This window comes from Balaenoptera borealis (genome assembly GCF_965194805.1).
Source record: "Balaenoptera borealis genome assembly, chromosome: 14".
In the NCBI taxonomy this organism is placed as follows: Eukaryota; Metazoa; Chordata; class Mammalia; order Artiodactyla; family Balaenopteridae; genus Balaenoptera; species Balaenoptera borealis.
In genome coordinates this window covers 11,188,514-11,332,692 of record NC_138875.1, presented here as the reverse complement: position 1 = coordinate 11,332,692, position 144,179 = coordinate 11,188,514, and the positions used below count along the sequence as shown (strand labels likewise).

The 144,179-nt window shown below is 35.0% G+C and overlaps 2 long non-coding RNA genes and 1 pseudogene across 3 annotated transcripts in view; all 3 read right to left on the bottom strand.

Moving 5' to 3' along the window:
- Positions 1-14,606, bottom strand: part of LOC309611141 — a 14,841-nt gene extending 235 nt beyond the window's left edge. Inside the window, exons 1-2 of the long non-coding RNA XR_014234348.1 lie at positions 6,359-14,606; positions 1-3,274 (exon numbers count right to left, since the gene is read on the bottom strand). The exon at positions 1-3,274 is cut by the window's left edge and continues 235 nt beyond it. This is a non-coding gene — a long non-coding RNA (uncharacterized lncRNA). The remainder of the gene's footprint in view (positions 3,275-6,358) is intronic.
- A 12,746-nt stretch (positions 14,607-27,352) lies between these two features.
- LOC309611207 lies at positions 27,353-87,113 on the bottom strand. The gene is made up of 2 exons (XR_014234394.1): positions 81,487-87,113; positions 27,353-28,630 (listed from the first exon to the last, which is right to left on the bottom strand). It is a non-coding gene; the product is annotated as an uncharacterized lncRNA (long non-coding RNA).
- Positions 87,114-87,636: 523 nt separating this feature from the next.
- Positions 87,637-88,318, bottom strand: LOC309611187 (large ribosomal subunit protein uL13 pseudogene; annotated as a pseudogene). The gene has a single exon. The product of its transcript is annotated as a large ribosomal subunit protein uL13 pseudogene (transcript).
- Positions 88,319-144,179: the final 55,861 nt, after the last annotated feature.

Here is a 144,179-nt window from a genome sequence, read left to right as displayed (position 1 = left end):
AGTTGCTTCTATATAGGAAACCTATCCCATCACCCGCTGTAGTGCATCTGCTGACATTGTCAGAGAAGCCATTATGGCCAAAGCATCAGCTATTTTCTAAAATAGACTTATTCTGAGGCAAAGAGTATTATTAGGACATGAAGTAGAAATCAAAAGAAAATGTTCATGTATTAAATTTGTTACAAATGAGTAAAATTGAATTGCAAAGGCAGTTCAAGTTATACCATGGGTTAAGTAGACTACTGACCTGTCCTGAGAATTGGACATTTTAAAACATCTCCTATAGAGGAAAATATGCCATGATTTCCAGAGAACTGATTTACAAGTAGACTTTTTAATATAGAAATAAATGTGTCCAAAAATAAACTAATTATGATCTCAAAAGTATTCATTAAATATTTAGCAAGCCTACTTTTTTGTCATTCAACTTGGAATATTATCAAGGTGTCATTTATGTTCATGAAGGGAAATATTGATATAGAAAATAAACAGGGATATAAGAACAGGGCATGTGCTTTCTGAACTCGAGAAAAGACAGATGCCAATTTCCCATTCTTAAGTCATCCCATGTGTTCATATCTCTGCCTGGCCTGTTGAATTTACTGTATGGATTTCATGACAGGTGTAAACGGCAAGGTTAAACAGGGGTGACAGTTCAGCCAGAATTTCATGGTAGATTGTTCCTAAAATGTTTGCCTTTGTTCTGTTGTTTGCTTTTGGTTAAGAGCTGGGCCCTTGAGGTTCACGAAGATATGCCCTAGAGTCTGTTGTCCTTCCAACTTGTCACCTGACAGCACTGATTGTACAGTGTAATTAAAAGTCAAAGCTAGCTTTGGGGATATATACTCTGATGAAGGAGCCATCTGAAATTAGGACTTAAATAATGAAGGGTTCAGGGACACGGAGGCTGGTATTTGTTATACATTTTAATAGCAGAAGTTTGCAGCTAATTGGAGGCTAACTAAACTCCTTGGACATATTTCAAGTCACGTCAGTTAATTTTGCTCCCCAAGGAACCTGATAGGACATGCAGCTTAGTACTGCTTTTTTCTATCTTAATTACCACATTGAGTTGTGCTAATATAGATTTACGTTTGAGACATGTTCTATGATTATAACCAGGCAAACATTGTTGGCATTTGTTTTCAATTTTATGAGCTCAGACTCTCACCCAACATTAAAAAATAATTGTCAATTTACAGATAAATTGAAATTTTTTGAAATCATTGAAATACCATTCAGGTGTGCAATTGGTAGAAATTTGTATTTATTGAATATTGAGACAATTTTAAAAAGTAAAAATGACAACTCAAGTGTTACTTCAAAGATTAGATTTACATATTTTCATGGTTTCAATATTCAGTTGATTCTAAGCCATGATGTGCTAAATCCAGCTTATAAACACACGCTCAGATAGAATGCACCAGATGTTTAAATAATAGAGAAAGCTAAAAACAAATGAATTTAACCCTGAGGAGCATTGTATACTCTTCTTTAAAGCAGAGTTTTAGTCAGGAAATTGTGTAAACTTCGCTTACTACACTTGAAATTCCTAAGATATTTTCTAAAATACTTTGCAAAGCAGGTCACAAAACCTCATGAGCTAATACTTTTGAAATAAAAACAGCAGATTTCCTGGAGTGCAAATTTTGATTATAAGATTAATTTGTATTTTAACTTTGAAGAATGTTTTTAAAACCTTTTTGTGTTAAATTTTTATCATTTTAAATAATTCTTCTTTTTTTAACTTAAAATACTTTGCCTCCATTGCAAAAATAAAATGTTTTGGCTTAAAACTAGATTAAGACAGTTCAACTGAATACTCTTATCATTGTTTATATAGTTTGTTAATACAGAATTATGATGTTTCATTGGAAGTCTTATATATCATGAGACCCAGGAATCATAACGATCACTTCCTCTGAGCCCCTGATTTCCTTCCTTCGCTTCCAAAAAGTAACAAGAAAGGAATAATGTATGAAATTAAAGCCTATAAATGCATCAATTCTTACCTTATGATGCTATTATTTTGTTCTGTCCTTAAGCATGTGAAATATCATATTATAGTAGTGTTTTTATATACCAGAGGGAACTCTTGGTCATAAGGCAATTAGGTGTAAGCAGAATAGGTTATTGAGTGAGACAAAGTGCTAAATTAAAACACACACACACACAACTGAAAATTCCATTATGGATTTAATCTAAATAATCCTGTTCAGTGCACTCACTTGTGGGCACAAACGAATAATCCTGTCTTCCTTTTCTAATCCACACACCCTATAAAATACTTCCACAAAGAAGTATTTGTGGGAAAGGAAAATAACCACAAAGACCATGGCAAAAATTGCAAGAAAAATGGGCTTCAGGAAAAATACATACCTGAGTTCAAATACCACCTCAGTGTGAGTTTGGAAAATTACTTAGTCCTTAATGTTCGATTTTCTCATCTGGAAAAAAATGGGTAAAAATACTCAGTGCAGGAAATAGTTGAAGCTCTAATGAGGTGCTAATGCAAGACTCCTGGATAATATGTTGGTCCCTTCTTCTCTTCTAGGTAAGAAATATTCTATATATAAAAATAAGAACTTCAGAAATTAGAGGACGTTTAAGAGATTTATTTTCGTAAGCCATTTTTCAAAAAGACCATACCTAAAATATTGTTTGTAAAACGCTGAAAAATATCTTTTACTTTTAAAATTCTCCAGTCAAGGATTTCTCCCACTTCGGTGGTGAGTAGCCTACATGAGGCTCCTTGTAATTAACCGAATTATCTCAGGCTGAATTTCTCTAGTCTCTCTACAATTGATCTGGAGAAAACGTATCATCATTTTCTGTTCAAAAGCCCTTTGCACACTCAGAGAATATTATTTGAACACTTCTAAGCTATCTACAATTCTGGCTCAAAAATACTTTTTATAAAATCAGAGAATAACAGCTTCAGGAAAAAGTCAAAACAACAAACAAAACTAAACAAAACTAACATCCTTCCTGATTTCAGAGACTAAAATACCAGAGCCCCAACTTAGAGAAGGAAAATAGGTAAATGTATTTTTAAAAGTTATCTGTGGTCATGGGTCCCCATGCCAACATAACTAGATGAAAAGTAAGAAAAAAATCACTTTGACATTTTGGATATTTGGGGGTTTTGTCTAATAGAAATGTAGTGTAATGGGATGGATATATCAGGTTTTGATATAAACAGATCTCGGTTTGATTCTTGGCTCCTATTTTTTTCATATTTAGAATTTGTTTAATATTGTCTACTTGTATTATTCTAAGAATTAAGAATTAAGTATCATTCTAAGAATTATGTTAAGTATGACAACTGAGATCTAGATAGACACATAGCTGATACAAAATGCCCCTCTAGATTCTATGCTTCAGATCACTAGTCTCTAGATTTTTATGGTCTCTTTTTTGTTTGCTTTACTTTTTAATTCATCATCATCTGATGTAATAGATCTCTCTCTCCTTTTTCTTTTCCCATTTGAAGTGGCTTGTAGGCAAGACAGAGCAGATGCTTCCTGTTTGAGAGTTATGGTAGCAAGGAGCCATTGGATAGGAAATCTCACTGCTCTCATTGGTTATTAATTCCTGTAAGGACTAAAGGCCTACAAAATAGCGCAATATTTCCCTTCTTTTCTGTCCTGACTTCTAAGACTCTGGTATTATTATGTCTAAATCACTATACCTGTTATATTTAATAGTTTATTCTAGGTATTTATTCTAGACGTGTGCCTGTTTGCTTATTTTTTTGTTGAAATATATGTTGATTTAGGTGTTGGTATCTTTGATAAGTTTGACAGACAACTTAGTTTTGTCTTTTTTAAAAATAATTTCTCTTAAACTTTTCCATACGATTTAAAATAATATATTGGGTACTTAACATTTTTGTGTTCTAGAAGACAATACATTATCTTTTTCTCATCCAAATTTAACCTCCATATTGCATGTCTGTATAGATCCCACTATTTCAATTCTGCTAACAACAAAAAGACAATAGCTCTACCTACAAAACTCTTGATTTATCTTTAACAATATCTTTAGCTGTGTCATATAATTTAAACTGTGCATTTAATTTCTCAAGAGCTGTAAGTTCCAAATAAACAGGCCTAATTTTGAAGAAAAGAGATAAAAATTATTAGAAAATATTCCAATTTTTAGTGAAAGAATATGAAGAAAAATAAACAGAATTTTCTGAAGTGATATCAAACACTTTCTTGGTATGAAACTGGGGTCAGTTCTTTATCTCAGGCTTTTCTATATATTCCCTGTCATTTATTTGAAACTATTATTTAAAATCCATGATTGGTACAGGTTTACTTTTCATGTCAAACAACTTTTCTGGCAATGATTAAAAATATATTTAATTTAATGTGGGAAATTTTGATAATCCACAGTAAGTTTTGACTCTTCCCCTAGATATTAATATTTTGTGATCAAATGTGAGTGTATTCTTTACTATGCATTCATAGAGGTGCTTTAAATTTACCATTCATGGATTTTAATTACTTTTAAGGCATTTGCTCTTCTCAGTGTTTCCAAATCATGCACCCCTTCTCTGCTATTCCGTTCAGGAGACAGTCCCCTGGACTCCTCCTACTTTACCAATGTGTAAAGAGCAAATCAAAATCCACCTCTACTGGGTTTTCTTCCTTGATTCACTGAAAATGCAGCCACATCCAGAAATGATTTCTCCTTCTTTTGAATTCTCATGACAGTGCATTTTGTGTTTCCCTTAAGGGTGTTTTTCATGTTGGAAACATTATCAAACTCTCTTTTAGTGTGTAAGCCATTAAGGGGCCATTTCTTATTTAACGTGTATCTCCTAGATGCCCTCATCCAATGCTTCATACATCGTGGTTAGTAAGGAAATTTTGGTTGAAATAAATCATAGCAAGAGTAATACACTAATATTTTTAAGACATCTTGAAAAGTTATTTAATTCACACTTATCCAGTCATCTATTTCAAGAAACACACAACTGTAAATCAAATATCTTTCCTTAATATACAAAAACATTTAAAGAGTAGACAAAATCTTGGATGAATACAAGACTCTTTATTAAAATATGTCTATATTATCAGATTTGGGTAATTCCAAAGAATATAAAACATTGCATATCTCATTTTCCTGGCAGGATATTCCCAAACACACTGCCGTATCACTTCGAAATTTGAGGACCAATGAAGTGATACTTACCATATCAACATTTTCAATCTACAAACAACAGACTCTGCTTTGTAAATCCAACAAATATTCATGGGAAAATCTATTGAAATTTAATGTAGAGAAAAAATTAAATTTGACCTTAAATGTAATTGTATGCTTGATCAGAGTCCAGTGACAAAAGAGAAAGAGAGAAGCCAACACAGATACATATCTTTTGTACTAATACATACCAGTAAATATATATTTATTTTAATATATAATAAATAAATTTATTTATTTTTGCATGTGAGATTCTGGAGAGTGGCGTTTGAGACAAACACTAAATCAGATAACTCACATGAGGCACTACAGCACTGAAGGAATTATCGTAGATGAGGAGACAAAAGTGCAAAATGAATTTTCATTTACACAGAATTTTCATTTCTGTGTAATTGTAAATCGTTTTGTTCTGGAGCAAAAAGATATAGCATTTAAGAGAAAAAAGGCAAGGTTGATGTTGTTTCAGTTGGCAAATAGGATAGTCATTTTTTCCCTGCACGGTACCATATATTAAATATTTAAAACACCATTATATCAGAGTGTGTTGCTAAATAAAAGGGTGAAATTTTGAATTCAATTTAATTTTATTTAAATATAGTTCACAGATGTTGATAGGACAGATAGTGGTTAGGGTTTTCAATACAAACATACTATGGACGTGGTGAGAAGCCAGCTTTATATTTCTGTGTAACTATCTCAATGGATTATGTATATCGTATATTTTTTTAAAGTGACGGGGCTAGAAATGAAGCCTGTGGATTGAAGAGCCAATATATCAAAATATATAAGCTTGAATATTAACCCACTTTCATCAAAGTGACAGATGGTTTCTAGGCCAATTCCTTTAGTCAGTGATATTACCAGTGCAATTCCAGCAAAACTGTTCCAGAGAACAGCTGCCTCTTATATGCAGAGGATGGAGAATGGGTGTCTGCAGTTTCAATTTTGAGATCAAAGAGCCACCCATAGGGAGGTAGAGAGGGTTCTGGCATGGTTTTCTTGGCCATTAAGAGAAAGTTTTCATTTTTCTTCTCAAATGTTTTCCATATGTAAGTCGATTTTATATTATTATTTTTAATAATAGTCTTTATAATAACTCTCAAAAGTGTTATTTTGATAGAGCTGTGTACACACACAATCACATTACATCCTAGTGGATATCAGATATTGAATGCAAAATATATCGATCAGTATGAAGATTCCATTAAGTAATTTTGTCTAAATTATAGCAGTTGCAGCAAAAATTGCATTATGTAGTTATATCACTGATTCAGTCAAAAATTAATAAATAACCCTTCTTTGAAATACAATATATTAACAATTTTTTCTCAACTATGCTTTTATTTTCCCTCATATACCTCTTTGTCTTATTCTGCCTCTCTCTTCTACAGTTCCCTCTATATTGTCTCTTTAATTCTCTCCATGGAATACTGCCAAGAAAAGCCTAGGAAGCTTCTAAATTTCCCAGAATCTCAGGATGAATTTCTTATACTTCATCATGAATACCACCATTAGACACTTCACAAGTATCCCCTTCTATTCCAGGCAGCTTTATCAAATTTACTGTATTCTGAGTTTTCCCGTGTGTATAGGGCCCTTCTATGTATAATGCCCTTCCCAACAAGTAAACTTGACCTGAGGGTAGCTAAATTCTCACCTTCCACACTAAACTTGTGTGATCTCACATCCTAAATAAAATACTACTTGACCTCCATAAAAAACACAGCATTTTTTCAACATCTTCTTAACTTTGGATTAAAGGCAATATGGCTAACACTCCACTGATTTCCAAGATTGACTTGGTTGGCTGATCAAGTATAAAGGTGGCTGTCTCCTTCTCACTTCATTGCTTCATGTGTACACATGAGGTCAAGAGAAAGGAAAGTTTTCTCAATAAACAAGCTCTATTCTTCAGTCATTGGACCTGACAACAGCCATCTCCTGCTAGAGCCACCTAATATATTCTCATCAACCATGAATTGGCATAAATACATTCATTGTTTCAATAGTTTTTACTTACTTTAAAATTATATATAATTTTAAAGATATTTCATATCACTTATATAACTTTATATTCACTGGCTTGTTATAAGCAAGCATGTTTAAGAATTATGCTATAAAACATGATGGGTAAATTTCTGATATTTTTTCTAACATATTTTCTAGGCATTGTCACATTCATAATTGGTTTATTAAAATTTTACTTAAGACAGCCACAAAAATTAATGGATATTTATACATGCTTAAATGATTCTCAACATAAATGAGCTTTCAGTCATTCTTTATATATTTCTCCATAAAGGTATTACAATCTACTAGTAGTTCTAAAAATTCTACTTATGTGTACCAAAATTGCATTTGGTCTCTAAGAATTGCTTTTATCTCAACTACATTTCCTTTTTCATTCCATAAATAGTTGTAATATGTTATAACTTTTCTATGACCTGATTTCAATACTGAAAAATTTTTATCTGAAATATAGTTTTGTTCAAATTATTCACATGGGTCAACAACAACAAAAATTGATATTAAATGCCTACTAGGTGCTGTTCTAGGTTCTGATTTTCTTCTTTACAACTATTTTCCAAACTTGTAGTAATGTTGCTATTTTACTTTTATAATGTAAAAATGCTTATAGTATTCTCATAGTTCTTAGGGATGGGGAAAGTAGGATGTCATATTTTATTGTTACATCAATTGATTTTATTTTTTATTTATTCATCACCCTACATACCACTTTTCTAAATTGTGAATCAGCAGTTAAGTGATGTCACTCTGTTTTTTCACAGGAGATTTTTTTGTACCACTAAATACAACTCTAGAGCCAAGAGTTATTTCTACATTGTTCTATTCATTATAGCATGTGCAGAATTTTAATTACCACACAGAATGCAGATTTCCCCCAAGGGCACCCACTGTGGAAAATTTTTAAATGTAATCATAATAAATCTTCTTATCCTTATTATTTAAAACATTCATCATTAAAACTTTGGGTTTTCCTGAAGTACTATTCCTTCCAGATCTCATTCAGAAAAGTCATGCATGAAGAGAACAATAATAAAACAGGTCCAAAAAAATTTTAGTTAAAAGTGATGAAGACATTTTCATAGTCTGCCACTTACCATTGTCTCTGCAAGCCAAGGACATTTTTTATGATTTTACAGTTATCTAATTTAGTGTTTATAATATAGGGAAGTTCATTTATTCTCTAGGTATCTGAGCTTTAACTATCTTGATGAGATTTTTATGAGTCACCCAACAAATTAAAAACATTTTAAGAAGAATGGAGAATGAAATAGAGAAATAAAGGGAGTCTGAAAAATCAGAAAATAGGAATATAGTTCCGGTAAAGCAACTTTAAGAATATATATATAAAATCATGAACCATCCATCTTTTATTTATCTTTTTAAGTAACAACAATAATCCGCAGTAAAGTTCTAGTTTCTCTTATCAAGCTACTTTCAAACACAAACAGAAATGATAAACAGTAATTTAGTGTATCCAGTTTACTAAATACTAATGATAAATAAGCACACAAAAAGCAGATACTTTTAGTTGCAAAGTAAGCACTTTCTAATGTTATTTGATTTAAAGACACTATGTTTAAGCTCCACAAACCCACCTGAAAGTTTAGAATTGCATAAAATGTAAAATGTTAAATTTTTGCTTGACTTTGAAGAAACATATAAACTACAGCTGGAATATGTGGTGTTATAATGTTAATAACCTTGGGTAGGAGAGCAACCAATGTCCACCAGTTTGTCAGTTAAAGGCAAGAATTCCCAGGCCTTTTTAAAAAATAAATTACTCTTCCATTTCTCATTTATTAGCGGAATTTTGTAAAATTTCTAGGTCACCTGATGAATTAGTTCATTTATTTTAATGATATATATACAGCAATCTATGAAAGATAAAAATCCTGTAAGCATTGTGGGATCCTAAGTAGAAATGGTATTCCTGACAGCTATCTAGTAATCAAGCTTTGCAAAGCTGTGACTTGGAAAATTTGTTTTACTTTTCCCTCTTATGAACATTTTCAATTAAATATGAAGAATTTTTTTGCTTCACATGGTGGTTTTAAACTGGTATTTCATCATTTGAAATATGGCACTGGCTCTGGGTTATTTAGTATTTATTAATAATTTCCATTTTGACCTTTCCCAGGTTTTGCTATTTATTAGGTGTTTTTGCACTATTGCAGAGATGACTGAACAGAATTGGGGAATTTTTTTGCCCTTTTTTGAAACTTCATACTTTAAATTATTTTTACATTGACCTTTAAAGTTGGTATGTAACTATGATTTGAAAGTTCTGTTTAAAAACCACCCTGCTGAAACATCAGACAATCCCAAAAGTTCAAAACAGATTGGCCAGCTGATGGCTGAAAGCGAAGGAAACCAGGCAGAAGAGAGACCTGAGAACAGAGAAAGGAGCCAAGATATGTCAGGGCACAGGGAGATCTTCAGCATATTTGTCATGACTATTTTTTTTTTAACATCTTTATTGGAGTATAATTGCTTTACAACGTTGTCTTAGTTTCTGCTGTATAACAAAGTGAATCAGCTATACGTATACATATATTCCCTATGACTATTTCTTTTATAATTCCTTACTGACTTCGGAAAGCAGGAAGCACACCATGTGTAAATAAATTGTATTTGATGGAAAGTGACTTCTGAACACATCTGGGTATATATGGAGAGTGGGCGTTTTATTTTTCCATTTGTTTATTCTACCTTGAATGGATCACCCTGTTTTCATTTAGTTAATTTCATAAACTAGGTCATCTTTGATCCAGGTTAAAATCTGAGGCATCTTCAGGTCTTAGGGATGCAGTCACTGATTGGTTTATGTCTTATGCTTGGTTTATACTTAGAGTTCTTTTGTCAGTAGTTACAAAATGGCTTAAACAATAGAAGCTGTCTGACATGAGGTCAGAAGGATTATAATTCTTTAATTGCTTGCAGCCAATAAAAGCGTAGCCATGCCTAATTGTGTTCTGCTGAATCCCATAAAATAGTAGAGGAATGCTCTTCTCCATTTGGAATTTTTCCTGACTGCTCATATTTCACCAAGGCCTTGGCATCTGCAAGAAACTATTTGTTACCTGCATTTTCTAACGAGCAACAACATTCTCTTTTCCTTCATTAAAGTGTCATCCAGTGAAAGATGAAATCTCATTTTTAATCAAGCAGCAAAGTGTAGCTGATTATATGTAACAAAAGAGTTTGATTTTGTTTATTGAGCTATTTAAAAAAAAAGGCATCATTGACTGAGATGAACTATAGTGTAAGTAACCCATGCGTAGCCATAAAGTGGCCAATTACATGACGCACGGTGCCAAAGTATTCAACTTTCATCAAAGAGCTATATTTTTTAAAAATTTTAATCCAATTGGCCGTCTTTCTTCTTCTGTCTTTGAAGAATGGAGAACATATATTTAGTTAAGCTTGGAAATGTGCTGTTGAACCATGATTGCTAAAATATTTGACAAAACTGAAATACGTATGTGGTGTCTTTGCAAAAAATTCATAACTAGTTATTTATACTCATTCTGGGTTTCAGAAGTGAATTCTCCAAACTTTGCTAGTGTATTCTGCCAGGTATTGTGCTAGGTACTTAGGAAGACACAGGTATAAGTCACAACGGCTCACATATGGAGCTTCTGTCCTCAGGAGCATAGCCTAGGGGCTGCGTTTATCCTCCGTTAGTATTTGCTCTTTTATGAAGAGTTAATGTTGGGTATTAACTTTGGGAATATGGATTTATGAAGGGAGGTGAATGTCATCTCTATTTGACTGAACTGACTGTCCTAATGGCAGAAAAGACATCTAATGTCCTTTGTCATCACGGTTATATTTTCTTTTTAAAAATAATTTATTGAGGTGAAATTCACATAACATAATATTAGCCCTTTTAATATGACGTTAAGGAGCATTTAGTGCATCCACAATGTTGTGCAACCACTATCTCTATCTAGTTCTGAAACATTTCTAAACCCATTAAGAAGTTTATCCTCATTGCCCTGTTCCCCCCCAACCCCAAACCCTAGCAGCCACCAATCTAAGTTCTGTCCCTATGGATTTACCTATTCTGGACATTTCTTGTAAATGCAGTCATACAATATGTGACCATTTTGTGTCTGGCTTCCTTCATTCAGTATGTTTCAGAGGCTTATATTTTCTATGCATTGCTAAATTATACTCATCCTCAAAATGTTTTAGGGTGGACATAACACAAGCTATTTGTTCAGATAGACCTGGTCCAAATCCTGGAGTTTCCATTCTCAGTAGTTGGGATATAGTGCATGTTATTTAACCTTTCTGGACCATGTATTCTTGTGTGTAACTAAGAAAGAAATATCTGTCTTTTAGGATAATTTTAGGAAATAAATGACAATGTTTAAGAAGTCCTAGAACATAATAGGCCCTCACATGAGGTTTATTCCATTTGGCTGTAACAGAGATAAAATTGTTGCATTCTCTTCACAATTCAATGATTTAAATGATAATCACTCAGAAATATTTCTGTCAGTATGTATTGCCATGTAGGTAAGTAAACAATAAATATCACTCATTTTGCTTATATAAATTTTTAAATTTTGATTACATATCTATGAAAGTATTCTAACACTTTTACATCATAAATTTCAGTAAAAGGATAGATTAATGGAAATTACCCTTAAAAAAGTCACATCACCTCCATGTTTGGGTTGAAGCCCATTTTGCCTGAATTGTAATATTGTTTTTCATTCTGATCCATTTTACAAGATTTTTATGTTAACAATGATGAAATTCTTCCACGGAAAGCAGTGTACTTCTAAGGACAGAAATTTCAACAAAAGCAAAGCCATGTTAGGTCACAAAGTTGTTTCTGCCTTATGTGGAGACTGTTATTCAAAATTACACACACAGTTAAACTGCTTTTACCAAAATTTAAAAATTTTAGTTTGTAGGCTTGATTGAGACATGAAAGACAATAAAGGTTTATTTTTATATACTGGAGAGCTGATATTTGAATATGAACATGGCCAAGTCTCAGCCAATGTTATTTATGACTCCATAGTAGTTCAGAGTGAAAAGTCTTAAACGTAGACTGCAAAAATCAAGAACAAACACCAAGTTATCTGTCCTTATCAAAAGGAGCTTGTCACTGACTAAAGCAAAATGACATTTTTAAAAAGGCAGGGAATGTTTTCTGGAAGTTTTAAATAAGTGACTGTTCCCACTCTGTCCAGGTATCTGTCTCTTTGTTCATTTCTTGTTCTCATTGGACAGTTCCTTGGTTAAATTTCGTTTGTATTGCTTCCTTTCTCCTTATTGCTCTATTTTAGCTCATTCCTTATTAGTTCTTGACCCATGTGACCCATTATATTTGTGGAAATTTTACCTGTTCTAGGTCATTTTACATCATAATGTTATTGAAATAAGTCTTATCTGAAATTCCTTTGAAGTTTGAGACATGAAATATCTTCCTGTGCACTGTTTTATAGGATTTTATTATGATCCTTCCTTAAGGAATATTACACATTCTCTCTCTCACTCATAAAGAGCAAAATAAACTTGCATTCCCTGATTTCTTATCTAGAAAGTAAAACATGATTTCCCTCTTAGTTTGGTTGTGTACTATCACTTCTCAAGTCACTTTTTAATGAAATGTCATTTCTGTGGGATGAATGACCACCTATAATCAAGTTATATTTCAAAATCACAGTCCCTTCATAACACATTTAATAGGTTGATTTTTAGGGCTTGGAAACTAGTTATGGAACATATTTACTGTTGGCATTTACTCAAACTTCCCAGCTCAAAAGTTTGTTTCTAAAATCAAAATAATAGCAGGCCACGTGACTGTATACAGTTAGTAATATAAAGTGTGTGATATATCTTCCGTATGGATGCACCAGATGCATACATCTTAAAACTATGTTAATTTTCTCCCCTGGAAAACTATTTTATATATTCCACACCATACTTCATTAAATTACGTGTGATGATAAAATACAGGTCCAGTTTTAAAATCAAACTTCAAAGGAAGATTATGCTAAAACTCAAATGTCTGTATGCTTATTATGCACTTGTCACCAATCTAAAAATTATTTAAAGGTTAGTTTTCTAGTATAATTGCACAGCTAAGAGTCTAAGGTCATCATAATGCTAGAGAGTTGAAAAAAATAGCCTTCTAGCCTTGACAGATACAAGAGAAAGAGAAAGGAAGGAACTAATTTGAATCGTATATAAATACAAAGTAAAATAAAATAAATGGTCTCTTTCATGGTACACAAGCAACAAGATAAGCTTTGATGTCCCAAGTTAGGAGAAAAAAAATTTTTAAAGAATTAAGCTGTCATTTTGAATTGTAGCCAAAGAATATTCTCCCTTCTCTTTGGATAAAATGTACCGAACCAGGAAGAGTAAGATGTGAGTCTGAATTGGACTAACAATAATGTGAGATTTACCAGAATTCCGTAAAAGTGGGATTATCTAATATTTTAAAGACATGTGGTGAGGACAATCTTAATACCAGAACTCACAGAAAAATACTACTACTTTATTGAAATTATTCCTAAATTATGGATTCTGGATTTTAAATCCAAGGGCATTTTACAGTTGTATCCTTTATGGAACCTTATCATAATCACAGGAGGAAAAATATCACACTGTCAAAATTGCCTTGCGTGATGAGGCACTTATCTTCCCATGTTCAGCTACCTTCTGCTGGTTAACCTTGTCGTGGAGGGCGCTGCCGAGACCACCAACCAAAGGAAACCCACAGTAATTACTACAATCCAGTGAGAAACGGAGTCGCTCGTGGCAGGCACTTTTAACCCCACAATCAACATTCTGCGACTCAAGGAAAACACAAACATGACCCTGCTCAGACAAATTAGGCATGAACAAATGTTTCACATTAAGTGAGTTAAAGGACCTTGCTGAAAATTACGAAGGCTGCTTAGGAAAGCAATGGATCCCATTATGGAAGCAATAGGTCTCAAAGAAAGCAGCGTGTTAGAGATCCATGTATAGTTGGAGGAGGTAGACACCTTGGTAAAGCAGTCCCCCTCCCCCATCCTGAACACAATGCTTCAACACCGCACCCTCTGGGAGGAGGAATCCAAGCCAGCCCTCCTCCTGACTCTTTTCTCCCTCCCTCCATCCTCACTACCTTCTTCCTCTCTACCTCCCACACCCTTGATTCCCCCTTTGTCACCGCCCTCCTGCCTGCCTCTCCTCTGCCCCCTCCTCTCCTACCCCCCTTCCCCCAGCATCCACGTGGGACCCTTCCTCTGCTGCAGGCAGCGCTGGGCGCTAGGACCGTCCCCGACAGGGTGCGACAAGCTCACCCGTGGAACGACACGGCCTTTTTTTTCTTCGCGATCCCCTTGACTGGGCTGGGCACCCCCCCAGGAGCCTCGGGGACCAGCTGGGGGGGAGGCGGGTCCCCGGCTTCATCCCCGACCTCATGGATCTCTTTGGACTGCCAGATCGTCTTCCCCACGACGCTCGCCATGGCGTCGTGGGGGACGGGGGGCGGCTCCCAGGAGCTCCTTCCTCTGAGACTCTCCACCTACACTGACCACTGACCCTCAAGGTCCCCTGTCCCCATAAGCCTGCCTCATAAAGGACCCAAGCACTGGGCCCCGGTAAGGGGTGGGGGTGGGGGGACACAGGGGTAGACAAACGTGACTCAGCACGTTCCCCCAGGGGGCTCAGTGAACTCTTCTTGTTCAGGTTTCTAGTTCTGCCCTGATCTGTCCCTCCCCTTCAGAAACACAGTGAAATGTATTCTAGTCCAGAACTTACAGTGGAAGGACCCACTGTATTAATTCATCATGTAATACGCTGGATTTGTCACTTTCCCAGGATCTGGGGGACGGTGGGGGTTGAATACCAGCGCTGGAGGATCTTACATTCTGTGGGGGGTTGGAAGGGGACAGGCAGGCAATAGAAACAAACCAAAAATACCAGATGTCCGAACGTGATATAAAGGGAATCAAAACTGGGCGATGGCCATGTGGACATTTGTCAAAGCTTGTCGATTTGTGCACCCGGGATTTGAGCCTTTTATTGTGCGTGAATTCTACCTATTAAAAAATCTAAACAAGAAAAAAAATGTAATTAAAAAGTAAAATACTGCTTTCTATTACCTCAAGCAATTTTACTATGAAAAACCAGGAGGAAAACAATCTTACATTTCTCCCTGAGTTTAAAAACACTCCATTGTTCTGGTAACACCTGATTTGAATTCATGTACTGCACATTACAGAAGATACGTGGACATTTATACCTCCAACAGGAATTACTTCCATATTAGGGTAAATCGGCTTGAGATACAGGTACTTCTAAATAACAATCTTTGTGAAATATATTATTTTAGTACGCATTTCCCCTGCCTTCCACTTCATTGGCAGGTGGGTTAGGAGTTACTATTCTTTAAACACGAATGAGACTGGGCAGTGCTCCATTTAAGTCTTTCCCCTGCTTCAGTGATAATGTAATTCATAGGAAATTCCTCCTCGACTCTGCTTCGTAGTATTTTCTAATGGCTTGCTACACTCTGAAAAAGTGTGCAGTTTTATTCAAGCCCATTCTGTTGTGGAAAAAATAAAATTGAGGTGGGAAGAGCAGAAGGAAAGATATATGTAGCAAACAAGCATAAATATGTCGATAGAGGGGCTTAACAGAAAATGAAGTCAGCAGGGGCCCACTCCACGCACCACCATTACAAAATATAGGATAAATCACCACCAACCTATGTTTTGCAGGTTTCCATTAAGGGAATCTTTATGTGTGAGTAAATGGCCTGTAAATTCAAGCCTTTTTTTGTGGTTTGACTTTAAAAGGTACCTGTTTTATATCATGTGTTTTACGCTAACATGTTGGTGTATTTTTTTATGGTAAACTAAATCCGAAAAAAAGGTCCAATGGAGAAGAATTGATTATACAATCTATCCCAATTTCATCAGTTCCTTGTTGGATATAAGCTATATAGTCTATAAACGGCTCTGAATTTTTTTCTTTTGATCAATGGGCCTTCTTAGATGAGCTATAAAACCATTAACCTTCTTTTCCATTTTTCATATTTCAGTTAAAAAACTCTCATGGTACACTTGTTGCATCTATCTCTTAATGAAATATAAATTACTCATGTATGAAATTCGTTGAATTTATGTGTCAAAGTTTAAATAATTTGGAATTAATGAGCCCATAAGTATAATTGATACAAATACACACTGTATAGGTTTAACTAAAAGTCTCACAACAGACCCACATAAATTTCATTAATATAAAATGTACTAATAGTAATTTATAATTAAAAGGCAAATATAGGAGTAATAAAAAATTATGTGACCCACTCAGAAGCATACTGATGATACCCAAATACTAGAATCACTGCTATTCTTGGGCCTGTGGGCGTGGAAAGGGAGATGTATGTTTGTCAAGCATTGTGTGGCCGCTAAATTTCTTAATAGCATGTTTTTTCAGCTTTCTTGAAGTATCACTGATAAATAAAATTTATAAATATTTAAGTTGCACAGCATAATGATTTGAGGTACTCACGCATCGCGAAATAATTAACACAGTCAAGCAAATTAGCACATGCATCATCTCACATAGTTACCATACTGTGCGTATGTGCGTGTGTGGTGAGAATACTTAAGATATACTCTCAGCAAATTTCCAGTATACAATACGGTATTGTTAACTATAATCGCCATGCTGTACATTAGATCCTCAGCGCTTATTTATCTTATAACTGAAAGTTTATATTCTTTGACCACCTCCCCACTTCCTCCAAATCCAAGCCCCTGGAAACCACCATCGTAGTCTCTGTTTCTGTGAGTTCAACTATTTTTAGGTTCCACATATAAGTGAGAGCATACAGTATTTGTCTTTCTCACTCTGGTTTACTTCACTTGGCATCATGTCCTCCAGTTTCACTCATGTTGTCACATTGGAGGGTTTCCTTCGTTCTCATGGCTAATATTCCATTGTATTTCATACCATATATTCTTTATCCATTCATCTGTCTATGGACACTTGGGTCATTTCCATATCTTGACTATTGTGAATAATGCTGTAATAAACTTGAGGAAGCAGATATCTCTTTGAGATCCTGATTTCATTTCCTTTGAATTTATACATAGGAGTGGGATTGCTGGATCATATGGTAGTTCTATTTTTAATGTTCTATTTTTCATTTTTTAGGGGAAACTCTGTACTGTTTTCCAAAATGACTGTTCCAATTTACATTTCCATTAACAGTGCACAAGGGTTCCCTTTTCTCCATGCCCTCATCAACACTTATCTCTTCCCCTTTTGGTAACAGCCATCCTACTGGGTTTAAGGAGATATCTCATTGTGGTTTTGATTTGCCTTTCCCTGATGATTCGTGATGTTGAGCACCTTTTTACATACCTGTTGGCCACTTTTTATGTCTTCCTTGGAAAAATATTTATTCAGGTCCTTTGCCCATTTTTAAATTGAGTTATTTGGTTTTGTTTTTTGCTATTGAGTTGTATAAGTTCTTTATATATTTTGGATATTATCCCCTTATTAGATATGTGCTTTGCAATATTTTCTCCCGTTCTGTAGGTTGCCATTTCATTTTGTTGACTGTTTCCTTTGTTGTGCAGAAGAATTTTAGTTTGATGCAGTCCCGCTCATTTATTTCTGGTTTTGTTGCCTGAGCTTTTGACATCATATCCAGAAAACTCTGATCTCTTCCCTGGGGACACGTCACCTCCTATAAACCATGTGTTCCTTCTATCCACAGAGTGCAGAAAGCTTACAGAGAAATGCTGTGTCTAGTGGATTTTTCTTGCAGTAAGTTATTATTATTATTACTTTATTGTTTAACCTAACCTTGGATAGCCGACGTGAAGTTTTCTTGCTGTCTTTTTCTCTAGGAATTTCTCAAGGTACTTCCTGTAAAAAGTCTATAACTACTCACCTTATCCTTTAATTTTATCTTACTTGCCACTCTTCGGTGTGTAATAAATTTCACTTGAACTCTCATGGCTAAATCTGGACTCTGGACTCCCCCATTCTAAGTAAGCAACCATTAGTTTAGTCAGTTAGAGTTCTGCTATTTAATTCTTACCTTTCTAACAGATTTGAAGAGGATTATCTTGCCTTTCAAGGATTTCTTTGAATTTGGCCCAAATTGCATTGTAATATTTGACTATATTCTCCATAGAATTTTGGTTGAGATTGTGATGATCTAATATTTTCCTTCCTGATAACTCAGTGTTCTTTTGTGGTTGTTTTGTTTGGCACAGGAGAGAGAATTGCCAAGAAATACTTTTTCTCTACTGCAGTAAACAAAAATGGTGTTCTTAAAAATATGAAATTTACTGCTAGAATCAGTGAAAGAGTTTTAATGGTTCTGTATTCTTTTGTAAAATAATATTAATTACTTGTGCCATATAACATGAGCCAATTTTTATACACACTATCCCTAAGCGTATCCTTAAAACTCTGAAAATTATGTCAGATATTTCCTATTTTATATATGGAAGCACTGAGGCTCAAAGAAACTACCTTGCCAGAGTCTAATTAATAATTAAGATATCATAACTTGATAAACACATATTTATAATCTTACCCAAACTTCCTCTTTGGTCTAATTTCTTCTTACTCTTTCACGTGCATTATCCACTCTTGATACAGTGAGTAAAAACAGTTACTTGCCTTTACATAGCACCTAATGGACACATAGCTAGTAGCTAGTATTTTCCCTTCTGCCGCATGTCCTATAATTTTAATAACACAGCCAAAAGCCTTTTTCTTTTACATAATCAGAATGTTCAGCTTAATTTGTCCATCTACTCGATATAAGCTACCTTGTTCATTCCTTGGAACTTTTTACACTGCTTTTAATGAGCAGGGTATTTATGTAATAATTGTTCAGACAATTATTATGTCTAGTAAGGATAGAAGGGACTTGGTAGAAGTCCCAATTATTGTGACTCTTTTGTCCAAGTTTATTGTCATTTTTGGAGCTTTTAAAGATTTGGTTAAAATAATTTAATTTGTTAAATTATTGTCCTCTTTTGATATTTTTATGATTTGTACCATTCCTTGGCTTCTTTGCTGGTCTGGATATTTTGTTTCTTATTCTATAAACTTTTTCATCCCCTTCTTTTCTAACTTTGGTCTTCTATATCAAAATCTTGAGTTTTCAATGAGATGTTTTTCCCTGCCGAGAGGGCAGATGAGATTTGAAACTTGACCTGCTTTTATTGATATCTGTCATCTAAACATCGAAATACAAAATCAACAATCTGTAGAGTTGTTTTGAGTTAATTTTACCTTATCCTTTTTCCCAAGAGTAATAAATACGTGAGCTGCTTACTATGAGCTGAGAATAAAAAGAGGAGACTGGAGTTGTTGATGCAGTGTGTTTGCGATGTGGCTGTCTGGCAAACGGAACACTTCCATTTTCATCCTAACTGGAATCTTAGTCAGTTAAACACTCTGGTATAATATTTCTTTATAGAAAAAAATGAAAGAGGCTGGCTTAGATTACTCAGAGGTCCCTTCTAGTTAAAAAAAACAAACAAACAAAAATAAAAAACCTTTAGTTCTATTTTTTTTGGTGTGTGGAAATCTTTGAAAACTGAGTTTAGCTGAAAAATGTAAATATAAAATACCATGTGTCTGGGGCAGATGATGAATCCAGGCTGGAATGAGGGTTTAGTCTGGTGCAGTTAGGTGGAGACTTCAGTGATAAATCCAGATAATTTTACTATAATGGGCAGAGAATCATTCAGGGTTTTGAACTGAGTACTGACCAACAGAAAATGAAAATGATACTTTAATATTTGGGAAGTGTGGTGCAATTGAATGAGAAGCAAGTAGAAGCAAATAGAACAATAAGGTTATCAAGTATTATCTGTAAAAACACTCATAAGCTTAATATACAATGATTTATAGCATTTATTTTGCAAATAATAAAGAATTTTGAGTAAATGATGGGAAATAGTACCTAAGCAAACAGCATGACACAGTTTAGAAAATCATGAGCTGTAGTGTATCACAGAGGATCTTCTTCAAGAACTGGGCTCTCGCCCACTCAAGTAAGCCCCTTTAGTAATATTATATTAATAAATCTTTCTACCTCTTTTCTCTGTCCCCTAAATCTACCCCCCACAATACCAATAACAGGCAAAGATGCTAAGAAAAGTCAACTGACAAAAATGAGCCAAACAGTATTCTCTCTTAGGAATCTGGACTACAAAAAAACAATGACTTTTGCTATTAAGTTTTGGATGGTTAAACTGGGAAAAATCATAGTCATTTGCAGAGGGAAGCAAATATTACCTGGATAAAACAGGCCAAATTGAGACTAGATTCAGCATGGTGTCACTCTAAAATTAAAAAAATTACAAATCCAATCCAAAAAGCGTAGAAAGGCAATATAACATTTTAATACAGGTGCCTTTGGGGGCCTGACAAAGGAAAGATTTTACTGCATAAAAAAACTAGGGACTTCCTGATAACCACACTTCCACATTCTCTCCCCAAAGGGACACGGACCACCACATCCATAGCAAAAATCAGTCCTCCTCTTTCTCCCCATATCATTTTCCAAAATGATTCTGTGCCATATGAGTGCCACTTTATTATTAAAACTTTCCTCTCCAATACCATTCATATGTAAAATATTCTAGTTTCTCAAGTCTTCTTCAGAGTCTTCTATCCCCCTCCGTTTTGAATAAACACAAGGAAAGCTCTACAAGTTGTCAAATTTGCAAGGAGTACATGTGTCTTAGTAAGCTGGAGCAGGACATAAGAGGCCGGGCATTGGGGCAGCCAATGTGGCAAACTCTCATAGTATGCTAAATTTGTTTTACCTGACCCTGACCCACTGAGGACAATATGTCTAGGGTGAGAGGATACAGTAAAGCAGATGCACAGGGAGGAGAGACCATAACGCTTGAGAAGGAGAGAAAAAAGCTCTTTTCATTTATGATTCTCATCCATACTTACTTTCTTCCTTTTCTGAGACCCAGCTACACATCCAGACTTGGGGAAAGTGAGACCCTGGATTTCTCATTTAATCCCCGTCTGTCCTGCCTCGTTATTCACACTTAATCAGAAAGTTACTCACAATAAAAAAAAACCACACACACAAAAAAACCCCTCAGGCCAACTTCCTCTACATGGAAACAGTCTAAAAGTGCATCTTTCAAAAATGCAGAGATGCAAGTAATTCACGAGCTAGAGCAGTTATTCTGCAAATTAAAATAAACTATTAGCTGTACTTAAATCAAAGGGGAAATAAAATTAAAACTAAGAACAGAAGGAGGGAATAACTATGTCATATAAATAATTTCTCATAAGCTTTAGTACCTACATTTCAAAGCAAATATACTTTTTATATAAATCATGTAATTATGAGACAGCCTGACTGAAAAAATTAATAGAAATAGTGAGGTAATAGCCACTCATTATTTTTGCATCCTTTCCTAATATGATACTTGAGAAATTCAAGAAATTTTATCTTAAATGTTTGTTTCTTTTATCATTAGGAAACTAGAAAATGTTATTATATTGCTTATATAATGTTTATATGATAAGTTTGCATGACAAATTTTATATAAGCTTATATATTGTTTATATTCTTAATTAAAATTATAATCTTCATAGAAAAATACTTGCTATAAAACTACCATATTTATCATCATAGTGTCCTATTTTTAATCCTTTATTAATATTTAAAGTTATCTTGTTTGTCTATTTTCTATATCCTCTCACCTGATTGACAGTTTTGCTTCCTTATTCATTGCTTTTCTCCATACCTAGAACAGTTTCTGAAACATATTATAGACTCAATATCCAAACAGTCCTAAAAAGATAATAGAAAAAACAGTCATTGTGTTTTTCTGTTTTTATACAATATAAGGATACACTATAGCTTATGACATATTCTTGCAAAAATGTTTAAGACCTAATCAGAGATTTAGATTTAATTTCCAATTTATAGAAGATACAGAACATTTAGACACAAGTCAAATACAATGTGGAAACCATAAATAAACATAGAATAAGAGACATCCATAAGACAAATGCCTGGAATCCCCCCAAATTCAAAGTTTTGGGTACAGTGAGGAAAAGGGGTGAGCAAGATGAAAAGGCAGCATGGGCCGTCTGTAGATCAGAGGTTGTTTTACCCTGTGGTCAGCCTATTCCTGGAGTGGACTCTTAAGGAGGGGCTGTACGCCAGCTCAGGCTGAGGGTGCGTAAGGTTCAGGGACCTGAGTAAAGGAGAGAAGCTTAAACAAAGTTACTTAGCAAGCATTTGTTCCAATTGATCAGTGAGGACCAACTAGTTCAGTGAATCATTTATGAGGCAAAAAATGGGAATTTGGAGGGTCTGTGTCTGGCTTTGACATAGAAAAGCATGAAGACATCTGTGAGTCTAAGTTATGTGGGCAAGGGTGGTTCTTTGTAGTAAGCCATTTCCTGGGACACAAGGGTGTGTGTGTGGTGTGTGTGGGGTGTTCTTTAACCATTGTTGTTTCCCAGAATCACAGGACTCAGACAAAGTTCATCATTGTCATGCCTCAAATGGCCTTTATGGGACTGGCCACATGATGTACAATCGAGACAGAGAGAAAAAATGTTTAAGTGGAACAAAGAGAACAGAGAGAAGGAGACAAAAACACACACATGTTAGACGTTGGGCTGAGGCTCCCATGCGGTGGTGTAAGACATGTCCACAGGTTCTTGGATATTTCTTCCTTCAATAGGGCGCTGGACTTAAGGACTTCTGGGCAATAGAATAAAGCAGAAGTGATGGTGTACAACCTCAGAGACTAGATCATAAAAACGCTGTACGGTTTGTGGCTTGTCCTCTTGTTTCTCTCTTGGATCAGTCATTTTGGGCAAATGCAGCTCTCAGAGCCCCACGTGGAAAGGAAAACAAGGCTTCCTGACAATAACCAGTGAGGAACTAACGTCTCCAGCCAACAGCCATATGGGTGAGCGAGCTTAGATCCTCCATCCTCATCAAGTCTCCAGATGGCTGCAGTTTAGGGCGACATTTTAAACACAATCTTATGAGACCCTGAGTAGGAAGTACCCAGTTAAGCTGCTCCTGAATTTCTGACCTCTGAACCTGTGAGATAATAAATGTTTAAACTGCTAAATGTGAAGCAATTTATTACTCTGCAATAGTTAACTAATCCAAGTCCTTTGAAAAAACACTAGTTTGATTTTCTGCACTGGATTTGCTAATCTTATCCCCCACACTGTAATATAATGTTTCTGAAATCAAGAATGTTGACTTCCTTTATATTTTCCAGAGCATCTGCAATTCCAGCAGTCTTGTATAAAAGTGTTCAAAAAATTCTTCCTTATTGCATGCATATTAGGAGAGCCAGGACCAAAATCAAAAGTGAAGAGAAAAGCAGAAACATAAAGTAAAAGGAATAGACAGAAACAAGACAGAAATAGAAAAAAATAAATATGCACAAGAAAATGTAGGGAAATGTTCAAAGTCAATAAAATGTGTATCTTTGATTATAACTGGTAACAAACTTAGTTCACATTATTTTTGTTTTAATCTGAGGCTTTTTGCATTTCACTTTGTATCACTTAATTTTTTTTTACTTGCCTCAACTTCAACAATAAAAATTTAAAGATCCAAAGATTGGTCTCAGATACAAGTAAAGTAGTAGATAAAATATTTATATTCACAATTGAAAGCTGTGTTCTTTTAACTTACTGTTTAGAATTGACATATAATTTTTTTTAAAACAGTAATTGCCTCTAACTCTTAATGTTGTTTTTTTTTCCTAGTGGACAAATCATAATTACAAGATCATCATTGATAATAATCAATAAATTGGTGGCATTTTATAAAAATAGAGGAGCAATAACTTTGCAAGTGTTCCCTTGGCAGTGTTTGCACTGAAGACTAGCATTCTGTTTGGGAACTGATTCACTTTACTTGCTTTTATGGAGCAGTAGAAACGACTCCAGTGCAGGGTCAGGTCGGGGATTTTTAGGGTAAGAGTGGAGGTGTTGAATACCCTGGCTTGCTTGAATATATATGTAACTTCAAATTTCTTTTATTTCCACAAAACTTACTATTAATTCTTTGGTATCTTCCTGTTGTCATTTCTTCATAAGACCTTATGCAAAGAGGTTAATAAGGAAAATTGTGTTTTCTGAAATGATTAGGTTAGCAGCATAGATAGAATAGAAATAAGTGCTACCTCTGTTCCAAATAGAGCAGGCTTAACAAAATTTCTGAAAATGTTAAAGACAAATAATTCAAGCATGTTCTGAGGACTCAAACAAGAAAATAAATATAAGCAGAGAAAGGTCATTAGGTAATTTCTAACCATCTTAACTTGTTTCAACTGTATCTATTTTGGTGCCTTAATAAAGGAAATCTTTACTGATGATAGGACACTGTGAAATGTGTAGTGAGAGGACTAAACCGAAGGAAAGGGGTCCAGTGAGTTATTTTAGAGTTAACAATGCTGGACAGGTAATTTCCCACGTACCCTCCAGTTGTTTTCCTAGAACGAACATAAATGTTAATTTGTATGTTCACCTAATTAACATTTTGTGTGAGTACTTTGTGGAAGGTGAAGTGGTAAACACAAAAAACAAGACATAAAAAACTGTTTTGTGTCTCGTTTTCTGCATTTAGATAAGATTTTCCCATAGAAATGACCATATGTTTGTCTCCTAATAGAGCTTCATGCTCTTCCTTGCTTTCTGTCTCCAAGGAAAGATCCAGCATTTTATTTGGCCAGAGTTCTACGGAGTGGATTGAACTGATTCAACGGGAAGAGTTGCTTTTGGTTTGCAGTTCCCTGGGACTCCATTCCAAGGCTCTCCTCCTCATGAGTTTGAAGTCAGTTAGTCAGAGAACCAGGTCTAGCTTCAAAAATCTGCCCTAGTTGGAAGGCACATGAAACATGGGACTTTGTCCTTTGTGAAGGGCACTGGGGAACATCCTGTGTGCATGATCATTCCATAGTTCATTATGGAAGTTCATTTCCAAGTTCACTTTCTGGACCAGATTTTTCTCACTATCACAGGGTGGTTATATTGAAAAAGGCAAGATTTGGTTCTGATCTTAGAGAATAAGACAGTGTTCAATCTAGACTAGTTCAATCTAGACAGTGTTCAATCTAGACAATCTAGTTTATACTGCAACCCTAAACTTAACCTAAGCATACGTTTTTCTCTGTAATATTTATTCCCAAATATAGAAAATGACCAGCTGAAGTCAGTGCTTCAGTTTGAAACTGATTATAGAGCTCTATGTTAGGTGGGGAAAAATTAAATCCCACAAGCTGGTCCATTAATTAATTTCAAATGGTAGCTCTGAGCACATCCTTCCAGAATCTAATGATGCCATTTGAAGACTATTTTCCTTTTCTGCTGTAACCCTGAAGCTAAATGCACATTTTTCTTACTGACTAGTTTCACTAACAAGACCAAAAGGTAGCTAAAGCCTGTCTATGAGAGAAAATCATCTCTGATCAATAGTTCCACTCGGATCCTCACTCTGTAACGTATATCAGAGCTCAAACTACACGAGGCTGAGTGACCCGCTGCCATCCGCCGCATGGCCAGGAGCCAGTGAGCCACTTAGTGACGCCCTCTCTCCTCACTGCCAACCTCTGAAGGCAATTTTTGCATCTAAACATTGGGAGTTTCTTCTACCTCCCCTACAGGAAAGAGATTTCACTCTGATATTGTTACAAAAGAAAATCATTCAAGAATCCAGCATGTTTACTTTCTAGTCAAACGTTGCTATCAAAATGTTTATTCAAAATGACTTGTAGTGTGAATTATTCTACTCCAAGAAGTACAGTGTAATTAAAAATAAACCTGGAAAGGTAATATTAGAATTCAATACAATCCAAAATGACCCTACATGACGCTATGCTTTGTTTCATTCTTAATAGTGTATTACACAAAATCAGAAGCAGCATTTGCTCTTGATTGAATGAAAAAGCAAAAGTTTAAATTATGAGATATTTCAAGTGACACTAGCTGCGGACAGGCTAAAGTAGATAAAATGCTAGTAAAATCTCCAGACAGCATTTGGAGGAGAAAAATAGAGTATAACCAGTAAAAGAGCATATGTTTTGAATACAAATGAAAATTGCACACCCACTTCCTCTGCCTCACCAATAATAAAGCAAATGTTCTTGCTGAGCATTACTTAAAACTTGCTTAAATTATCACTTCTAAGTCATCAAATTTATTTACTGTAATAATGGAAACAATTCGCCTAGCACCAAAATTTGTTTGTGAAAAATAATCAAATAATTTTCTGTTTTTTTCTGTGGAAATAATAAATTTCATGACTATCTATATCTGGTATATTGGTTTTGTTTCATACTAGTTTATTTAACAGTTAAAATGTTGTTCATGGTATAAAATGGAAAACTGTATCTGATTCTAAATAAAAATTACCCACTGCCTCCCATTGCTCCTTGGTCCCTGCAGTGTGAGAACCTACCCCTTGATTCAATGTACAGAGAAAAATGTTTCCTTTCTTCTTCAAAGTTCTGCTTGAAATGTCATTCAACTTTAAGTGGCAGGTTCCACGGCCAACCAAATTTCTTACCGTTGATTCAAAAAGTGATTCTAATATACAGTGCTTGCTGTATGTGGGTATATATGTAATCACCTCTTATGTTTGTAACTTATGATGAATTCAGTGGAAGAATAAGATATATCCTATTTCTCTGAAATGACACAGTGCGAGATTTAAAATAGTTGTGCTCACTAAATAATGTTATAATGTGATGTAGAGTATTATTCCATAAATCTTATTAGTAAATAATATTTCATTGTATGAATAACCCAAAATATATGGATCTACTGTACTGAAACAGGGTTCAGCGTTTTTTGCTATGTGTGGGTGCATGTGCATGTGTGTTTTTAGTTATTGACAATGCTTCCAAAGGTACATTATTTTGCATGTCATCTGATGAATATGTGCGTATTCTGTGGCATGTGTTTATGTGTGTGACCTTTTGCATGTATACATGTTTTCTATATGTGTATATATATTTGTATGTGTGTGTATATATATATATGCCTATAGTTAACTGTTTTCTTGTAGTATATGTGCATGGTCAACTTTACTAGGCAATGCCTAATTGATTTTTAATGTGGCTGTATCATTTTTTCCTCCTATCAAATGTGGATAGTGATCCCACAAGTACCTATTCTTGAAAACACTTGTTATTATCAGATTTTAATATTTTGTTCATATGGTGAGTGTAAATTTTATTTTGCATTTCTTGTTTAACAAGATAGTTGAGAGTGTACTCACATATAATGATTATTTGTTTCCAATTCTATGAAGTTATATTTATACCTTTTATTCACGTTTCAGCTGGTTTGTTTGCCCTTTTTTTCTGATTTGTAGAAAGTTTTTTTTTTTTTTTAATATATATATTCTGGATGTAAATAATTTGTTGGTAAAATAGGATGATAGTATTTTACTTTGTTTATGGATTATGTTTTTATTTTTTGTTCTTTTATGGTATTTGTTAATAAATATGTTTTTAATTTAAGATTGTTAAAATTATTATTTCCCCTCTTTTACTTCATCTTCTTTAAAACATCCTTTTAAACCTTATGTAGAAATATCTTCTATTTTAATCTAGAAACATTTCTTTTATCTTTTAAATTTAAATTTCCCAAATTATTTTAGTTATGTGAATTGAAAATGTCAATTCATTTCAACTGTATTAAAAGAACTATTATACATGATTTGATTTCTACTCTAATATTTGTGTCTGTTTTCCTATTTTTTCCTATTTCTTTCTTTCCTCATTTTTGGCTGTTTATTTGGATTGAGTTCCCACTCAATACTTCATTATTTTTCCTTAACTAACATGAGAGTTACACATACTATTTTTTATTATTTTGTAGTTGCCTTTGGAATTTTAATACTCATATTTAACTTAAAGCATAAATGATATCTTTTCCTTTTTCCCGGACAATACAAGGACCTGAGAATTATTCTACTCCAAACCACCTTCTCTCCCCTTCCCCTCCCCAATAACACAGAGCTGTTCCCTTTTAATCCTGGATTTTAGTTCTTTCTGCCTTGGATCCTTTACTCACAAAACCTAGATGTTATCTTCATCATTTGCATTCATGCTATGTTTAACATTTACGTTATTTACCATTATTTCATACATTTAATACTTTCTTCTTGGTTCACTGAGACCCAACTTCTATTTATTTCACTTTTTTTTTTTAAACATCTTTATTGAAGTATAATTGCTTTACAATGGTGTGTTAGTTTCTGCTTTATAACAAAGTGAATCAGTTATACATATACATATGTTCCCATATCTCTTCCCTCTTGCATCTCCCTCCCTCCCACCCTCCCCATCCCACTCCTCTTGAGACCCAACTTCTAGAATCCTACATATTGACAAACCCAGGCAGATGCTGATTCCATTGTTGTTTACCCTTACAAACTTTTCTGTTGTCATTTCTTACCTCTTTTTTTTTTTTTTTTTAATTTCCAAATGTTTAGCCATGACTTTTAAGCTCTCATTGTTAATATATTATACAGGTGGAATTTTACTTGACATCTAGTTTACCATTTTGGGAAAAATGGAAATAAAAACAGTTTTTTGAAAAAAAAAAAAAGGAATGACAAGAAAAGTTTTCAGAGAATTACTTGTTGCATAAGGTGCCAATATACATAAATTATTTGAAAAATTTAGAAGACAAAATAACTTGAAAATTTTAGCAAAAGGTGATATATAAGTTCCCCCAAATATCAATATGACCCATTGAGATGGGAATTATGAATGGAAGAGGTAGTGTATACAACTGGGCATCATTAACAGACAGAGGAATGTCTGTAACAATGGCATCTTAGGAAAGGTAGAAAGACATGGGTTTATGAAATTAAAATAACTCTTTATATATTTGAAGGCCTGTCACGATGAAGTAAATTCACCAGTAAACAGCGTTTCCTCTAAGTTGATTGGTATTTTTTTTGACTTGACTGTCATAACTTTCACTGAGTTCTTTACCTGATAATGACTATTGATATCAAGGTTAAAGGATGGGATTTTTAAAAGCCCACTCATATACATTCAGAAGGAAATAGAGTTGAAAGTTAAATGTTTCTCATGGGAAAAATCATTCTTTTAATTTTCTGCCCACTAAAGTGTTGCCATCACATGCCATTTTAATACACAGTTAACCAGAGGATGGAAATGTTATGATTTATCATGACAGGGTAAATAAAGCAATAAGAGCAAATCTAATTTAAGAATGCATCATTGAGCATGCCTTTTCACTCCTGCTTGATAGCTACCCAAAATGATCCAACGAAACATGAAAGGCAAGATGCATTAAAAGTGAGAGACTGGCTTTGGAGCACTAAAGGCCTGTTGTGTACTTAGGGGTTCTGCAGCCTCCTCCTAAATCACTGACTTCTGGCTGAGATCTGGGAAAGGCTTCTCATATCTTCTTAAGCACTTACACTTCTTGCTGCTCTTTGAATCAGCTGATTCTTCTAACAGGAACCCTAGATTTGAAATGTATCTCTACTGTTTACTAGCAGGGGGTTACTGGACAAATTCCCTAACAAGCCATGCCTCCATTTCTATTTCTATAAAAGGGAAATACAAATCATGTCAAACGAGTAGAGTTTTGGAGCATTGAATGAGATAATACATGCAAAGCATTTATGGCATTGTCTAGTAGTTATAAAAGCTCAGTAAATATTAGTCATGTTATTAATATTAGGCTTAATAGTTATATTAAGCTGAAGTATAAGCTTAAAAAATGCCTTAAATAAGTGCAGTCACTAAATTTAACACCTTGCTCTCAAACAGGAAAATAATATGAAAACATGCGGCTTGTCCTCCAGGCTGCCAAGTAACTAGATTTAAGAGTAAGTATTTAAAATTCCATGTTAAACATATGGAACTCTTAATGGCCCCATATATTCAATCTGTCTAGGGTCAGTATTTATTTTAAAAGACCCAGAGGTGGCTTAAATTTTCATTCTGTTTGCTTTCTCCCACTCTACTCTCATTTGTGTAACAGTCTTCTTTTCAAGATTTTCCTGATAACCTTAATTTCTGTTTCCAAAGACCAAGAATGAAGCATTATCACGAAGAAACAACAACAACAACAAAGAAACCAAACAGGCTTTCTTTAAGAATTCCGCTTGACTTCTGGACCAAAATACTCAAACTCCACATGGATTTTTTTAAAAAGGGGTTTACTTCTTCCCCTTACAAAAGACTGTTTTGTGCCTGAAAAATGCATAGTAAAAACACTTTTCAAAATAGGCCCAATTGTGTTACTCTGGTGGGGTAGGGGTTCTTGTTGAGAGCCTAGGGCATAATTGTGGCTTTTTCACATTCTATCAGTGATTGAAAAATGTGATAAGATGATGTTTTCAGGGAACCCCATGGCATTAGTGTTGCAGCTTGAAAAGAAATATAGAGCGAGAAAAGATGAAGGACAACTGACATGTCGTGCTCACTGAGCGCCAGGCATTCATTTATACATCAGCTCTATGAGAAATATTACTAAATTCATTTTTCACAGAAGAAACTGGAGGTTACAGAAGTTGCTTAAGGTCCCGTGGCCAGAACTTGAACCTCATCTTTGGACTCACATTAACTACTGCTAATTCTAATTACGCTAATAATATTTCTGTTGAGTAGCCTGCATTGCTATTGAACAGAAAACCACAGAAGCCTGTGTAGCCAACTTTAATGAGTTTGCTATCTTGTGAAAGTATTATTTCACAAGATCTCATTTTTCTCCTGCAGTTGTGGTTGAGCAAGTGTTTCGGTTACAAGTATATAGCTTACTTTACTTCCAATCTCTTAATAACATAAATGCAGTAAACATTCTGGATTCACTGAATTTATCACCAATCTTTTAATATCTTGACCTTAAAAACTTTATGCTTAATGTGGAATAGGAGTTGGGTCTCAAAATAAAGTTTAAAGGACTAGTTCAATTTTTCAAGGAAAGGTGTGAAAATACAAAGTAACTGAAATCACTCATGTTTGTGACACACATTAAAGCTCATGAGGTTTTCCAAAATGAACAACTCTGAAAAGAAACTGAGAGCAAATGCCATCCACTATGGTATGTTTGGTAGTGTGTCACATCCTCCAGTGTAGGAGGTACTTAGGTGTTAATGCGGTGCATTGCGCTATTATATTTACGTCATACCTTGCAATGACACCTACACCCTGGTGGCCTGGCAGACTGGATTGTCCGTTCTCTGCACAGGACTTGGCGCAGGAGAGACTATTTGTCCGTCTTTCCAAAAGGAATGAATGCGTAGCTGACAAACGAAGGAATTTCTGAATTGTGTGACTATGAGCAGATATATTTTGCTTTACTTTTCTACGCTTTTCATATTTTTTACCCCCAAGCTTCTATGATTTTTATATAGTAATAATAATCTTTATTTTAAAGAGTCAGTTTGCTTAGAGAAGTGAGGGTGTAGGGTGAACGTCACTGAAGAGATTACGCACATTTATTCCCCAAAGTTTCAAACCCACTAAAGCTGTGATGCTTGGTAGTTCAGTTAGCTAAGTTTCAACCCCAAATCTCCTCATTAGCATTCCATACCAGAGATGTAGCATGAAGGAGGCCTTCCATTTGCTAACAGAAACATGAAAAGGAAGGGAGATGGAAAGAACCGTAAGAAGGAAAACACTTCGTTATGAGGAGAAACATCCTCGGTTACAGTTCTTGTTCCTTACAAGAAGAATTTAGGCATAATTATGAAAACATCGAAAAGTGTGTATTTTAAGACTATTTTCACTCTGTAAGCCATTGATGAGGAGTGTGAGGTTTATCCTGAAAATATTTTAAAAGTTACTCAATCAACAACACAAGATCAAATATAATGAAACATCTTCTGCATTTGTAAACTTCTAGGGGTGTTTTGTAACATTACTTTTCATTATCTTCTCTGGATTGACTGGTCCCTCTCCCATTATTAAAGAATATCAAGGTCAAACATTTTGCCACTGCCTTTGATGAATCTCTCTTATACTCCAGAAATTCAACAGATTTCTCTGTGTGTGCCTATAGACTATTGTCTGTGTGTGTGCACTTCTTAAAGTGAAAAAACAAAAATATTAATATTTATTTATATATTTATTTAATTTAATATTTTTATCACTAGAGTTGACAATTAAATACTTAAATCTTTGTGATGAGCGAATGAAAGAAAATTCTGCCTCCCTTGATAAAAGGGACAGTGAATTTAGATCCTGGAAAATTTTACGGTCTTTAAACATATCTCTGAGATTAAATGCCCACAGAACTTCTGTAAAATGGAAGATTAAGTAAATCGGTTAAAGTCACACAACTAGGAAGTGGCAGAGCTCTGTTTCCAACTGAGGCAGCAGAATTCCAATGCCCATTCCCTTTACCATGATATGACGCTAAAGTTGCAGATTTTTTGTGAAGATTAAATGAGACAATGTCTATAAAATAATGTTACATATTTTTTTAAAGTAAATAATTGATAATAAATTTTATATTATTATAGTTACATTAAAAATAACTCCTGACATGCTAGAAGGAAATGTTTAAGGAATACAGCAAAAAGATTGGCCTAACCAGGGGACACAGGATGCATAAGAGGATGTTAAAGGTAGTAAGTTAAAGTTCAAAATGCCATTGGGCCAGATAGTGAGGCTTTTAAATGCCAAGTTTAGTAGCTTTTGCTTTTTAAATGCAACCTAGAGGGATATCTAACATATTTTGTAAAGATGCAACATGGTGAGTTCTATACTTTAAGAAAGAAACTAAAAATAGAACTAGCATATGATCCAGCAATTCCACTCCTGGGTATATATCTAAAACAAAACAAAACAAAAACACTAATCCAAAAAGATACATGAACCCCAATGTTCATAGCCGCATTATTAACAATAGTTAAGATGTGGAAGCAACCCAAGTGTCCATCATCAGATTAATGGATTAAAGAAAAAGTGGTATTACCCTCCCATAAAAAAGAATGAAATTCTGCCGTTTGCAACTGTGAATGGACCTAGAGAGTATGCTTAGTAAAATAGGTCAGACGGAGAAAGACAAATACTGTATGTTATCACTTATATGTGGAATCTAAAAAATAAAACCATCGAATGTATATAGCAGGAACAGGCTCACAGGTATGGAAAACAAACTAGTGTATACCAATGGAGAGAGGGAAGGGGGAGAGACAAGATGGGGGTATGGGATTAAGAGGTATAAAATAGATAAGCAACAAGGATATATGGTACAGAACAGGGAATTATAACTATTATTTTATAATAACTTTAAATGGAGTATAAACTGTAAAAATACTGAATCGCTATTCTGTATACCTGAAACTAATATAATGTTGTAAATCAACTATACTTCTATAAAAAAAAGAAAGTTGTAGAAACAATATACAACATGGTTGGGGAGGGTAGGCAGGAGGAGGTGGCAGGGTAACCCATTAATTTGCCATTGTATTGACACTAGTTGAAGCAGGGTGTGTTTACATGGTTAGTGGCAGTGGAAATGATAAACAGAGGACGATTAAAAGTGTATATGAATGGAACAATGTATAATGAATCAAGAATATAGAAGCAGGGTTAAAATCAATTGAGTGCCTTTTCTATTCCAGATTTTGCTAGAAATTCTACATTCTGTCATCATACCAGAGTTTAGGATATATTTATGAGATTCATTTACTTCCCATTGTACAGTTGAGAAAACAAACTCTCAAAAAGTTAAATAGGTCTACATCATGCAACAAATACAAAGCAGAAATAGGAGTGACATGTAGATGTTTGTCTTCAAAACTTGAGTTACTCCTATCACCCCAAGTACCCCATGTCATACAATATTGGAGAAAACAAATGTAAAATGAATAAAAAATCTCAAATTTGTTTACCAGGGATGATGGTGGCAATTCTAAGCAAAGTAGGTGATGTGGGAATTGGGGGTGTGTATTTTGATGAGACAGTGATAATACAGAGATGACAGCAGGAATTAGAAAATTCCACTGCATACAGCGTATAACTAACTGTAGCTACGTGATATGATGCCATTAATCATTATTATGTCTAAGTCCAAAAATTAAGACGATTTCACATATCACTATGTGTAGTAGACCTTTGACAAAAAAAAATATTGTGATGTATTTTACCTTGATCCAGTAACATAACTCTCTCCTCCCAAAATATAGCATCGTCCACTTTGAAGAATTTAAGGAACAATTAATCCTTTTATTGCCATCACCAAGTCTGTAAGAGACTATGTATATAAATCCTGCCAGTTTTCATCAAACCAAATTACTAATTTCTGTGATCTTAGGAAACTATGAATCATCTTTGACAAGCAGAACGATGTAGAAAATAAGAACATGAAGAATGCAAGATTTAATGTAAGTTTCCTGACATGGAATGAGAATTGAATCACTATAATCCCTGGGTTCCAACTTTTCTCTCTTGCTTTTAGCTTCTTGCATCACATGGTATCAGTGTTTGCTCAGATGGTAGGATTATCATGTCTGATCTTCAAGAAGTACAGTCACTAACTTACCATTGGTATTCCTACACAGCATGGTACTGCATGATAGTTAGGGTCATGAGAATTGTTCATGGATCTAGAGAACCTAAGGCCTAAATTGCTAAGTCAGACTTAGGCTTATGCATGATCTACCGTGAGAATCAGTGAAACCTAGAATTGGCATTTACCTTCCTCACCAAAATGCAAGAACATTTCCTAAAGTTTCCTGATCCGTTGTCATCAACCTGTTTTTAATCACCTGTAGATCCCTGATGTCTTCAGCCAATGGAGGATGCCAGTTAGATAAGATATGGGCTGAACTTCAAAATTCGTTCCCTTTCTCTCTGAATGTCTTCTTTCTTTGGTGTTATGTCACATGTATTTCCTTAAAGTTCTTGTAAATTCTATATTCTTGATGTCTTGGAGTGATTGAACACATACACACACTAAAATTTATTTAAAAATTTGATAGCCCTACTATCAGCGAGATTTGAAGCTAGTTATGTCAGTTATTAACATAATAAAAATATATAAAATTGGACAACATTTATATGGAAAACCAATGCACTGAAATAATCCTGTAACCCAAAGATTTAAATTCTATCCAATGTTGCCATTAGGGATAAGCCATTTTATTTTTCTGAGTTTCACTCTTCTTTTCAGTGTGATGTGAAAAGCAAAATAGTAATACTCATTTCCACAGGTTGTTGTTAAGAGTCATACGAGTTTATGTAAGCAAATGTGCTAAAAATATTATAACATTTTCCTTATTGTTAATATTATTTTTATGTATACTTTGCCTCTTTCTATAAAAGTTTGAAGTGGCTTATGAAAATATTCTAATAACACATAGAAATGTAAATCATATTTAGACATTCAAAACAAAGAATGATAAAAGTCAGAAGGATAAAGCCAAGATGAATGCATTATTACTATTAATAAAAGCATAGAAAGAAATAAATGAGGGGTAATTTGAGTTCTTCAATTTTAAAAGCATTTTACTTGCCTTATTTTGTTATAGCTCTATTTTGTACACCCCTAGGATTGTGCAGTCTGTAACAAAGGTTGGTTAATGCATCAAGTAACAGCATTTTTTTTTCAATTTTTCCTTTATGTTGATGAAGGACAGTTATTTTATTTTTTTAGTAGAAGATAAAATCAAGATCATTCTAATTTCTAATAGCTTAGGATTTAATATCATGAAAATTGCACAAATAAAACTATAGACATTGCATTGGTTAAGCCACGTACTATTTTATTAATATGTGATGTCAATTGAACGCCCATTTCCAGAAATGTAACAACTGCAAGGGATGTAGATGAGAACCCGTAACAGATGTTTGCAAGATTTTTTCCCCCTACTTAGAACATAATAAACATATGGAATGGCCTATCAGGCACAATTGCTGAGGCAAAACACAAGGATCATTCAAGAAACAATTAGATTCTGTTCTAAAGAAATGGAATACTTTAAAGGATGAGTCCTGATGGGCCTATCGTCCTGATGAGCAAATAGCTCTGGCTAAACCCTTTATGACCTTTTCTCCATTTGAATGTAAATATCACTGCGATGTAATCATATCTAGAGTGGGAGTGCTGTGGAGAGTTTCCTTCTCTGCACGAAAAGCAAGTGTGTTGACAATATTCCACATCTATGTTGTAAAATGCCCACATGTGGTAACTTTGTTTTCATCCTCTTTGATATTAAATGAAAGGAAGATGTCTCTCATCATCGTAACATCTTCATTTTTTGGATAATGTTTAGTGGGGCTAAACAGTGATTTTTTTAAAAGAGGAAAATTTTAGGAGTATTTCAAGGCACACACTCCGAACTGCATTAGGACGTGAATTAGGGAAATTTATTAGGGAGTAAATAAAAATTATGAATGTACAAGAAAGAATTCAACACAATAGCATACGCAAAATCTAAGAGAAGAAATCTTTGGAAATCAATGCCGTCTTTAAAGTGGTTTGCCCTCAGAAAGCTAACTCTGCTGTAGCATGACTGAACATGGCCCTGAGAAAATTTTATTTTATTTATTACTTTTGAGAACAATAGTCTATCCTTATTGGGAAAGGCAGTCTTTTGACACCCTGGGTGGCTGCGTAAGAATGGGCTTTGGGCCTGGAACACTTCCCTACCTAGAGATAAAGAGCCCGTGTAGTCTGTGCTGGGCTTTTCGCCTAGTGTAGAAATAGCTTTCTCTGTTCTGGACCCAAGCTGTGCTCTCATATTTGTCTTCAGTGCTTGCTTCATATGGCACCTGGCCAATCCCAGTACTACATCTATTCTGTGCATGGCAGGAACTAGGTCCTTTGCCTGCAGCATAAGAGGGGTGCGGGCAGGCCATCACCCTGAGAACATTGCTGGGGGAGACCCACTGGCCTCAGGGGACTGACCCTCACTATTGAAGGTGATCCTGCTCTGTCTCTTCTCTGTGTGAGTAAAGCATTTTTTCATGCAAAGCTTGTGTAAGTCTTGCCTTTCTTGGTCATCCCACACCATGCAGCGGGTTGACATCTTGGATCAGCTGTTCCTGGTGGCAGGCATTGTTATGTTCTTTGCTATGCTCCATGAGGTGGGACTCCTCCCCTGGAGGTGGAAACAGGTGTTACTTGCTTGAGTTCCACAATACTAAAATTAAACACACTTTTCTTCCTTTTTTTTGTCCCAATGCACTTTTTTTTTTTAATTTAATTTATTTATTTATTTATTTATTTTTGGCTGTGTTGGGTCTTCGTTTCTGTGAAGGCTTTCTCTAGTTGCAGCAAGCGGGGGCCACTCTTCATCGCAGTGCGCGGGCCTCTCACTATCGTGGCCTCTCTTGTTGCGGAGCACAGGCTCCAGACGCGCAGGCTCAGTAGCTGTGGCTCACGGGCCCAGTTGCTCCGTGGCATGTGGGAGCTTCCCAGACCAGGGCTCGAACCCGTGTCCCCTGCATTAGCAGGCAGATTCTCAACCACTGCGCCACCAAGGAAGGCCCCCAATAAACTTTTTTTAGAAACCTATAATTTTTTTACACCATCCTAGAGAATAGAAGGTATTCAATCTATATTCCATAGCTCTCTATTAGGCATAACGACTTGATTGAATAATTTTGTGTAGTATATATTATAAAAATGAATAACTTTGTGTTTTCCAAAAATAAAAATAATAATTGAATGTGCTTTTCAGACTACATATAGTACTAACATCCTAAGATTCAGCTATGCTCTCCAGGAGCTGTTAATTATTCCTTCTCTTTTCCTGTTGGGGATTAACTTATCTATTAATGTAAGATCAATACGTATGATTGATGTATTGTTTTAGATAGCCATAATAGATACATCTTGAGAAAAATATTCAGTAATCAGACAAAAGATATTTGCTCTTCAATAAATCATGAAAAGTCAAAGTTATTTTAATAAATATCATTTTTATATTATCATTCACATGATAAATGGTGACCCTCAAAATAGTAATAATTTGTAATATACTCTGAATTCTTCATTTTGTTGCTTACTGAAGTTACCAAACAGACCAAAACAGGGACATTGGAAAAGCATGAATTGTATTTCCCAAGTGATCTTAAATTGACCAACTTAGTACTTGTGCTTAACATTTAAGAATAGAGGGAAGAAATTTTAGTTTTAGCTTACTCAATAAAAATTGTTAGTGAATGTGTGTGTCTCCCTACGAGAAGTTACCTTCTTGAGAGAAAGGGCTATATGACCTAATCAACTCTGTATCTCTGACCTGTAACAGGTTATCACAAAATGCTTATGGACTAGAAATTAATTGTTAACACAGATTTGCTTAATTTATTGATGTATCCTTCTGAAGCATGCACTTTTATCTTATTAAGCTTACACAAATTAGATGCTAAGTGTAGAATGGCAAATTTTAAGACTGTCCTTGAACATTTGCTTCTCACAATTTAAATCTACTTTGGCGCAATGAAATATGGCCCTATAGGGCTTTCTAGTTTCAATGCACACAATCTCATCCACTGGATGCCCTTTAACTACTAATTGCTGTGCATTATTCACATTCATTTATGTGAATTTTTGGCTTACTGTCAACAATTAAAACACACACACATACACACACACACACACACACACACACACAAACATAGAGTAAAGCATGGAGTGTATTTTTCCAAGATTAAATCTTCAAAGCCAGGCTTCCCTGGTAGTGCAGTGGTTAAGAATCTGCCTGCCAATGCAGGGGACATGGATTCAAGCCCTGGTCTTGGAAGATCCCACATGCCACGCAGCAACTAAGCCCTTGAGCCACAACTACTGAGCCCGCGAGCCTAGAGCCCATGCTCTGCAACAAGAGAAGCCACCGCAATGAGAAGCCCACGCAACGGAACAAAGAGTAGCCCCTGGTCACTGCAACTAGAGAAAGCCCACGCACAGCATTGAAGACCCAACGCAGCCAAAAATAATAAATAAATAAAATAAATAAATTTTAAAAAAATAATGTAAAATTGAAGCCAAGAGATTTATTTTAAAAAAAAAACTTCAAAGCCTTGTATGAGGTATATCTATAGGATATTGGATTGGTATATGTATCTTGACTGATCTCAAACATAATTTCTATTTTACAGGTGAAAATTTTATGCAACTTGATTGCTTATTTAAGTAGATTTAATAAAGATATATTGTGCACCTAATAGTCACATAAATTTGGATCATCTGCTAGTAATTGTACAATTAGGTTAAAACATTTTTTTCCTCTCTTAATAAGTTTGGGACTTTATTTTTATTAATAGTTACAATGTGCTTCTTAAATTATAGTATTATAAGACAAGCTCTTGTCATGTAATTAATTTTTTGTAATCTAGTGGTAAATTTACTAAGTGTCTTGACACTCACCATTCATAGAACTAAAAGATTATTCTACATTAGTTTTCTTAATATGCTAAAACAGGGTATTTACTTCCAAATATGAGATATTGCCATGAAAATTACTGAGATTAACCTGAGCAGATCATATGAGTACATTTTAAAATATGGTTTCCCATTGAAAGGTTTAAAGAAAATTTTATTTTTAATAAAGTATAGTTTAAATTAAAATTTTAAATTAATATATTTACAAACATAAAATTGTAATGAAGTCTCTATGCTTATAGTGCTTATGCAACTTTAAAACCAATCCACAGGTACATTAAGTATAAGCAAAATAAAAATACCAAACCAATCAAAATAAAGTTTGCAGTATTAATGTGATCTGACAGATGTTTTTTTGGGTGGGGCTACAATTCGGTTACCATGTACAATACAAGGTGATTCTGCCAGCAGTGACCAAGATGCGATAATGATTCATCTAAATTTGGACATCCATACTATTTGTATGCCACCATTTTGCCATTGCCTTTCTCCATTGCTACCTATATGTAATATACTGTGAGATCACTTAGCCATCACTTGATCCAAAGACTGGTCAATATTAAAGTTGCTTCTATTCTTGTATCCTAGATAATCCATGAGATAATGAGAACAATTTTATTGATGTGATATTAAACCCAGTTGAAAATTCCATCACTGAAATCCTGTGATGGTTCTCAGAAATAAGACATCCAACCAAGTGATAAAAGTTTTATTTATGTAATGGGAATACCATCACTCTTTCCATTGTGGACCCTTCATGTCTGGCCCTAACAGGAAACTACCACATCACTCTCATTTCTCCTCCCATTCATCCTTAAAGAAGGCTTAGTTATTTATTGGTCTGTTCATCTGTTGGTTTATTTATATAGTATGTATCTATTTATTTATATTAATCATTGAGAGAAATTCTTCAATCTTTCTTTAGGTTCCTAGTGTAATTGCAATCATGAATCATTTTTGAGAAACCAATGACCCAAAGAGTTGCAGGTAACGCTCCCTCCATCCTTGATCCCTACAGGTAGACATACAGATTCTGAGTCAATAAACACCCTGAAATGGGAAAAGAGAAAGGTTCATCTCTCAGAAGAAAAAAATTGGTTAATCTCTCAAATACAGTATGAAATCTTACAAAGAAAAACTCTATGTACCTTAGCTAGAGAAAAAGAAGTTAAATACTTAAGAACCCTGAAATTTCTTGCACTGACATGCTTTTAGGTATCTAATATCTACCTACAGGATATATGCCTTCTCAAGACTTTTCATTGTTTTTAGTGTAGATATTTAAAGTTTAGCATGCGTACAAAAAAAGTGCAAAAATCATGGGTACATCTCAATTAATTTTTACAGAGTGAGCACATTCATGTACCCAGTATTCAGATCAAATCACAAAAAATACAAGTGCCTGGGAACTCTCTCCCCCCCACACTAACCAAAGATGCCTCCTACTAATTAAATCACAGAGGGTAAAGACTATTCATTCACTTCTGACAGCATAAATTAGTTTTGCCTGCTTTCATACTTGATATAAATGAATCATACAGTATTCGTGCTGTGTCTGCTTTCTTGTACTCTAAACTGTACCTGTGAAATTTATTTATTATCTTGGCGTACAGTTTATTCTCATTGTTGTCTGGTATCTGATTATTTATTTGGTTTATTTGTTTATTTATTGCCTTATCACACTAGGGTATCTAAGTAATGATGTTTTTCTTGTTATTAGTAATGTGTGTTTTCTTTCTTCTTTTAGTGATTAGTCTTGCTAGGGGGTTATCAATTTTATTAATATTTTCAAACAATAAAGTTTGGCCTAGGTCGATGTTCTCTGTTGTGTTTGTGTTTTCTATTTCACTAATATCTGTTCTTCTTTTTATTTATTCCTCTTTTCTAATTTCTGTTAACTTGATATGCTTTTTAAAAATCCAGCTTCTTGAGATGAAGATTCAATCATGAATCATTATAAAAGCCTCAAAATCTATCAGGCATTTTCAGGTCTTCATATATACAGATATGTGTTTATATGTATTACATGCTTTATATTTCTCTCTAAACAATTTAGAATTTCATGAACTTTGATATGTCATAACCACACTATAATTCTGATTTCTGTGGTGATTTCTTCTTTTATCCATGAGTTATTCAGTAGTATGCAGTGTACTTTCCAAATAATTGGGAATTTCCTAGATATCTTCTATTATGGATCTAGGAAAAGTACTCTGAACTATATCAATGTTTTGAGATTTATTGAGACTTCCTCTATAGCTTAGCAAATAAATGGTCAAATTTTTTAATGTTATAGGTGCACTTAAAAGAAAATATATTCTGGCTTTGTTGTGTGCAACGTTCTATATATGTCAATTAGTTTCATGTGTGTTAATTGTGCTGTTTATTGCTTCTGTGTTCTTCTTGTGTGTGTTTGTATGTGTGTGGCTGCTATTTCTCTCAGCTCTTTGAGGGGAATGTTAAAATCTGACTATATTTATGGATTTGTCTTTCATTCAGTTCTCAATTTTGCTTTATATATTTTTAAGATAAATTATGAGGAAACAGAGTAATATTTCTTCCTTAGCACCTAAGTTGGCTGATAAAAATACAACAATAACAGCTTTCTTTTTGTTAGTGTTTTCATGACAGAACTTATTTCATGCTTTTTGTTTTTAACTTTACTGTGCTTCTTGTGAGCCATATATAGATTTTGTTTTTGCTGTTGTTTAATTCAGTTTGACAATGCTAGTCTTATGATTATTTTTAGCCTAGTTATATTTAAAGTAATTCCTGATATATACAGGTTTATATTACTATTATTCATTTTCTCTTTGACCCTCTAGTTCATGTTTACTTCTCTCCTTTCCTATTCCTTTCATATTAGACATTTTATAGTCTATATTTTCTCTCTAGTATTAATTACACATTATTTTATGACTTCTTAGTGTTTTTCATGCAGATTAAAATATGAATACTTTATGAAAACTTGATTAACTACCCTTGAACAATAATATCCCTTTTATAATTTTCCCAGTAAAGTAAGAACTGTAGAACATTTAACTCCATTTGCTCCCTTTCCTCCATTCATGCTGTTTCAGCCACTTTTGCTCTACATATATTTGGGTCTTCATAGAAGAGCATTATTGTTGTTTTAAACACATAATATTCACTTTCTTGTAATTCAGGTATGCTGGCTAGAAATTCTCTTTAAATTTCTCAGTAAACTTTTAATTTTACTTTTATTTTTGAAGGATATGTTCGTTGAGTACAGTTGACCCTTGAACAACATGAGTTTGAATGGTATGGGTTCGCTTCTACCTGGATTTTTTTCAAGAAATACATACTACAGTACTACATGAACCACAGTCAGTTGAATCTATAGATGCGGAACCACAGGTGTGGAGATCTGACTGTAAAATTATGTGTGGATTTTTGTGTGTGTAGGGGGTCGGGACGCCTAACCCCCGCATTGTTCAAGAGTCAACTGTATATAAATTTAGGTTAGAGATTATTTTCTTCAGCACTTTAAAAATGATAATGTATTGACTTCTGGCTTCTAGGTTTTGTTTTTATTATTATTTTTTGATACTGTTGTTGCTTCTCGTAACTAACTTGAGCCCCCTCTCTGGATGATTTTAACTCCTTTGTTTTTAAGCAGTTTTACTAAGATAGTCCAAAATGTGACTTTCTTTGTGCTGTTTTGGGCTCAGTGAGCTTCTTGATCTATAGGTTGATATTTGTTCTGTCTGTTGATACTTCACAAACCACTCTAAAATGTAGTGGCTTAAATTAATGACCATATTATTAGCTCATGTTTGTGTGGGTTGATTGATTACAGCTGGGGATTTCTTTTGTGAGTCTTGCCCAGATTTTCTTATTATGTCATTACCTGCAGATGGTGGCTGGGTATGGAGTCATTTGGATGCTAGAATACTCCAGTCCAGTTGGACTGTCCAAAATGATTTCTTCACTCACATATAAGGTGACTTGCGCTTCTCTGTAAAATCATCATTTGCCTCTGGTGTCCTGGCCTCCAGGGCCTCCTTCCAGCAGGGTAGCTGGAATTCCTACGTGGTGGGTCAGTGATCCTAAGAACTCAAAAGAAGACACCATTTTAAGGCCCAAGCCTGATGTTGGCACAGTGACTGTATTGTCACATTCTCTTGCTTAAGGAAAGGCACTGTTCTGGTCCATATTTAATAAAGGAGGGCAACACAGGGCATGAATATAATGATGTATAGTTCTTTTGGGGACCAACTCTGGAGACCCCTTTCACAATATCTTTCTTATTTTTTGGAATTTCTCTGCCATTATCTCTTTAAATTTCATTTCTTCCCCTTTCTCTTGCAAATTTCCACCTGGAACAGAAGTTGTAGGTATGCTATACATTTCCTCTGTGTCTGACATTGCTCTTTTCTGTATTTTCCATCCCCTTTACTTTCTTTTCTTCAGTGTGTTTATCTTCTATTGACATGTATTCAGACCACTAATCCTGTGTTCTGCTGTGTCTAATCTGTTGCTAAATCCGTCTTTCTTAATTTTAAAACATTTATTTTTTCAGTTCTAGATTTTCATTATATTCCTTTTATGTATGTCAGTATTCTGGTATAATTCATCACCACTTTACCTTCTCAACCTTTTCATTTATTTTGTTTTAACAATTTGATCATAGTTCTTTTAATGTTCTCTTCTGCTAACTAAATATCTGTAGTACTATCTCTGGCTCTGTTTCAATCATCTCTTTTGTTCCCTTGGTTTTGGATTTTCTGGACTGCTGGTTTGCAGTTTGGGCAATGTATAGTTCTACCTCTGGTTTGCCCTCCCATTGGCCCCAGTCCTCTCGGTGTTTTCAGATGAGCACTTGGCGTTGTCTCCAAGACGGTTTACTGGATGTTGAACCAAGTAAGTCATTATCTCCTCAACAAGGCTAGACTTGCTCTGTTCTGCTTTACAGAGGCTTTCTGTTGAGCCTTTTTAGCCTCCTCATCCTCCATGCAACTTTAGAGAGGGAATCTATATATTTAGAAGCCATCATGTTTCCATTTTCCTCTTCCCAGTCCCATGGGACCACCACAAGCTCTGTTAATTTTTCTCCTCTCAGCAGCAGACCACTCTGGGGGCACAGCTAACATTTTCAGCCTATCAGCAAATCCCCTCAGGGAAAACACTTTTGTGAAAGCTTAGTTTTCAGAAGGTCTTTTCTGTCTGGAATATTGCCATCTCTAATGATCCTGGTTTCAGTACTTCTCTGATACCTTGGACATGATCTTTATATTTTATCCAAATTTTCTAGTTGTTTATGGTGGAAGCATTGGTCTGCTCCATTTAACTCTTCTTTACCAACATATTTAGGTGTCACACACTCTTGACTGCCCGCCTGCCCCATTCCTCAAGGGTCTCTGTAATTCCCTCTACTCCAGGACAAGCTTATTACACAGAATAAGAGTGTTTGATAGGCTCAGTCTCCTACTAGACTGTATGCTTTTAGAATAGAGAAACACTGTATTATTCATCTGTGTTTTCTTGGTATCTAGCACTTGGTATCTGAGAAATGAATGAGAGTATTTTCTTTCTTTAATATACTGCTGAGTCAGATGGATTTTTTGGTAACATATTTGAGGTTATAAGCTAAATATCTTAGAGGCCAAAATTCCCATAATTATATATGACATCCCCATGTTGATCATCTTGGGATATGTTCATTCTAGAGCAATCAGATAATAATACAATCATCAACACATGTTGCTCACTGTTACTTCAGTTGTCTTTTAGCAGCAACTTTTAACCATAGCCTCCTCAAAATTGAAGCAATTTTTTTCCTCTGGATTCCACAATAACTCAAGTGTTGTCACTTGACATCTCATCACTGATAACTCTTAACAAAAACATGGCACCCTGAATGGTAGGGGAGAAAATATCCTAAAGAACAAGGTACACTATGAATTAAAGATTATTTGTTTGGTTCATTTTATATATATGGTTTAATGATTTACCAAAGGAATAAATAATACGTTTTGTTTAAGTAAAATGTTGTTGTTGACATATGTATTATTTTAATTTTTAACCATTTTTCCATTCCACAATATAGAAACTTTATAATGGAAAAGAAACATAATAGTTATATAAGTACAAGTAAAACCACATGAAAATCACAAAGTTGGAAAACTACATGAATTATTAATCCTGACCCTTGTAGAAAATTAATAGTTTTAAAATAATTTTTGAACGTAACTATGAATGAATATGATAAAATGATGATACATATTATTCAGTGGAGTTTTAGAATGAACTTTCTGGGCTCTTCAAAAACAGAAATACCATGCATTTTCAGTTGTTCAAATAAATATATGCATTCATAGTTGAAAACAACAGGCAAAATTAGATGAATATCAAAGAGTTTTTCTATTCTTGGGATCATGATAAAATTTTTCTACCTGGTTAAAGTAAAACAGAGATGAATTTTGCTGCTCATGGAAGATAGGGCTAGTCTAGCTATGACCATGTTTTTTGAGGCCCCTCTGTGTGGTTAATTGACACTTATGAGTGTAATATTACACTCAACATAATGTATATTGTGATTTTACAGATTACTGTTTTCATTCTAAGGGACACTTTAAAATATTGATTTAATTTTTTATTATAGTGACTTTTAGATTATCTAGATTCTTTGTTGACTATTTTATTTTGCATAGCACTACTGGGCTAATATTAGATACATATTTCATATAGCATCCCATACTTTTAATGTTAAAACACTGTAGAAAGAAAAAACTCCCACTGCTTTTTCATCTTTACTTCCTTCTTGCGTAATTTCAAAGTGATTAATATGTAAACATATATGGAATTTATCTTATATATCTTGATTCATCTGTTCATAACTGTTATGACAATACATTCAAAGAAAACGGTGTGACAGAGAGCATATTTGAGGAAAATAACACAAGAAAATAAAGCAAAGGGTATTTGTGACAAATATGACAGCTCTAACTTTCAAAGGAAAATGAAAGTAGGGGATTTGTCCTTGAAACTGGCATTATGACCTTTTATTTTATAACCATTTACTCCATGTTAAATAAGAATATGGCATATTTCCTCTCAGGTTAAGGGAAAATAACAGCTTTAGACATTATCTTTGACCCTCCAACTATAGAGGGGATATGAATAATGATGAAGCAAGGAGTAGAGAGCATTTTAAAATAGCCTACTATGTCTCAAATAGGTGCATTCAACTATTAGTGCCAAGAATAACTTCTTGTAAGTGAAATATTTAGCATAGGTCATTTTCAAAAGTGGATACTTTTTAAAAAAAACTATAATATAAAATCGTAGGGCTAAAAGGGACGTTGTAACTTGTTAGTCCAAGTACCGATTTTGCAGAAAAGAAACTGAGGCCTGGAGATATTAAGTGATTTTTCCCAGCCATTTAATACAGAGCATGATGTGATACACTAGCCTCTGTCCCCCTGTCTTACCACAGGATTGAGGTGACATGTAATTACATTATGTTATGCACTTTCATTTCTAATAACACCTAGAAATAGATTAAGTGCCATATTATCATTCTGTCTAAAGTATGTGTGAGATGGTAAGGATGAAAAATCTATTTATTAACATATGGCCTAGAAAATTAAATAAAATAGATAGCAAATCTCTTTTTATTGCCACCCTCTAGATTTAATATCCTAATTTTCTGTTTTACTTATAGGTACCTTTATTTCTTTTAAGTTGTCTACACTTACAGAATAAGGAAAGGTAAACAAATAAAAAGTGCATAACTCCAGCAATAATAACCATTTGTCTAAGAAGAAAGCACCTAGAGGCGCTTAGATAGATGTCAACATTATAGAAGAGATATTATTACTCAGCTGAAACAGTGTGTGCATCAGGAGAGGTGAATGAATACTTTAAGTTCTTAATATAAGGATCATTTGTATTTGCTAGATCATGAGTTACCTTTAGGAGATTAACTGTGTCTGCTCACTATCATCCATGCCAGCCATCTCTTGTGTTACTCAGCGTGACCCTTGAAGCAACACCAGCAGCGCCACCTGGGAGCTTGTTAGTGCAGAATCCCAGGTCCCAGCCCAGACCTACTAAATCACAATCTGCATTTTAACCATTTCCCAGGTTATTTGTGTGCACTTTCAAGGGTGATAAGTCCTGACCCAGACCCCATCAACCTTCCCCACCTGCTTGCTGACTTACTATCCATTTCTAGTTCCTCTAGCACAGAGACACCTGAGCCTGTTTACTGAAAGATAACTTAATAGCTATCTATCTAAACCTTTAGTTGCACCTGTGAGGGGCGAGACTGGTGTGATCTTGGCCAAGGTCAGATCACATGCTGACCTATCTGGGACTAGAGACAATGAACTTGATCCAGGAAATAGATGCCTGTGTGTAAGCAGGTGATATTGTTCTTCCAGTCAATGTATCATTCCCTACAGATGGCTCTAAATAGTCGAACAGGGCTCTTGCTGACCTAGCTAGATACAGACATGCAAGGCCATTGTGAGAATGCCAGCACCACATTGACCTATGGCATCTGTGACTTTAAAATGGACTGCTCTGAGTAGTATACAAAACAATAAAAATAAAAAATAAACACTGGGACAAAAAATCATTTTCACAAATAAGTTCAATGGCGACTACTGATATCTTAAATCTCACCTTTAACATTTCATTAATGTGAAAATTCAGCAAGAGTTTGGCCTTGTTGTATTATGCTCTCTTCTATAACTCTAAATCAAAAGTTTTATTATTCATAGGTGAAAATTTTGCTTTTGAAGTCAGACTTCTATGTATATGTGGGCTGGACTTTGCATATATTGTTCATAGTATTTACTAACTTGCTCACTGATACTGTATAATATAGATAATAAAGACATTGAGACAAAGAAAAACACAGATGATTTTCATTGTTCATATTATATTAGGTATAGACATTGAGAATATGCTTAGCTTTTTAACATCAAAGTATATTTTTTCAAAATAAATGCCTATCAATGGAGAGAATTTCCAAGAAAACAAAAGATTCTGATTCATCTTACTGATAATATTGTCAGGTAACTTAAATGCTAATAGACCGTAATGTTTATAGGAAAAGTCAGTACTCTAAAGTATTAACTCTTAAAAATGAAGATGGCAAATCTACTGAGTCTTTGATAATATTGACTATTTACACAAAACAAATTCATATAATTTTACCTCAATTACACACAATTCTAGACAATAAAAGACAAGCTTATACCACTAATAACATTGATAAAGCAACATTGATAACAATAAGTATTATGACACATGAAACTCACATGCAAGTTAAGTTATAGAGAAGAAATGGCGGCCATAATCAGTGTAAGACTCACAGAACCACTTAATACATCTTTCCAAAAGAGACAAGCCTCTCCTATGAAATAAATCTACCCTGTCCCTCTTCTTGAATGATCTTAAAAGAAAATTTTATATTGGAAAAGCATCCAAAGCCACTATATAGACCTTATTTGGTCAGAGAGAAGGAATAGAAATACATAGACATATTTTTAATTCTCTAGATTATGTTTATTAAATATTTAGTGCTGATCAGTTTATTTATGTGTATATATTCATACAGAGAAACATAAGTAGAATAAAAGTATATTTTTAATTTCCATTTTGCCATATTTACTATATTTGATTTCATTCTTATAGATTTTCAAATTCTAATCTTAAGCACAACAATTATTCATTTTGTTTCAGTCCTCTAGGGCTATGTAATATTGTTTCTTCTAAAATGACCTTGATACATAAATTCAATAAATTGATAAATACTTCTGTTAAATAAAAATATATCAACTAATTATAGTATTTAAAATTATCATCTAAATTATCTAATTAAATTTTAAAAAGTAAATCATTTTAGAAAGTATAATACTTTGCCTTGTAAATTTAAATTCCACACAAGGTTGGCTAATTGACCCATAATTGATCAATTATAGGTATAATTATATGCAGTTGCTGTCTCTTGCATTCACATATAATTACAGATGACAAATATGTATACACTGAAGAAGTAACCATTTTTAAAAATAAAGCCCTTAGTTTATGTCTTCCAAGGGCATGTGGTTATATGAAATTCTAACTGGCAAGCACGAAATGTTTTATACCCGTTGAAGAAATTTTAATCACCCAGAAAAATACTTTCTATATAATAACATAGAATAAGAAACAATTACTATCAAAATTTGTATCTTTCTAAACATCTTGCTCTATGAAAACCAATTTAACTGAAGAGTGGTTCTCACCTTTAACACAGAGCCAATTTCTTGTTGGATTGATGTCCTACCTAGTTGAACTCTTGACTGCTTTGCTATAATGGAATGTTAACAAGGACAACTGACATAGTGAAATGAGCTGTCGCCACTAGTGGTCAGGGTGTGATCTAGAGCAGTCACAGAGCAAATCTAAAATGAATAGCTTACAGCGGAAGGAAGAGGGAAATATGCTATTCACACTTCTCAAACCTTATAGATAATGGCCTTTAGGACATCAGAGAGACTTTCCAGAATTAGCATTTTTTTGACATAACGTAAATCAACCCAAAGTAGCAGTAACCTTTGTTATCATGCAGCTTACTGAAATATAAAGCACCTCAAAACCACACTGATTAGCAGACAAATACCTTCTGTTTCCACACATGCTAAGTACTTATTGATTTGGTTTCACCTGCTAGTGGTCATTAAGGCCTGAAAAAAATAATGACCACAACACCATAAATCATTATCATGCTGAAGCATTGATTAAGTACCTTCATATACATGAAGGCATTTGGTGAAAGCATACAAGGCAAATCATGTAAAAATAAGAACAGTTGGAGGATGTGATGATGAAAGAGATAATGTGTTTGCAGATGTGGATTAAAGCAGAAAGCACTGCTCTAAAGGCTCTGTGTGGAATCACTCGAGTCTAATGGAAGAAGAGCAAGCACACCCAGTGTCTCAATATGTGCTAGTGTTTGGCGGGGGATTTATCCAGGCATATCGTCAAATATGGTGTTACATCAAAACTAGATCTGTCTTCAATATTCTGTGCATCTCCACAGAAAATATTAGAAATATATTTGTGTTGTGTTTTGGTCTTTTTTTGTTTTTTATTGTTCTAATTTTCATAAATTGGCTAGAAAATTTAAAAATCTGAATGAGACACAATTTTTTTGTTTTGTTTTGATGTTGATTGGGCTCTTAATCCTTAAGAGGACATGGGTTTGTCCAGAATGTTCTGGCTTCCTCCTAATCACAGGCAAGCAGAGGGTCCTATGAAAATGACAGGAATTGATCAGTTAGAATGAACAAAGGAATTCATTTTTAAGGAGGTTAATATAACTTTCAAAACCACAAAAAATTGCAAAATGCCTTATATGTGCTATCCCTTACATGATTTTCCCTTGACAACCTGACACTAAAGAAGAACTACATGATTTCAAAGAAACTGCAGCTCAGCCCTAATCTTCAAAGGAGCCAGAGAGCGCTCATAAGGGCAGGAACTTTTTCTTTCCACTCTGCACCCTCACTGGCAAGTGCAAGACCACACACCTTTGAGCTGATTGAAGAAAAGCAAAGCTAACTATTTGCTCCAAGAATCAGACTTTGGCTTTAGGCTACAGCTCAGAACAGAAGTGATCTCTGCTGACCAGAAAGTTAAACAGATGCAATCCTCAGTGACAATCAAGAGAGACAACACTGATGCAGGAGAAAAAAATTCTAAGGGCAAGTCGACATTCAAGCAACGGCACAGACATTGAACCCATAAACTAAACGAAGCATTAACAGGTTATACAATTCCAATTTGAGTTTGGGAATGAGTGAAACTTTTTGTAATCTTGACTCAAGGAAATATGCAGACCAAACTGAAAATGGAAATCAAATCCTTGCAAACCACTGTTTCACCTTCATCGATATGGTTAAGAATTTGACCTTCAATGCTAAACAGTTGTCTGTATCATGGGAAGAACATATCAGGATCAACGTTTTTATGTTTCAAAAATGAATGCCCTGACTCATGATTAAAGCAACTAGTGGGTAGAATCATACTCTTCAGGCTTCTAAAACTTATTATTAGTTCAAAAAATTATTGGCAAAACTTCCTTAGCTTATATATTAATTTATTCAAACATTTATTGAATGTCTACTCTATGCCAGGTACTGAATTAGGCACTTGGTACATAAAGCTGATAAGGACCTGTCTTTGTAGTAAAGAAGCTTATGGTCATAAAGAAGAACTTAAAATAAGCCAACATCAGCCGACAATAATGGAGGTGATGATGAACAATTTTACTTATAAGTTTTACTTATCCACCAGAAGATTTTAATGATTGGTAGATCTAGGTACCTTGCCCATACCAAAATTAAAGATGGTTTTTAAACTCTCCTATTTAACATGCTATAAATATTTTAAACAACAACACAAATGAAAATAGCCTAACATTCCACGGGCCCCAAACAATTTCTCTAGTGGCAGGGATTAATTATGTGCAAGTGGCTATATTGCTTTTTGTTTTTTTTCCAAAATATAAGCTCTTTTGTTCTTAGGAGACCTCGCCTTGAGATTCCTGCACTGACTAGGGACTATCAATGTAAAGCTGGAAAACAGACAGGGATATTTCACTTGGGCGGGAAGCAATGAATAAGAAAAAGTTTCTTCCTATAAATTTGTTTGTGGGACCCAAAGACCTTGTCTTGGAGGAATCCAGACCAAGAAATGAAGTTGTTGCCTTTCTCTTGACTGAGGACAGAAACTAAGGTAGATTTTAAGAAAGCAGTCAAAGTTAAGGGGAAAGGAACTTGGTTTACAAAAGTAATTGTATCAGCCTAATTTAAGTATGTGAGTAAGCTTAACTAATACAAGTTGAGACACGGAAAGTACCCAGAGGTCTAGAATAGACTGAGAATAACCACAAAAGGAAAAAAATTTTACCATAAAAATAGGGTGGCACAAAATACACTTAATTGGAATTATGTTTCAGAGAACCCAGAAATTCAAGTAGAATAAGCTTTCTTTTGGTCTTCTCTGCCTTTTTTCAAATACTATACTAGTTTTCATAGAAATTCCTTTTCTAAACATGTTACCTACGTGGAGTAGGTTGTGTTCAGGCCGGTGTTCTCTCCGGATGAGTGTGATAGCAGCATCCATTTTATCAGCTTCGAAATGGAAATCTAGAGCATTCAGCAGAGCCTGGGAGGAAGAGAGATTCTGAACTAGTTTGGAGTATTTTTATTCTTCTTCATATCAAGGAATGCTGCTCCAGGGTCTCATTTATGCTTTTATAGCCTCAATTCCTTACAAACCACCTCAGTTTGATTATACAGCAACCGCTGTACTGAAAGATCTCTAATGGCATTCAAATTGATCACTGGACACTTTTCAATGTTATTTTATTTGAACTCTCAGCATCATTTGACCCCTTTAACCACTTCTCCTTTTTTGAAATTCTTCTCACTCTGCTTGGATAACACTATATTCTTCTTGTTTTCTTTACTTTCATCAGATCTTTCTTTTTAAATGTCAGTGTCCCTAAGTATCCACTGTGACCTCTTCCCTCTCATTATGTGCACTCATTTGGCTAATTTTTGTAGCCTGACCAATTCATATTTGTCCTTCAAGGGCCATTCAGTCCAAGCGTCACCAATTTTGGAAACCTTCCCTCTTGCTATGCTCCAGCTTGAAACTGAGTATCTCATAATCATTATTCCACTGTAAGATCCCATGTCGTTGTGTACAAATCTCTTATGACACCACAGTGAATTATAATTTTGCACTACAGTGTTTTTCATTTTCTTTTTTTATCCACCAGATTTTAAGATTCTTGAGATAGGAGTCTTTATCTTGTGTCATCATATCCCACCTTATCCCCAGTTTTGTCAGAATTACTGAATAAAGTAGGTGATGTTTGTTAAATGAATGAATCAAGTAAAAATGAACAAACTAATATCTCTTATTGCCAAAACAGTTAGTGTGTGACTTTCCTCAAAAATTATGGGAATTTAAGAAATGTTTGCATTTTCCATAAGTTTTGAGTACAGAGCAGCCTGGTAAAATATTTTACAACAGTATATTCTGCTCTGAAGCACACAATTAAACATATATATTTTCCTATGAGTGTGATTATGTGTAAATGTATATAAAATGTTTTTGACTTTATTGCTCATTGCATTTTATCTGAAAATCCATGCTTCATGCAGACAAGGAATAACTTACATACAAATATTTTACAGTTTCTACACAAAACAATATTGATAAAGAACTAAGAAGTGCATTGAATATATCTTGATTATGTATATTATGCTGAAGCAAGAGACCAAACAGACTAAAAACAAACCAAGTAAAATATAGGCCACCTGTTTCTCAAATTAAAATGGGGGAGGACTATAAAAATAAGAGATTTCATTGGAAATATTTTCACGTAACTATTGTATATTTCCTATTTCTTAAATCACATGAAAAAAAAACAACAACCAAATTTGTTGATACCTGTGCAAGAAGAGAGCAGCGTTGGTAACAGAAAACTATAGGCCATTAAGCCAGACATGTTAGGGGATGGAGCGCCCGTGAGTGTCCAAAATTTTCACTGCAAGTATCTTTGTTACAAGAATTTTCGCCACATAACTGCATAATTGGCCATAAGACAATTTTGCCGTGAATAAGAAAATAACTGGTTGACAGGTTTGGGTTTGAAAGTTTGGTTTCAACTGGTTGAAATGCGTTAACATTTTTTTCAGCTAGCAACGTTATTGACTTCATGGAGCTGACAGGTGATTATGATTTGCCCCAGGAGTTGGTTTCTTATTTTCAAACACACTATATCGGAGGAGAAAGCAGCTGAGGGTCTTGAGCAGAGTTGAACCCACAGTTTCCATAGAACTTTGGAACATCTGTCAAGGAACAAGTGACAATATGTGAACAACAAACAGAAGTGTAGAGGCTTTCCCAACTCAGTACGAAGCTCAGTTACAAACAGGCATTCCAGTGTTTGGAAACTGATACCTTTCCTAATGGAGGAAGAAATTTTAGCAAAAAAAAAGTGAGATGCCCAATGAGGAGACACACCAACAAGCAAACAAAAATAAGTGTATAATACTACGAAGGAGAGACTTGGAAGACAAGGACTTAGGTACAACCCACAAAATAAAATCAGTTATTTGCCCAGTATTGCCATGAATCTATACACGTTTTAAATGTATTTAAATATTTTGTATTTCACCATAAAGCCTTTAATTATTACACACTTCTCATATTTCATTATGTTCTTTTTAATGCCCCTCTTTTATTTTTCATTATTTTATCTTTTATGGCAAAATTGCCTTATGGCCAATTAGTTATACGGCAAAAATATATGCGACAAAATTTCTTTCTTTCAGCAAAGATGTCTACGAAAAAGAAGCTTGTGGTGAAAATACCTAGAACTGGAGCTCCAGGATCCTAAGCCAAATGTAGGGTGGCATCTGGGTAGCAAGTAATGCAGAGGGTGTGATAACCTCATGTCTAAAGAAAAAGAAGGTGTCTAGAGCCTAAGGACAATCAACAATGCATGTAATTGAAATTTACAAAACAGGGCATTATTCCTAGGTGAAGTTCAGAAATACTCAGCTCACAAGAATCATTTTTACAGCTACACTGAAGTTTACACAGGTGACACTGGTTTAATGCAAGATGTCAAAGGTATGAACAGATGAAGGGAGGTTAATTTATTACTTATTTTAGAGTCAGCGGCAGAGGAAACATGATTCTGCTTTCAGTTTCCTTGTAAATATATTTAGACCATTGGATAAAAGCCTTACATACATTTTTCTCAAAAAGAAAATGTTACTTGCGACTAAAGCCCAAATTCAAGTGTAATAAACAGTCAAAAAAGGGTCCTTGGTTGTGTACAGATACATATAAATAGAAAGGAACATATAAATAGAAAGAGGACACAAGCAGAGGTAAGAAAACTAAAATAAATAATCCAGTGTATTTCAGTATTTAGGACCAAGAATAGTTCTGAAAATGCCCTAGATATTGGCCTGAGGAAAAAAAATTAGTATGGAGTAGACAGTGTGTGAGGACAGGACCAAAAGCATCCCCTCAAGAAATATCTTTGATACCTTTTTGTGCTGTAGGAGATATATTTACCCTTGTTTGCTAGAGTGTGGACAGAACTGTGTGCAGGAGAAAGAAGGAAAGCTGGAAGACACTGTAGGTGAATCTCAGTGTGAACCTCTTCATCTGCTTCAGAACACCACCTCCTCCGGCGCCTGTGCTTCTCTCAGGAGGTGTCATTCCACTAAGTACAGTTTACCTCTAAGGAAACTGCTGCTGTTGTGAGCCGGCCTCTCCTTTGTCTTCCTGCACAAAACTTAGAAGAGTTCTTTACTAAATTCTACACTATACACACATTTAAAATCATCATTCTTAAGGAAATAATCAGAAATTTAAAGGAAAGTAAAATTCAGAAAAGCAATTACAACTGCTTTTACATATGAGTGCTTTCAGAGCTCAGAGGTTCTGACATATGGAAACATACAGGTTGACTTGCTTTGTCCTCTAGGCAGAGAAGGTGGTGAATGGGAGGGAGATGGCAGCTTCTGACATTTGTTACACAGGAATTGAGTGTTATGTAGTTCACTGTGGAGGTTTCCTAGGGCTAAAAAAGAGAAATTAATTTTGATTAGGTATAACTAGATAGTATTAGGCTTTAAATACTATCTACTCCACATGTATTCTCACAAAAACTTGTCCATGAATGTTCATAGTGGCCTTATTCATAATAACTAAAAAGGTGAAACAACCTATATGTCCATCTACTGCTGAATGGATAAACCAAATGTAGGATACTGAACGAAATATTATTCAGCCATGTAAAGGAAGTACTGATGGATGCTAAAACAGAGCTGACCTTTGAACACATTATGCTAAATGAAAGAAGCCAGACCCCAAAGGCTACATATTGTATAATTCCATTATTTGAAATCTCCAGAACACAAAAATCCATAGAGACCAGATTAGCAGTTGCCTGGGGATGGGGGTGGGAGGAATTTGGAAGTGCAGGATTTTTTTGGGGGGAGGCTATGGATATGTTCTGTAATTAAAGAATGGTGATGATTGCACAACATTGTAAGTAGACAAAAAACCACTGGATTGTATACTTTAAAATGTTTAAACTGCTAAATTTTAAGTCACGTGAATTTTATCTCAAAAAATATTGGTAAAATATTATCTAATCCAATATTCAATATAATGCTGTGAGGTAAGCATTTAAAGGTAACTGTTTTAAAATGAGAAAGATAAAAAATTTGTTCTTGAACACTATACTAGGAAATAGAAGAACTGATTACAATCTACTTTATCCCCTTTATACCACAATGCTTCATGAGATGAATCTTAAGTAACTTCCTAGTGAATTGGGTCAGAGTCAATAATACATAATAAAGGTACCTTTAAATATTTCCTTACCATATTGTTCATCAGTATATTTCATGATCCATATTTATTTGAAATTGCCAGAGTTCCTTCAAGTTGAATTCCGTCATGTTTTCTGTTACTGAGTTTCAAATTCCTACAGGGCAGGAATCCTGCACATCCCTTTTAGAATTACTCAAAGTGCATATTCAAGGAACACTACATATTTCTTATATAAAATAATGCTACTTTTTCTTGATATGTATTATTTTATTTTAAGGGTTTAATGATCCCCTTAAGTCATTTGCTTTTATAAGGTTTACGTAACTGATATTATTTTAAAATATTTTGGTTTTATTTACAATTATCAAACATGTTATGGTATTTCAAACATCAGCATTTAAATTTCCAGAACTTTTTGTAAGTAAAAGTAAATCGTGTTATCAAAAATTAAGCATGTGTTTCTCTTTTTAATGTAGTAAATATATTTTCAGCTAAACGCGTAGGTATTTTTTGCTTAGAGTCTATCACTTCCAGATTTGAAAGATTCACTTGACCTTGGAAATGTGTTCTTTCTCCTGTTTAGCTCTTTGTAGAATAGGATAACACTGAGTTCCCAGGAAGCAATGGTAATGTCAAAAATTACAGCCTCATAAAATCTTTAATTCTCACCATAAAAATAATATATAAAGTAGAGAACTATGAGGGTGCCTCGCATATTGCAATGTCAGGTTTAGGAGCAGTACTATAAAATTGATAACACCTATCTATTTGATAGTGGGTAAGAATGCAAAAAGTGTTGCTTAAATATAACTGGGTTATAAACAAGTGAATGCTTTGGGGGAAAAGTTTGGGGCTTGTTCTGTGGTACAAATGAAGCTGATATTTAAAAAGCCTGTTTCCTTAAGATGCATCTCTAAAAGTTAAGTTTCATCATCAAAACATAATGAGTCAAAATTATAAAATACCGCTTGCTGTATTTTGCATATACGGTGGAGCGCAGAGCTGTGATTAAATGAAGACACAAAAACAAAAGATAAAAAAATGAATTCACCAAATATGCTGCTGGGGTGACATAAACAGAAACGGACTGAGCATAGAAGCATCTACAAGCGAGGTGCACCACATGCCAGATTAGGCAGGGTGAGCTCTGCTTGGCCAATGAGAAGTCTCAAATCCCAGATTTTTCAGTTGGATCCTGATCCGCTAGGTTCCCTTCCTTACCATTTGAATTTGGGGTGGAATGAACATTATGTTGATTTTCTGTCTTGGCACTGGTGGAACACAAGACCAGGTTTTGAAAGTGCATGACACCAAATAGGCAGGTAGGACTGTTCTGGATGAATTAACGTTGACTTACTCCTCCACATGGGTAGAACAACTGCTGGTGCATAATCCATTCAGCAACAGCTCTTTTCTTTCTAGGGCTTTACATGAAGACAGATGTCTTTGTTGATTTTTTGCCATTTTTAGACAAACTGTTTGGGTCAGGTTAACTATAAAATTTACAGTTTTTGCTTTGGCAAGGTCGTCTGCTACTTGTGAATTTTCTTTCCTACCCACATCATTTTGCTTTCTTTAATCCAATACTTCATTAAGAAAAAAAGTTCTTTTCACTCTGCATATCCTTTATTTTGTCTACTATTTTGAAAACTATTTTTCCCCAAATCATGTTTCTATTCATGTATCTACACCCCATCCTTCCAATTCCACCTCGGCAACAGCTCAAGTACCTCCATAATCTACTTCAGAGATGGGAGGGGTGGATGTCACTGGAGAAGCAACAAACAAACTAACAAAAACTCAAAGCTAATTTCCCTTATTTAGGTTTTATTAGGAAAAAAACTGTGACCCAGTTTGGTCAAAGAAACATCTAGAAATGTTCTATTTTGGGAAAGGTTTTCTTGTTTCCTGTGAGAGGGCCTCTTTATCTCTCCTTGTGTCCACAAACAAGAGGGTGTCCATTCCTGGCTGCTTCTGTTGGTCATCCCACAACAAGCCTAGGAATTAGGTTAAGATGAAGCCAACCTTGTGGATTCAGAGCAAAATGACCCAAGGAGTTTGGATCCCTGATGACTTCATTAAGCCAGTGGATCAATGAAAGCTGATCTCCCATTTACAGCTGTATATTCTCTCATGTAAATTATTTAATTTTCATATTTTTAAAGCTGTTTTAAATATGATTCTCTGTTACTTGCTCCAAGAGCAAATTATCTGACTGCTTTTCTGCCATGTTATGTTGTCCCGGTATGTGGAATCCTAGTGTTCACCATCTCTAGCCTTCTCATGCTCCCATTGATTTAATATTTAATGTCACAAACAGTTTCTCAGTATATTATATTGCTGAGTTTAGTACAACACACTAAATGGATAGCTGATCTCAGTGAGTTACAGGCTTTGTCTTCCAGGATCTTGCAGTCTAGTGAAAGATGTTGCTGTAACTTCTGCATGACTTTATGGCATTATTGACTGACATACTCCTGAGTCTTCCCCAGGAGACCACAGAAACAGAGCCTATTTCACAACTGAAATGAAAAAGAAAATCTAACAGTAAAATAAGCAAAGTATATTTGTTGTAATTGTTATCGTCTTGAAAGAAACAAGATATATTATGGCCTTTCCAGTCTATCAAAATCACAGAGTTAGAGCCTCTTCCGGCAGAGCTGAGGATTCCTATGAATGTTGCTTGCTTCACAGAGCTGAGCTTTGGAGAAACCCTTCTCCCTGTGCACCTGGGTGTAGGTTTAGTATGCTGCTGAGTTCTTGTTTTGTGCAGGAAGGCAGTCATGGAACACATGCCATAGCAAACACCTGCTGTCTAGTCATATGAATATTTTTGAACCCTGCAAAAATAGGCAGAGAGTAGGTGCAGATACAATTATTGCTACAGATTTGTAATTTTCAAAGGAAAATTGCAGCTTTCATTACTGCTGTCTAAATTTAGATGAATGAGAGCAAAATCAGCAAAGTAACTTTTTGATGTTATATATGTATAAATTAAGAGTTTGCATCGGAATCTACATTTGCCCATTTTGTCTTATTTTATTACAAATATTTTAGAAGATGGAGATTAACGAATAAATTCTAAAACTACATAAATTATGTTTTGTTCCCCAATGTAGTTTATTTAGTCATTTTATATCTAAGAAGTGAAAGTAACACTGAAAAATGGAAGTAATACTATATATAAAGTAATACCTCTTCCTTTAAGTGGAGCTATTCTTAAATGGCATTGAAAAGCCAACAAAAGCTGTAGAAACTCTCCACAAAAAAACAAACAAGCACACCAAATCTTGCATATAATTTTAGGGTATTATGGATTAATTCTATTTAATAATTGATATGTTAAGTAGCCTTCCCTCCCTAAAAATATAAAGTAAATAAAAGGAAAGATGCACTTTGGTTAAAAAAAAAAGATCTAAAGGTGAAAGTGACTGAAGAACTACCTTTTTGGCTTCTTCTAGTAAATAAAACATTCTTAGGGAACAGAACTTTTTCCTTGTATCTAACTAAGCACATAACTAGCAGTATATTCAAGTTTTTATTCCAAAATGTATAAATACAGAGAAATTCAGAAAATAAACACTTTTTCATAAACTTTAAAGTACTTCAGATAGTATATATGTGTATATAATATATTTAATTATATATGTATATATATGATAATGAAAAATTTTCCTCAATAATCTCTTTTTCTATAAAATAGCTTAAGTACTTTAAATATACTTTGGAGAGGTCATTAATTAACCCCAGTTTGTTGGCTTGTGCTTGGTTGCATTCAGGATCCTATATATAGTGGCTTAATGAAAAAATGTTTCCTCCTCACCTTCCAGGAAATCCATATGTTGGCATTCCAGAACTGGCCGTGTGATGCTACAGTATCATGAGTATTTCAGGGTCTTTCTTTCTGGTCAACTATCTTTGACATGAGACTCACATCTCCACAGCTTTCTCCTAGTCACGACATGGGTGCAGTCTTTGGTCTGCACCGAAGGCAGGAAGGAAAACATGAGAAAAATGAAGGTGGTCGGCTTCTGTGAAAAATAAACTCACTGGCCAGAACTGTGTCACTACGACAAACCCAAAGCCAGGAAACATATGCTTGGAGGTAAGCACATTGCTGCTCTAAACGAGGCTGTGATCTTTAGGAAAGACAATGGTAAGAATGCATATCCAAGGCAACTAGCAGTTTCTGAAACAATCACTAATATTTTCATTATTCTATTTTTTATTCAGTCACTTTTTACATAATGCCTTTGGCATATATTTTTTACCACCCAGATGAATTACTGCCCGGACTGAATTTAAAATTGTAATGAATGAGGTAGTTTCCTAAGTCAATAATGATGAGACTAATTTAGATTTGAAAGGTATGAAAGGTATCTGAAGGAAATATACCTAATTCAAGTGGACATGGGAGAGTTAATTAGAGGACATTTCACCCAAAAAGTTTTTGGTCACAAAGAACGAGGATGCAGGCTTTCCTGGAGGTCATTATAATGTTACCCATCTTTACGGTGCGCTTACTATTTGCCAGACACAGTGACTGAATGCCTTATGCCTTATTTATGCTGCCTTACTTAGCCCTCATAACAACTTTACAGGGCAGGTACTAAAATTAGCTTTAAGGACAGCAAGATTTCTCCTCCTGCCCATCTCCACTCCTACACCTCGGAGCCACCTTGTCTTCTTCCAGTTGACTTTACATTTTCAAAGTTGAGAGAGAAGGTGTGTAGAGGAAGCTTCCATTTGACTGGATTTCTGAGTGACTCCAATGAATGAACAGATTGTCTACAAACTGACATTGGAAATGAACCACAAAAAATAAGCATCAATCAGTCAGTAGAAAAACATTTAAAATTTAATTAAATTATTGAGAGGGCGCCTTCAAGATAGTGGAGGAGTAAGACGTGGAGATCACCTTCCTCCCCACAAATACATCAAAACTACATCTACATGTGGAACAACTCCTACAGAACACCTACTGAACGCTGGCAGAACAACTGACCTCCCAAAAGACGCCCTTAGGCGACCTACATGCAGAGGCAGGGCCAAATCCAAAGCTGAACCCCAGGAGCTGTGTGAACTAAGAAGAGAAAGGGAAATCTCTCCCAGCAGCCTCAGGAGCAGCAGATTAAATCTCCACAGTCAACTTGATGTACCTGCATCTGTGGAACACCTGAATAGACAACGAATCATCCCAAATTGAGGCAGTGGACTTTGGGAGCAACTGTAGACTTGGAGTTTCCTTTCTGCATCTAATTTGTTTCTGCTTTTATGTTTATCTTAGTTTAGTATTTACAGCTTATTATCATTGGTAGATTTGTTTATTGATTTGGTTGCTCTCTTCTTTTTAAAATTTTTTAAAAATATATATATATATATTTTTTCTCTTTTTGTGAGTGTGTATGTGTATGCTTCTTTGTGTGATTTTGTTGGTATAGCTTTGCTTTTGCCATTTGTCCTAGGGTTCTGACTGTCCATTTTTTGTTTTTTTGTTTTTTGTTTTTTGTGTTTTAGTATAGTTATTAGCGCTTGTTATCATTGGTGGTTTTGTTTTTTGGTTTGGTTGCTCTCTTTTTTCATTCTCTCTTTTTCTTTTTTATTACTTTTTTATTCTTTTATTTTAAATAATTTTTTCTATTTTAATAACTTTATTTTTTTATCTTCCTTCCTTTCTTTCTTCCTTCCTTCCTTCCTTTCTTTCTTTTTTTTTCTCCCTTACCTTCTGAGCCGTGTGGCTGACAGGGTCTTGGTGCTCTGGCCGGGTATCAGGCCTGAGCCTCTGAAGTGGGAGAGCCAAGTTCAGGACATTGGTCCACCAGAGACCTCCTGACCCCATGTAATATAAAACTGCAGAAGCTCTCCCAGAGATCTCCATCTCAGTGCTAAAGCCCAGCTCCACTCAAGGACCAGAAAGCTACAGTGCTGGACACCTTATGCGAAACAACTAGCAAGACAGGAACACAAACCCACCCATTAGCAGGGGGGCTGCCTAAAATCATAATCAGGTCACAAACACTCCAAAAACACACCACCGGACGTGGTCCTGCCCACCAGAAAGACAAGATCCAGTCTCATACACCAGAACATGGGCAACAGTCCCCTCCACCAGAAAGCCTACACAACCCACTGAACCAAACTTCACCAATGGGGGCAGACACCAAAAACAATGGGAAATAGGAACCTGCAGCCTGTGAAACGCAGATCCCAAACACAGTAAGTTAAGCAAAATGAGAAGACAGAGAAATACACAGCAGATGAAGGAGCAAGGTAAAAACCCACCAGAACAAACAAATGAAGAGGAAATAGGCAGTCTACCTGAAAAAGAATTCAGAGTAATGATAGTAAAAATGATCCAAAATCTTGGAAATAGAATGGAGAAAATACAAGAAACGTTTAACAAGGATCTAGAGGAACTAAAGAGTAAACAAACAATGATGAACAGCACAATACATGAAATTAAAAATTCTCTAGAAGGAATCAATAGCAGAATAACTGAGGCAGAAGAACGGATAAGTGACCTGGAAGACAAAATAGTGGAAATCACTACCACAGAGCAGAATAAAGAAAAAAGAATGAAAATAATTGAGGACCATCTCAGAGACCTCTGGGACAAAATTAAATGCACCAAATTTTGAATTATAGGGGTCCCAGAGAAGAACAGAAAAAAAAAAAAAAAGGACTGAGTAAATATTTGAAGAGATTATAGTTGAAAACTTCCCTAATATGGGAAAGGAAATAGTCAGTCAAGTCCAGGAAGTGCAGATAGTCGCAGGCAGGATAAATCCAAGGAGAAACACGCCAAGACAAATATTAATCAAACTACCAAAAATTAAATACAAAGAAAAAATATTAAAAGCAGCAAGGGAAAAGCAACAATTAACATACAAGGGAAACCCCATAAGGTTAACAACTGATCTTTCAGCAGAAACTCTGCACACCAGAAGGGAGTAGCAGGACATATTTAGAGTGATTAAAGGGAAAAACCTACAACCAAGATTACTCTACCCAGCAAGGATCTCATTCAGATTTCATGGAGATATTAAAACCTTTACAGACAAGCCAAAGTTAAGAGAATTCAGCACCACCAAACCAGCTCTACAACAAATGCTAAAGGAACTTCTCTAGACAGGAAACACAAGAGAAGGAAAAGACATACAATAACAAACCCAAAACAATTAAGAAAATGGTAATAGGAACATACATAACGATAACTACCTTAAATATAAATGGATTAAATGCTCCAACCAAAAGACATAGACTGGCTGAATGGATACAAAACAAGACCTGTATATATGCTGTCTACAAGAGACCCACTTCAGACCTAGGGACACATACAGAGTGAAAGTGAGGGTATGGAAAAAGATATTCCATGCAAATGGAAATCAAAAGAAAGCTGGAGTAGCAATTCCCATATAAGACAAAATAGACTTAAAAATAAAGACTATTACCAGAGACAAAGTAGGACACTACATAATGATCAAGGGATCAATCCAAGAAGAAGATATAACAATTGCAAATATTTATGCACCCAACATAGGAGCACCTAAATACATAAGGCAAATGCTAACAGCCATAAAAGGGGAAATTGACAGTGACACAATAGTAGTAGGGGACTTAAACACCCCATATTCACCAATGGACAGATCATCCAAAATGAAAATAAATAAGGAAACACAAGCTTTAAGTGGCACATTAGACAAGATGGACTTAATTGATATTTATAGGACATTCCATCCAAAAACAACAGAATACACTTTCTTCTCAAGAACTCATGGAACATTCTCCAGGATAGATCGTATCTTGGGTCACAAATCAAGCCTTGCTAAATTTAGGAAAATTGAAATCGTATCAAGTATCTTTTCTGACCACAATGCTATGATACTAGATATCCGTTACAAGAAAAAAATCTGTAAAATATACAGACACATGGAGGTTAAACAAGACATTACTAAATAACGAAGAGATCACTGAAGAAATCAAAGAGGAAATCAAAAAATACCTAGAAACAAAGGACAATGAAAACACGACGACCCAAAACCTATGGGATGCAGAAAAAGCAGTTCTAAGAGGGACGTTTATAGCAATAAAATCCCACCTCAAGAAACAAGAAACATCTCAAATAAACAACCTAACCTTACACCTAAAGCAATTAGAGAAAGAAGAACAAAAAACCCCCAAAGTTAGTAGAAGGAAAGAAATCATAAAGATCAGATCAGAAATAAATGAAAAAGAAATGAAGAAAACAATAGCAAAGATCAATAAAACTAAAAGCTGGTTCTTTGAGAAGAAAAACAAAATTGATAAACCATTAGCCAGACTCATCAAGAAGAAAAGGGAGAAGACTCAAATCAATAGAATTAGAAATGAAAAAGGAGAAGTAACAACTGACACTGCAGAAATACAAAGGATCATGAGAGATTACTACAAGCAACTATATGCCAATAAAATGGACAACCAGGAAGAAATGGACAAATTCTTAGAAAAGCACAACCTTCCAATACTGAACCAGCAAGAAATAGAAAATATAAACAAACCAATCACATGCACTGAAATTGAAAATGGGATTAAAAATCTTCCAACAAACAAAAGTTCAGGACCAGATGGCTTCACCAGTGAATTCTATCAAACATTTAGAGAAGAGCTAACACCTATCCTTCTCAAACTCTTCCAAAATATAGCAGAGGGAGGAACACTTCCAGACTCATTCTACAAGGCCACCATCACCCTGATACCAAAACCAGACAAAGATACTACAAAAAAAGAAAATTACAGACCAATATCACTGATGAATATAGATGCAAAAATCCTCAACAAAATACTAGCAAACAGAATGCAAGAGCACATTAAAAGGATTATACACCATGATCAAGTGGGGTTTATCCCAGGAATGCAAGAATCCTTCAATATACGCAAATTAATCAATGTGATATCGCATATTAACAACTTGAAGGATAAGAACCATATGATCATCTCAACAGATGCAAAAAAAGGTTTCAACAAAATTCAACACCCATTTATGATAAAAATCCTCCAGAAAGTAGGCATAGACGGAACTTACCTCAACATAATAAAGGCCATATATGACAAACCCACAGCCAACATCGTTCTCAATGGTGAAAAACTGAAACCATTTCCTCTAAGATCAGGAACAAGACAAGGTTGTCCACGCTCACCACTATTATTCAACATAGTTTTGGAAGTTTTAACCACAGCAATCAGAGAAGAAAAAGAAATAAAAGGAATCCAAATCGGAAAAGAAGTAAAACTATCATTGTTTGCAGATGACATGATACTATACATAGGGAATCCTAAAGATGCTACTAGAAAACTACTAGAGCTAATCAATGAATTTGGTGAAGTAGCAGGATACAAAATTAATGCACAGAAATCTCTTGCAGGCCTATACACTAATGATGAAAAATCTGAAAGAGAAATTAAGGAAACACTCCCATTTACCACTGCAAAAAAAAGAATAAAATACCTAGGAATAAACCTACCTAAGGAGACAAAAGACCCGTATGCAGAAAACTATAAGACACTGATGAAAGGAATTAAAGATGATATAAACAGATGGAGAGATATACCATGTTCTTGGATTGGAAGAATCAACATTGTGACAATCACTATACTATCCAAAGCAATCCCTATCAAACTACCAAGGGCATTTTTCACAGAACTAGAACAAAAATTTCACAATTTGTATGGAAACACAAACGACCCTGAATAGCAAAAGCAATCTTGAGAAAGAAAAATGGAGCTGGAGGAATCAGGCTCCCAGACTTCAGACTATACTACAAAGCTACAGTAACCAAGATAGTATGGTACTGGCACAAAAACAGAAGTATAGATCAATGGAACAAGATAGAAAGCCCAGAGGTAAACCCATGCACATATGGTCACCTTATCTTTGATAAAGGAGTCAAGAATATACAATGAAGAAAAGACAGCCTCTTCAATAAGTGGTGCTGGGAGAACTGGACCGCTACATGTAAAAAAGGAAAGTAGAACACTCCCTAATACCATACACAAAAATAAACTCAAAATGGATTAAAGACCTAAATGTAAGGCCAGATACTATAAAACTCTTGGAGGAAAACATAGGCAGAACACTCTATGACATAAATCACAGCAAGATCCTTTTTGACCCACCTCCTAGAGGAATGGAAATAAAAACAAAAATAAAGAAATGGGACCTAATGAAACTTAAAAGCTTTTGCACAGCAAAGGAAACCATAAACAAGATTAAAAGACAACCCTCAGAATGGGAGAAAATATTTGCAAATGAAGCAACTGACAAAGGATTAATCTCCAAAATTTACAAGCAGTTCATGCAGCTCAATATCAAAAAAAAAAAAAAACCAAAAAAAACCCAATCCAGAAATGGGCAGAAGACCTTAATAGACATTTCTCTAAATAAGATATACAGATCGCCAACAAACACATGAAAGGATGCTCAACATCACTAATCATTAGAGAAATGCAAATCAAAACTACAATGAGGTATCACCTCACACCAGTCAGAATGGCCATCATCAAAAAATCTACAAGCAATAAATGCTGGAGAGGGTGTGGAGAAAAGAGAACCCTCTTGCACTATTAGTGGGAATGTAAATTGATACAGCCACTATGGAGAACAGTATGGAAGTTCCTCAAAAATCTAAAAATAGAACTACCATACCACCCAGCAATCCCACCATAGGCATATATGCTGAGAAAATCGTAATTCAAATAGAGTCATGTACCACAACGTTCATGGCAGCTCTATTTACAATAGCCAGGACATGGAAGCAACCTAAGTGTCCATCGACAGATGAATGGATAAAGAAGTTGTGGTACCTACATACAATGGAATATTACTTGGCCATAAAAGGAAATGAAATTGAGTTATTTGTAGTGAGGTGGATGGACCTAGAGATTGTCATACAGAGTGAAGTAAGTCAGAAAGAGAAAAACAAATACCGTATGCTAACACATATATATATGGAATCTAAAAAAAAAAAACCAAAAAACAAAGTGTTCTGAAGAACCTAAGGGCAGGACAGGAATAAAGACACAGACATAGAGAATGGACTTGGTGGACATGGGGAGGGGGAAGGGTAAGCTGGGACAAAGTTAGAGAGTGGCATGGACTTATATACACTACCAAATGTAAAATAGATAGCTAGTGGGAAACAGCTGTATAGCACAGGGAGATCAGCTCGGTGCTTTGTATATTCACCTAGAAGGGTGGGATAGGGAGGGTGGGAGGGAGACGCAAGAGGGAGGAGATATGGGGATGTATGTATATGTATAGCTGATTCACTTTGTTATACAGCAGAAACTAACACACCATTGTAAAGCAATTATACTCCAATAAAGATGTTAAAATAAAATAAAATTAGCATTAATATTGAAAAACAGCTGTTCAGAGAAGTCAAGTAATTTTCTCAAGAACCCTAAGCTATTAATATGTTTTGCTGAGAATTTAACACACTTCTCTCTAATGCCAACACTCACACTTTTAACCATTACGGAGCACTAATTTGTCTGCAAGCAAAAATGTGGAAACATAGAAAGAACTACTTTGGAAGGGTGTGGTGTTGCTAAAGAATAAGTTGACTCATGAAATCTCAAGAGAATTGTTTAGGGAAGAAGCTTGAGCTACATTACTTAATAATTTAATTCAATTGAGAGTCCATTGAAGGATTTGTGCAGAAGGATATCAGAGCAGGGCTTTTTAAACTTCAATGTACATACAAATCATTGGGGGAGCTTATTAAAATTCAGATTCAGGGGTTCTAGAGGGAGGCTGGTGACCCTGCATTTCTTTCTAAAAAGCCCTCCCCCTCAGAGACACTTGAACGCTACTAATGCTGTGACCTTGAGTAGGAAGGTCAGTGATCACTCTGGAGGTTCTGGAGAGTGGATTTTGAGGCGTATACTGGAAGCTCAAAACATATTTGTTGATGAACAAGACAAGACTCCAGTTAGGAAAACCCATTAATAAGATGTTTTGGGTGTGTTGCTGTGTTAGTGAGATGAGAAGATGAGGTGGGATCAACTGGAGAAACTGCAATGCATGTCAGTATAAGCTGTGGGATGCAAAGATGAAAGAGACTTTGACTCAGCCGAGGTAATTGAGGGTAACAAGCAGTGTATGAATTGCACTTGCTTTGCCAGCAATGGTGTGAAATGTACTGATGACAAAGCTTTGAAGAATTCAAACAGGGAGAGTCAATTCCCCATTATCCAGTAGTCTCTGGCTCCTTTGGAAGGGGATAAGGATTGTTTATGTCTATTCTAAACAAACTCTTCTTATTTATAAGTAGTACTTTCCTCGCATCAATTGTAAAGTAACACATTTTTACCACTGCTGTTCTGAGTAGACCACTGCCATAGTTCTAAGGAAAATATACACATAAAAGTTTCAGCCAGGAGATGATGAATATCATAGCTAATGTGCCTGGGCCAGGCAAATTTCTGGTAGGACAAATAGAAATGCATTAATTGTAAAATAGCTTATTGAAGCACATAATTGGGTAATGGCAGGATAAATGGGAATATATGAAACAAATCCAGTAGCATAATAATTTTTATTTTGTGTAATGTGATGCAGGTGAAATAAGCCTGAAAAACAAGAACAAAAACTGTTTCTTGGCCAACAGGGGCTATGCTGCTCTTTTTGCTTATGCCAGATTTTGGAGTTTAATGAAGACAAAAAGAATGCAAATGTCTCAAGTAGTGCCATTTGGCTTCAGTATACTCATAACTTCTCTTAATTAAAATATAACCAGGCTAAACACAGAATCTGCCTTTTCAACAGCATCCATCCATTCATTCATTCAGAAAAATGTTAACTGAGGGTCTACTATTATCGGATACTGTGGTTTTGGAGGTAAAAAATAAAAGATGGAATGAGACCCCTGCTTTCATGATGCTTTATATTAGAGTGTGGGAAGGTCGGAAGTAAACAATAAAATGAATGGGAGAATACTTTCAAATAATAGTAGAGATATCAAGTAAAAAAACTTAAGAAAAAATAACTGGGGCAAGAATGTAACTTAAATATAGTGATATTAAAAGCCTTCTTTGAAGAACTACCAGTTCAGGTGAGATCTTCATTTTAAAGCCACTATCAAAATGTCTAGGTGGGAAGTATCATGTTGAAGAAATGGTTAGTGTATGGGTCTGAGGTTTGACTAATCATGGTGTAATCAAGAAAGGGAGGGCTTCCCTGGTGGCGCAGTGGTTGAGAGTCTGCCTGCTAATGCAGGGGACATGGGTTCAAGCCCTGGTCTGGGAAGATCCCACATGCCGCGGAGCAACTGGGCCCGTGAGCCACAACTACTGAGCCTGCGCGTCTGGAGCCTGTGCTCCGCAGCAAGAGAGGCCGCGATAGTGAGAGGCCCGTGCACCGCGATGAAGAGTGGCCCCCGTTTGCTGCAACTAGAGAAAGCCCTCGCACAGAAACGAAGACCCAACACAGCCAAAAATAAATAATAAATAAACAAATAAATAAAATAAATTTAAAAAAAAAAGAAAGGGAAAGAAGGGTAGTTGGAATGGTAATGTTGAGCAGTAGGAGGGGTCCCAGGAACTAAGGCATACGATGCAGTGGAGAGAAAGCCAATGAGCTTAGATTTGATGTAATGTGACAGGACACAAGCGACAGGTTCAAGAAAGCAAGAAAAATTATCTGAATTTGGTTTCTAAAGAAGTACTCTGCTTGTTGGGTGGAGAATGGTTTGAAAGAGGGTGAGCTAGAGTAGAAGAAGAAAAGTTTTCCAATAGTTCAAGGCCAACTCAAGAGTTCTGATGTGGACAAGCAGATGCTTATAAGATACTTGCCTATTAGACGTTGAAGGGATGATGTCAAGTGGGCAGTTGTAGTTTAGGGAAATCGTGCTTAGGTAGATGTCTGGGAAACGGATGTCACGTAGATGGCTTTTAAAATGGTTGAGGTCAAGGCAAGTATCAGAAGTGAATAAAAGAGGCTGAAAAGTATAGACCGTAAAGGGGAGAACCCTCCCCCAGAGGGCAGCATCACAGAATGAAAGAGACCACTGTCTCAAGGAGGCAGAAATAGGGAACTGCGTCGACTGCTGCTGAGAGCTGAGTTATGGTGAAGACAAATGCGCGGTCACTGAATTTTACCACGTGGAGCAACTGGGAACATACATTAAATCAGTTTCACTAGAACCATAGGATGGAAGTTGAATTGGAGTGAGCTTCAGGGAGCATGTGCATTGAATGAATTAAAATGTATAAAACATGTTTTCAAGAAAATTGCTCTGTAAGGGAAAGGAGAAAAATAAGGTCATAGCTGGAGCAGCGTGCAGGATCGAGGGGGTATTTGTTCCCCAGAGAGGGGATAAGTTTTGTGCAGAGATATTTTAGTTAACCCTTGGATTATATCCCATGAGACAAAAAATATCAGAGTTTTAGGGTTTCCACTTCCTCCACAAATATCAATATTTTCACTTCTCAACAAATTTAGCAACATAAATCAGATCTACTGTTGAGAAATAATAATCATTTATTGACAGTATTTAATATCACTCCTTTTTTGGAGGTACTGAAAAATAGGACACAATAGATATGAATTTTTAACAAATTTGTAAGTATCTTTTTTAAATGCTGCCATATTCAGTTTTTTCCCAAGTCTTCTGTGTTTCAGTTTTCCTGTAGTCTAGACAAAGTGCTAATGCATCAACTGTTGAGTTCAAAGCTATATTCCTGAAACTCTCATTTGTTTAAATGAACAATCTCCTCACTCGTAGGAACCTAGAAAGACAATCAATTCTAGATAGATCATAACTAAAGCTTTCTGAAAGAAAACGTTTTCTGTATTTTAAAAAACTTTCAAAAGGAAATTTCAAACTCTTGTAAAAACCAGTCTGAACAAAACCAGTTGCTTAATAGTATATTTTCAGTCCCTCCATCATTGTCACATAATGCAATTATTTTTAAAGTGTTGCAGCACAAGTGTAGTCTTGCTTAAGGTTAACTGGTTTATATGTTTTTAAGATAATTCATTTTCCGTAACTATGCTTGCTCGAATCAAAGCGCCATCTAGACTTGCAGGGTCTTAACTGTGAGAGGTCACTTTTGATTGGTGATTTTATGTTGTTCAGCATATACATTAGTAAAATTATGTATTGGATCAAATAGAGCATCCTCATTGTTCTATCCTGAAGCCGATCAAGTATTCTCATGTTTATGCCAAGCACCTTCTTCTACTGGCTATGCATAGTTCTCCCAGGGCTATTAATGTTTAAACACAAACAACACTAAAGAAATGATGCTCTAACAGAGAACATTTAGGCACTAGCCAGGAATCAAGCGAGTTACCTGGATAGCACAGTAGAGTAATCCCTGATTTTGAAACAGAGCTGTTTGTCCATAAACTGTCTTATTTTGGAAAATGAGTTCCAGAAGTAGTCCCTTAAAGGAAAAGAATAAATGACATTTTATAGAAGCATCATTTGTTCTATTGATGTCACTATGCGCACAAACTGTGATACTGTTATGCTATAATTTATACGACATTTTGATGACACTTGATGCCTTTTATAGGCACCCTAAAAATACTAATTACTGTAAAGAATATGTAAGGATATTGTTCTTATGAACCTTTAAATTTTTTGTTGTTGTTTTAATAAGGTAACGTTAATGCAGCAGATTGTTGATAGTCTTTCAACCACACAAGATTGGAAAAACAAAGCTCATTTCTTTGAAGTTTACTTTTTCATGATTCTGTCTGCCAAAGGGTCAGTTAAAAATTTAAATACAGCACCCAGATTACTCATGTTTTGCCAACAGCGTACTTGTTATTACACCCATATTTGAGATGCTTCACTAGCTTCCAATTATCCAATCTGAGGGAAATGCATTCTGCTTTCAATTTTTAATGCCCAACTCCTGTGGATTTCAGCATGAGATCTGTGGGTAGCAAAGTGTCAGAATATACTGACTTTAAGAAGGCACTTACAGTTTTATAAGGCGGTAAATGACATAAAGTTTCCATATGTGGAAATTTCACTGCATGTTACATTATTGAAGGTATACCAGTTTGGTGGTCCATCTCAGAGCTCTGTGGCAGTAAGGGAAAGTTGTGGGGTTTTTTGTTTGTTTGTTTGTTTTCCCCATTATGACACAATTTAAACTTCTAGCCCTTGAGAACAGTAAACTTTAATATTTCATTTTATGATTAAGAATTGTAATTCTAAACCAGATTTTGAATAGCAGGTGAGCTCAATGTGCTCATTTGAGATAGTTTATGATCTCGGCTTAGATTTTGTACACTCAGTTGGTCTCCACTGTTCTTGGGGAATCTAAGAAAAGGAACATTTTTATTGTATTTTGAAAGCTGTTCTAATGAAAACCAAAGAAGTAACTGTGACAATACTGATGCAATTGAAGACTTGACTATACGTTTTTGGTTTGTTAATATATATAGAATATGTTAATGCATATGAATAAATGACATAGTAAATAAAATGTATTATTTAGATGTGTTTTTCATACATTTTGAACACAGTGCGAGTTTCATAAATTTGTAATAGGTTTGTTTCTGACATTACTATGAGAAACTCATTAGTTAACATATTATTAATTCAAAAAATAGATCTCCAGTGGGTATTACGTGCCAGGCACACGCGGGGAGTCATGGATGATGCCAGACTCTATGAACAACATCTCTTCTCAGGAAATGAAAGGGAAAAAAAACATACAAAAACTATAATAAAACTCACGAAGAGCTATATATTTTGGGGGAGAGAAAGGTTCCTTCTTGCCTAAAAAAAAAAAAAAAAAGGGTATTTGAAGATAATGTTACGAGAGCAAAGGCATGAAAACCTGAAAACATGTAATACTTCTGCAGAATAAAAAGTAACTCATTAGGTAACATTTTACTCTGTGAGTGTGTGAAAGGAAGTAGCAAGAGTCAAACCTGAAAAGGCAGGACAGGAAAGGATTATGAAGGACTGTTTTGGAGACTAAAGATATGAACAATGTCCTGTAGGCAACAGGAATCCATTAACTGGTCTTGAGTAGTGTAATGTAATTCTATCAGCATTTAGGAAGATTAATCCCCACCACTGGATAAAATGAATTTAAAGAGGATTATAAAAAGGAGTTAAAAAGATCTGATAAAATTATTTTCATATGGTTTAATTTGGACAGAATAAGGGTGTGAAAGTATTGGAAGGAATGAAGAGGGGGAAAGACTAGAGACAGATCATGGTAGAAGAATGTACAGAGCTTAAAATTTCAATGCCGGTGGACAATAGGGAAGGTTATCCCAGATCACTGAGGATGATGGCAGAAGCAACAGGATGGGAATTTCAAGAGAAGCAAAAGCAGATATACAGGAATAAGGATTTGGCATGATATAATTAAGGCTTGGTAGAATATCCAAATAATGAATTAACAGGCAATGTGAAAAGTTGGCTTGAATTTTGGGAGTGATTTTGAGATGGAATATATTGGATAATATGAAGAAGGCAATGGTTGAAGTCATACAAGTGGATGAAACTAATCAAAGTAAATGTATAGAAATGTGAAAGTGAATGAATATACGCAGGATATTCTCACCACCTTCCTAGTGCCCTCCCTTACATGAAAGATAACTGTGGCAGACACTATTAGGGTGGCCAAGGATCCACACCTTCGAGCGTTTTTGTCCCTTTGTGATCTTCTTCCCTTGAGTATGAGTGAGATGTATAGAATCTCAGTTTAACTCAGCAGACCCTTGATGGTGAAATATGGCTTTTTGAAGCTGTGGGAACAAAGACAACGTATGTTGTAGATTAATGTATCAATGTCTACATGGAGAAAGAATACTTTATTAATTTGTCTGGAGATTCCATGTTTCTACCCATCCATTTCAATGTGATTTTTAATCAAATTAGAAAAATAAAAGGAGCACAAATAAACCTAGGTGTAGACTCAAACCCAATTAAAATACTTTTCATTCTCGCTTAGCCTCAGATCTTATGGGTCACCAATCCTGCAAATTTCAACTACATATAACCTTTTTTTCATCCCTACTAATAACGCTTAAATTCAGGTCTGTATTTTTTATTTGAAGAATTTCAATAGCTTCAAATTGACATTCCTGCCTCCAGTGTTGCCCCTCACATTATGAGCTCTACACTATTTGCAAAACTATCTTACTAAAATGCTGATCAGAAATAAGCTCCATGAATTCAAGGTTTTATCTGTTTTTTGTCATTACTGATTCCCTAGCATTTAGCATGGGAATACTCAATAATTTTAACTGAATAAATATGAATAAATGATATTGAGTGAATCATGCTGTTTCTTTTGCTTAAAGATTTCAAATGATTCCCAAATGAATAATCTCTAACAATTGGTCCTAGTAGAGTAGGCTCTTTATGATCTGGTTCCTACCTCTCAGACTTCTATCTAATTTTAATATAGCTCACCTTGTTTTTCCATGTATGGTCAACTCATAAAATACATAGGAGACATAGAAGTACTTGTAATTTCACCCTCATTTCCTATTTCACAATTCCTCAGTTTTGTACAGGAAATTCTATACTTGCTTTTAAGTTGACTCCCTAGAAAGATAATACCAACCCATCTTTCAACATCAGGGTTTCATTTTTCTTCTAAACCCTCATCTGACCCACAGTAGTAAACTGAGTGCCAGCTTCTATTATGCTATTAACCTACACCATTAAGATGTGCATTCATCTGTTATAGACCTTGCAAATTTGTATTGCATTTATCTGTGTGCATATGTCCTTACTTTTCATGCTAAAGCACCTTTATTGAAGAAACATATACGTTGTTAATTGTTACACCTCCAGTGTCTAATAGAGCACTTGACACAGATGAAGCTGAGCACTTGTAAGATGCTTTATGAAAATTCCACTACCACTATTTAGATGCCTATGACGCTCCTGATTACTAACTGTGACATAGGGGAAGTTTCTTAACCACTTTGTGACTCACTCTGCCAACTCAATTATGAGAATATTAATAACACCTAATCCAGAGAGTTTTTTAAAGACCAAAAAAGACAGTGCTTAGTACCTGATATGAAGCAAGAGCTCAACAATACTGTATATTATTATTTTGTTGGAAAATCACCGACTTGGTCTGAGAGGGTTTTCTTATTTGCATAAGTTAAGGATAAAAATGCCTACCTCAGAGAATTTATTGTGAAGATTAAATGAGTAAATTATTTTGAAATGACGATTTAAATAAATGTTATTTTATAAATAAAATAAGTGAAATGAAATTTGTAAGCAAAACTGTTAGTGTTATCATGAGAGTCATAAATTTAATAGTCTCCCAAGGGTAGGCAGGATCATGCAGTGGAGTGTACCCAGGAGGGAAGACTCACGTGAGAGAGAGTCAGAACTAAGGACAGGGAAGGGAATCAGGGACAAAATTAGACACACAGAAAGGCCTGGGTATGTTGACTTGGGTAAAGAACATACTTGTCATGCACATGATAGTTCTCTCCAAATATTGAAATGATTAAGTTGAAGAGATACTGATGCAGTTTTTGACACCCCCCAACCCCCAAATGACAGTTTCAGACTACAGAGGGGACAGCTCATATGAGCTCAATATAAGAAAGTATTTTCTAAAAATTTTATTTATACAAAATAGGAATCCATTTCTTCATATGGAGGTGAGAATTTAAAAGCACATGCTGAATGATCAACTCTTTAGATGTCAGAGTGTTACTCTCTGAAACGAATCCTCATTGGCAAAATGAGCTCTAAAATTCAATTTTTATATTTTGTTATATTATTTTGCTCTTTTTATTGAACTTTACTTCTCAGTTTAATCTAAAAATATAAACCAATTGTTTCCATTTTCTTACAAATATGCAGTGTTGGAGATAGCTACTTAAGGCAATACAATGTCTTCTCTTCACCTGCCTTTGTATACTCGATAAGCAGCATGACCAATTTTGTGGGAGAAAAAAAATTGAGGCCACCCCCAATTTTAGAAGATCTAGCTTTGAAGTTCCTTTAAGCATGAATTTATTTTTCTTCTCCTCTTTCAGAAGCAATGCCCATCAAAAGGAGCCTGCTGTTTTTCAAGCTTTCAAATGAGTTTTGTAATTATTATTTTCATGAATGATTAATCCCTAACATAAGAAAATTAAGAGGATGCAAATAAGCCTATGGAATTAAATAAAGCAGAATGTTGCTTGGTGAAGCAGCAGCTGTTGAATATTTCACAGCAGCCCTGATCCCCGTTGTAGGGTTGTGCCAGGTCTATGATGACAGCCAAAGCACACATTTTTCGAGCCCCAGTGGGACATTTGATCAATGCTCAAGTGGCAGACAAGCCTCGTTATTACTGTGTCCGGCAGGTGTAGGCATTCAGAAGGGGGCTGTCATTAAAACGTTTTGTATGTATCTGCTAATTATATTTCTCAGTTCCAAACAGCAGCATTGTCATCCCTTTAGCATTTGTCACTCCTGCAGCAGGTAGCAAGGGTACAATGAAAGATAAAATATTGTCTTCATGATCATGTGGAGTGGTGCCGGAATTCTGGGAAAGGTATGATAAGAAAATCCATCCTTTTCGTCCAAAATGTCATTAGGAGAAAGACAGGTGAGTCAGACAGTCAAGTCTGACAAGGGCGATCTCTAAATGTGTGTGTGTGTGTTTGCATGTGCCAAAATCTGTGCTTTTTAAAATTGGTCCTTGTTATCACACGCAAGCTTTCTTCATTGTTTAAATTAATAATAGGAATTTTCTTGTATTTCATTATATAGTTTACAAAACGTGTGGACATATGTCATTTTATTTAATACTTAATGAAGGCTATACATTTAATTTCATGAATTTGAAACTAAAAGAGTAAGTGATGTGCCCAAACACCAAGAGACACAAAGAGTAGACCCAGAATTTCACTTGCGACTTCTGATTCTAAAGTCCAAGGCCACTCTCTGCCTACCCACATTGCATCTTTTTTGAACTTGTTACCGAAACTTTAAATTGAAATAAATAAATAGAAAACATTAAAGAAGAAATAGAGCAATATAAAGAGTTGTGAGATATGATTGGATTTGCCCTGTGAACATCAACAATAGTCAATTTGTTTTATTAGTTCTGAAATGTGCTCTGCAATCAGTTTTATGAACCACTCTATTGGTTTTTAGATACAACAACAAAGCCAAATGTCCAAACAGCTATCAGCAACATAACTTCCAATTTTATATCATTTACCCTTCAACACTTTCTTCTGACCCTCAGCTAGTTATGAGGGGATTAAAAAGAAATGTAAAATTAAAAAAAATTTTACACTATAAAGCAGCTAGATTATAATACTTCTTAAATTTTTGACTTCCAAAGAATTACTTGCAAAATACAATTTTTACCAAAATAGTTACAAAAATCACTGTGTTTAAAAAATAAACGGAACTTTAAATATCAATATTTCACATAATAAAATAATGTCTTTGAAAGCTTCAATTTTTAGATCTTTTTAAAAGTTAATTGTAGAAATTTAAAATATATTTTTATCTACCATTATTAGAATCTAAGTTAGACAGCAATTCTACACCCAGAGGCACCCCATTTACTTTGCTCTTTCTCTGTTAAGCTTGCTTATAGTTAAATTTATTCCTTTTTAAATTCAATTAAGGAATAAACTGAGCACTTTAGTATTATTGTGTCTTTCATATTTTTGTTACTTTACTCTTTTTACTCATATTGTTAAAAGGCAATGGGTTTGGGAAATTAGCCCATTATCCTAAAATAATTATCCTTTTTTTGCTCTTGTCTTTGACCAGTCTTTCTGTACTGCAGCCAGAATGATCTTCCTAAAATGCAAATCTATTCATTCAGTCACCAGTTCAAAATGCTTCAATAGCTACATATCGAAGATGGTATAAATTCCAGTGTCCTAACCTAACACCTAAGGACTTTTACTGTCTGATCTGTTTCAAATGCAACGCCTTCCATTGACACGGATGTAATATTTGGCCCTTCCATGATAAAACAGTCATCGGAATGCTTCATATATTTTTAATGTTTTACACCTTTTTAGATGTTTTTGCTTTTTCTTCCAGGCCTTTCCCATTTCTCATATAATTAGTAAACTATTCCTTAGTGGCAAAGAAGCTGGTTCACCCTCAATTCCCACACTCCTTTACCCTCATGGTACTAGAATTATTGGCTGGTGAATGGCTGTCTACAAAATACAACATTTCCCAACATCCCTTGAGGCTAAGTGTAGCCTTGTGGTTAGGTTCTGACCAATAGGATATATGCAGTTGTCTTATGGTCTCCTTCTGAAACTCTCCTGAAGTGGCAGTGGGCATGTATCTTTTGGCCCTCTGTTTCATCATTGCCTCCTTCCTGCTTTCTGAAATGGGGTGACTGAGGGTCACACCAGGATCAGACAACAAAGTGTTCATTTGGAAGAGCCAAGGTCACCAGGAATTTGTAATGCAGAATATAGACTAGACCTGGATCACTTACTTCCAATATCATTTTAATAGAGAGAAAAATGTCATCCTGTCTTGTTTCAGTCATTGTAATATTCAGGTCACTTGCTGCAGAACCTAATTCTAACCATATATCATTTTTCAAGATCAAGCTCAATTTTAACACTATGAGAACTAATAATATTAGACTGAGCTACATAAAATTGAAATTTCTGTAGGTCAAAGCCCATCAAATCTCTGCAATTTCATATGGTCAAATTTAATACTGCTAATGGCAGTATTCTTTACTGTATCTTTTATAATCCTGTAACAATTTATATCTCTCTCAATTATATCATATATCTAGTATTGTAATTAGGTCTTTACATTCCTATCTCTGAAACAATCATGAGTGCTTTAAGAGAAAACACAAGACTTATTCATTCTCAGATTCTCAAATTAGAGCGTAATTCCTGGTTCTTAGAGGCATAAGTACTTTTTAATGGAAAGAATGAATCAATTAAATATAGTATTTCTATGTTGTACCTATATAACTTTTTAAACTCTTAGCCTTTTGAGATTGAGTTTTATATATTTTCACAGATTATTAAGTTTCCAGTTATGCCGTTTAATGATTACTTGCTTACTTGATAGGGGCTATGGTTTGGGAAAAAGACGAGTGGTGTTCCTTTGTGGTTTATTGTACTAAGAAGTACTTAAAGACCTTTAAATAAAACCTAAGTGAGTCAACTTCTCAACCAGTAGATCAAGGGTCTTTGTTTCTATAAACCTGTTTGGGCAAGTTAATTTATTTGACAATAAGGTTTGGAATAAGGAAGATTAAGTGATCCAGACTCTCCATAGGAAAGAAGTTAATCCATTACACAAAACTGATATTATCTAGGGCATTAGAGCCTAAATCTCTCCTGAAACCACTGTTGAGAAAGGCTGTCTTAAACTATTGAGAAATTAGCTGAGTATAATTTAAATTACTTCCATAGCTATTGGTAAGGCTTTAATTTTATATAAATTATGGTTTTCTTTTCTGTGAAGAACAATATGCTACTCTCCACCTTCTACATTTATCGAGCCAGACTAAAATGAGACCTAGAAAGGGATATCTACAGTTTTGCAGAAGTAGAAACAATAATGTAATAGTAGCAACCTTAGCATATTAAGCTGCCAGGAAGTACAGACATGAGTTTGCTGATGAACACAAGGTCGTTTTATTATGCCCGTGGCATAATTTAAAAGTAAGCTGCAAGTGACATTCAGCCTTAGATGTCCCCTTTTCAGGTAGCATGTTATAATTTCAAGGAGAGAGGTGGGAGCCTTTTCTGCTGACCCTTTCCACTATACGTCAGGTAACTGCCTTAGTTTATACAAAAATAGTTACATGTATCGATTTGGACAAAGTGCAGAAAGATCTTCTGAGGTGTTGTTTCTAATACCCATCCTATCCCTCTGTGTAACTCCCTTACTCTTTCTGCTGATTGGCAACATGTGAGAATAGTCCAGTGTTAAACGGAACCTTTAAGTGATAAGAAAGTCTTCCATAGAACCAACCATAATCAAATCCACCAGGAGCAAGCTGAGGGGGGAGTGGGGGGGGTGGGTAGACTGAGAGAGATCATTACAAGATAATTGTTGCCTAGTGGTTTTGGAAATTCCTTTAATAATCATTATCCTTGTCCTCTCTTAAAAAGGTAGGTAGTGAATATTTTCTTCATCCTTTATCATACAGTACACATAGCTCTAATCTGTTTGATAAAACATACAAAGAGCACTTTTTACACTTTTATTCTTTTTTAATTTTTTTATTAGAGTATAGTTGATTTACAATGTTGTGCTAGTTTCAGGTGTACAGCAAAGTGTATTTTTTTTTAACATCTTTACTGGACTATAATTGCTTTATAATGTTGTGTTAGTTTCTGCTATATCACAAAGTGAATCAGCTATACATGAACATATATCCCCATGTCCCCTCCCTCTTGTGTCTCCCTCCCACCCTCCCTATCCCACCCCTCTAGGTAGTCACAAAGCACCGAGCTGATCTCCCTGTGCTATGCGGCTGCTTCCCACTAGCTATCTATTTTACACTTGGCAGTGTATATATGTCCATGCCACTCTCTCACTTCATCCCAGCTTACCCTTCACTCTCCCCGTGTCCTCAAGTCCATTCTCTACAGCTGCGTCTTTATTCCTGTCCTGCCCCTAGGTTCATCAGAACCATTTTTTTTCTCTTTAGATTCCATATATATGTGTTAGCATAAGGTATTTGTTTTTCTCTTTCTGACTTACTTCACTCTGTATGACAGTCGCTAGGTCCATCCACCTCACTACAAATAACTCAATTTCGTTTCTTTTTATGGCTGAGTAATATTCCATTGTATATATGTGCCACATCTTCTTTATCCATTCATCTGTTGATGGACACTTAGGTTGCTTCCATGTCCTGGCAATTGTAAATAGTGCTGCAATGAACATTGTGGTACATGTCTCTTTTTGAATTATGGTTTTCTCACTGTATTAGCCCAGTAGTGGTATTGCTGGGTCATATGGTAATTCTAGTTTTAGTTTTTTAAGGAACCTCCATACTGTTCCCCATAGTGGCTGTATCAATTTACATTCCCACCAACAGTGCAAGAGGGTTCCCTTTTCTCCACACCCTCTCCAGCATTTCTTGTTTGTAGATTTTTTTGATGATGACCATTCTGACTGGTGTGAGGTGATACCTCACTGTAGTTTTGATTTGCATTTCTCTAATGATTAGTGATGTTGAGCATCCTTTCATGTGTTTGTTGGCAATCTGTATATCTTCTTTAGAGAAATGTCTGTTTAAGTTTTCTGACCATTTTTGGATTGGGTTGTTTGTTTTTTTGATATTGAGCTGCATGAGCTGCTTGTATATTTTGGAAATTGTCAAAGCTGTCCTTTGTCAGCTGCTTCGTTTGTAAATATTTACTCCCATTCTGAAGGTTGTCTTTTCATCTTGTTTATGGTTTCCTTTGCTGTGCAAAAGCTTTTAAGTTTCATTAGGTCCCATTTCTTTATTTTTGTTTTTATTTCCATTTCTCTAGGAGGTGGGTCAAATAGGATCTTGTTGTAATTTATATCATAGAGAATTCTGCCTATGTTTTCCTCTAAGAGTTTTATAGTGTCTGGCCTTACATTAGGTCTTTAATCCATTTTGAGTTTATTTTTGTGTATGGTGTTAGGAAGTGTTCTAATTTCATTCTTTTACAATTAGCTGTCCAGTTTTCCCAGCACCACTTATTGAAGAGGCTGTCTTTTCTCCATTGCATTTTCTTGCCTCCTTTATCAAAGATAAGGTGACCATATGTGCGTCGGTTTATCTCTGGGCTTTCTATCCTGTTCCACTGATCTATATTTCTGTTTTTGTGCCAGTACCATGCTGTCTTGATTACTGTAGCTTTGTAGTATAGTCTGAAGTCTGGGAGCCTGATTCCTCCAGCTCCATTTTTCTTTCTCAGGATTGCTTTCACTATTCGGGGTCTTTTGTGTTTCCATACAAATTGTGAAATTTTTTGTTCTGGTTCTGTGAATAATGCCCTTGGTAGTTTGATAGGGATTGCATTGAATCTGTAGATTGCTTTGGGTAGTATAGTCACTTTCATAATGTTGATTCTTCCAATGCAAGAATATGGTATATCTCTCCATCTCCTTGTATCATCTTTAATTTCTTTCATCAGTGTCTTATAGTTTTCTGCATACAGGTCTTTTGTCCCCTTAGGGAGGTTTCTTCCTAGGTATTTTATTCTTTTTGTTGAAATGGTAAATGGGAGTGTTTCCTTAATTTCTCTTTCAGAATTTTGTCCTTAGTGTATAGGAATGCAAGACATTTGTGCTCATTACTTTTGTATCTTGCTACTTTACCAAATTCATTGATTAGCTCTAGTAGTTTTCTGGTAGCATCTTTAGGATTCTCTATATATAGTATCATATCATCTGCAAACAGTGACAGTTTTACTTCTTCTTTTCCAATTTGGATTCCTTTATTTCTTTTTCTTGTCTGATTGCTGTGGCTAAAACTTCCAAAACTATGTTGAATAATGTTAGTGAGAATGGGCAACCTTGTCTTGTTCCTGATCGTAGAGGAAAAGGTTTCAGTTTTTCACCATTGAGAATGATGTTGGCTGTGAGTTTGTCATATATGGCCTTTATTACGTTGAGGTAGGTTCCCTCTATGCCTACTTTCTGGAGAGTTTTTATCATATATGGGTATTGAATTTTGTCAAAAGCTTTTTCTGCATCTATTGAGATGATCATATGGTTTTTATCCTTCAGTTTGTTAATATGGTATATCACATTGACTGATTTGCGTATATTGAAGAATTGTTGCATTCCTGGGATAAACACCACTTGATCACGGTGTATGATCCTTTTAATGTGCTGTTGGAGTCTGTTTGCTAGTATTTTGTTGAGGATTTTTGCATCTATATTCATCAGTGATATTGACCTGTAGTTTTCTTTCTTTGTGACGTCTTTGTCTGGTTTTGGTATCAGGGTGATGGTGGCCTCGTAGAATGAGTTTGGGAGTGTTCCTCCCTCTGCTATATTTTGGAACACTTTGAGAAGAATAGGTGTTAGCTCTTCTCTAAATGTTTCATAGAATTCACCTGTGAAGCCATGTGGTCCTGGACTTTTGTTTGTTATGTATACAGCTTTATACCCTGTATTCATAGTACTTCATATCACTTATTATTACCTGATTATCTTGTATCTATCAACTATCTACCCTAATTAATTATTACCTCACTCCTCTGTAACATAAACTCAGTGAAATCAAAGATTTCTTTCTACAGTTCACTGCTGTATTTCCAGAGTATAAAGCAGGAAGTCAACAAATATTTGTTCATTTAATTACACAGCTATTAAATGTATAATTGAAAAAAAATGTTACGGAAGCATTTTGTTTTATCTTTATTTTAAAATAGGACTTTATCTGCTATAACAAAACTTTTCTAAAAAAAGATAAATCACTTCCAAATATAGAGGGTAAATATTTCTTATAATCAGGGGTCACCCACTCTTAATCAAATCAAATCAAATTGGGTTTCCTACATTACTAAAAATTAGTAGATGTTTAAAAATTATTCAGAGAAATAAGTCAGTAACAAAAAGACATTTATGGTATGATTCCACTTTTAAGAGTTACTAAACTAGTCAAATTTATAGAACCAGAAAGTAGAATGTGGTTACCTGTGGCTGGTTGGAAGGAGGAAAAGGGAAGTTGTTATTTAACAGCTATAGTTTCAGTTTTACAAAATGAAAAAGTTCTGGGGATCTGTTTCACAACAGCATGAATACACTTAACACCATTAAGCTGTACACTCCTCACAGATTTATACACTACTTCTATTTGTCTTGTTTAGAATCATTTCATTACTGAAATCCTCTGTATCTTTTCAGCACACATTAAAATGCAAATGCACTTAAATTATAGGTGAAGATGGAGATGAACATACATCCTTAGATTAGAAAAGTACTTTTGTGGCCCAAGAGAGCACAAATGGATACTTACAGGGCAATGACTATGTCACATGAGACCACAATTCAGTACTAGCATTACGAAATGATTTTACTTTACAAAACTGAAGTGGCAAAATTACCCACCAACTTATAATATCTTAAATAGTCCCCCATTGTGTTCAAGATAAAATTCAACGTTCTTGATTTACTTACAGATCTGGACCCTTCACAATCTGCTTCAGATTTCCCAGCCTCATCATTTACCATTAATACACCCACTCATCCCAGACAATTCAGTATTCCACCTACATGCACATTCCAGGCAAGTTTGCATTTCAAAAGCCTTTTTACCGTGCTCTCTTCCATTGCAAGAATGTCTTTCAATTCATTCTTTTACCTTTTAAATCCTACTAAAAAGGATCTTCCTTAAATCACTTCTTTGGAAACCCTCCCTGATACACTCCTCACTATTCAGACAAACCTTATAGCAAATTTAATTAATTCCTCTACCAGGCCCTCAAAGACTTAGAATACTAAAGAGGGGAATAAGGATAAGACAATATTTGGCCTAGTCAGAAACTCAGGACCCCAAAAACTAATCATGTCCAATCTACCAGTCGTCTATGACACTCGCACGCGTTTTGTGTGAGCATGTTTGTGTGGATATATATGTGTTTGAATGTCTGTACATATTTATTTTGATAATCAAGGAAGTTCTGACTTTCAAATTTGGCTTGTATGGTATGGAACAGAGACAACACACAAGAAGCCCAGATCCGTTACTGACCTTCAGAACAGAAGCACCCCAACACAGGACTCTTTGGGCATCTTAGAAAAGAATGTGGGCTTTTCAGAAAGAAAAAAATAGCCACACAAACTATTTGTTTTTCAGTCTCATATGTCTTGGAGGAACATTTGATACTTAAGTAAAATTTAATAATAGTATTGAGTATTTTTAAATTGTATTCTTTTTATAAAAACAGATTAGCCACCCTATTGGACGTGTATCTAATGGTGGTTTTAAGTTGTATTTATCAGATAATTAAAGATATTGAGCACTTTTTCATGTGCTTATTGGTTATTGTCATGTCTTCTTTGGTAAAATATTCTTTCAAAACCTCTGTTCATTTTTAATGGGTTGTATATCAACTTACTGGATTTTAAAAGTTTATTAATGTAACAATTATTTATTAGATATACATTTGCCAGCATTATATTCCAGGCTGTGGTTTGCCTTCTGCATCTCATAAGCATCTTTGAAGGGGAAGAATTATTTGATTTTGATGAACTGCAACAGCATTCTGGGGGGATTTATGAATTTTGTGTTCTAAGAAATACTGGTTTAGCCAAAAGTCATATTAGTTTTCTATTGTTTCATAACAAATTACCACAAACTTAGTATTTTAAATCAACAGCCATTTATTAGTTAGGTAAGTTAGAAGTACAGACACGTTGTGTCCTACTTCTCAGCTCAGAACTTCACAAGGTCAAAATCAAGGTGCTAGCAAGGCTATGTTCTCATGTGTAGTCAGTGGTTCTCTTTTAAGCTCATGTTTATAGCAGAGTTTAATTTCTTATGGTTGTAGGACTGAGTACTCTATCTCCTTGCTAGCTGTCAGCTGGGGACCACTCTCAGTTCCTAGAGGCTGCCCAAATTCTTTGCCTCTGCCCCCCTATATTTCCAAAGTCAGCATTAGAGAATCTTCCTCACATCAAATCTCTCCCCTGCTTAAAAGATATTTCTCCAGGAAGAGTCCAGTCCCCCCTAGATTAGTGTTTGATAAATACTTGGGAAAAGGTCTAAGTATACCAGGGGGTGGATATCTTGTGGAATCATTTTAGGTTCTGCCTATCACATTTCCTAAGAATTTCTCTTATATGTTATTCTCAAGTTTTATAGTTCTGCCTTTTACCTTTAGGACTATGATCCATTTTGAGTTATTGTAGAAGGTCCGAGGTAAGGGATCCTGTTCATTTTCTTTTAGTGGATGTGGATATACAACCTTTCCAGCACCATTTGATGAAAATACTACCCTTTCCCATTGAATTAACTTTACACATTAAAACAAATTGAATATATATGTGTAGTTCTATTTCTAGACTCTATTCTATTTATCTATGTCTATTGCTACTTTAATACTTCACTGTTCTGAATACAGTAATTTTATTTTTTATTTTTTTATTTTTTCTTTAAAAATAATTTATTAGTTTTGGATCACAAAATATAGGGAAGACACAAGGGCAATGCCTGTGACCCCTTGGGCCGTACTTCCCTTCCATAAACACCTTTTAGAACCCCAGACTCGTGCTGCCCAAGCATTCTCTCACATCCTAACAGCTGCAGAGTATAGTACCTGACCATGTGGGAAGCTTAGACTCCCTGTAGGCGACGTGAGTGGCCCTTCCACTTAGGTCTTCCAGCTCACTTTTGCCAGTATTGCAACAGCACGGGTTGTTCGAACTGTCCGTGTCCTAAAACTCTCATGAATGAATAGGTCACAGGCAAATTCTGCCTGCACAGCCCTTACAACTGTCTACGCTTTTAAAAAGGCCTTTCTTAAACAGCAGTGGCTAAGGCCCCTTTGCTATACCCAGTCTTCTAAGCCCCAGGCTGCCTGTGGCACCTGGATGGCAGCCCCTGGGGGTCCCCCACATCCTAGGGTGGCGATGGAGGAAGGGCAGGCCAGGCCAAGCATGAAGAAGAAACGGTCAATTTTATTGGGCTCAGACTAAGAATCCATGGGTCTTGAGGACCTCTGTGAATCGGTCGATTTTCTTCTCTATGTTCTTTTCGGCCTGCTTCCGTAGCCTCATGAGCTGCTTCTTTTTCCGGTAGTGGATCTTGGCCTTCTCCTTTCTCTTCTCCTCCAGTGTAGCCGTTACTGCCTGGTACTTCCAGCCAACCTCATGAGCCAGGCGCCCTAGGTAGGCAAACTTCCGTGTAGGCTTCAGACGCACAACCTTGAGGGCGGCAGGAACCACCATCCGCTTTTTCTTGTCATAGGGTGGCGGGATCCCATCAAACACCTTGAGGCGGTCCAGAGCGGCCTGGCCTCGCTTGGTCTTGTGGGGCAGCATGCCTCGCACTGTCCGCCAGAAGATGCGGCTGGGGGCTTGGAAGTGGTAGGGGCCACGGGAGGGGTTGGTGTTCATCTGCTTGCGGAGGAATGCCAAGTACTTCAACTTGTTTCTATAGAAATTGCCAGAAATGTTGATGCCCTCACAGCGCACAACCACCACCTTTTGACCCAGAAGCACCTGCTTAGCCACGATGGCTGCCAGGCGGCCCAGGAGATGGCCTCGGCCATCGAGAACCAGGACCTGTCCCTCCGCCATCTTCGGCAGCTGCCTGGGAAAGAAAAAAGCCAGTAATTTTACATTAAATGTTGAAATCAGGTGGTTCATTTCTTCTTTCTTTCCAGAAGTGTTTTGGCACTTCTAGATCCTTTACATTTCCATAAAAATTTCAGAATCATCTTGTTATATTTTATAAAACATGCTGAAATTTTAATTGGGATTATATGGCATCTATAGGTCTATTTGGAGGGATATGATGTTTTCAAACTGTTGAATCTTACAATCCATGAATATGGTATATAGCTCTCCATTTGTATAATTTCTCTCAGCAATTTTTTTTTTAGTTGTCACTGGGCATTTTTTGTTGTTGTTGTTAAATTTATTCCTAAGTATTTCCAATTTGTTAATGTTATTGTAAATTAATTGTTTTATAATTAAAATGTCCTATGGTTTGTTGTTAGTATATAGAAATATATCTGATTTTTGTATGTTGCCCTAGTAGCTTACAAATTTCCTTAAAAAGTTCCAGCAGCATTTTTATAAATGACTTTGGCTTTTCTGTAGGCTATCATGTTTGCAAACAGATCTTTACTATTTCCTTTCCAATTTTTATAGCTTTTATTTATTTTTCTTTATTTTTTTTTCCTTTTATTTGTTTCCCTGACTAGGACCTCCAGTAGCAGGTAGAATAAAATTGGTAAGAGTGAGTATTCTTTCTCTTTCTTATCTTAGTTAGACAGCTTCATTCCTTCATGATTTAGTATGATGCTAGCTATATTGGTTTAAAAAGATGGCTTCCTATTGAGTTAAAGAAATTCCCTTCTGTTCCTAGTTTTTAAATTTTTTTAAGTTCTTTTTTTTCCTTTTATAACTAATGAATTTTTTCAAATGCTTTTTTTGTACCTATTGAGAAGATCATACAGTTTTTCCTTCTTAGTCTGTCCATAAAGTGAATTGCATTAATTTTCACATATCAAACCATATCTCTAATAAACTCTTCTTGCTCAAAATATAATGTTAATCATGGTGTAATCTTGCTCATCATGTGATATGTGTACATATACACACGTACACACACATATACATATACATGGATTTACTTCATTAATATTCTCTTAAGAATATTTGCATTTAGTTCCTTGAAGAAAATTTGCCTGCAGTTTTCTATTTTTTTTATAGCTTTGTCATGTATTGGTATCAGAGTAATTCTGTAAAATGAGATGGGAAACGTTTTCTCCTCCTCAGTTTTCCAGATGATTGTTGTAGAATTGCCATTATTTTTCTTTAGGTATTTTGTTGATTTCTCCTAATTTTCTTTAGGTATTTTGTTGATTTCAGGTTCAAACCATTTGAACCTGAAGTTTTCTTTGTGGAAGAAATTAAACTATAAATTCAATATATTTAGAAGATAGAAAACTACTCAGTTTATTTATTTCTTCATGACTGAAATTTGGTAGATTTTAACACAAAAATTTATCTTTCTCTAAGATATCAAATTTATGGGCATAAAATTCTTAATGTATATTTATTTTCCATTTACTACAGGATCTACACTGCAGTCCCATGTACATCAGCTATTTTTAATTTGTATCTCTTCTCCTTTTGTTACTAATTAACCTCAGCAGAAGTTTATCAAATTTATTCATATTTTCCAACTACCTTTTGGTGTCACTTATTTTCTCTACTATTTTTATACCTTCTCTGTAATTAATTTAGCAGCATAAAACAATGTATGTTTATTATGTCGCTGTTTCTATGGTTCAGGATTTTTTTTCATCCTTCAACACTTTATTATTTGCTTATTCACATATGACTAGCCATCTATTGAGTAAGTTTTTGAAATTAATTCACATTTTTACAGTTGCATTGGGGTATAATTGATAAAGATTAAATTGCATATACCTAAAGTATTCAATTTGGTATATTTTGGTATATGTATACACCTGTGAAAACAGCGTCACAACTAATTAAAAAAACCTCCCTACCACCTCATCTGCAGACACCAAGTGATCCATTTTCTGCCACTATAGATTCGTTTTCATTTTCTATAATTTATATAAATGGAATAAAATTGTATGCACTTTATTTTTGTCTGACTTCTTTCTTTTAGAGTAATTATCTTGAGTCTCATCCATGTTGCTGTTTGTATCAATAGTTCATTCCTTTCATTGCCGAATTGTATTCCACTTTACAAATATACCAAATTTTGTTTATCCATTCACTAGCTTATGGACATTTGGATTGTTTCCACTTCCTGATTATTATGAATAGTGTTGCTATGAGTCAACACTATTAAGTGTTACATGTAAGTCTTTGTGTGAAGCTGTGTCTTTCATTTCTCTTGGGTGGAATTGTTGGCTTAAGTTGTATGGTAAATTAATGTTTAGCACTTTAAGAAACTCTATAGCAGTTTTGCATGACTGCACCATTTTCCATTTCCAGCAGCAATGTATGCATGTTCAGGCAACTGTAAGTGTCCCCAAGGATATAGTAAAGCAGGGCAATACATACATTGCTGGGTTTAGGATTAAAGCCCAGCTCAGTCCTTTGTTCAGTGTATGACAACACTACAATCATAATATCAGCCAGGCTCCTCTTAACTGAAGTTCAGCATGCTTTTCCAACTTTATTCAAGTTGTTGGAAGAATTCAGTTCCTTTTGATGGCAGGACTGAGTTCCTTAGCAACTAGAAGCCACCCCTCCCCTTAGCCAGTTCACAACATGGCTGCTTGGTTTTTCGATGAGCAGGTGAGATAGCCTCTGAATTCTAGACTCTCTCTTCAGGGGTTCCCCTGATTCAGTCAAGACCACCAGGATAATCTTCCTTTGATCGAATTAAAGCTAAGTACTTAGGGAACTTAATTATATCCACAAAAATTTTCACCTTAGCCGTATGACAGCATAATTGCAGGCATGCTATCTCATCACCTTTGCCATATTCTATTAGTTAGAAGCAAGTTACTCTCAATGGAAGTGTATTATACAATGGCACAAGTCATTGGGGGTCACTTTAGTATTCTAGCTTGCATACCATCACTTTGGATTTAAATTGCTTTTTATTATTAACTTCTTGAAGTTTAAGCTTACACCATCGATTGAGAATTTCTTTCTCTTCTGATACAGGCATTTAAAGTTTTAGGCATCTAAGCACTACTTCAGCATCACTTCACATATTTTGATACACTGTGCTTTCATTGTCACCCAGTGTAAATTATTTTCTAATTTTTTGTGTGAATTTTTTTCTTGAATCATTGTTTTAAAAAATGTCTTTCTTAATATTATATGTGGGGCCTTCGAGATATTTGTGTTCTTAGTTTATACTGTTATGCTATTTTGGTCAAATAGCAACTTCTGTGATATATTAACCATTTTAATTTTATTGAGAATTGGTTTTTGGCCCACAGTATGTTCAATGATGGTGAATACTGTGTGCACTTGAAAGTAATGTATATTCTGCTATGGTTGTGTGGAATTCTCAAAATCTTAATCGAATCCAGTGGTTTGAAGATAGTGTCCAAGTCTTTTATATTATTACTGATTTTTGTCTCTCAGATGTTTTACATACCCCTTAATGTTTCCGATGAAAGCCCAGTGGAGGCACATGGGAGAGAGAGGCGGGTGGAGGCAGGACTCCCACGCCCACAGCCAGAGGTTCCCAGGGATCATACATTTGATGCTCACCTGCACTTGTCCTTTAAGAAGTCATTAAAATTTCATTTGATTATTTTCAAACCAGGTTTTATGGTTGCCAGCTCTGCCACCAATGCTCTGCCAAAGGTGAAACAGTTGTATGTGACTTGTCTCTCTTCAGAGGGACTTATCACTAAGTTCACCTAAGTTTACCTTGCGAACTTAGCTCTGATGGAATCTGAAAAACGCTTTTTAACGTTTAGGGTGGTAGAGACCTTCTCTTGTGGGTTTCCTATAGCCTAAGTACTCAGCAGAACTATAAAACCTTGGGGCTGTAAAACTGTCAGACATGTTTCCGGCACTGCAGCTCCAAGCCGGAGCCTGACTGGGCCAGGTCCGTGCTCCCACACGCCCGTGTCCTCCTCCCAGGATGCCCACTGTTCCCTCCTGCAGCTATGGGTAAATACATTGCGATATATTAAAATCTTCAAAACAACAAATAACAAAAGACGAGTCTTGGGGCTTCCCTGGTGGCGCAGTGGTTAAGAATCCGCCTGCCAATGCAGGGCACATGGGTTCGAGCCCTGGTCTGGGAAGATCCCACATGCCGCGGAGCAACTAAGCCCCATGCGCCGCAACTACTGAGCCTGCGCTCTAGAGCCCACGAGCCACAACTACTGATCCCGCGCGCCTAGAGCCCGTGCTCCGCAACAAGAGAAGCCACCGCAATGAGAAGGCCGCACACCACAGCGAAGAGTAGCCCCCGCTCGCCACAACTAGAGAAAGCCCGCGCACAACAAGGAAGACCCAACGCAGCCAAAAATAAATTAAAAAAAAAAAAAGAGATTAAATAAAAAAAGACGAGTCTTTACTGATAAATATTGGGAATGGTAAAATATTGGAAATCAGTGTTGTAAAAGACAACCTGGAGATTTACCTCGCAAAACTTAATCCCTCCTTTCTCTATTGGTAATGCCGAGGGCTTTTGTGAGGAAAAGAAAACACCTGTCACAGATGATATCGTGCCACCTCTGGATCTTTTACTCTGTTGTTTGTGGTTTTTATTGGAATAGGAGAAAGCGGTGCAAAGATTTCCAGAGAGATACATCCTCAGTGTTAAATAGCAGCCTGAGAGGTAGAATTGTTATTTACTGATCATCCATGTGTATATATGTGTGAACATGCATTGTGTTAGGGACAGAGTGCCCTTATGAAATACTCAGTACCTATTTACAAAACAAGCAAACACCTGTTAGCTTTTAAAATGAGATACATTCCAGATTATATATTTATTTAAAGTAGTTTATTTTTTATTGCTCTTTAGCGTGCAGTGCAAATTACCACAACTAATGTATTTTCTAAAATAGGCATGCATTTTAAATGAAAATCATACTACAGTATGAAATCTTATGAGCATATTAGGAAATAAAGAGTACACTGGAATAGGAGGAGTGAAAGGGCCACAGAGAGTGAACCTCTGATTTCTTCAGATCTCTAAAGACAAAATCTAGCAGGAAAAAAAGTTCCTGTTCTGTGAACCAATCCAATCCTGATTCTACTGTCTATGTGCAATTTGTTTTAAAAAATCTAATCATCCTCTCCTGTTCCAGATATAACCTCTCCACCCCATGTGGTTCATATTATGTAAATGGAGTCAGAAATGTAATAGCTCAAATTTGATTATAGTGGCCTGTTGCCCGTGGTATCATTAAAAGTGCAAGTTGACACATGAACTTCTAGTTTATGGAACTGTGTCATAAGCACATTAGTTAAGGCAGTAACAGCCCCTGTTAGCTTTTACACTGAAACTGACAAAAGGCATGATATTTGTAGAACATGCTAACTGCTGTAACACAAATAACTTCCAAATCTCATTGGCTTACTCAACAAGTTTCCCACCCGCATCTCAGTGGAGTGATGTAGGTTGGCAGGATGCAGGGAGGGTCCTCCTCTCCTCAGGCTCTAACCCTCCCTTGGGTCTCCCAGCCACTCAATGGATCCTTTTGCCTCTGGGGACAAATGAATTAGGAGAGATTGCACAGAAGACTTAAATAAGAGGTGTAGGGGCGCCTTCAAGTGGCACCCATCACTTCAGCTCTTTTCATTGCATAGATCTTAGTCACATGGCCAAGCATTAAAGGGGATTGGAAGAGGTGTCAGCAGTGTGCCGAGAGCAAGCATGGAAATTGCTGGACAGCTTATTGGGATCTGCATCAAACAATGCTCAGTAAATGAGTAAAGAGCTAATGTGTAATGTGATTTGTTCCTGAAGGTGTGTGGTTAATGGAGAGAAACAATCATTTTTCTGTAGCTCAATAAATTGCAGACTGATCTGAGAAGTGTTTATTAAAAATAAGTGTTTTACAGGGGTAGTATTTTAAGCTTCTAGCAAAAACAAAAAAAATGTTTTCTATATACAACAAATCACTAAGAATATAGGAAGTTAACTTCAGAAACGAAAAATTATTTTTAAAACTGTAAATAATTTATTCACTAGATCATCTTATTATAACCTTGTAAAAGTCACTGGAGAGTGGCACAGGTGGAAGGGAAATGAGAGATGGGAGAAATATGTTTCCTGTTTCTCTAGCATCCTTGGTCCCAGGGGTAGAATTGTCTGGTAATTCTGAAGAGGTCAATCCCTTAAGCTATTACTTCGGTGAAGATGGTTAAACACATACTGACAAATGGACTCCTCTTTTTTCTAATTTTTACTATGTGTGGAACTTATTTCTGAGCTTAGGGTATTAGTTTAACTTCCTTCACACTATGAAACAATAAAAGAGGGTTAGATGGGTCATTTTCTTGTCACTCTGGTACCTCTTAAAAGTGGTGTAATGCATCAGAGCGTACTTTATTTTGTCAGGACAGAGAAAGATCAGATTCTATTATAGGAAAAGCAACAGACATGGGATCAGAGAATCCTCAAGAGCGTACGTTCTGTAGCTCAGCCAGGCTATTTGTAGGGGTAAAGTTATGGAAACTGATACACCATCATACACCATATGACTGAATGACAACCTTGAGAGGGTTGATAATGTTTCACAAAGGAGTAGAATCAGCTTCAAGTAAGAGAAAAGGAACCAATTGTTATTATTACCAACTGTGCACACTTAATATTGAACTATATTAGGTTTTCCATACACATTGCTTTGTGTCATTGTTAAGACACCCTAAAAGTATCATCGTCATCAACGTTGTTTACGTTAAATGATGATAGATTTTAGTAAAGGATGAATCTGCATATCTCATTACCCAATAAATCTGACAAAACACAGAAGAGCAAAAAAGGAAAAAGAATAAATAATTCCACTTCATAGAGACAAGTGTTACCACCCAGGAATGTCTCTTTCCAGAATACTTTTCCATATTTTAATGTGATCATACTACGTATTGAGGATGATGGGTTGAGCAGTTCATTCATCATCTACTTCCTATGGTAAATTTATGTGAAACGTTAAAGTAAATTCCTTTTATTTTCATAAAGTGTTTAGAATTATTTACTTATCCTTAAGTAGAATAAACCTTTAGAAAAAGAGAGACTGAGACCTCTATTCTAAACTCACCATTTCAGAGGTGAAAAAAAATGAGTCAGACAGATCCTGGACTATACCAACATTCCTCTCATTCCAAAATGCCATTTCCCATCCCCTGGGCTATAAAAAGCACACAGATGCCTCAAAACTTTTGCGACCTCCCAAGAGTAAAATGTATATTTGGCCTCTTCTTTTGAATTGCATATTTAGCCATTTTTCTAGCAATCACTTTGTGTCATTTACAAATGGAGTCTCATAAATATTCCAGTTTGCACTTTCTCGGGTACAGAGCATTCACATTTGATGGTGTAATTTCATTTTGGTTAGAGGAAAATTTTATGCATTTGGGATCCTTTTAGTTCCCAACGTGATTAAACCTGGTGTTGTAGCTAAAAAGCTCTTATGGCAATTTATCATGTGTTGGCTTAAAGAAATTTTCATTACTTCATCTCAAGACATTGCTTTCCTTGCAAGTTGCAAAGCAGATTTTTCACTTAAAGACACTTTCTCTTTTACATACTACTCTCCATTATTGCCCAGATCTTCTTTCACCCCAAACTTTTTCTTTTTTCCTTGAGGCAGATCCAAGAGGGTACTTATGCAAAGAAAGAGATAGTTTCTTCATTTCTTCTTCTGAACCTTGGAACTAATTCCACAGAATTCCTTAGTCTTTCCATTCACTGTCTGTATTTTTTACCAAAATATATTAGGAGCTACAAAAGGAAATGAGGCAACTGCTCACTTCCTTTCAAATAGAAACAATAAAAATAATGTTCATTTCCCAAAGGCCCATCATGTGCTTTGATTTATTTTTGGTGCTTGAAATTAATGATTTAACTTAATGCTTTCAGCTTCTAACCAAGAATATTGTTCATCTTAACTTACAGAGGGAAACTGAGGATCTTAAAGTCATTGTAAATTTTGTAGGGTTCACATTATAAGCACAACAGGCGTTTTCAGGCGTGACTTATCCAAATCTTCAAGTTATTACTACCCTGCCATCTTGTTTGACTCCAAAATACCTGACAGAAAAGTTGTTTAGTAGAAAGAAAAGAAATTATAAATTAAAATGATTTTGGGTAATTGATTAAACTTATGATGATTTCTTTCTCAGACTATCACAGAAAATTAAGAGCTGCCTGTACCACAAACTAAGAAATTGTATGGGGGTTCAGATAATGTAGTTTGCTGATTACATCGCTATGATATCTACCTCCACCTCCTTATGTTTAGGATAGAAAAGATAATAGCTTCTTTGAAAATAATCTTAAAATGGTTTATAAATAATTTATCTTTTAAACTTCTTTTTAGAAATTATTTTGATTCACAGAAAAACTGCATATTTGTGTATGGTTTACTTTGTCTTTAACCTGAGAGTATACAGCCAACAGACTGTTTCCAGAACATAACTGGTCTAGTTCTTCTCACTTAGCATAGTTATGTTATTCACTTTCAATGCAGTAAGATTTATTTGTTTGTGTTTTTATTCCACCCTTTTCCCACCTTCACTGCCGATTTTATTTTATTTTTGTGTATGAAAGGTTGGCATGATTCTAAAAGCTGGAACTCTATAAAAAGGTAAACTCAAAGAATTGACACTCCCTCACCCTTTTCTAGCCATTCCCATAGACTCCCTGCAGAGAACAGATCTCACTGGTTACTGATTCATCTTCCTGTAATTATTCTTTTTACACAAACGAGCATATCCAGGTATATTTCTTATCCCAACATTTTTCTTACACAAAAGGCAGCACACTGTAGATATTCCTTTGAATTTTGTGTTTTTTCCTATCTGGCTTCTTTCACTTAGCATAGGGAATGACAAACTACAGCCTGTGGGCCAATTAAATCCCAAGGCCTGTAAGCAAAGAATAGCTTTTACATTGGTAAAGGGTTGTAGAAAAGAAAAGAAAAAAATATGTTATAGAGCTTGTATGTGGCTGGCAAGCCTGAAATATTTACAGAAAAAGTTGTCCTACCCGTGACAGCATACTGTATTTAAGTTCATCCATGTTGGAGGATATACCCATAGTTCACTCTTTTTATTGTTCAATATTATTCCAGTGCCAAGATATAGCACATTGGGTTTATCCACTTATCAGTTTATGGGCATTTGTGCTATTTCCACTTTGAACTATTATGAATAATGTTTTTATGAATATTCATACATACAAATCTTTGAGGGGACATATATTTTCATTTCTCTTGGGTAGATACCTAGGAGTGGAATTGCTGGGTTTCATGGTAAATATATGTTCAACTTAAAAAATTCCAAACTGCTTTCCAAAATGGCTGTACCATTTTTCTATTCCCAGCAATATAGGAGGGTCCCCTTTTATTTATATTCTTGTCAATATTTGTTATTTTCTTTCCTTTTTATTACAATGACTCTACTAGATGTGAAATGGTATATCAATGTGTTTTTTTAATGTAAAACTATTTTATCGCAAATTATACTGCTGTAAAATAAACAAAGGAAATGGATTCCAAAAAGCATTAAAGAAAACAGAACCTCTTTCTCAAGTGCAAGAGAATTCTAAGTAAGAAAAGCACGCAGTCCGCGGTGAAAAGCTGAGATCACACTTGTCAGTCAGCCCTGTGTTCCCCGCCTGGCCTCAGTCCCCAACTAGCTGTGTGACCCTCCACAAGCATTTCATCTCTCTGAGCCTCAAGATCCCGTATGGGAAAAATGCTACGTTGTTGGGAGGGTTAAATGAGATGAGCGGAGAGGGAGAAAGTTACGAGCTCGGACACTACACATCTCAAGCATACATGGCTGGTCAGTAGAAGAGTCTGGAATGGTGATGCCTGAGTCTGGGCTCGGAGCATCTCCACTCCTCTGAGAAGACTCACCCTCAGGCTGATGGTGCAGAGCAGTCAACTGAGGCCCGGGAAGATCAAAGATTTGTGCACGGTGTGTGTGTACGTGTTTTATAATGTATCCGTAGAATAGTATTTATGTACTCAAAGTTGTGTGCTCAAAAAAAAATTTTTTTTAATGCTAGTGATATGTGATCAAAAAAGTTTGGAGCCTACTGAAAGAGTTGCTCTCTAAACTGTCCTGGAGTGGAAAGAGCCTGGCTGGGCCTTTGGTCCAGAGGTGACTTGTGATCTGACCTGTCGCTGCCAAACGGGGAGAGGAGCTAGGCATTCACTGATTCATCAATGTGGTTTTGATATTTATTCTCCTAATGACTAATGATGATGAACATCTTTAAAAGCACTCTTAAATTACATTTGGGTTGGATGTCTTCTAATTATGAGCAGAAAGAATTCTTTTTGTATTTTGAATACAAATCCTTATTCAGATATGTGATTTGCAAATATATTCTCATACTTTCTGGCTTTTTCTTTCATTTTCATAATACTTATACTTGAAATAGGAACGTTTTTATGTTGCTTACTTTGTTTTCTTGAGAATTTAAACCTGTATTCATGATGAATATTGGTCCAGTTTTATATCCTTGTAATGCCTTTGCCTGGTTTTGGTATCAAAGAAATATCGCTCCCATTTAATGAATTTGAAAGTATTTCCATCTCTTCAGTTTTCTGGGATAGACTGGGTAGGATTGGTATTTTTACTTTGTAAACAGTTTGGGAGAATTCACCAATGAAAGCATCTTGTTGAGGAATGATCTGTAACTACAGATTTAATTTTTTTAATATACAGGACTATTTAGGTAATCTATTCTTGATTGGAATTTGATAGATTGTATCTTTCAAGTAATTTGTCTATTTCATCTAACTTGTCATAAAGTTGTTTACAATATTCCTTTATTACTCTTTTAATATTTGTAGAATTTGTAGACTCTGTAGGAATATCATTTCTCTCGTTTATATATTTGTAAATTGTGTGTTTTTTCCTGAAAGAAGTTTATCCATTTTATTGATTTTTCTCATAGCACAAGCTTTTGGTTTCACCAATTTTTCTCTATTTTTTTTCTGTTCTCAAGTCTATTGATTTTATACCAATTTTTATTATTTCCTTTATTTTATTTACTTTGGGTTTAATTTATTCTTCCTTTTGTAGTTACATTATCTAGAAGTTGAGCACAATGGTTTGAGGCCTTTATTGCTTTCTAATACAGGTGTTTAGTGCCATAACTTTCCCCCTAAGTACTGCTTTATCAGCATCCGACAAGGTTTAATAGGTTGTAATTCCATTTTCTTTATTTAAAAATACTTTCTAATTTCTATTCTGTTTTCTTCTTTAACCTATATGTTATTTGGTTAAGAATTCTTAATCATTCTATTTTTATCTCTTTTTTAGTTAATTAGCTATAACTTCATTTTTGTTTATTTTAGTAATTGCTTTAGGGTTTATAACATACATATTTAACTTATCTCACTTTACTCTCAAGTCATATCATACCATTTCTTAAATAGTATAAGATAAAATAACTTCAAAATGGCATACTTCCATTGCTCCCCTGCAAACATTTATGCTGTTATTATACATTTTTGTTTTATGTATGTTATAAATGGAATATTTCATTATTTTTATTCTTGCTTGAACAGTTATTTTTTAAATAGATTTGGGTAATAAGAAAATTTCTTATACCTTCATCTGTGAAACTACCATTTCTAGTCATCCTTTTGTGTAGATCCATGTTTCTATATTGTGTCATTTTTCTCTTCTCTGAAGGACTTCTTTCACATTCCTTTCAGTGGGATCCTACTCTTGATATGTATCATTAGCCTTTAGATCTCTCAAAAAAAATTTTTTTAACTTCATTTTTTTCCTCGGACATAGAATTTTAGGTTGGAAAGATTTTTGTTTTTTCTATTTTTTTCTTTTATTCAGTTTATTAAAGATATTGCTCCACTGTCTTTTCATTCAAATTATTTCCAGTGGGAAACTTCTGTTCTCCTTAATTTTGTCTCTCCTAGTAATGTCCTTTTTAATCTGACTGCTATTAAGATTCTCTGTTTATGATTGGTTTTGAACAAGTTAATTATCATATGTTTTGTTGTAATTTTCTTCATGTTTCTTGTTCTTCATGTTTGTTGAACTTGGATCTGTGAGTTTATAGTTTTCATCAAATTTAGAAAAATTTCAGTCATTTTTTTCTTCCAATATTTTTTCTACCCTTACCCTCTCTTTCAGGAACTCAAATTGTACATCTATCAGCCTACCTGAAGTTGTCCCACAGATTATTCTCTGTTTCTTTTGGTTCTTGTTGTCTATTCTCTCTTCTCTCTTAATTTTGAATAGTTTCTATGGCTATCTTCAGGTTCACTAATCTTTATTCTACTAAATGTAATGTGTTGTTTATCTCAAAATTCCATTATTTTTCATCTCACTCATAATAATGTTCATCTCTGGAAATTCAATCTGAGTCAGTTTTGATTGATCTAATTCCTCATTATGGGTCACATTTCCCTACATCTTTGCATGCCTAGTAATTTTTTAATTTTTTATTATAAGCTAGATACTGTGAATTCTACCTTGTTGGATGCTGTGTATTTTTGTATTCCCATAAATAATCTTCAGCTTTTTCTTGGGACACATTTAAATTATTTGGAAATTGTTTGATCCTTTCAGATCTTGATTCTCAGGTTCATTTTGTGAAATAAGAGTGTTGTTTCAGTTCGAGTTTATTTCTCACTGCCATGTACCTTACCCAACACCCATGCCTCACACAGTATACCAATATGGCTGTGCCATCCACTGACTGATATGTTTCCCTCATGTTGCTTCACTTCCCACACCACCCATTACCTGAAGAGTAAGTAAGGAGTTAGGGATAGTATTTCTAGCCTGCAACACCCTTAGTCACATATACCCTACAGTTTTTAGTGTCCACTTGAGTTCCTTTAGTTATTATACTGGTTCTTTCACACTCACATGGTTGTGTTGATATCTTTGGTCTAAGACTTTTAGGGTCATGACACTAAAATTTAGGGTCTGTGTTTTCTGCTTAAAGACTAATGTCTTAACTTGTCCACAGGCTATTTCCTCACTCAAGTATAGATTCCAAGTTTCATGGAACTCCAAAGTATGGTAACAGTAGCTGTGTATGTACTTATTTGTTGAAATAGATTTTTATTTTTATTTTTGTTACCGGGATTTTGAGGAAATGAGTAGTACCTTAAAAATGTTCTTTCTTGATTTTCCCTGCAAAATTTATGAAACAATGCTTTCCTGATGAGAGAAAGAGAGAGAGAGAGAGAGAAATATTTTTCCATTTTATGAAGCTAGTTTGTACACAGCAAAGTGCCTATTGAGTTATCTCTTTTATGAGTGTTCTCTGCTTTTTATAGTATTTTTGTTGCTACCAGGAGAAATGCAAAGGCTTTGAGTCTAAAGATAATAGCATATCATTTTTTATGGGACACTGTTTAATTCATATCCAGCAATAGGCTTGGAAAAATTCTATACAGCAATAATTCACAAAAATTATAATTTTGTTGATTTTCCTTTAGTCCTCATTCCTGGTTTGTTGAACAGATTAAGTTTATTTCTTCTGGTAGTAATTTGTCAGCTTTCATCACTTTTCAGAAGATTGGTTTTATGTGAACTCCAACGACTTTAGAACTATCATTCTGTACTTTATACAGCCAATTACCTCAATATTAGGTAGTATTTACTTAATTAGAATTATAATAAAATGATGAAAAATAAAACATTTATGTGTTTAGAAGTAGTATGTTTTTCTAAATGGAGTAGACTATATTTATTATGCCATAAAAGGTTTTGACATCATTGTAAATAACAAGTGACTTAGTAATTAACTGCTCTTGTATAGCCTGTAGAGAAAAATTAAAATGAGAGGAAAGGAGTGATCACCTTAGTGATTTGTAACCCAATAATTTATTGGAGTTTGGTAAGATTACAAATTAACATTGTGTTTCCAGTTATTTGCAGACAGAGACTCTTGTCAAAACCACGCAAATCCTGGGGGTGATGGTGGGATATTTAAATATCATGTCCAAGCCTGATGATATAGGCAAGTCAAATATGAATTGGAACAGGCAGGCATCATTTAGGAGATTGATGCAATCTCCTAAACTCAGGTTCGCTTGACAATATACTTCTGAAGTTAGGAATAATGCCTTCCTATCGATAAGTCCTGTTTGCTGACTCACTACTAAAGTGGGCATATTTCTGCTTGGGAGATTGATAATAAATAGAATTTCAAACACAGAGTTTACCTGATATTTACTTTTGAAATAGTACAAATATGACTTACCACCTCTGGTCTTAATAATGGATTGACTTTCATTTCTAAAATATTTCTAACTTCTCAAATATCTAAAAGATTGAACAATGCTCACTTCTTGCTGCCCTGTTATATATTTGAATTTATTATTTTTACTTCAAATGGACATTTTTATTTTTGGTTTTTGTTTTGTTTTTTGATTGACTTTTTAAAATACTTGAACATGTAATGGTATTATCTTCTTCTTACACTTACCTTTTCTCTCTCTCTCTCTATACATATATAAACACATACACACACATATATGGCATGTGTTAATTATTAATATCAATTAGTTTAGAACACCATGGATCATCATGTAGCATGATCGCTAGTGTTATATTAAAAGACTATTTAAATCAAATTAAGTATGAAAAAGACATACAGGGCTCATCTAATTTCAGTTATAATCAATGAATTGCTAGCCCTTTCTTTGATTCCTCTCTAAGATTAAACACCCTTCATTGTAGCTGCTTTGATTATTTGTTCTATATTTTCCCAAATTTCTACTGATTTGAGTAATTCCATGAATAGGGGAATAAAAGCCTTTGCACATTTTCTGACACCTTCCATCAGTCCTGTTTCTAGAATGTCACATGAAAAAGTACCATAGCTAGTCACTCATGTAAGGTATAGATTTCAACTAATTTGGTCCAGTGAAAAAGCTGAGACTATATATTTATTTTGTAGTATAAATCTGAGAACAAGATTTAGTTTAAAAGAGAATTAGAATATAATTGTGTTAAATACACATATCAGCACATAAAATTTACATGATATATTTTCATTAAGAGAATATTAATCATCATTAACTAATATGCATATAGCATTGAGTTCTTCTGATTGTAATTATTGTAATATTCAGCAAACTTTTCACCATTCATCACAAGATACAAATGAACCTAACAAATGATAAAAATCTGAATATTTCATCAAACCCATTTTCTTATCTCTTTTGGTCACTGAATTACTGAGCAGACAACTATCTTTCACTTTCAATTTGAAAGTCATGACAACTTTAAACATTTGATAAACACTTTTTACATGTTGATTCACTAGAATTTTTAAAAAAACATTATTTAGAAAAATGTCCCTTTGATTTACATTAGACAAGAGAGGTTCCTTGATTTTTCTGACAAACTTTTATTAAAAAAAAAATTCAGTAACCTTCAGTAGACATTCAGCAGGACTTGACAAAGTTTTGATTGAGGAAAGATTGATTCTCTAAAGTTTGAGTGGTCAGACATGCACTGAATTTGCTGCGGTTCATTGCTATATCCCAGAAAGGATTTCTAGCCATTCTCACCTAATGAGCTTATTAGTAAAAGGCTGAAAGGATCACAGATTGTCTATCAAGGAAGATTGTCAGTCACAAGCTGTTAGCAACTCTGCTGTGACTTACACACCATGAGTAAAGAACAGAATGGTGCTAAAATGCTGCTTATTATGTCCCGCAGCTTGTGCAGTAACACAAATAAAATATGTGGAGCAAAGGTTTAAAGGAAAAAAAGTAAGTTCTGAAGAAGAAAATCAGAGGAAATTAGACAGAAGAGTGCTTTACCACCTCCCATTGCCTTTAGTGGTAATTATAATGCAGAGGAGAAATCAAGGCACCTGCAGCAATAATAGCCATAGTCCAAAATGATGCTATTAAACTCCTGTTGAAAAAAAAAAAATAAAGAAACCCCAAAACTAAAAGTCTACGTAACTGCTGTTAGCAACAGGCAGAATTGACTTTTGTCCTTGGAGATATACTTTTTTCTGTTTCAAACAGATATTTGGAATTCTGCTCCATTCCACAACCCTTTGTTTATACCTTAGTTTAGCTTTAAAGTCAGTATTTTGTAATCAATGCAGTCTGTATATCTCATTTGTAGTTAGGTAAGTATCTCTAAACCAAATGAATTTGTTGATGAAAACTTCTGAATTTGATTTAAAAATAGGCAATTCTAACGTGTATGTATTTGGTAATTCTTTCATATTCTAATTCACATTGTTATACAACTAATATAATTATATTTATATATTTTTCTTTCCTGACAATTGATTAGGGACAATATCTAAAACCCCTATTTAAAGTGGATGAGGATTGAATTTCATTGCCAGTGCTTATTTATTGTAGGTAAAGTAGTTTTGAATTTTTTTGTTTTGTTTTAAAAAGGTTTGTAGAATCCCTCTTTAATGAATAAACACATTTCTTTGTTCTCTACACCTACACTACTGAATTAGTTGATCTTCCATCCTGACACAACTTACTACATATAATCTCTTCTAATAATCATCACTGGGGCTGATGAAGTTAAATTGACTGTCTTATGATCCGTTCACATCCTTACCAGGCTATACTATCAAGGGAAAGAAAGTAAAGCAGACACTGGTCTAAATTTCCTTTCTAACATAATATATGGAACTCTAGGCAAATAGACTAATGATATTTGGTAGAAAAATGGTCCTTATTACAGAATGTTCTTAATAGGATGTCCCTAATAAAAGATGGCTTAAATTCAGAATCTATGAAGTTGAGAGATATGATCCCCTGGGAAAAGAGTGTATGAGCTGGGGTATGAAATGGAGATATTTAATAGACTAAATATTTCTGGTGTGTGATAAGAACCCACTTAACTCATTTGGAGACTTCATCTACTCTGGGCCAGAGAACATGTATTAGATGCTGGAGGAAAGGACCTAGGGAGCTGTCCTCTATGTCTAGATTCCAACCTGCTTTTCCTGAAGTCTTTAGAACTCATAACTTTGAAATTATTATTGAATCTTGATCTTATTTGTGTGATTTCTGTAAGTCTGATTTGTTTGAGTGGACAATCAGATTATTCATGTTAAGTCAATGCTAAAACACTACTTTTATTATGTCACATGCTTGGCAAAAGCAAAGAATGAAATTCTGTAGTTCCACAACATCTGTTGTAATGTTTTTGGAAGTCTTTCCACCACTATTCTCCTAAGTCAATCTTCTAGTTGGATGAAACTTGCTAACTCACAGGCCTACAAAGCACTTCAAATATTCCCATCCCTGCACTTTTGTTGATATTCTTCCCCCCAAGGTGTGGCTATAACCTACTTCCTTCCTGACAATTACAGTTTAAAAGTGATCTCTTTACTAAACTGGATTCCTACAACCTCCTTAATCACCCCACACTCCACCCACACACCCTTACATCCCCCCAAAAAAATCAATGTTTCTTTAAATTTAAAATGGGAAACAAAAAAATTAATAAAATACAGCTAAATTTCATTAGGAAATTTGTGTAGAAAAACTCATGAAGACAAAGTGCATGAGCTTGACTATATAAAAATTTAAAATTTCTGTTCAAGAGGACAAATAAGGCCCCAAGAAAATAGATTAGGAAAAAAATTTGTGAGATATGTAATACACAAAGAGTTAGTATTCCTATTCTGTGAAGACCTCTCATAAATCTATAAGGAGAATATGCAAGACATGTAAAGGGGTAAAACACAGAGAAAAATAAACTCAATGACATATAAATATGAGAATAGTTACATAATCTTGTACAGGCATTAATACCATGAGCTACAGGTTTTCCTAAAAAATTTGAAGGCCAAAGTTTGAATACACATCCTTAATGAGAAGGCTAGGACATGGACATTTTCACATACTGTTCCTGGATATGTAAGCAATGAAACCTTTTAAAATTAAGTTAACTTGTCAGAAATTTAAATGGGTATTCCTTTTACCAACTGATTTTGAAAACTGTACTCTTAGGTTGCATAAAACAAAACAATATCACAAATATAAAGCATATGGATTGAAATATCATTTACAATAATATGAAATTAGAAATGACTTAAATATAAATCAAGATGGTATAATTGATTACGTTGCAGTACAGAAACTGGAACCTAATGCAGATCTTAAAATATATGATAGACCTGTAATTATTCATGGGAAAAGATATCCTCTTAGAGTGTTAAAAAATCACATATCACATATGTTGAATACGATGACCTAGTTGTAAAATATATGTATATATGTATGTATGTATATAATTTGTGATACTATGGAAGGTACACACACACACATACTATTCAGACTGGGAAAGATGCACCATTATTTCCAGTGACTCTCTGTGATATTTGTATATAATGGGATTTTCACTAACCATATATTCTTTCAATACCTAATATTTTAAGATAAGAAGTATATTTTGTTTTCAGAATGAGAGAAAAATTAGTGTCTTTGCTACCTTTTTAAAATTAGTTTAGCAAAACTCACATTTACCTCACTGTTATGTAGTGTGATTTCATGAAACCAGAATAAGAGTAGGAGTGACACGGTAAATGACTCCACTCCTGCTGTAGCTGTTAACAGTGAAAGATTAATAGTGAAGTTTGATCTTGTGGGAGTGAAAGCTATCTTCACTGTGGATGTTGGATTTCCTGATAAAAGAGTCATCGACAAAACCTGCCTAAATGGAAACACAATAAAGACAGCAGCACTCAGAGAAAGATTGGAGGCAGCCATTTCCATTCTATTAGCAGTTTGCAATTACAGTCACGGTAATCAGTAACTGTCATCAGGCGCTTGATGGGGATCTTTGTTAGAAAGCTCTTCTTTAAGTATAGTCAATAAAAATCTGTATTACTAATGTAGAGACTTAGAATTCTCTGAAATCACTCAAAAGGAACCTGACCAAAAATGAATAAATGGATGAATAAATAAGCACTCAACAAATAGAGTGAAGAGCAGACGATCCCAGTGAAGTGCATTATGTGACAACTTTATCATGGGACAGAGTGATAAAGATTCAATAAACCTAGAAAACAGACACACACACACACACACACACACACACACACACACACACACACACGAGAGGGGAAAAAAAATAAGGAGAAAAGAGAAGAAAAGAAAAGAAAAAAAATCGGCCCAGATTGAAGTCATTGTAATTTATTCCATTAGTCTCATCTGACTAAAAGTAGAATTGGCATATCATTTATGTTTTCAAAGGTAATTATGCCTAAATAGACTGTGAAAAATATTCTCAATCAAACTATTACTTTTTTTTAGTTCTGAATTACAGAATACTTCTAAGCAGTTTTATACTTAAATAATAGGATTGCCCAATCAAGATATTGGAGCCCATTGAGGGACATCAAGTAACATCCACTGGAATGTGCTGTCCGGCTGAGCAGGATACAGCTATAGTTGAGCTCCCAAATAGGATGCCATAAGCTTCAGGAGTAAGGACAGTTGCATCACTTAACCATCCGCTGTAGTATCTGTATTGTTATTATTATTTATAAACAGTAAGAGTGAGAAAGAGGAGATATAAATGCTCATTATAGAAAATTTTTCAATATATTTATATATGCCCTTATTTCAGAAGTAATTAAAGCAAATGCATTTCACAGTCTTTTGGAAATAGGATTTTCTATTTGGATTAATTATTCCTTATATGAAATACTTGCAAACATATTTTTGCTTTATTCTTCTACCAAATTGATCCATGTACTATCAAATAACCAGACTAGCTGTTTTTATGAATGTCAAAGTCACAGCCTCACTTGAAGTTCAGGTTCTCAACCAAATTCTAAGGCTATAAATTTCATCACTTCTATTATATTATACTATATATATTATATTCTTTTCAAGCTTATAATAGTCTTAACTTTGTGTACATTTTCTGAAAACTTACAAATTTTTGATGTAGGTTACTTTTGCAGGAGAAAAGACATATTGTATTAATATTGACACTGACACTAATTTGGTATGCAAAATGCTAATTAAATACATAATAAAATTATTCAAGATAAAGATAACCTTAACAACAATTACACGCACAATGACCTTTTTAATGATAAATTTCCCTAGAAGTCCAAAATCTTTGTAAATACTGTTCATCTCATGTAAATATAGAGAAATAATGTAAGCATTATCCTAACATATTCATAAATATAAAATGTTATGTGGTTTAGTTATATTTGGCTGAAATATTTCCCATCCTTCATAGTGTATAAAATGTGCTAGAAAGAAGGAAACCAGGTTTAACTAATAGATTTCACTTCCAAAATCAAAGACTGATAGTGACCGGCAGTTCTGCAGAAACGATGGTCTTGAAGTTTCTAAAGAGAATAGGTTGCACTTTCTTACATCTACCAGAGTCCTGACAGCTGATCTGCTGTTAAGGGTTTCCTGATGGCTCTCCAGTGAGATGCTACCACCCTTCTCAAAGCTGTTAAGCTAGAACTAGTTCCACTGGAAATAAAAGAACAAGAGATAGTTGAAGAGAAGATAAATAATCAGAAATGAATGTTCCTAAAGGTGATTACAAGATGATCCCACTAGCTGATGATATAGAAAATAATAATTGAGTCGTTCTAAAACAAAAGGTAAATAAACCACACTCTTGTGAACTTAAAAGTACTGATATTTTGTGTGTCAATAAGATGAATACAGAGGATGTAGCAGATGGGTCAAACTCTTTGAAGAACTATTTACCTTTTCCTACTTCAAAGTAAACATTTCTGGAACACGTGTCCTTAGTTGCAATTAGTTGTCTGTTAGCTGTTTAGTTAACTTTCTAAACTTATTTTTACTGATGCAAAACATTCCTATCATATTTTACCTACTCTATAATTAAAATACAGGATTTTAGTAACTCTTTAAATTAGGTTTCCTGATTCTTAGCCTCCTTCTTGAAACTACTTCTGAGATTATTTTTCTTTTTGTACTGCATTATTTGCTCATCTATTTTTATACTTGGGGAGAAAAGTTCAAATAGCCATTCTCCTAAAAGATTTTTTTTATTTTTTTGAAATACTTAAGATTGAAAACATACTACACTTGATAATTTGAATTTGTTTCCCAATGAACAGAAATAGCTTCACACACATGTATCAAGGCATATTTTCATTTCAAATCGAACTTGGAATAATATTTAAAATATTTCACCAGTTAGCAAAATCACCAGTTAGCAAAATCACCCACCATTGATTACTAATTGTTATGGACTGAATTGTGTTCCCTTAAAATTCATTGGTTGAAAATCTAACTCACAATGTGACTGTATTTAGACATAAGGTCTTTAGGGAGGTAATTAAGGGTAAATGAGGTCAGAAGGGTGGAGTTCTAGTCCCATAGAGCTGTTGTCCTCATAAGCAAAGGAGGAAACTCCAGAGATCTCTCTCTCCATGGTGAGCAAAGAGACAAGGCCAAGTGAGGACTCAGTGAGAAAGCGTCTTCTGCAACTCAAGGAGAGAGGCTGCCCCAGAGAGCAGCCCTCCAGCACCTTGACCTTGTGTATTTAGAATCAAGAAATGTAAGGAAATCCATTTCTGTTGTTTAAATCACCCAGTCTGGGGCATTTTGTTATGGCAATCCTTGTAGTCTAATCCACTAATACTTCAAAATTTCCTTCAGTTACTTAATAATATATTTTCCATCAGATAGCGCAGTTTTGCTTTTCTGAACTAAAAAAGGAAGAGTCAGTTTTAAGCCACGTGTTCTTGAAAATTTGGAGGGAAAAATTGATACTCTAGTATTTATAGGCTATGAGTGACTCAAAATCAATTCCCTTTATTACGTTAAGAGGGAAACAAATGTAGTTGGGATGGAGCACACTCAATCCCTAAGTTAAGGCTGAGTTAGCCCTGTATTTGCATAAGCATCCTATAGAAAACATGCTCCTTAAAATATTTTCTATTTTACAGTTAGAAATTATATACAGCATATAAAAGGTAAACTTGGGGCCAAACTTAATTATAAAATTGTGTAGGAATAGGGATGAAAGAATTACAGACCTAATGTGATATTCATGTAGTAATTTGGGGTCCTCTAAAATGAAAGTTCAAAGAGGAAATTTAATTTATGTCACTTGCCAATGTTTCTGCAGCTCCTAGAACTGTGCCTACCACACAATGGGCACTAAGTAAATATCAAATATTGAGTTTTATTAATTTACTTACACATATGATCACAATGACATAAAATAAAATCAGTTTAGAAATATTGCCTTTCCACTCAGGTTTTATGAAACTATCCATAGGTACACTTAACATCAGTGTTTTTTCATCACCAAACCCACTTTCTGAGTCATCTAATCAAGACTCCCACATCAGCTTTACTTGCATTTAAATTGCTTGAGATACAGCATTTTTGGAGTTGTGTATTTTTTTGTCCCTGGAAATATTTCCCCAGGTCACAGGTATCCAATCACATAAAATCAAAATGAAATCAGTTTTTCTCTCTTAAGCATCGTGGAGATGTTTGTGTGGATCTCCACACAACCTGATAACTACTCAGTATGTTGCATTTTAAGTGGTTGGTTACAAGGCTTGTTCACAGTGATGGCCAGCACTTGTTGTCCTGAAGCCATATCCCAAGAATAATTACTCAAACTCTTTAACATTTATTTGTTTTTTTAAAAAATACGTTTTACTGTTGACTCTGAACATATTAAAAAATGGTGTATGTTTAAACAGGCATTAATTAGGATCTGATGTATTCTCCCAAATGCACTTTGTCTTTTCAAAACAAAGGGTTGTATTATAATAAGTATAATAAGTTAAATTATAATAAGTATGTCCTCTGTGAGAATTTGAATACAAGTCTAATTTTTGTGGGAAAAAATATATACACATTAAAAATATATTAATACATAATGATACTAATAAGTAGCATTAAGATATTAATAACAACAGTTTAATACTATATTAATAAATATAAATTAATCTAGTTCCACCAATTTTTATTTCATTTTTCATTGAATGTTGTAGCCGACCACACAGTTCACATCTTTCCTTTGGAATCTCACTGACAATTTAATTCATAATTTATAATTCATAAATTTCTTTAAAATCTATGTGTACATTAGTGTTTCTTATCTCCATTGTGCCATGTACCCACTCATGAAACTTGAAACTTCTCAATCAATTACTTCAACTTGCAAAATATTTCAATGTATCTACTCCACATTATCTCTGTGCCTAAACCCTAGTCCACAGAAAATCTGATTGAGGGTAAAAATTCTGGAGACAGACTGTTTATTCTTCTCTCCCATGTCGTCCACTTATCTGCTTTTACTATCTTGAGCAAATTATTTATGCCCTCCTGAACTTCAGTTTCCCCACAGGTGAAGCAGTGATAAGAGCAGTTGTCTTTTAATGTTCCTGTGTGGAAATATACCAAAGACACTACGTGGCACATAAAAATTTCATGCTCAAAGACAGTGAGCAATTACTTTTAACTTGCCTGAGTCATTTATAAACCGTTGCTACAGCTTTCTCACCAATCTACCCTGGTCGATTCTTTAAAAGAATATATGATCCTTTCATATCCTTTCTTAAAATATTTCAATGGTTTGCAATCTCTCCCAGCATAACAACAGTCCCTAATGCAGCCTGTCCCACAGGCTCCTGCCGACTCCCCAGCGGCTCTCACTAGCCCCCCTCCCTCACTGTCCTCAAGCAATGTGGGTTTTCTTGAACCCCATTGAGGTACTAAGCTGTTTCCCATCTCAGGGCTGAGGCACATATTGTTTCCTCTGCTAGGAAAAAGTTCCCCTTTGCTCTCTTAACTCAACTTAAAACGTATGTGAATTATTTAGGTGTCTGACCCCCAGAAAAATGTAGGTACCTTCTACTACAAGGTGACATCATCTTTATAGTTATTCTTTATTGGTATTTAGAAAAGTTGATCTGTTTAATTATTAGTTTTATGTTGATCACTGCTTCCAAACTAAGTTTTTTGACATTAGAGACCATGCCTGCCTTGTTTACTGCGAAGTCCCAGAGTATGTTATAAAGCATCCCCCTGATTAAACAATATGTTATGTATTTTTTAAATACATATGTCATATAACTATGACATAACATGCATTAATTAAGAATAATGGGATACTCTATAGCCTAACATAAAAAATCTAAAAATATTTAAATTTAACTAAAATAATGTAATAATAAAAGTTTCTTTCAATGGTATTTAAACTAAAAAGTTAGTATTATGTTTATATAGTGCACATATTGGCTAATTTAATTCTCAAAATAATCAACCATCCAGTTATCCCCATAATATAAATAAGGAAATGGAGATACAGAAAACATATGTAACATATTTGTTACATAAGCAACAAGGTAACCTAGCTATTAAATGGCAGAACTGAAATTTAGACCCAAGCACACTGGCTCCAGAATCCATGCTTTTAAGCAAGTTATAGAGTTATAAGTATACTAGAGAAATAATGCAAACCAAATGCAAACCAATAATGTATATTTCATATATCTATAGTCAATAAATATATATTAAACACAACAAAAGAACAGGAACATTATACATCATATTGATATAGGTGAAACCTCTGGGAATGAAACATTTCAGAATTTAGGTTAGTTATCTTTATTATTCATGTTTTAATCAAGGACAAGGAGACTGTATTCACATATATTTCTCTAATTAGAATATAATAAAAATTAAAAGAGTCAATTAATTATAAATTGACTTAATAAAGTAACAATGCAATTAATTTTCTATTTTTGAGAAAAATTAAAGACATATTCTGTACATATAAGCAGAAAGTGAAAAATTATTGAGAATGTGACTTTAAAAAGTCTTGAAGTGAAAAAGAATTAACTGATTCAAAATTGAGTGTTATTTTTTCATTAGTATAATACATGATTGAATACCTAAATCAATAAAGCTTTTTCTTCTGTATATAGCATTTCAAGAAGATATGATCTCATTAATAGTATTGGGTGACTTTTTTTATATCTAACAGAAGTTGAGACAGAGTGACAGTGAGTTCTCAACACATTGCTAATTTTAACATACAAAAATTTAAACCCACAGAATAAAATGAATACTTAATTCGAATTCTTTGTTTATAAGTAAAATGAATCAAACTGAGAGGAAGCTTTGGGATGAGTAAAATAATTTATCAGTAAAATATCAGAAAGTTTTACAAAATCCAAGTTAGGAGATTCATTAGGTTTCAGGAATGAACTCACACCAACTCATCATTTTTATTACTAAAGCGTTTTAAAATTATTTCTACAGTTTTTTTTGTTTCACTCTCTCTATATAGATATGTTTCTAAAATTAGATACATATACGGGAAAACATGGCTTAGCCACCCGGAAAGAGAAAAAGCTAGAGAAAAATGTTTTTCTTTATCTTAATCACAGAGTAAGGATTAAGAGCATCCAAGTTCCCATCAGGTCCTTATCCCTCTTCCAGGACACATTTTATATTGTAAAAATGAATGTCAGATTTCATTACTTTAAACCATAAAAATTAGGAGCTTGGCAATTTCCCAGTAAAAGGAGCACTCAGTAAATGTTTCCTACTTATACAGAATTGTTATTTAAAACAATGATAACAACTCTTATTTAACGGAGCAGTCGTGTATCAACTGGACTCTACTACCTTACTGGTGAGAATGTAAAATGGTCCAACCACTTTGGAAAATCCTTTGGCAGTTTCTTGTAAACTTAAACATACATCTACTGGCACATTCCTTTCCTAGGTGTTTACCCAAGTGAAATGAAAGCAAAGAAGCACAACAAGAATTGTAAAGGAACATTTATAGCTTTTGTATCCACAGTAAGAAAAACTGGAAACAATACAAATTGTCCACCACCAGAAGAATGGATAAACAACTTGTATATTGATACAATGCAATACTACTTAAGGTAAAGAAGGAGGAGGAGGAGAAGAAGGAGAAGAAAAGAACTCTGATACATCCAACAATATGGATGAATCTCAGAAACATAATTATGTGCAGAAAAAAGCTAGACAAAAGCGAGACATACAGCATCATTTCATTCATATACAGCTCAAGAACAGATGGATTTAATCTGTGGTGCTAGAAATTGGAAAAAATGTTTGCCTATGGAGGGTAGAAATTACTTAGAATGGGTTAAAGGTTATTTTGAGGGATCGACAATGGTTCTGTATCTTGAGTAGGGAGCAGTTATATTGTTGTATACATTTGTGAAAACACATCACTTATGACATATTTATGATATGTGAATTCCACTCTGTACATTTTACTTCAATTTTTAAAATATATATGCAACGTCTTAAAAAAAATGAGGTCTTGAAAAAAACCTGCAGATTGAAGACAGTCCTGACCATGCCAGCACAAGCAAGTCTTGGGATGGAAGTGCTGACCATTTCTCTCTCCTAATACTCTCTTTTTGCTGCTACATTAATGTTACTCCAAAAAGTTGATACTCTGATCACATTTAAATACCTAATAGAAAGGCTACTTTGAAAAAAATAGGCATCTTGTGTAAACTTACCGTTAACGTAATTAAACGAGGTCATCTGACTGGTGTGGTTCTTATACCTCCTGAGTTCATGTTAAGTAAATCAAAACCTAAGCCATGAATGGACATTTTCCCAAAGAGGACATGCAGATGGCCAACAGCCATGTGAAAATATGCTCCACATTGCTAATTATCAGGGAAATGCAAATCAAAACCACCATGAGATATCACCTCCCACCTGTCAGAATGGCTATCATCAAAAAGAACACAAATAACAAATGATGGCTAGGATGTGGAGAAAAGGGAACCCTCCTACACTGTTGGTGGGAAGGTAAATTGGTGCAGCCTCTGTGGAAAATAGTATGGAGGTTTCTCAAAAAACTAAAAATAGAGCTACCATATGACTCCTGAGTATATATCCCCCCAAACCCAAAAACACTAATTCAAAAAGTTACATGCACCACAATATTCACAGCAGCACTATTTACAATAGCCAAGATATGGAAGCAACCTAAGTGTCCATCAACAGATGAATGGATAAAGAAGTTTTGGTATATATTACAATGACATACTACTCAGCCATAAAAAAGAATGAAATTTCACCATTTGCAGCAATATGGATGGACTTGGAGGGTATTAAGGTAAGTGACATAAGTCAGACAGAAAAAGATAAATACCATATGATATCACTTATATGTGGAATCTAAAAATACAACAACCTAGTGAATAAAACAAAAAAGAAGCAGACTCACAGATACAGAGAACAAACTAGTGGTTACCAGTGGGGAGAGGGAATGTGGCAGAAGCATTAAAGGCTAGGGGATTAAGAGGTACAAACTATTATGTATAGAATAATCCACAGGGATATATTGTACAACATGGGGAATATAGTCAATATTTTATAATAACTATAAATGGAGTATAAACTTTAAAACTTGTGAATCACTATATTGTACACCTGTAACTTATATAACACTGTACATCAACTATACTTCAATTAAGAAAAAAAAAAAAAATGACCCTAAGCCAGAGTCAACATGCTATAATAAGAGAAAGTAAAACTTAAGAACAACCAATCAAAAATGGTCAACCAGGCTTTCCCAAATAAGGCAACCTCTTAAGCTGTAGCCAATCAAATAATTACTCTGCTTTGCTTCAGCATCATTCCTATAAAAGCTTTGCCCCTAGCTCCTTTCAGAGTGCTCCTAATCACCTTTGGTTGGTGCTGCCTGATTTGAATCCATGTATGCTCAAATAAAATCTTGAAAATTTTCATGTTCCTCAGTTTACTTTTTAATGTTACAAAGACAGCATCACTCCTGAAATTCAATCAAGGGATGATTCGCAAGCTTGGTTTTGAAGTCAATAAGTCAAAGTTGAAGCCAATTATGAACAAATCTATGCAAGGTATAATCAAAGTGATGCTATGAAAACAAGAGCTATAACATTATTTAGAATATTTCAATACTCTGCACTGAGAGGGAAATGGCTGTGAAAAATGTTTATTAATTTCCAAATGTTCATTGATCATCATATGGCAAAGCATGTCATACCTGCATATTTTAAAACTCTGGAGACATCCTTATCTAAACTGTTTGAAAATCTACTAAGTAGATAATTTCACTAGGTTCGGAGCTGTTAGTTTAAAATTATATATTCACAAAATCCACAAGAACAATGGACATCAGGGGAAAAAAAAGGAATTATACTAGTCAAAAAAATTAAGCAATAATTATCATGATAATGAAATAATAAAAATAAGTAAATAATAAAACTAATTATCAATATTAACTCAGATTCACACCTTACCTTGTTCATATCAAAGCATTAAAATTTGTTTTTCAAAATTAGTGAACAATATTTAATCACATTGTTCATTTTGGAAAATATTATTAATACAATTGGATCATTAATATATGAAATAAAATAATTTAAATTATTTTTCTAGAAGCTTATTCTCCTTTTCTTAAAAATTCCATGTTTATATATGCATTTAATGTATATGCTATACTGGTACAATATTCCATATAAGAAAGATATTTTATAATTTTCAAGACATGAGAACTGATACTTTATTATTGTTATTATGATTGGTTGAAAGACTTGCATAGCTTTATGATCTTGGCAGATTTTCAAATGTTCTCTCTTTCAACTATGTTTATCAAAGGAATAAATAATATAGTGAATAAAACACTTAAGAAAGCATAGTTAGCTAAAATTTGAAGGAATAATTAATTTCTTGTTTTGCTTCAATTTGGGATTCTATCCAGTCAAAGAGACATGGTAAAGCTTTCACTTGTATCAATAAGTTTATTATATTTCAAGATTCCCATTTTCTTCTCTCCAAACATAGTAGAAATTAATTAGCACATTTTTAATTTTCTTGATGCTACCATTTTTTTCATTTATACCAAATTAATTAGTTTAGAATATATTAGGCATTCTTAGCATATTGGGACTTGAATACCATTGAGATAGTTGAAAATATTGTATTGTGCATATTTGAAATTAGGAAATCTGCTATCAAATTGGAAAATGTTTGGCCAAATAATAGAGGTCCTCTCACCATGGGAAGAATTGTTTTGTGTTTTGTTTTTCTTTTCAGAAGACAGAATGATAATGAAAAATTTAATAGCTATTAAAATACTATTGACTCCTTGACTTAGCTTAAACCATTCTCATTTCAAGAGTTTCTTTTGCTTGTCTCTACTCTTAGCTATATTTCAAGCTAAAAGTAAGCTTTTGCTATTAAGTGAGTTTTGTGATAAACCTCACAGTATGGACTAAGCTTAATTTTTCCTTTGTTCTTTCATATATAATATCTCTGCTCCTAAAAGCAACCCTTAGAATAACTGGGGAATAAAATCTTCCTTGTTCAACCTCCCTAGGGTGACAGCTACTGGACCATTTGCGCTGCCAATCTATGGACTATATCATGACACACTGGATGATCAAAAGTTTAAACATTTAAATAAAGCAGTGATTCTCATTATTTTGATACATTCTTCAGGCTATTTCAGGATTTGTCCAGAAAGGTCAGACTTGTGAGCTGGTGCCAGGGCAGCCTGTTTCCCAGGTGCAGAGGCATTTCAGAAAGCCACAAGCTTCCTTTCTGTAAACTGTGTGTCTATTTCTACCCAGATACTTTTCCCTCCTCAGAAAAATGAAATTAACTAGGGCCACTCTTTCTCTCAGCCTGATGACAGGAAGAATTAAACTACCTTCCTCCAGAGAGCGCTGATTCTATGGGAAACCTTTCTCACTCTATGTGTGCTGTCATCTAATTCAGTTAAACCTATTGCTTTTCACCTTTTAGCTTTAATGAAATGTTACCCTTCACCTCTCTCCATACCATAGTAGCTACAGCCTTGGGTATTTCAAGCCCTCTTCACACTGGGGCTTACCTCCAAGAGCTCCTGGATTCAGGCAGAGGACTTCGGTCCTTTGGTTATTCACGTTTTCATATTCCAGTTGGCTTGAGTCTAACCCTCCAGCTGCGTTGGAAATGAAGAATAATAATAAGAAAAATTATATTTCAGTAGAGTGAAAATTAAAATATTGATTGCTGTCTAATTTATGTGTGAGCACAGATCCATCTTTTTATTTCATTACAAGTCCTAAAGATTCACGTTGACTCTGTTCTTCACATACGCTTCATGCTGTATTTCTCTTAAATGCAAAAATTAAGTGCTCCGCATTTCCCATCAACATCCTTGAAGGACACTCCTGAGAATAAACACACCGGTGCTTTACTTTGTTTATTAATTCACTTCTTCTGAAGGGAGCTAAACCACATGCTATCCATACTGCATAAGCACTACTTTATTTGCAAACCTTTATGAGATTTTCACTTAATAAACCTTGACACATTTTGCAGTCGGTGATATTAATAGCCACACAGGAGCAACTTCAGTGGGTCTTTTTTGATGGAACAGTAACTCCCACTTCAGGCTTGGTGACACCCCTGAGTGTCCTTAATTATCACACGGGCTCTTGTGAAATTCTAAAGTGACTCTCAGAAGAAAATTAAATTTAATTAGCTTTAATTTTGAAAAATACATCCTGTACAACATTTTCCATAGCCGAAATGTCCACAGTCAAACACGGGTTATCATATTGCTGAAATCATATCCCTGGGATGCAATTTCACTCCATGAACATGGTTTGAGCACCTACTCTGTGCAATGTCCTGAGTCAGGCCCAGCGAATTTTCGAAGATGCATTACAAATAGTCACTGCTATTGAGAACTTAACCTCTTATGGGGACAGAAGCATATAAATAACAAAGTAAACCATGAGAAATTTAATTTGCTAAATACAAAGTTTTGCCATGGGAGTACTGAGGAAAGAACAATTAATTTTGATGGAATATGTCAAATAAGACCTTGAGGAGGAAGTCAAATAGCATCAAGGCTTTGAAAAGTAAACACGATGCTAGTGAGTTGATAATGGAGGGGAGATATGGTGGAAAGAGCGTCTTTTGCTCCTAAATGAGCAAATGCAAAGACCCAGAGAAGTAAGCAGGTATGAGGGAGAATCCTGTGAGAATATAATGATTTTGAATCATTTAAAAATAATTTTATCTTTTAAAATGAATATAAACCCTGCGTACAATAATTCACAATCAAATATATTTCTTCCTTCCACCACTTATCTTTAGCCAAAATTCAACTAGATTGTAGATGTTCTGAAATGTGGGCATGATTTCTTGAGGCCTGTGTTAGTAAGTGGTGGTATCAATATATGTTGGTGTTATTAAGCATATTATTATTATATTAATCTTTAAAAATGTGTCCTGAGCATCTGCCATATGCAAGGCATCATTTCAGGAGCTATTTATGTTATTTTTTATTTTTTAAATTGAAGTATAGTTGATTTACAATGTTGTGTTAGTTTCAGGTGTATGGCAAAGTGAGTCGGTTTTGTGTGTGTGTGTGTGTGTATATATATATATATATATATATATATATACACACACGCACACATATATATATATATATACTTTTCCAGATTCTTTTCCATTATAGGTTATTTCAAGATATTGAATATAGTTCCCTGTGCTATACAGTGGGTCCTTGCTGTTTATTTTGTATATAGTAGTGTGTATCTGTTAATCGGCAAATCTTAATTTTAGAAAAAAGTATAGCTCCACATGACATCCTCTGACTTCTCATCCTTTCTCTTTTTCACTTATATTTGCACACACACCTCTAAACCCAGACTGCTCCTTCTGCCATACATATGTTTGCCTCTATGTTCCTTAGTTCTGACAAAGTATCATATTTGGTTGAGAAAGAGGCCAAGATACATCGCAGAAGGAAGACATATGAGTTATTATGTTAGAATTTAGTAACTCCTACCACATTTTGTTGTATATTAACTATTATGAACAAAGTAGGCAGAGACCCCTGCCCACAGGACTTCACGGTCTTGCAGGGCTGTGTACATACATGCGTGCATACGTTGTAGGCATCCTGAGCATCATGGGAAGGTATGGTCTCCATTCCATTCTAATCATCCCACAGAAAGGGAAGGGGGGCAAGTTTGCCAAAGGAGAGAAACTGAGAAAGAATGTACATGGCAGTATCATTTAAACATCTGAAGGACTATCAATGTGGAATACGTTGATTAGTTAGCAGTCGAATGGAAACAAGTTTGGGCTCAAGAGCGTCAATCAATTATCAATAGTTAGAGTTGTGAATCAATGCTAAGTAGAATCTTATAAAATAATGTCTGCAGCTGTAATATGCACAGAGCATAAATAGTCACCAGCAGAGGTTTCGGAGCAGGGATTCTTCTAGTTTTCTCATTGGGGAATTGCCCTTAATTACCTGAATATAAAATTCAACTCCAGTGTCTCATAATTTTAAGCTGTGTATAGTTATATAGGCAATCTCACATTTTTACCCATGACTTGCCCATATCACTGGGATGACCATCCCATGTGGCTGGTTTCTACATATTTGGATATTTCTCTCTTAGTCAGTTTGTGGTGTTACTCTCATGCAACCCAGCCTCTGACTTAATCCCAGAATGGGATGGGTCCCCAAAGCTTCCTCCCAATTGATTTTTGTGTAACTCCAGCTTTGGTCACATCAGGCCTGTCTTTATGCTCTAAATCACAGTTGGTATATTACATCCTGAGAGCCAAATCCAGCCTGCTGCCTGTTTGTATAAAAAATGTTTTATGGGAAGACAACTATTTCTGTTTGTCTGTGTGTTGTCTATGGCAGAGTTGACTAGTTACAACAGAGACAGTGTGCCCCACAATGTGACCCATTTTCTACCTGGCAATTTACAGAACATGTTTGCTGTAAACCCCATCTCACTGCACCCTCCAGAAATTCTTTTCTATTTCTCACTCCAGACTGTCATCCATTGCTAATGCTTCCAAATGCCCAGGAAACTTTTGCTGATATTGTGCAATAAGGAATGTAGATAAATATGACTTATCACCTTCGTCCATCATTGTATTTATTGTCCCCCTCTTTCCTTCCAACCCACATTGTAAAATAAGCAGTAAGAACTTGAAGGCAGCTGGATTCCCATCGCCCTGAGGTTCATTGGAGGGTAGTTCTCATGTATGAAGATGCATTTGTTACTCTAAGTAGTAGAGCCCAGTGCATTTTCCAATATTTTCATAATTACAAGAGTCAGTTCAATTCTACAGTGTTATTTGCATAATTTAATAACAGGCAAAATTCCCACATTAAACTCTTAGGTATATATTGGTACACTTCTGTAGTAAATCTTATTTTAGAATTTAACAAAACCTTTAGTAATATTTTTTTAATAAATTTATTTTATTTTTGGCTGTGTTGGGTCTTTGTTGCTACGCGTGGGCTTTCTCTAGTTGTGGCGAGCGGGGGCTACTCTTCGATGCGGTGTGTGGGCTTCTCATTGTGGTGGCTTCTCTTGTTGTGGAGCACGGGCTCTAGGCACACGGACTTCAGTAGTTGTGGCACGAAGGCTCAGCAGTTGTGGCTCGTGGGCTCTAGAGCACAGGCTCAGTAGTTGTGGCTCGCGGGCTCTAGAGGGCAGGCTCAATAGTTGTGGCTCACAGGCTTAGTTGCTCCACACCATGTGGGATCCTCCCGGACCAGGGCTCAAACCCGTGTCCCCTGCATTGGCAGGCGGATTCTTAACCACTGTGCCACCAGGAAAGTCCTAGTAATATATTTTTCAAAATGTGTGTGTGTCCATAACCAGATGTCTTTTAACAAATCTGTTTCAGTGTCCTAATGAAACTATCTTATAAGGTCACTGAGTACTTAATGAGACAAAAATGTATTGATATAAAATACATTTTACAAAACGTATATGTCAAACATTGTTCTAGTAGTTTACCTGTTTTGTACGTGAGATATTCTGTCTCTGTTGCAACTAAATCAGTAACTCTCTGCCTTGGGCAGTGAGAGGTACATGGAAGCCCCCTCTTTAGCTGCTCTGAACTGTGCTTAGAAAGATTGCCATCAGTTTCCTCTCAAAGTCGTGCAAGTTGTTCTGCATTCCCAATTCCCACTACAATAAGATATAGTAATTTATGACATGGCCTCATTGACACAATCCAAATAACCTGTTACCATCAGAGATTAACACTCTAGAAATAATCCAGAATACTGCTGTGAGATTTCTGCTACTGCTGCTTTGGAATACTAACTGTAAATGCCAGCATCCTTCTGAAAAGTCAAGTGGTATATTTTTATACTAATGTGGTTGTATGTTCTTTCTTCAGCACCCCAATTCTCTTCCACCCCTTACCAAAGATTATCAATTTACTCAGTAGGATGTGATGACTGTGAGTGAGCCATTAAACCTAAAATCAAGAAACGCTCTTTAAGAACAGAATACTGTCTCCCTCTGCTCAATATAAACTTAGTTGATACTTCAGGCTCTCTTTGGAGTTTTATGCTGATCTTGGATCACCATATGCAATTAGGTCAGTGTATTAAAAATAACCGTTTGCCTTTGGGATTTAAAAACAGGCCAGCACTTTAGTGCCAACACTGCAGGATAATGCAGGATAATCATATTGAAGGATCCGATACCCTTTCCAATGAAAATCAACTCCCTTCTCCACACGTTGTTGTTCTACAGAAGGGGAGGCTGCTTCTTCATAAGTCAAAGTGTGGAACGAACCATTTGCAGGCTCTAGAAGCAGGCTGCCTGGGCTCAGGTGGGGTGTGACGTTGGACAGGGTCCTTCCTCTCTCTGTGCCTCCATTTACAATCTCTAAGTGGATGAGAGGACATCCTTCATTCTTTGGTTGTCATAAAGATGACATGAGCTAACCCAAGATGTCCTCGTTCAGTGTCTGGCACTCAGCACTCAACTTCAACTATTATTTTCATTGGTGGTGTTGTTATTCCTGTTCTTACACTTAAGAGCTGTGTGTTCTTGGATCTCCTAAATTTTGATTACTTTATTTCCATAATAGGAAAAATACACTTGCTTTTAAACAATTATGTTGAACAATGACATATATGTTTGATGTGAACTTCAACTGGCTCACTGTAGAGCAAACAGTCATGTGTGAACAAACAGCACCCTCACAATTTAATTTAGGATTTTGGAAAGTGGTTGGAGAGACTTGGATGCTCCCAGGGAAAGAAAATCATCCCCATTATGTTTATTCTGTCCTAAGAAAAAAATAAATACTTCTCTTAGTAGATAAATAGTGTTCCTTTTGTGTTTACAACAAGCTCAACACCACTGGGAGCAATGCTAATTTGAAATAAAGTGACTGTTGACTTGAAAACTAAAACTGCCACTAGTATTCTAAAATAATTTCAGAGGTTTCTATGAAAATGCCTAATTACGTTTTTTCTAAGTAATTTTGTTTACATGTAATAAAAAGACTAACAAATTCTCACTGGGAGAAAATTATGGGCTTCTCCATTTGTCAATCATTGTCTCTGTGTTTCTCCCTTATTACAAATTTAACATTTACTCATCATGAGCTTTTTTCAAAAGTGGTGTGTTTCAATTCAAAATCTTTAAACTAGTTAAATTTGAAGGTTGGTACACACACACACACGTATGTGTATATATGTGTGTGTATATATATTTGGGTATTTATGCAAACTCATATTTTTGCTACCAAGTTTCTTTTTTCCCTTTATTCTTGTGCTTTTCTGGCAGTAGAGAAAGAAGATAAAAAGCAAAGGAATGTTACAGCCATGCATATTAGCTTTACTTTGCAAACAGCAATAATAATTAAGCAATCAACATAATGGTTGTTGCTACATTGCTACTGCCTCACTCTTCCCCACTTCACTCTTTCTGTTCTAGGCATATTGGTCTTCCTGTAGCTAATCGGTCTCACCAGCCTCCTTTATGCCTCAGAGCTTTCTTACAAAGGTTTCCTCTCATCAGCCCACACTTTCTCAAGCCCCATCTGTGTCTCCCTCGTATAAGTTATTCATCCTTCGTTAGAGAAGATTTCACAGCCCCCCTTTTACAAGACCCTCCCCTATGGCCCAACACACAGGCTAGTTTTCTTCTTAGATCTTTTCACAGGAATAGTTACATATTATTTGTGTCACTTTTTTTGTTAATGCAGGGAATACATATTTGTTAACTGGATATATTATTCATTAAGGAAATGTCTCTTAACTCTCTTGGCCCAGGACCACCCCCATCACTTCTGTTCACATTCCAATGAGCAGGGACTGTGAGCATAGACACAGGCAGATACAAGGGAGCAAAGACTATGAGCTGTAGCTCCTACTTGGGCAGCCCCTTCTCTCCCACTGTTCTCTTATGGAAACAACAGTGAATTATTGGAGGACAGGAATACTGGACAGCAGTTTACCAACGACCAAGGAGAGTAAAACTTAAAAGAAGTTGCGTGTGATAGAATTACTGCTGAATAATATAAAATTAACAGATAATATTATCAACAACTAAAATTAGGTCTGAGATTTGTATTGGGCTTTTGCTTTTCAAATAGATTTTCCATTCTTCACCACCTTCCATCTTCTTTAAAACAAGGAAGATGATTTCCAGAAAGATTAACAACGAATCCAAGATCATTCGGCTTCTAAGATACAGATCAGTACTTGAACTATAAGATTCCAGTGCAATTGTTACTACTTTCCTAATGTCTCTCTCAAAAGGAATTCAGTTAACCTTTTTTTCTTAAATTATTAGTCACGCTTCTCTACCTTGAGCATTGTAAGGGTCTTCTCTACGACAGAATAACACAAGAGGGATGAGGAGCTAGAGCATATGACTCCATTGAGTCTAGGACAGAGGCAAGTCCTACCTGCAAATTCTAAAGCAAATGCAGAGAAGTAATGTTTATTTTTTAAAAAAGCATAAATTATTAGTAGTCACATCTGTGCACTGGAAAACTGAGAATCAGAAAGTTTAAGAATCTAGTTCAAGATCACACAGTTAAATGAGGAAGTTGGAATTCAAATCCAGGATTTTCTGATTATGAATTCCACAGAGTTCTCATTATACCCAAAAGTGGGGGACTTATTACCCCATATACATAGGACAGATGTTCCTTTTTAAAATGTTTATAACTTTTCATTTTCACTTAAGAATGGCATTTAAGCACAGAATCCCTTAGATTACATGTTCAGCTCAGACTGAAAGATCTGAAAAAGAAAAAACAACTAGACTCAGTATAAATTTACATCTTCTTCCTGGCTCTATTCTTGATAAGTATTGGACAAATGGAATCACTGTAGTTCGTTGAAAGATTTTAGAGGAGTGGGAGAAAGAGATTCTCATTTTATGTTAAGGATCGTAATGCTAGATATTCATAGACAGGTATGCAGAAGTCTACTGGTGTAATAAACTTAGTCATCAAAGAAATTAAGTTAAATTACCTACAGTTTAAATGAAGATATTTAGAATGTATAAGCAGCAAGCATGAGCAAAAATGTTACCAAAATCATGAGTAATCTTACCTCCTCTTTTAAGAACTGTAAGAAAGATAAATTATGTGGGCATTGGGTTTGCAAATTCCCTAGACAAGGAAATCTACACAAGTTTCTAAAGTTAATTTTACTAAATACTTAGGAACTCTGGACTTGTTCTATGAGACACAGTGACATTTCTAGTGGATCTTTTTGCAAATCCTCAATAATTAAAGGGATTTTGACTCTGGAACATTCACATCTGGCACACACACATCAAAGGTTAGAAACACAGGAACTCCTTCATTTCATATCGGAGAATGGGAATTTATCAATATTAATTGAAAATGACAAGAATACAGCTGTACCAAACAATTCTTATGACTAATTAAGATCCAGGGAAGAAAATGACTTTCTCAAATATCTTTTTTATGATTGATTAGAATTTCATCTTAAACCATGATAGTATTTGCCTAAGAATTCGGAGATCTCTAACCTACTTAGTCTCAGTTTCTTCATCTTTAATGAAAACACTTGCCATGAATTATCTGGGTAACTGGAAATTACATGGAAGGCACAAACTTTAACCAATTAGAAAGTCTGAGAGCGTATTGTAGTATTCACTGAACCCCTGGCACCTAACATGATATGAAAATTGGCAGAACATTTTATTTCTCACATTCAAAAATGCATTTTCTTTTTAAGACTTTTTTTAGAGCAGTGTTAGGTTTGCAACATAATTGAAAAGCAGGTACGAAGATTTTCCCTATATCTTCTATCCCCGCACATGCATAACCTCCGCCATTATCAACATCAGTCACCAGAATGGCATATTTTTTTACCAAGGATGAACCTACATTGACACATCTTAATCACCCAAAGTACATAGTTTATCTTAGGATTCACTCTTTGGGGTGTACATTCTATAGGTTGACAAAAGTATAATGATATATATCCATCATTATAATATCACACAGAGCATCTAACTACCTTAAAAATACAGTGTGCTTTGCCTGTTTTCCTCTTCTCCCCACCCTTGCCAACCACAGATCATTTTAATGTCTCCATAGTTTTGCCTTTTCCAGAATTTCATAAAGTTGAAATCACACAGCATGTAGACCTTGCAAACTGACTTTTTTCACAGAGTAATATGCACCTAAATTTTTCCATATGTTTTCATGGCTTGATAGCTGACTTCTTTTTAACACTGAATAATATTCCATCATCTGGATGTACCACAATTTATTTCTCCATTCACCTACTAAAGGACATCTGGTTGTTTCCAACTTTTGGCAGTTATGAATTAAACTGCTGTAAACATCCATGTACATGTTTTTGTGTGGACATAAGTTTTCAGCTCCTTTGGGTAAATACCAAGGAGCATGATTGCTGGATCATATGATAAGAGTAGGTTTAGTTTTGTAAGAAACTGCCAAACTATTTTCCTAAATGGCTGTAGCATTTGCCCTCCCACCAGTAATGAATGAGAGTTCCTGTTGCTCCCCATTCTTGTCAGCATTTGGTGTTGTCAGTTTTCCAGATTTTAGCCTTCCTAATAGGTGTGTAGAAATAATTCATTGTTTTAATTTGCATTTCCCTGATGACATATGATGTGGAGCATGCTTATTTGCCATCCGTGTATCTTCTTTGGTGAAGTGTCCTTGGCCCATTTTTTATTACGGTTGTTTGTTTTCTTACTATAGAGTTTTAAGGGTTCTTTGTATATTTTGGGTAACAATCCTTTATCAAATGTGTCTTTTGCAAATATTTTCTACAAGAAAATATCTTCTAATTCTCTTGATATTACCATTTGTAGAGCAGAATTTCTAATTTTAATAAAGTCCAGCTTATCATTTCCTTCATGAATCATGTCTTTGGCATTGTATCTAAAAAGGCATCACCTGAATGGATAAAGAAGATGTGGCACATATATACAATGGAATATTACTCAGCCATAAAAAGAAACGAAATTGAGTTACTTGTAGTGAGGTGGATGGACCTAGAGTCTGTCATACAGAGTGAAGTAAGTCAGAAAGAGAAAAACAAATACTGTATGCTAACACATATATATGGAATCTTAAAAAAAAAAAAAAAAAAAAAAAAGGTCATGAAGAACCTAGGGGCAAGATGGGAATAAAGACACAGACCTACTAGAGAATGGACTTGAGGACATGGGGAGGGGGAAGGGTAAACTGGGACAAAGTGAGAGAGTGGCATGGACTTATATACACTACCAAATGTGAAATAGATAGCTAGTGGGAAGCAGCCGCATAGCACAGGGAGATCAGCTTGGTACTTTGTGACCACCTAGATGGGTGGGATAGGGAGGGTGGGAGGGAGACGCAAGAGGGAGGAGATATGGGGATATATGTATATGTATAGCTGATTCACTTTGTTATAAAGCAGAAACTAACACACCAGTGTAAAGCAATTATACTCCAATAAAGATGTTAAAAAAAATAAAATAAAATAAAAAAGCATCACCATATCCAAGTTCATTTAGTTTTTCTCCTATGTTGCAGATTTCTTTTAATCACTACTTACTTATTTTAATGATTTCCAAACCATAAACTACAGGGATTGAATTAGATGACTTCCATGGCACCTTGCTTTATGTGTTTTAAATGACCATGACCAAATTTCAAAATATTCATTTCCTATGAGAAACTCAATATAATATTATGGTTCTTCTGGTATAATCAACAAAAAAAAAACATGGTTTAAAAGATAAAAATAATATTTAAATGATATAAAGTCCAGAGAGTCAAGGTGATAGATTGTAAACGTGCCCACACCAAGATGACTCTGTCCTAAAGTTATTACTCTGCTTGAGATACAAAGCTCAGGAAGAAAAAGGAACAGATGGGACTTTTTTGAGTGTGTCACAGTTCACTCTTTGGTTAGGAAAATGAAGAACATCTTACTAATCTTCACATGTGAGGTAAAAAATTCATATGAAGGTATTTCCTCAAATGACAATGAGTATGTTAATTTAAAAAAGTATTACAAATTCTAGGTAATATATCATGTGTCTACTATACTCATAATGACACTGTTGTTTGTATATTAGTTTTCCATGGCTGTGTAACAAATTACCTCAAATGTAACAGCTGGAAACATTTATTTGTTATCTCAAAGTTCTGTAGGTCAGAAACCTGGTCAGGCTCAGCTGGGCTCTCTGATTAGAATCTTACAAGGCCAAAATCATTTTAAAAAAGTTCTTCCCTCCCTTCTCTTCAAATTCTACCAATATTTCAGGGTGCTTTCAAGTACCACCATGAAATTTTGGGGGCTTTCCTCATTGTCTCTGGTATCTTTCTTCTAAGCAAATGCATAATACATAGTTTGTATTAAGCAAAATTGGATAGTATTAATATTTTTTCTTGTTCTCAAGTTTTGGCACATTTTAAAACTGTGCCAAACTACGAGCTATCACAGAGTGTTTATTTCATGAATACCTTATGTCACTCACAGCATCAACCAAAGTTTTAAATACACAGCAGATAGTGCTTATTAATTTTCCCCTACATATGAACATTCCAATGTAGAATACAATGTCAAAATAGAAATTATCAAAATGGAATAATTTCCATTAAACCTGGGATAGCCCCCTTGTTTTACATTCAAGGAAGCACTTCCTTTTTGAAAACGCTTTGTCATTTACTTTTTCATACTGTCTTACTCCTGTCCATTGCTACTTTTTGTCCATACAAATTTTTCCAATTGGTGACAAGGTGAAATCTATAACCGGAAGGTTAACAATTGTAGGCACATGAAAAAGAATTGATTATGAAAGGCAAAACAAAATTGCAGAAAATTCAACATCATACAAAAAATATCATGTGGATTCCTCACCACTAGCTTTTTGTGCCCCCAGTAGATATATTTTGGAACAATTTGGTTGGCTTAATAAGAGCTGTGGCACTAACTAAAATGTTTTCAACCTTCAGGGTTTAGCATCTGAACATCCTCTTCAGGTGCGAGATTGGGCTGCCCTGGAGTTGATGGGGATTTGATGAACTTGTATGCACGTACGTCATGGATAGATGAAGAGGCAGGGCCTGGAAGCAGCCAAAGCCACTGAGAAAGAGAACTGTTGGGAAACAGCATCTGAATGTACTGTAATATGACAAAAGTCAGTAGACCCAGAGCCAGCCCATTAAGGAGCAAGGTTTGAGCCATCAAGCTGAGACATCTGGCCACTTTACCTTGGCCACTGATGGCGAAATAAAGGCAGGCCATCCTGGATTCAACAATAATTGGGATGGCTTTTCAATGCTCCCTGACATTTCCATTTCAAGAATATACCAGAATGTTTCTATGTTTGATGTCTACTTTTCTTTTCATTTTAATCAATTTTAATAGTAGGGTTATATATTTTAATGGCATTTCTTCCCGAATATAGAGGTCATCTATCAAAGAGAAAATGACATTGACTTTCCCCTTACACAATATTTGGAATAAGCTAAGACGGCCATATCTAAAAATCTTTTCTAGTAATACAATTGGAACTTCCTCCACATAAGGACTTTTTAAACTCAAATAGAAAGTGCAATGGATAAATACAGGGTGAGTCTCTAACTTGTGCTTACTGTAAATATTCCAACTCTGGTTAGTTTGTGTTCCCAGAGGAATGATTTGTGCCCATCAGGGATTGTATTGTGAAGTGTTAAAAAGTCCTGATATGATATCTCATGGCTAACTGAGGTCCTATCTGAGGACCTCAACCTTGGATGCTAGAAAAGTCACAGCTTGTGCTTACGGATTTTTTATAAGTGTGAATTCTATGATCACATTTGGAAAGGGGAAAGTACAAATAATTTTGAATGCTTACTTTTAGGATATACTCTTTTTAGTGTGTGAATTAGAGACAGCTTTGCAATGGTCAATGAGCAAAGCAAAACAATTCTTTTCATTCCTAATCTGGGTTAAATTTTTGATTTGTAATCAATATAAATCTGTTGAGTTAATAATGATAAAGCATACTACTTCTTTCAATAGGTAAAAACAAAGAAGCCAATGAAATATAATTTTTAGCTTTTGGTATAATAGCTTTGGAGGTAGATAAACTGGTCTCAGGGAAGCCTCCTTCTGATAGAAAGAAGACATTAGAGGGTCAGATATCCTAAATAATCGGAGTCCAAGTGATTGATCAAGGATGTTGGAAGGTTGTAATTTGGATCTTTTCTTGGGATGAAGCTGTGAGAATCAACTTCATTTCTTCACTTCGTTTCCAGGCATAGGAACTAGAGTCCAGTCAGAGATATTAACTGTTGTTTGTCTTGAGCCACATCATTTCTAGGGGATAAAAGCTTTCCTGGGAGTAGAGGCAGGAGAGGTAATTGACAGTCTTCTCTTCATACAGTACATCAAATCAATAGGTCCATTTCCTTAGCAATAGTGCAGGCTTTCTGTGTGTGTGTTTGTGGGTGATGGGCAGAAAGTCTGTCTGATCAGCATTTCTGATCTTTCTCAATCCCTACATCTAACTAAGGAGTCACTCTACAGGAAAATCCCTGACTTCTATTCAATAGAGTGCCTGGATCTTCCTTAGCAACGCAGATGAATATACCAATGAACCCTCACACACCAGCAAGTCAGATCCAGAATTAACTCATTGCCCTCAGCTTCATGCTCAGGGAGGTTCTGTAGGGCTCTGTTCTAGATGCCACCTGGGCTGCTTCATTTTGCTCACCCCCAGTGTGCAAAGCCAGTCCTTACGATTGAACTCCTGCCTTGTTTATTGAGAATTCTCCACTCTCTCTACTGGAACTGAAATCTTTCTATTTTTTCTAGCTTATTTCATAGAACACTGATTCCTTAGTTAAGGAAAAAAAGAAAAGTAGTTTGCTTTGTTTTGTTTATGCTGTCAGAAATTGTGCCAAGAAACTTTTGCATTTATTATCTCATCGAGTCCTGAAAACAATGCTAAGATGCAAATATTATTACTGTCATTTTGTAGACAAGCAGGTGTAGACTATTTAACAATTTCCCCAAAATCACTGGCTGCTTTAAATTTGAATAGAAGGAGACAACTTGGTAATCACCTGAGTTCCCAAAGGATCGTCATCTCTGAGTTAGCTTGAATTTAGATCACAACAGGTTATACAACTGGTACATCATTATAGATTCTAATAATAATAATAATAATACATTTTATAGGAAGGTGATCTCAATTTAGGCACCTGAACCTATGTATCTCTGGATGTGAGAATATTTTCTCATACTTTGTGATAAAAGTAATATTTATCTTATCACTTTATCAAGATTATTTTTTTCATTTTAGATTGTTTTAATAATTCTATCTCCCTTTGACTTTTGCATTAGTCAAAACAGTGTTGCAAATAATTGAATTCCAACTTAAGCTAGCTTAAGCAAATAATAGTAACAATTACAACAATAATAAATATAAAGGGGAATAATTTATCTGACAAATCAAAGGTATAATGTGAGCAAAACTAAGTCTGGTTGTTAATTCAATAGTCAGGCCTTTTCCTGTCTCCATGTCTCAGTACTACTAGCCTCCACTTAGCTTCCACTGAGGTCGTTTCAACCCCACAGCACAACGTCATCCATCAGCCCCAGTCACTTATTTCTCCATTTAAAGGAAGTTGTCTGGAAATCAAAAGTCTTACCAACAGTCTTACCTTATAATTCTTGTAGAAAATATTCAAATAGTTCTCGAATTGGGAGAGCTTGAATAATAAGCCTATTCCTGAACCAGTCAGGCTGGCTTGTAACAGTGGAAAGGGTCGGGCCATTTAGACCATTTGAAATGGGTTTTAAGCAGAAAATTACAAGATACATTCAGAAGAAAGAAAACATTGATGTTGGACAGGCAAAATTAAGTATTGTCTACAACACGTTTTTATATTTAAATGGAGACCAAGAAATACAAGAATAATTTTAAAATTAGGACAGTTTCTGCTTTCAACTAGGTAGATTAGAAGTATTTTATATTCTCGTTAAATTACTAAGTATTCTCTTTGGATTTTTTTTTCCAGGAATATTTTTGAATAAATAATTGGAATATATACAGACCTTTCTTGTCTTACAATGGTGTTTTGTCCCAATAAACCCATTGTAAGTTGAAAACATCTTAAGTTGAAAATGCATTTAATACACCTGACCCGCCAAACATCATTGCTTAGCCTAGCTTACCTTAAATATAATCAGAACACTTCCATTAGCCTATAGTTGAGTAAAATCATCTAACACAAAGCCTAGTTTATAATAAAGTATTGAATATCTCATATAATTCGTTGAATACCAAAATTGAGTACTGTTGGTGAAAAACAGAATGGTTGTCTTGGTACAGAACGGTAGTAAGTGTATTGATTGTGTACCCTTGTGGTCTGGCTGACAGAGAACTGTGCTGCCCAGCATCATGAGAGAGGATCATGCCAGACGTCCCTAGCCCAGGGAAAAGACCAAAATTTAAAATTTGAAGTTCAGTTTCTGCTGAATGTCTATCAATTTTGCACCACTGTAAAGTTGAAAAATCATTAAGTCAAACCATGGTAAGTCGGGACCATCTGTATGTGAATTTTCTTTTCATAATTGTGAATTAGCTTACATGAAAATTTTACAGTGTTATAAAATTTCATTTAATTTACTTTATAATAACTTATCTTTATGAAAAATTAGTGGGATTATCATAAAAAAGGCAGCATTCAGGCTCAATCACTTTCCAATGATAGAAACATCATTTTCTTTCTATCCCAATGCTTTGACCCTAAAATGAACCAGAGGAAAAATACTAATCTTACTAACTCAGAACCTCAAAGAGAAAAATATAAAATCCAAATTAAATAAAAATACCAATTTTTGAGCCATCCCATTGTTCTCTGTATAAAAGAATCTAGCCTCTTTTTGGGAAAGTGTAGTATCTAAACTCTATCTCCAACTTGTAAAATTACTTGTTAATTTTGATATTTTACAATTACAATCTAATAGTTTGGGGAAGGCGATATTTGTCCTTCTTTTGATGTGTCCACAGCATCTTGTGTAGTCATTTATCAGTGCACTTCATTAAAAAATTAATTCAAAAAAATATCAGTGGAGGACCTGGTAGATTTAAGTAATGATTGGCTCTGTGTGAGAGCATTTAATCACATTTTATTGTAAATTTTTAAATTTCTAAATCTATAATTTTAAGAAATAATAACAAAATATCCATAATCAGGTTATTGTATTGCTTTCTTAATTTTTCCCTGATATAAATTTTATCAAGTTAATTTACTCTCTGTGTAAGAATGCTTGCACAAAAGTAATTTTGGTTTGTAGATTTTCCCATGAGATTCAGAGGTAAAAGCTGATTCTTCATGAAATTTGGAGTTGGTACTACTTTTATGTTTTGGAGTTAGGAGTAGTTAAATTCTCAAAACTCACACCTGTGTCCTAAAAAGAAAAACCACAATAATCAGAATACAACAGATCCCAGGATCCTCATACATGGGCTTTATTATATTAACCTTTCTTTCTCACTATTTAACAAAACAGTTCTTCTATTTCAAGCATTTATAATTTTTCTTTTTTCTTTTATAAATGCCCCCAATACTACAAATGTCCCCAATTCCTACACAACAATCTAGAAACTGCTGGACTCTCTTCTGTCCCATGGTTGGAAGAGAAGCATTTGTCACACATTTGGGCTTCAATGGTGCATTCCTAATATTGTAGGATGATTCTAGCCATTACTGGTGACAAAAATTTCAATGTTCATTCACCCGTTCCTGGTATTAATTATGTGATTTAATTTTTCACAATTCATTCAAAACACTATAAATTACCAGTTTCATTTTAAGAAACTATATTTTAAATTGTATTATTTATTTTCAATGGTTTTATATGCAAGATTGACTCTAGCATATTCAGCAATGCATCTCTCCTCTCCTGACACTGGAGGATCTTATAATCTTCCATTTTCTGAAAAACTGTATATTCTTTTACAAATAGACAATCCTTATTCTGATTACTTATAAAATGAATTTGACTTGAAGGTCGATATAACAGACATTGAACAGAAGTGCTAGAATAAAAGGAAGAAGAGGGTGGGAACCCAGACCATAAGGACAGAGAGTCCAAGATATCCCAGCCCTTTGTATAGGAAAAGAACTGTCTGATTTTCTGGCCAATTTTTACACTTCTCTTTTATAGACTTAATGTTTCAAAAGCCTCCTGCTGTGATTATACATTAAAAAGCTGAGCTAATAATGCTGTCCTTAGGGTTGTTGGAGAATATGAATTTGTTAAGTTATTCATAAATGTTCAACATTGTTATGCAAATAGTGTATACAGTGTAGAAGTGTATCATATGAAAGAAAATAATGTAAAATCACTTTAAGTGTCACAAATAAAATTCTTCTTGACACTGTTGAAAATTTCCAAAATTCAATATTATTTATTCTTTCCTATAAAATCAATTTCTGCCAGTAAGAGCTCAATACAATTGCAAAATAATATCAAACAGCTTTCAAAAGGATATAAAAGTCACATGGATTAATAAAAATAAATACCAACTTTAATTATAACTCTGCATGAGATAGCTCAGACATGAACACAGGAGTAGTTAGGCATTTTAGAGGGAGGATATCAGGTTACAGAGTCTCCCTACAGCCTTATGGCAATGTCTCTTTGCTCATTTTCTCTTTCACTGTCTCCCTCTCTCACTGCTTGGTTGTCCCTTCTGGAAAGAGGAAAGCTCTTCATTCCCCCATAACAATACCACCAACAAAGTGCCATCCATATGCTAGATATTTGAAGGAAGAGGCCTCTAAATCTTCTAATCTATACAAAAAGAGCCCTGTCAGTCTAGAATCACCAACCGATTTGTGCAAATAAAGAGTTTATCCAGAAAATCACTTTTGGTATCAAATCTCCAGGTATTAATAAAAAGTCACTCTGGTTGGCCTAGTACTGTTGTGTATGCCTTTCTCAGTCTCCCCAAGAAATGCTGAGGCAGGGCAAGTCTTAGATTTAAAGACTTAATCAATCTCTATGACCAGAACTATGACACACGAGAGCGCTGGAAATTGTGGTACTCTTGAGCGATTTGGACAAGTCAGCATTTATCTCTGGTTTTCAGTTTGCTTATTAATAAATGACAGTTTAAGCTCAATGATAAAGCACTTATAGCCCTAAGAATTTTTTGAATCTACCTTCTCTCTTCTCTGTTATTATATTAGAAAGTTTTCTGTTTTCTGTTTATTTCCAAATGTGTATTGACTCAAGTTTCCATGTGCTATTATAGTGGCACTAAAATGCAATATAGTGAAACTGTATCAGTTTATACAAGCAAAATAATAGTCACTAAGAATTTGCTAAGAATTGTTTGAGTACAGATTGCCATCCATAATTTCATGGCAATTTGAGCCCTGCATTGTGGGGTATAAGGAGTGGAAGCTGGGGTAGATTGTATATTGTGGTAGGTAGGTGAAATCCATATAAACGTTTTCTCTTGTTAAGTCACTCTTTTTGAGTTTTGGATTTTGTTTCAGGGAAAAAAATTTTTTAAACTTTGGTTTTTATGTCATTTGCAAATAATGTCACATTTCTCAATGACTTTCGAAATTCGAAGAAGTTTGTTTGCATTCAGCAGTAACATGGAAATAATTTCAAATCAACTTTGGGACAGCGATAGCAAAATGTTTTGAAGTCGAGCATGGAGAGTCATGTCTTATGCCATCTGTTGACAGAATGGAACTCTGCAGCCTGGAAGGCTCCTGAATAAGCCTAAGGAGTGTGTTAGTGCCAGAAGCTAATGTAGTGAGGAGAAAAACAGCGACAGTACAGCAACAACAGAAAGCCGTGGGGTGTCCTCATAAAGAAGCAAACAAAAGAAAGATCAAGAAGTGCAAACCCAGAGCTTAGATGTTTCTTTATTTGCACACATCTGCTTACTGAACACATTCCAATTTAATTATATAGCCAAATTACCATCCCCTTACAGAACTATTGTCATGATTTTCAGATTCTTCCAAGTGTCAATTTCAGTGTAACTCCCTGTGTGTTTCAAATCAATGCCTGGACATTTTCCTGTCTGCAATTATGTAACATCTGAGGATAAAGGCATTTTTTTCTTATCTAATCAAATTTTTCATGTTAATTCCCTAAAAGGTAACTGCATTTGTGTACATATCTGCCTGGTCACTTGTCTCCATATCTTACTGAGACATTTAAAAAAATAAGTACGTACATTTTCATAGAAGTATTAGAGATATAGAATATGCATTTCCTTTTTTCAACTTAAATGAGCTAAGATTTCTGCTTATACAATAAATGACAAACTTTAAACAAAAACGAATTCACTGAATATGATTGCCATCAGTTCTAGAAGCATGATGAAAAGCTTTTTTTTTTTTCAAAAGTATCAATATTACAGAAGCTTTTGTCCAAAAAATAAATTTCCACTGAATCTTATGCCAGCAGGAAAGGTTGAGGAATTATCTCACCCAGTGCTTTTCAGTGAAAATCTGTTTTCTGGCGTGAGATGGATTTACTTATAACAATTATTGAAGTTTTAAATATATGCCTATAAATGTGACTGCCTTTAGAGAAAGTAAGGATTTTATCTCTATCAAAGATGCTTATATATTATTTGGTAGACTGATTGGTGGAACATAGGTATACAAACTGAGAAATAGTACAGAGACTATAGACAACTGACAAAACTAATTTAGTAAATTGGCCACCCATTTATTTATTCAACAAACATTTATTAAATTTGTACTTTGTGCCAAGGAATACACAAGATGATTTTTACATCCATTATTATATTAAGGTTATACACCAGTCCTTTAAGGCAAATCCTTCTTCCTGATGTAGATAACTGACTCAATATTTTGTTTTTCTAATTCTTAATTGTTTGATTGTGTTATATGAGTACTATCCTGATTTCCTTTTCAGGAGTCTCAAATAAAATATAAAAACAAAATCAAAAAGTCAAGTTGCAGTAGTAATTGACTATGAAGATTTTACATTCCACTGAGATTATAAGAATTTGAATTTGCATTAGCAAGGAGAGATCCAGATTGTGTGTGTGTCCTGAATTTTATATAATTTTTGGTATTTCTAATCTTGATTAACTTCAGAATAAATCCGTTATTCCTTGGCTTACTCAGAAACACACTGTTCCTAAATATCACAACCTGAAAAGAAACAAACATGATTTTAAGTCTTTTAAAAGGTAGACTAGGTCTGATCCAGATCTGGACAAGGCTTAGGTTATTGCAAAGACTACATGGTACCCTGGGGTGCTGGGGAAAACAGCCAATGAACCCAGGCAGAAGCCCATCCATTTGGCAAATATGAGGTTTCTCTAGTGGAGACAGCTGCTCTCCTGCCCTTCCGGCTGAAATGTACTGGAAAAAAGTCCCTACAGATGAAAAGGAGGACAGAAAACATTGGTGATACAGGGGAAATCCAACAAAATAAGGACCTACAGCCAAGAGAAAAGCAGTTTATAACAACCTGTTTAGAAAATTGGGCCCAGATCTCCTCAGGAAAATGCCAGTCGCCTTTTCTTCTTTCAAATGTATTTTCTACTCTTTCCCACCTAGTTTTTCGAAGTATTTAACCATGAGCTATCTTTCAATAACACAGGGTAAGAAGGAAAGCTTTTTTTGCATTGATTCAATCATGGATAATTGTTCAGAAAGCAGCAAGTTCTTTGGAAGAGAAAGCATCGCTCATTGATCAGCACGGCAGCTCACTTGGTCAGCATTCATCCATAACAATTTCTCTGAAGAGTTTGTTGTAGAACCAATCAGTAATTGGAGCAAATGAGTGAATGAATACCCAAACTCTATAATATCCATGTTATGGTCTTGTGTGTATGACTAGGTGATTCTGAAAAGGATAAAAATTATTTTCAGTTGTCTAGAACTAGGTTACTAGCCAGAAAAAATTTAAGTATCTGGTCAAAAAAAATTTTTAGAGACTTCAGTGAGAGGAAGGGTCTCTGTACTAGGACAGGCAGAGAAATGATGTTTTCTGGAGAGAAAAACAAAGACATAAAGAAACAATAAACAAAAAGCCATAGCATAGCAGATCTACGTTTGATTCCCAGTAGTGCTTGACCAAGGATTCTGCCACATCTGAAAATGTCTGGATGACAGATGTTGCAAACAGACCAGAAATCTATTAGTATGAAAGATCTAGGACTCTTCTGTGAACAATTCGTCCTAAGAAAAGAGGTCCTTGAAATTCCTGTAATTAGAGTGATTACAGAGATCTCAGCCCACTCTTCTCTTTCTAGTGACATGATAGGATCGCATGTTTGTGACTTGCTTTGCCAGTGATATGCGAGTGGAAGCAATGTCTGTTGGTCCCTGGGGTGGGGGTGGGGCATTTAAACGCCAGTATGCAACTTGCCACGATTGCCCATCACACCTCAGCCCCTGTGGAGGCACATGTTAGAGGAAGACTCTCAGCTCCATGGTGAACACGTGCACCAATCACCTTGCTGGGAAGCGCTGGATGAGCCTTGTGAGTGAGCATAATCTTGGAGTCACTGTATCAGAAAAAGGCTTTGAGAAATCTGTGTGAAAAACCCCTTTGCTGATCCCTGCGGAGGATTTGAGAACAGAAGCACCAGAGATGGCATCCCTGGGGGGGGCAGGAAAAGATGGGGGAATCCCAGTAAAGGTAGGAACATGGGAGACATCCCTTTTAAGGCTTCTAAAAATATTAGAGTGGACTTTACATAGGGCCAGATGTGCCTTAATTTCAGCATGTAAGAATTGCACATATTGACTAATAATGTGTTTACTCTATCTCTCCAGGGGACTGGGTTGTCTGGGAAAGCCTGGTTAATAGGTCCTAATTTCAATGACTGCCTCACATACTTCTGCTCTAATGTGTATGATTATACCCTTTTCTTCTTCTTGTAGCTATGATCATGCCAGAAACCATAACATTATTCATAGGATTTTGAATCTTCTCTGGTAAAGACAGGGGTATGTTTGATGTATTTTGGTCATCTTGATGACAACATAATAACGCAAGTTTAAATACTTAATTACAAAAAAAACAATTCATGAAATAAGGGTAGAACGATGTAAATGGATTCAGCTGAAATGTGCCTCAAATTTGAGCCTCCCAAAATAATAATATAGCACTGTCGACTTGAAATTTCAGAAGTTTGCCTCAGTCTTTGAAAGCTTCTATACACTGCATGTTTCAGAAGAAATGAGAGGCAAAATAAAATAATCATGAATTAGCACAGCTTAACAGAGCTTTCTATGAGCCATTACAAATATGTAATCAAAACCTTTTTAGTTCATCATATAATTCTGCTTAAAAAAGTGATCTAGTTGAACACCATGTTAATAATTTTATTATAATTTATTAATACTTTAAATAAAATGTCTCTTCAATTAAATAGTTCCAAGTGTTTGATTCTCCAAATTGTTCAAAATAATTTTTTCTCATCTCCTACTAAATTAAATTTATTCTCTTAGGAGCTAAAGAGATTTTGGATCCACCTTTATATTCAAGTTGAAAATATCTCAATGGAGGAAAACACCCTTTGGCTCTGCCTAAAATCTTGAGTTCTTCTTACTTGTTCTGCCCCCTCCCCCCAGTGATTGTTTTCCTGTCTGCATTAATGCAAAGTGCCCCTTAATAGTTTGAGGAATTGCACATGCTGCTATGGAAATATAGTGTGCACACTGAAGCAACCTGTCAATAAACTTCTTGAAAAGTCTTTTGATTTCTGTTTCTGTACAAACCCAGGGTCAATAATGCTATTCACTCTTCGCATGAGAGATCTGTTGCTATGAGGAATATCTAGGAATCTTAGCCCTCACATGATAAGTACAAATGGTAAATTTCATGAGGTTTCTCATATCTTAAAAGAATGCAGTATAATAGAAAACATTATTAGTTTCATTGTAAAACCCTGGGAACATAGGCAAGCCAGCCTGGAGGCAAGCAGAAATGAGCAGCAACAAAGTTAGAGAAACACAGCAGAAGCCCTGATCAAACTTTACCTGAAGCCTGATATAGATCTGTCCATACTTCAGTTTGATGGGCCAATAAACCTGCTTTTCCTGAGTTGGGTCTTTTGTTACTTGCAACTGAAAGTGTGCTAACCCATGCATTCAAATACTAATTTTTTAATGCTTTTATTCATTTATAAACTCAATATATTTTGAGTAATTAATGATTAAATGACATGAATTTATATCTCCACAAATTCTATATATATGCAACGACAGCTTGACGATCAAAAATTCCATTAATCACACAAGTAGTGTAATGTATCAAACAGTCATGTTGACATTTTTGCTTGAATGACTTTTTAGTGAATTTAGTAGACATAATAATGACACAGAAGTATAAAATTAAGCTTTTGTTTTAGCTAATTTAATAACCTGACCAAAAACCAACAAAAGGGGTAAAGTCATGAAGAGATAATTACCATAGAAATGCTTATTAAAATAATGATGGTTTGGAGTAGCCTTTTAAATTGCCCCAAAATATGTATATTTGACTGTGATATAGACACTAAGCATCAAGTTACACAGCAGTCTGGGACATAAATTGGCACTAACCTTCCACAGAACAAATTGAAAAGTGGTGTCAAAAATACTAAGAAATGGGGCTTCCCTGGTGGCGCAGTGGTTGAGAATCTGCCTGCCAATGCAGGGGACACAGGTTCGAGCCCTGGTCTGGGAAGATCCCACATGCCACGGAGCAACTAGGCCCGTGAGCCACAACTACTGAGCCTGCGCGTCTGGAGCCTGTGCTCCGCAACAAGAGAGGCCACGATAGTGAGAGGCCCGCGCACCGCGATGAAGAGTGGCCCCCGCTCGCCGCAACTAGAGAAAGCCCTCGCACAGAAACGAAGACCCAGCACAGCCAAAAATAATAAATAAATTAATTTTTAAAAAAATACTAAGAAATGTATTTTTTTGTTCATTGATTTGACTTCTAAAATTTTTCCTAAGGAAATAATTTACTACTGTCCAAAGATATATACAAATATGATAACATAACTGTTATTTTTATAATAGCAGAAATTATATTTAAGCATATCCCAAATTAGGATTTAGCTTAAATAAATACAGAACAGAATAAATAATTTACAAACTGAAGAAGTTTCTTATATCTGGGGCAGAGTGTCCGATAGTGAAAATAGGACAAAGCTGGGAAACTGACTAGAATCTAGCTGGAGAGCTTTGCCTGCTCACTGTGGAGCTGAGACTTACCCGAAGGGCAAAGTTGAGCTGTTGCAGGGAGTTAATCAGAGGACTGACATGACCATATGTGCATTTTTTTTTTTCAACTCACTCTAGCCCTAGGCAGGAGAATGAATGGAAGGCTATAGATTTGTCACTGGACAAAGCTGTCAGGGGGAGAAAAAAGCCATCCCATTTAAAAATATATTTTTAAAACTATTCAACTATTTAAAAACAATCATTTGTTGAGCATATACTATGTGTCAGACACAGTGGGGTACTAACATAAACACCTTAAGACCTCCCATGTCAAAATGTGCTTTGATTGAAATCATTTATTTCAACTGTCCCTGTAACTCTCAAGGCAAAGGTGATGGAAACGCAGCTATATTTGGACAAGTTTTATTCAACTATTTTTTTAATGTTACAGGGAACAATCTATGCTATATGATATGCAAACAATAAAGGTTTGGTATCTATGAAAGTAAATTTATATTGTAATCATCTAAACCTTTCAAAAAAGTAATTTGTTCTGTTTATAGTTGTATGACTCTATTGCATTAGGTATAAATAGTAGGAGACCATTGCAGACATGATACATTTGGATGGATTCTAAAATGTATCTTCTGGGTTACAGCAGTAATGAGTTGTGTAGACGTAAAAATTAAAAATAAAAAAGGAGGAAAGGAAGGAAGGAAGGGAGGGAAGGAGGGAGGGAAGGAGGGAGAAAAGAAAGAAGGAAGGATGGAAAGAAAAAATATTGGTCTCAAACCTGATAGCCACAATTGATATATGGAAATATGGTACTTAAGAATCATAGTTTTGGATTCTTCTTCATTCCATTAGAGAATACTCTTCAGCTCTTCTTGTGTAGCAGAATCATCCTTCAGATACTTTTCAGTTGGAACAGAAAGAAGCACCAGAGAGAAAATTGGTATTAGGAATGAATGTGACTAGTTTCGGTGGCCAGGTGGCCAGTTATTATGTGTGGCTTTTACCATTGGAAGCAAACTACTCAGTTAATGCGTGATGTCATTTCTTAGAAACCTAAGCATTTCTTTTGCTTTTTTCCCTTATTGCTTATGCTCTTAAACATATTTAATCATTTCTACATGAGCATTTACTGTGTAGAAACGTCTAAGTGAGACATACTAAGGAAATTCCTGTAATTATTATGACTTTTACCCACAGCATTAAATGCAACCTGACTTCTATGGATGCATCTGGATAATTTTCACACCAAAGAAATGAAAGGTGGTAGATCACTACATCTACCCTTGCTCAGTTTTCTAGAAGGCTGACGAATCTCAAGATTAATAAATTAGACAGATATTTTCAAAATTGAGCTCTTGGGTCTTAAAAGTGAACTTCGCCTGTACTTTTTTCCTTGTACTGGGTAGCTCGGTTTTCCTGGGATTAGCAATGGCTAGGCAGCAGGTCTCTTTTGGAGTATCTGGGCCAGCTACTACTTATCTGGGATCCAGATCCCACATCCCAGACATTGAATTCAACCAAAAATTCACATCACTTCTTAAGGTGGGTTAAGACTGAGGTGGAGGAAAAGATGGCCATTAAAAGGACATGCACAAACTTCGAACTTCAGGAGTAAATTGTACAATATTAACTACTGTAGTTAACTTGGAAACTTAAAAGGTGATTATGACGGTTCCAAATCAGTACAGCTTTTGCTGATATTAAAATATTCCCTTTGGGATATATGATGTGTCCCAGTAGTTCAAACTCAAGTCTTAAGAACATTAATTTCCTTGAGTTCTTATAGAGGTTGTAGGGTCAGGAAGTAACCAGGATATTTCAGAACAGGGAGCATTTGAATATATCTCCTAGATTTAAAACCACACCATAATATTCCATTTGAGATTGTTGGAGAGGGCATTCATGAAGCTGAAGTGTTTAACCCATTAGCTGACTGGTTGACTCTTGTCTGATAGCATTTCACTTAAGCCTTTTCAAATATAAAATATTGCATAATAGTGAAAGTTGACTAATAAACTTATTTCAAATTTTGCTGAGCCTACACCATTTTTGTTTGAGAGGCTGATTATTTAAACAGGGTCAGGCCTTGAACAAAGAAACAAAAGATAAATCATCACTGACATCAAATTTAGAAACATAGATAGCTAAAGAGAGAGAGCGAAATAGATAAATAAATAGATAATCTTCCAAACAGAAGATATGGTGCCCAGCTCTTTTCTCTTTTCAAGACCTTTTCTCTGCTCTCATGACCTGGTTTTATCCCCTGATGCCCTTCTTGCTGACT